Source organism: Sorex fumeus, unplaced genomic scaffold (assembly GCF_029834395.1).
Source record: "Sorex fumeus unplaced genomic scaffold, SorFum_2.1 ptg000006l, whole genome shotgun sequence".
Taxonomy (NCBI): Eukaryota; Metazoa; Chordata; class Mammalia; order Eulipotyphla; family Soricidae; genus Sorex; species Sorex fumeus.
Genome location: NW_026606063.1, coordinates 35,787 through 172,522, shown reverse-complemented (window position 1 = coordinate 172,522; position 136,736 = coordinate 35,787). Strand labels below are relative to the sequence as shown.

Genomic DNA, 136,736 nt, shown 5'->3' with positions numbered 1-136,736 from the left:
CTCACTCCCCCACAACCCCGGCTTCACAAAAAGGAAGAGGGGCACAAGTTCAGTTTAAGGCTGTTCCCCGAAGCACAGGGAAATTGAGGCTCAGAGGATGTGTCGGAAATCATTTACAAGTCCTCATGTGCATGGGAGGACTCCTCCAGGGGCAGGCATCCATCATGGGCAGGCGTCCATCACGGGCAGGCGTCCATCAGGAGCTGTCCATCAGGGGCTCGTGTCCATCAGAGGCAGTCGTCTGTCAGGGGCAAGCATCCATCAGGAGCAGGTGGCTATCAGGGGCAGGCGTCCACCAGGGGCAGGTGTCCATCACGGACAGGCGGCCATCAGCGGCAGGCGTCCACTGGGGGCAGGCGTCCATCAGGAGCTGGCATTCATCACAGGCAGACATCCATCAGGGGCAGGCGTCCACCAGGGGCAGGTGTCCATCACGGGCAGACGTCCATTAGGGGCAGGCGTCCACCGGGGGCAGGCATCCACTGGGGGCAGTCATCCACCAGGGGCAGGCATCTATCTAACTGGTATCTGTTAGCTGGCCATACTAAGGTCCACGGCTGTGGGTCATGCTAGCAGGAAGGGAACACAGTCAGCAAAGACCAGAGCAGAGCTGAGTTGGTCCTTCCCAGACCTGCATCCTGCAGAGTGGAGATGGGGGCCCTTAGCCGTGCTCAATCCATCTGTGCCCGTATCTGTGGGACGGGTGCCCTCTCTGCACAAGAGCCAGAGACCCCCCGGCCCTGCCCTCCCAGGTTCCTGCTCGGGCTGCTCCAGCCACCGCACCAAGAAACAGGGGTGGGGCGGGGGCTGGGGGCCTGCTCCCGTGCTCTCCCCCCGACAGCCCAGGGCACCTGCAGGGCCTGGCCAGGCACCAGGTGTGGAAGAGCCGGGCTCCCAGCGGCCCCTCCCTCCCCGCTTGGGCAGGCCAGGGTTGGTGTCCAAGGGAGGCGGGCTGCCGGTGCAGATAAAAGCCGCTCGGCCTGCCGCCTGGCAGCTGCAGACACTCAGAGGAGGAGGCCACGCAGAGACCGCGGCCTGGCACTGGCCTGTGCCCCGCTCACTGTGTAGTGACCGAGGTGAGTCCCAGGAGACGCAGGGCCCCTGGGAGGGGGTGCTGGCGAGTGCGGGCCTCGGTGCTCACAGCAGCTGCCCACAGGTGCCGCCCACACACCCCTGCAATGGAAACTGTGCGGGAGCTGACCCCACGGGGCCAGCAGGTGGGGGCCCAGAGGCGCAGTCACCCGCTGCTGAAGCTGTACCTGCTGGGCAGTGTGCTGGCCCTGGTTGGAGCTGTGCTGGCCCTGGTGGACACCGTGTGCAGCCCCTTCTCTGCCGCCAGCCGCCGGCACGCGCGGGAAGCTGCCCTGTGCGAGCTGGGGGCCGCCCGCCAGCCCCCTGGCCCACAGGTGCTCGCCAAGAGCCAGCCGGACAGCAGCCAGGGCAGCAGGACCCTGACACCCCGGCAGCACGCGTCCTAGGGCAGCACAAGGGCCTGGCGGCCAGGACACAGCAGGCGGCAGCTTGGTGCCAATCACAGACCAGGAGAAGCCCAGGCTTCGAACTTGCCTGGGACCCAGCCAGGGGCAGGACCAGCAGCCTCCGTCCCCCACCGTCCCGTCACGCAGCGCATGGCCAGGAGCACAGTCGAGAACCACCAAAACCACCCGGGCAGAAGAGCAGGAGACGTGCGCTTGATACTCTTGCTATTCTTACGGTCACCAGCTTGTTGCACTGTGAAATAAAGACGTTTTCTACTCCCCTGCCCTTGGAGTTCTGCAAGGCCCGGTTACCTCAGGGGGTGGAGGGACGCCGATCCCTTGGGGTCCTGCAGGTGTTGGGTGGCATCTCTGTGAAGGGAAGAGCTCCGGCTGGGACCTGGCCGGGCTCCTGCAGGAAGGACCCCGGGGTGGAGGGAGCCCGGGAGGAGGAAGAGGGAGAGGTCAGAGGAGGAGGAAGAGGGAAGGGCATGGGGAGGGGTGAGGAGGAAAGAGGGGAGGGATGGGGGAGGGGAGGGGGAGGGTTTCTGACCAACAGCCTCCGAAGCCTCTCAGGGCTGGGCTTCTCCGAGAACCAGCTCAGCAGCTCTGCCTGCCCAGGGGGACCCGTCACTCGGGTCAGCTTCTGGAGGAGATTCCCAGCGTGCTGGGGGGCCACAGTGACAGGGGTCGCACAGGCCCCGTACGTCACGCCCTCCCGTGACCAACCCACGTGGGGATGCAGCCGTGACCTCCGCGTGGGCCTGTCCTGTCCCTGCAGGTTCCTCCTCGGTTCTGGCCGTTTCGCGAGGCTGGTGTGTCCCTGACCCCCCGGCCCCCGGCCCCTCCTTTCACTCCATTCCTGTCCCCTGTCTGGTCACCTCTGGAGACCTGGGGCAGGGGCGGGGAAGGAGGAGGCCCTAGGCTCAGAGCCATGCCTGCTGGGCAGGCCCCGACCTTCCGTGCCCCAGCCCAGCCCACACCTCAGCAGAGGCGCCTCCTCTGCCAGCAGCGGAAGCCACCACCTCCCCAGCGACACGGGAGCCGCACTCACCACGGGGGCGGGGGGCCCCCAGATCTCACCGTCTCCTGCTGCCCCTGCCACTCTATCCAGCACACCACCTGATCCTAGGAGCCTTGCCCCAGAGACCCCAGACTCCCCCGGTGCAGGGCCCTCGGTGCCCAACTGGTGCTGAGCAGTGCCCGGTTGGCTCCCTGTGTCGGCACTGAAACCCACCCACCCCCTCCCCCGCCTCCTGCTTTAGGTCTGAGCGTGCGCACAGTGCTATGTTGTGCCTGCGGACGCCCCTGCTGCCAGCCCGTCCCATTCGCCCCACAGGCAGGCTGCCCGGCCCCACGGTCCAGCCCGGAGACACCCCACAGTCCAGCCCAGAGATACCCCACGGTCCAGCCTGGAAACACCCCACGGTCCAGCCCAGAGACGCCCCACGGGCAGGCTGCCCGGCCCCACATAGCCTAGAGACACCCCACGGTCCAGCCTGGAGACACCCACTGGAGCCTTCTCAATCCAGAGCATCTGCAAGGTACTGCACTGGCCTCATCCACGGTATCTCAGGAGAGACCTTTGCTCCAGCTCCTGGGGGTGGAAATGACTCCCCAGTCGTGACTGACATTCCAGAGGTGGAGCCTGCCAGCGGCTCCTAGGGACACCACCACAGCAGGGAGAAGCTCCCCCTGGGCCCCACAGGCCGGGACGGTTGCAGTACAGCAGGGACCCAGGGCCATGGAGGTGTCTGATGGGGAGAAGCCAGGGCTGCTGTTGGTGCCGGGTGCCACACACACACACACACACACACACACACACACACACACACACACAGGAACCCACGCATGTGTGCTTTCTCCAGTCTCAATGTCCTTGGTGCCCAAAAGTGGTGGAAGGGCTGGGCACAAGGCACCCAATTCCCCACAGACAGCCAGGTCCCGAGTGGGCGAGAGCCGCAGGCATGCCCCGGTGAGCCTCGAGGCGACACTGTTGGCTTCTGCGTCTGTGCACGGGGATACCCATCCAGCTCGGTGCCGACCTTTCATCTGGAGAAAGTGGGAGCGCGAGGGAAAACACAGATCTCGGGGAGGGGGGCTGGGAGGGGGTAGGTGGCCTAGAAAAAAGAATAAAATCCAAAATAAAATCGGTTCCAGGTGCCTCCCCTTACAGGGACAATGGACAAAATCGGAGTCCTGCAGAGCTGGGCCTGGGCGACCTGGGACCTGCCCGACAGGACACAGAGGTCTTTTCTGCCCCTCTGGGATGTCTCTGAATCGGGGCCTCACTGGAAAGCGCTGGCCCGGAGAAGGAGCCCTGCTGGCTGCCGACTTGGGGAGGCCTCCATGCTTAGATGAGGTGGAAAGCCATCGAAGCCGCATTCTTAGGGAAAAAGCAACTCCGTCTGGAAAGAAAAGCATGGGAGGAAGACCCTCAGAACTGGGACCATGGAGGGGAGGCAGGAAGCCAGCCCCAGCCCGCACGGGTCCGTGGGTCCACCCGGGCGCAGAAACGCCTCTGGGCACAGGCCGCCCACAGCCCTGAGCCCTGAGCCACCAACAGCATGTGGGCTGGGTGCCGTCCTCGGCATCTGAGCCTGCCGCCCTGCCAGCCCCCCTCAGCCCCCCGCCGCGCAGGCCTGAGGGTCTGCAGCTCCTCCTGCCCGCCAGAGCTGCCCTCAGACCAGCCCTTTGCACATGCGCACCCCTCTGAGACAAGCTCTGCAGGAGGGCCGGGGCTGGGCTCTGGGTGGGGAGAGGAACGCCCACTCCTGCTCCAGCCCTGCGTGGCCTGGGACTGAGGGGCTGGCGGAAAGGGTTCTGCTCAGCAGGGGGCAGCCCTTCCCCTGGGGCCGCCGGGTCCAACAGCCCCAGCGAGGGCAGAGACTGCAGGGCAACACGCCCAAGCATTCCAGCCCTGGGCGCCGGGCCCTGGCCTTCGAAGTGGGGCTGGGGCAGGAGTGGGGTGTCCCCCCCAGCACCTCCTGGCCACCAGCCCAGAGCCTCTTCCCGACCGAGGGCTTCTGGAGTCAGGTACCACGCAGCTGGTTCCAGCCTGGAGTCAGGTCTCCCAACTCCTCCCAGAAACCGACGGAGTTTGGAGCAGGAAGTCCTGCTCCTCCCGGTGAGTGGGAACCAGGGAGGAGGCGCCCGCGCAGGAGAGTCAGCGGCGGGCGTGCAAGTTGGCCGAGGCGCCCCCAGGACCCTCAGGTAAGACCTGGCGGAGCCTGCAGGGCTCCCAAGCCCAGGAGGAAGGCATGGGGGGCTGCATGGGAGGGCTGGCACCCCAGCAGAGAAAGTGGCACCGCCAAGGGCTTCGGAGCCCGTGGGAGGGAAGAGAAGACGACGGGCCTGCAGGCGTGGCTGCGCTGGACACCTCAGGACTCTTGGGGGACACCCTGCCAAGCAGGAACCCAGAGTGGCACCAGAAAGTGGGATATGGAAGACCGGCCTGTTCTCCTGGCTTCAAACAGGATTGGGGCCATCGGAGTTTCCGGAAAAGCTGGAGATCGAGGTGCGGCCACCACCAGAGGGACAGACAGGGACTGCCTGGCCTGCGAGCCCTGGGGAAGGCTCGCCTGGTTCCCCCACATAGACTGGACTCAGCGAGGGAGGCTGAGGCAGCCCTGTGATCCCTGGACCCTGCTCCAGCCCTGCTCAGAACCCCCTCTGTCTGGCCCCTCCGGAGGCTCCGGCCAGGCTCTGGGTTAGCTGAGAAGACCTAGCGGGGCAGGACACGCCGCTCACCACCCCGTCCTCACCACCCTCACCCCCGGCCTCATCAGCAGCCCCACCGTGCTAACAGAAACAGTGGGGACAGGACACCCTGGGACAAGAGGCTGTTTGCCAAAAGGGTGGTTTCCAGGAGACCTCACCCCACCCCCAAATTCCTGGATTACCCTGGATGTGCGTCCTCCCCATGGTCTTCCTCCTGGTGGGAGACAGTGAGGAGACCAGGCCGTCGCAGAGCAAGGGCAAGGGGTGGGGGGTGAGCTGGCTGCAGTGTCCAGCTGACCACAGGGGCCCAGGGTCGGGAACACAGTGTAAATGGACTTTCCACGCCTGGGCGGGCTGGAACAAATCTGAAAGGTTATAATGGAATCTTCTCGTTTGCTCAGCAAGCAGATGACACCAAGGCAGGGAGGGGCAAGTCCTGGTCAGTGTCCAGCAGGGAGTGAGCACAAGGACGCATTCCTTGATCCCGGCCTACAGAAGACACCAGAACTCTCAGGGGACCCAGTGGCAGGAGACTTGCCTCAACAGAATCCTGGGGTTAAAGACACCCGAGGGAAGCTGTCGGCGGCTGGATGATGCAAAAGGCCTTCCAGGGACTGGACCGTGGGACAGGCTCTCCCAGGAGCCGACCGAGTGAGCCTCAGGGTCAGAGGGCTTAGGCCGGGGTAAGCAACGTGCGTGTGCCGTGCCACCACAGGCAATGCGGACCATCAAAGCCTCTGTCCACTCTCGGGCACCTCATCCTGCTGAGGGCAGACGGCGGGCATGTGGCTCAGGGATTCGTGGCTCTGTGTCTGCCCCTCTTGGGCAGGCCCCTCGGGGCTGCGTCCAGCCGCGTGGCGCCTGGGTCCCTGACCGCTGCGAGTGCAACCACCCTATTTCTCATTTCCGTGATCCTGACCTGAGGCTGTCACTGCCCAAAGACTTTTCTGCAGTTGTGGTGGGTTTGGAGACCTGGTTCATGCTACCACACTGCCCCCAAATCATGTGTCACCTGTGCACCCGGTGATGCGTCAGACTCAACACCGGTTCACCCCAGAACGTATATGTACATGTGTGCTCTCATGTGTCTGTGTGAGCAGGTATGGGTGTGGGCTGTGGAAGCAGGTCAGGGCCTCGTTGTGGTGACCATCCTGCCTGGACACCATGTGTCCTGTCCCCTCCGTCTCCTGCCTCTTTCCTGGGCACTTGGCCTCTGACCACTTGGGCACCAACAGGCCTGAGACTAGACCCACCCTAGCAATTTCCACTGCCCGCCTCCCTGGGCTCTCTGCTCTGCCCCCTGCTCCCTGTCCTGCTCCCCGGCTCTCTCTGCCGGTCCGCTTCATTCCTGTGGACAGGGCACCCCGAGACCTCAGGCCCCCACCCGAGATGTCTTTCTACGAGTGTCCCACCATAGGAGAGGCAGAGAGACAGGACCAACACCCAAAGAGACAGAGCCCAGGGCCCAGAGGGACAGTGAACAAAATCTAGCACCCAGGGAGACTAAACCCAGCACCCAGCAGCCCAGAACAGTGCTTACAGCTGCTGGGAGCCGGGCCCGAGCTGCAGAACCGCCTGCAGAGACTCCGCTGGCCTGGCCCAGAGCATGAAGGGTGGGGGGATTCTGGGTCTGAGGGCAGGGGGGCCAGGACTGACTCAGTCTTGGGAGCTGCCCTTGGGGAGCGAGGCAGGACCCCGACACGGCGACAGGAAGTCACAGGACCTAGTGACAGCTGTGTGCAGAGCTGCGGCAGCAGGCCCTGTCCCCACTAGACTGCCAGGACACTCGGAGTCAGACCCAGGCCCAGATGACAGCACAGCAGGGAGGGCCGTCTCGTGCTGCCAGCCTGGGTTCTATCCCCGGCATTCCACAGGGTCCCCTGAGCACTGCCAAGCCTGATTTCTGAACACAAAGCCAGGAGTAAGCTCTGAGCACAGCTGGGCACGACACCAAGACCAACACAAGTGGGGCCTGAAGAAGTGGGGTGTGGTGGGCACCGCGGAGACCGGGGGCCCGGCGCTCTGCTGGTACCAAGCATGACGCCCCCGGGACCAGTGGCACCCTGAAGAGCTCTTGCCTGCATCACGAAGAGGGTGTTGGACTTGCCAAGGTCTGTGCTGTCAGCCCGCCTGGAGCGGACTCGGCCCAGTCGCTGGGAAGAGCTGGGACACACCAGATGCAGGTGCCACGAGAGCTGCCCAGCCCAAGGCCTCGTTCCAAGGGAGCACGGGAGCAGGGGAAGAGTCAGACCTGCCGGTCACCGGGGCGGTGCTCCGAGGCCACACCGAGCTCCAGGAGAGGACTGTTAGGGGGTGTGGGCGAGGGTGGGAATGACAGCGAGTGCTGGGCCCACGCTCCACGAGAGGTCACTCGCAGGTCTGTGCTTGCTCCCAGCTGGCCAGGCCGTGGCGGGCCCCATGGGGGCTGAGTGAGGAGGGGTGATGGCGCCAGGATCCGGCCTGCCCAGTGTGCCGTCAAGACCGGGTGTCAAGGGTCCGTTGTCCCCTGCAGCCCCGGAAGGCCTATCTGTCCTCAGTAGTGCTCGGGAGTCATCCTGGGCCCTTCTCAGGACATGTGGCCATGGCCTCGGGTGCAGGGCGGCACCAGCCACTAAGGCGGCACCCACCCGTCTCCCAGTCATTTTCCATGTGGGTCTAAGGCCTTTTCCACCTGCCCCCGGGAAGTTGGAAGGCCGGACAGAGAGGGGACAACCCCCCCCCAGCACCCAGCCCTTCTCGACTCTCCTCTCTCCTGAGCCTGGGGGTGCAGTCGTCCAGCAGACTAGTCAGCGGGTGCCCGTCCTGGGCCTGTGCAGCCTCCCCTGCTCTGGTATGCGACAACTGCAGTAGACGGAGCTCCCCGACCCTACCCAACCCACTCCTCTCCCCGAGAACTGAGGGCCCACTCGGCAGATGAGACCCCTGAGAGACAAGAGAGCACATCCCTGGAGCACCAAAAACACCCCAGCAGAGTGGGGGAGAAGATGAGACGCCCCCGGCAAGGGGAGGAGCAGACACACAGGCACCCCGCCCACCCCTCACCCAGACCCGAGCCCACTCCTCGCCCCTCCTGTGGGGGCAGTGAAAGGAGAAGCCCCACCGTGGGCGGCCATGGCCACCGGCACTCCACCGCCCTGTGCTTCAGAGTCGCCACTGGCTTCACGCTCGGGGGCTGCCCCTCCCATGTCAGCCTGCCTGGCCCCCCGCCCCAGTTCCCGACTTTGCTTCTAGGGCAAGTCGAGCGGTCACAGGGCAGCCCCCGGCCTCCGCCACTCCCGAGCGTCTCAGCCACGTCCTGCGCTTGTGGGGCACCCCAGGAAGAACCAGAGACGCTCAGCCCCAGGATCCACCACCGGGCCCAGGCCCTGCCCTCTCCCAGACGCAGCCCGGTCCACGACGTGGTCATGAGACCATGAGTCACTTTCCAGCGCCTGTGTGTGTCAGCACAATGGCCACTTCACTTGGGCCAGCAACAATGGACGGTGCCACCGAGGCGTGTCCTCTCTGCTGAGCCGCGTGAGATGCCACTCGCCCCCCGGGCCTTTTAGGCTGCATCTTCTGGCCCTGAGCCTCTGTGCCTCTGTGTCGATCATGAGGGGTCTGTGAAGGCAGTGAAGGCTGAGTGTCAGCCCCGAGGGGCGGGGGGTCCCGTGACCCTGCCAGCAGCCCTAGCAAGGCCCGGGGTCCCCGACCATCATCTCTGCCACAGAGGCCAGTGAGCTTTGGGGAACCTGCCCAGCCGCCTCCCGCTCTTTCCCGCTGCCTGCAGGGGCCCCCACCCACCCCGCACGTGCTCTCACGAGCTTGCCTTCCATCCTGCCTTCCTAAGTTGCAGCCCCAAGGACGCCCGTGGCCCCCTGACCAGCCACCACCCCCACGCTCCCCCGCCCCAGCTTAGCCCCGAAGCCTTCTCAGGGCAGTGAGGAACTTCATGCATCATTCACTTCTGGCCCTCGGACCCCCTCCCCAGAGTGCATCCACCTGCAAACCAGGAGAGCCGGCGTTCCCACTGCCCGGGACCTGCCCTCCCCCTCACTCCCACCCGACCCACACGCACTTTTGCCTCTTCTTTCCCTTCTCCCACGTCTCCGGCTCCTTTATTTCCCTCGCCTCTGCCGGGCGTGGGGCCGCGGCAGCCGGTGGAGTCTGGCTTCCTCTGTTGCTCCCTCGCCACCACCAAAGCCCCCACGCGCCCCCCACTCTTGTGGGCACTGGCACCCAAAGGCTGTGATGCAGACGGGACGGGTGCAGTGGGCACAGGACAGAGCCTGGTCGCTGCCAGGCCGAGCGTGGCCATCTGGAAGCGCTTCTTCCTCAGTGAAAGGGCCCATTGCAAAAGCGGCACACACTGCCAGGTGGGTGGGATCGCACCCAAGGCCAATAGCTGCTCTGCTGAGAGCTGGCAGCGCCACGCCACTCCTCCGGTCGCCATCCCCATGTCACAACCCCCAGGCTCCTCCGTGCCGCAGCCCAGAGGCTCATCGCCGTGTCCCGGCGGCGGGCAGCCAGCCCTCCTTCCGATGGCTCTTCCCAGGAAGCAGCTGCTGCCCGTCCTGGTCCTGGTCCTGGCCTCCTACTACTACTCAGCTCGCGATGAGTTCAGGCCAGGTGAGTGCGGGGCAGCCCGGGAGTGAGCCCACCAGCTCATCCCATTACTAGCCGAGCCAGAATTCCCCTGGGATGCTGCTTCTGGCCGCTGGCCGGCTGCCCCAGGGGCTCTGGGAGCAGGAGCCCAGCCTCGGCCGGCAGACCTCGCTGTCTTGGACATCTGTCGAGGTGACGGCAGTGGGTGCAGAGCGGAGTCTCTCGCACTGGGGGGAGGTGCAGTGGGGACCCCTGGGGAGGGCTGTGTGTAGTGAGGGGACCACACATATCTGAGGCCACACCCTCTTAGGGCAGCCCACTCAAATGCTTCCAGAAGAGCAGTATCTGTAGACTTCATCCTACCCTGGCCTGCGACCTCTGGTTCTTTGGGGTTGAGCAAGCAATGGGTCTGCCCACTGCAATAAATGCCCCTTTGCAAAACGCTCCCTGAGGGTGCCAAGGGCCTGGTGGCAGGGTGGGGGGTGGGGACAGGCCAGACCCCAGCTGGGCATTTGCCTCATTCCCTGTCTGTGTCTCCAGAGATGCTTCGAGGGAAGCGTGTCATCGTCACCGGGGCCAGCAAGGGCATCGGGGAGGAAGTGGCCTACCACCTAGCCCGCATGGGCGCACACATGGTGCTGACAGCGCGTTCCGAGGGCACACTGCGGAAGGTGAGGGAGCACGAGTATGCAGAAGTGCACACGTGTGGGCACATGTACTCATATGCGTGCACACTGATCACGAGGTCGCATACATACATGCACACAGTGAAGGCACACAATTGTGAGCATACATGTGCTTGCATATGCCTGCCTTTGCATGCACGTCCCATGCCCTCTGTCACACAGCACATGGGGATGTGTTCATGCATCGCACGTGTGTCTACATGTGCGTGTACATGCGTGCCCACAGAGCCTCACATGTCTGAGCACAGACATGCTGACACATGAACCACACAGACAAATATGTACAGATTTTGAGACACACAGGGACATAGAGCTTCAGACACCATGGTGGGGTGCCAGTGCACACACATGTGCACACACATACAAGTTCCTGTGTTTGGCACTTCTTGGCACTGACAGAGCAGCGTGTTCATAGGTCTAGCTCTAGGCAGCGTGGAAACATGCTCCCAGACACGGGCACCAGACACGGGCACCCAGACACGGGCACCAGACACGGGCACCAGACACGGACACCCAGACACGGGCACCAGACACGGACACCCAGACACGGGCACCAGACACGGGCACCAGACACGGGCCCCAGACACAGACACCCAGACACGGGCACCAGACAAGGGCACCAGACACGGGCACCCAGACATGGGCACCCAGACACGGGCACCCAGACATGGGCACCCAGACATGGGCACCCAGACATGGGCCCCAGACACGGGCACCAGACACGGGCACCCAGACACGGGTACCAGACACGGACACCCAGACACAAGCACCCAGACATGGGCACCCAGACACCTGCACCAGACACGGGCACCAGACACGGGCCCCAGACATGGGCATCAGACATGGGCACCAGACACGGGCACCCAGACACCCTGCCCTGCAGACCCAGGAGCAGGGCAAGTGGCCACAACTCCGGCAGCCCCAGTCCACGGCTCCCCGGCACCCCCGCCAGCTCTTGCCCTGGCCAGGGCTCGCTGTGTGCTGTGCTGAAGGTGCCCTGCCCACAGGTGGCGTCCCGCTGCCTGGAGCTGGGTGCAGCTTCTGCCCACTCGGTGCCCGGCTCCATGGAGGACACGGCCTTCGCGGAGAACTTCGTGGACACAGCTGCCCGGCTCCTGGGTGAGCCCGCGGCATCCTCCCCTCAGGGCCTGGCCGGTGTCCCCAGGGAGGCGGGTGGAGAAGCTTGGGGTCCCGCCCAGGGTCTCTCAACACCCCCGTCCACCTCATGCCGCAGGCGGGCTGGACATGCTTATCCTCAACCACATCATGGCCATGAGCCTCGAGCTGTTTGGGGCCGACGTGCTGGGTATGCGCAGGGCCCTGGAGGTGAACTTCCTGAGCTACGTGGTCCTGAGCGTGGCCGCCCAGCCCCTGCTGAGGCCCAGCAACGGCAGTGTGGTGGTGGTGTCCTCTCTGGCCGGTGAGTGCCCCAGAACTCAGGCCAGCGCAGAGCTGTCAGGGAGGGCAGGCCCAGCGCCTGGTTCCAGGAGAGCCGAGGGCTGTGCTCACTCAGTGACAAGGTGGGGGGTAGGGGGTAGGGCTGGCACCCAGGAATGAAATGACAGGTGTATGGGGGGAGCTTGGGGTCACAGCCGCCTCCACCAGGGACTTCCCAGCCCAGGGAGCAAGCAAGGGGCCTATCCCTGAGGGCCCCTGCGGCGAGAACACGGGGCAGTCAGACCCACTGACTGGTCAGTCCCACAGAATGGACAGGAGAGACCAGCCACTCGGTTACCGGGGGTGACAGCGACTGAACCCCTGCTCCCCACACCAGGCAGACGGCCACCACATGGGCTGCAGGGAGATCTGGGGACCAGCTGGATACCTGCCCGCAGCACGGGGCATGCTCCACCAAGAGCTGCCTGTGGGTGCCTGCACAGACAGGCCTCGCCGAGGGTCAGTTTGCTCCCCCTGCCCTCACCTCTGGACACGTGGCTCTCCCCATGCCCAGCAGAACCCCCGAGAGACTGACCTGCAGAGACCCACCTGTCCCCTCCCCTGGAACAAGCCCTCCCCCCGGTTCATCCTGACTCAGGGGGTGAGAGGTGGTCAGTTGTGTCCACTGGTCCTGCTTTCCCGTTACCAGCAGCCCTGGGGGTGTGGAGCGGGGCGGTGACAGGGGTCATGGTGATGGTGATGAGGACAGCGACGGTGGTGGTGGTGATCCTGGTGTTCGTGCCGGTGTGTCTCCCCGACTGTCTCCTCTAGCTCCTCTCTCGTTCCTCTGCACTGGGCTCAGCGCCAGCCCTCTGGACCAGGCCCCCGGGGTGCTCCATGGGGCCAGTTTCCAGCACCTGCACTCAGTGTCCCAAGACCCTGGGAGCTCTGGGCTCCAACTCCAGACTCCAGCCCCCGCCCTCTCTGGAGCTGGATTTGCAGAGAAAGGCAGCCACGCCTGGGAAGCAGAAGCTGGGCCCAGAGGCCCCGGGGTGGGTCTGTGTTCCCTCCGCCTGCCCGCACCTGGGGAGGCCCCGAGTGGCAGGTCTCCCACCCTGCCCAGCTCCTGGCACTGCTCTGCAGTGCTCTGCCTGCTGGCCAGCTCCCAAGACTGCCCAGGGTGCTCTCCACGCCTCTTTCCTTGCCTCTGCCCTCCTTCGCACCTTTGCATGGCAGTCCCAGGCGTCTCAGGTGCGTGTGCACGCTTTGGCGGGGGTGGGGGGGATGTGCATCTGGGCGTGGAGGCCTGCCTTCAGGCCCGGCGGTGAAAACACGGCAGGAGGACAGGAGCCAGGCAGCGGGCGAGTGCCAAGCTTGCAGGCACCGGGGCGCGATGACCTGGCTTGGTCACTGCCCAGATGCAGTGCTGGGCAGTGGGGGCAGGAAGGAGCCTTTCAATGACCAGCGCTGGCTCCCAGCCCTCCTTAGAGCCCTGAGCCTCCTTTGACATGGAAATCATGGCGACCATCTAGCCCAAACAAAGGCTGGGCTGGGCTGCCAGCTGGGTCCCGCTCCTGGGGCAGCGCCTGAGCAGACTGGGAGGATGGGGGCTCGCCCCATGCCAGCGGCTGCCCCCCACTCACGGCCCACACAGGGCAAAGGCTCTGCTAGGTCTGACCTCCCAGGGTCTAGTGTCGTGTCTCCCCTGAGTCCCCGTCACGGGGGCCTGCAGCCCCCCCCGCCGAGTGTGGCCTAGACTCAGGAGCTGCCCTGAGCCGGCCGAGGAGGCTTAACTGGGGTCGTGGGGGGGGGTTCCTCACAGCCCCACCACTTGAGGCCCCGGTGATCAGGGACGGTCTCCACGACCTTCCAGACCCCGCGGCCAGGAGAAGGCGCCTGCGCACGCACGTGACAGGGCAACGCCACCACCCAGACCCGAGAGTGGGACGCCCCAGGGAGCCCTGAGCTTCCCCGCCCGAGACAGCAGGACCTGTCTCTCGGGGCTTCTCGGGGCTTCTTGGCACATGGTCTGGGTGAGGGGCAAGGTGAGCGGTGTCTGGCTCCAAGGTCCCAGCCACGGTCCCCGAAGGAAGCAGAACCAGGAACGCAGCAGAGGGGAAGGGTGTTGGGCATCTGGCCCAGGGAGGGGGCACGGGGTTGGCTCCCCAGCCGCGCTCCAGATACCCACCAACCTCTCGGCCCCGGGACCAGCCAGCCCAACCCGACCAGGGACACCCAGGTTCACCAGGGGCCCCGGAGACCTCATAGCCACGCCTCTGATGGGGCCGCTCTCTGCCACTGTCCCCCGCTGACACCGCCTCTGCCCACAGTTCTTAGCTGCGAGCTCAGACTGGCTCGGGGTGGGGGCTCCCCTGTGCCAGGACCCCCTGTTCGGCCTGTGACAGAGCCTGAGTCTGGGTGCTGAAAGGCCAGTGACTCAAGGGACAGTGGAGAGGCAGACCTAAGAATTGACTCAGGCTTGGCTATGTGAGGGGCTGGCACAGACCATTCTGGGGGCCCTCGGGGTCTGCAGGGGGGCTGGGCCGAGAGCCAGCCGGGAAGAGTCGGGAGGCTGCAGGCAGCATGGGAGAAGAAACATCAGAGCTTCTGGGCTGGTGTGGGCACTGTCCACTCTGGGAGGCTGCATCTGTCCCTGGGAGCGACCACCCACTCCCCACGTCTGTGCCCTGACCCTGGACGAGCCTGCAGGGAGCTGTCGCTGAGTGGGCTCTGGAGACCAGGGGCATCCTGGGGTGGCGCGCCTGTCGTCTCCTCCTGTCCTCCCCATCGGTGACTGGACAGGCCCCAGAGCATGAGAGCACGGTCTCTCGGGACGGAGGGACAGAGATGGGGCAGGGAGAGGCTCTGGAGTCCAGGCGATAACCACGATGGCGTCCCTCATGCTCCCCGGTCAGAGCTGCTCCTCTCTGGCCAATAATCCGGAACATGGAGCGACTTCTCATGTTCCCAGGGGCTGCTGCCGTTCCGGCCGTTCCTTCTGATGTCCAGGTCCAAGCAACGGGAAGTTCAGTGGCCTGCCCTGGGGCCTGCTGTGCAATTGATCGGTAGCTGCTCTTTCCCGGACCCCCCGGGTTTCTCACCAGCAGAGCTGGGTCCCGCATTCCTGCGTCCAGAGGAAACCGAGACTGGGTGTTTACATTGGACGTGGCGCTGTGTGAGCAAGGGCACTCTGTGTCCAGCTGCAGCTGTCCACAGGCAGCTTTCAGAGGGATGCGACCCCGTGAGGGACCAGCAATCTTTCCTAGCACTGACCAGCACCCCGGGGTGAGCTGTCCTGGCTCTGCTGACCTTTGTCTATGGGCTCAGAGGTCCCTCGGGGCGGTGCCCACTGCGGAGCTGAGGAGAGATTCACCGCGAGTGAGGAGAGGGCGCGGCAGAATGGCAGGAACAGGCGGCTATCCCAGCTGCTGCCCTCCGGAGCTCCGGGCTTGCAGACCAGGAGGAAGAGGGTGACACTTCTGCAACAGCTGGAGGGAGTGGAGGGCCTCCTGGGGAGGGGCCGCAGAGGGAAAGGCCTCAGCAAACACTCCCAGCCCCTGGTCTCTGCACCAGAGGGGAGGGGACGCACAGCACAGGGACAGCCAGCATGCTCTGACCTGGGTTCAGGTCCGGGCCCCGCCCCCTGAGCATCCCCTGGTATGGCCCAGGCATTCCTTCCAGGTACAGCTCAGGCGGCTCTAGGTGTGGCCCGAGCGTCCCCGGGTGTGGTCCGGGCATCCCCAGCACTGGAGGGCCTGAGCAGCTATGACTCACTGGCAGGAAACCCCCGGCCTCCAAGCATTGTCTGGGCGCCCCCCACAAAGACAGGCCCCATGGTGAGGGACGTTCACTAGTGTGGCGGAGACTCCTCAGGCACAGGACAGACCACAGAGCGTCACACTGCTGGCCCAGAGCCCGCGCACTGCTGGGTGTGGCCTGGCCCGGCGGATGCGACAGAGCCCAGCAAGGCCCTGGTGGCCTGCAGTGAGAGCAAACCCAGAGCGTCTGCTGGAGAGACGAGCCGATTTCCAGTCCTCCACAAGGCTGGGGTGCCGTGTGGGGCTGGGGGCGGCGGAGCCTGGGCTGCCCCCCCACCAGGCCGCCTCCTCACGCGAGCTGAGAGTGAGCTAAAGCGTGACCAAGGTTTGCTGTGATGACCGTGACGAGAGCTTCATGGGCAAAGGCGGCAGCTCAGCGTGCCGGCTCCCTGTGTGCATGGTGGTGGGCGGGCACGGCCCTCTCCACCCTCTCGTAGCCCCTTGAGATCCCCCGATGCCCCGGCCCAGCCCTGCAGCAACCCTGACTCCGTGACTCTGGACACTTCCGTGAGCCTGGGTCCCAAGCCTCTCTGTGCCCCACAGGGAAGGTCCCCACCCCGCTCCTCGCCCCCTACGCGGCCAGCAAGTTCGCTCTGGACGGCTTCTTCTCCTCCATCAGGCTGGAGAACCAGATGACGGGCGTGAACGTATCCATCACACTCTGCATCCTCGGCCTCATCGACACGGGTGAGTGCAGGAGGCTCCTCGCAGACAGCACCCCACCCCCAGACACTGTCCTGTCCGCCCCCTAGCTCACGGGCACCCCGGGACAGGACAGGCTTCCTGGGGAGGGCCTCCTGTTCCTGGAGTCGCAAGCAGGACAGAGCCGAGGCCATGCCCGGGAGCGGGACAGGCACGTGGTCCTGGGGCAGGGAGGGGGGGCCCTCCTGCCCGCTCGGGGTCCCCCTCGCATGGAGGACGGGGGAGACACGCCTGTGTTGGTCCCGCAGACACCGCCATGGAAGCGGTGGCCGGCATCATGAGCGCCGAGGCGGCGCCCAAGCAGGAGTGCGCCCTGGAGATCATCAAGGCGGGCGCACTGCGCAGGGAGGAGATGTTCTACGGGAGGCCCGGCTGGGTCCAGCTGCTGCTGCTCAACCCCGGCAGGAGGGTGCTCGAGCTGTTCTCGCTGCAGCGCTACAACCTCGACAACCTCCCCAGGCCCGAGGCCCGGCCCTAGCCCCAGGCTCGGGGGGCAGCGGCGTCGCCCCAGAACGAGGATGTGTCCTGGGGGTCCCGCTCATGCCCACCCCGGCTCAGGGCAGCTCAGGGCCACCCCCGGCCAGGGCCTGCTGGGACCCCACAGACCTCGGTGACAGGACCCAGGGGAATAAATGCCTCGGGCTGCTCTCATCTCCGTCCCTGCCCCACCCGCCTCTCGGGCCACTGGCCGCCATCCCGGGCACTGAGCATCTGACCCGGCGTAAGCGCAGACTCCCCAGCCCCATCGGTTCTGGGTTGCTGCCGGCTGCATGCCAGGAAAGACCACCAGGAGCTCCAGGGGCTCGGCCCTCGCTCCCCATCAGTGTGGTGGTCCGTCGCTGCCAGGACGCTGGCAGAGAGAGCTGAGGAGCTGAGGCCCCGGCCAGGGTGCCCAGCTCAATCATCCCCAACGCCTCCTTCACCAGCTCCGGCAGGGCCTGGCAGGGCCCTGGCAAGGCTGAGGATGTCCAAGGCTTTCCGGCCTCAGCCTGGTGGCGTGCAAACGGCAAGCATGCCCCTTCGCAACACAGAAGAAAGGGTGGGCCACGGGGGAGGACAACAGACCCCTTCCACGCGCTCCACTAGGCTTCCAGGCCCACAGAGGGGAGGAGAGCCGGGACAGAGGGGAGGGGGTAGGAGGGGTTCAGAGGACGGCCCGAGTGGACACTACGCTAAGCTCAGCTCCCGCCTCCGAGCGACCATGGGAGGACCTGTGCCCGGCAGGGACGCAGCGGGCTGGGGTCTCTGCAGCTGCAGGGACCTGGGCAGCCCCCACCACCCACAGAGCGTGGTTTGGGGTCCTATCCGCACACGGTCTCCAGCGACGCCTGGTGGTGGCCCACGGACACACGTGTGCCCAGACAGACGTGCCAACCCCAGCCGGCCTGGCACCGGGGACACCAGGGGCCGCTCCAGAGCGACACCTTGTGGTCACCATGGGCAAGGCCTGAGCTTGCCTGGAAGCCAAGTCAAGGTCAAAGGCAAAGGCTGGTGTCAAGCTGAGGTGGAGGCTGACCCAGGCCTGTTTCGAGGGTCTTGGAAAAGCCCAGAACAACAGGCAGGGCCGTGGAAAAACCACGGTCCCAGAACAACAGGCGGGACACGCCCACCCCGCACAGCACAGCACAGGCCAGCCGCCCTGAGTCGAGGGTCCGGAGTGGCTGGTCTGGGGGCGCCTCCGGCCTCTGCCCACGCCAGCACACCTCCTTCCTTTCCCCAGGAGAGCAGCCTCCTGCCCGCCAACGTCCGCCACCCCTGTCTCCTCAACTTTGCGGCCCCCAGTTCCCTAGAGACCCTCCTCTCTGTCCCTTCCTCCTCTATCGCTGGAGACCAGAGAGCGGGCGGGGGGCACAGGTAAGCCCAGGCATGTCAGTCCTAGGGAGGGGTCACAGGGCTGGGCGCCTGTGTGCGGACCTCAGGCCTGTTCCGAGGGTCTTGGAAAAGCCCAGAACAACAGGCAGGGCCGTGGAAGAGCCACTGCAGCTGCAGGGACCAGGGCAGCCCCCACCACCCGCAGAGCGTGGACACTCCAGCCTGACGAGGAGCTGGGGGCCTCCTGGCTTGGGCCCGGAGCAGAGCAGGGCTCCGTCCCCGCCACTCCGAGCCCCACCCTGACCCCCTGAGGTCTTCATGTGCCTTTGTCCTGTCCCCCTGCTCAGAGAAGCGTGGGCTGGCTTCCGGCATCCCTGCAGCACCGTGCAATGTCCCCGTCCCGAGGCGGGGCTGTGGTCTCCTTTGCCAACCCCATCACCTTCACTTCCCCAATCCTGACCAGAACTCCAGAGGAGCAGAAGCCTCTATACAGGACCAGGAGACCCCCAAGTGGGGGGTGGGGTAGGGAGGACACCTCCGCCCCACCAGATGCTAGTGCAGGGCCTAAGGCCCAGGCCTGGGGCCGGGTGGGGGGCCGGGAGTGCGTGAGGGAGTGGGTGTGTGGGAGCAGGATACGAGGGGGGAGCTGAGTATGGTGAGCAAGCAGGGGTGGTGGGGGAACTGGGTGCAGGTGGCAGAGCTGGGCGCGGGTGAGGGGAGGAGCCCTCACTGGGGAGGCCCCTTCTAAGGTGCTGCTGAGAGGAACTTGAGTGCAGCCTGCGGCTGGGCCGGCTTCCTGTTTTGTGAGGCCAAGGCTGGGCCCGGTGGAGGGCGCGGGGCCAAGGGGCCAGGGCTGAGCCGTAGCCGCCGAGGTCGGGAGGAGCAAGCTGTGGGCCATGCTTTCCCGGGAGCCAGAGGCAAGAGCCCAGGTAATGGGTCCAGTCGGGTGGGCTGATCGGGGCTCTCGGGCAGGGGAGTGTGGGTGGGATTCCGGGCAACCCCATGCACAGCCGGGGTGTCTGGTGCAGGGCTCAGACCCACAGCGGGGATCCCACAGGGACAGGCCCCTGCCCACACCCCCTGGCTCACATGTGGAGGCCGGCCAGAGGCCCAAGGACAGTGGTCAGGGGCTCTCTCACTGCTGCTCACCGAGGCCGGAGGGACAGCCAGTGTCCCTCTTTCCAGCTACCCCGGGCTCTGGGTGCCCAGGCCAGAAAGACCTTTCCATGACCCCCGGGGCCCACGGAGCCCACTCCCAGCCTCTGGCCCAGCCTGGCCCTGTGGACGAGTGGGAAGGGACAACGCCAACTCCTGGGACCACCGGGGAAGCACAGCAGCTGCCCCTCCAGCCCCAATCACGGCCAACTCTGGCCACCGGAAGCAGGGCGACACACAGAGGGCCTGCGGGGGCGAGACTGACTCACCCTGGGATCCGCAGGGGCAGAAGACCCCTGTCCAGACCAGGAGCCACACATGGGGATCCATGACCCCCTTCCAGTAAGCAGGAGGCGGCAGGTGGACCCCTGCTCACAGTCTCAGCCGCCTGAGCCCGTTCGGACGCATTCCAAGTGTCTTGTGGGTTCCACAAAGTTGGCAGGGGACATCCTTGGCCCCGGGGCTCAGCTCCTGGGGCCTGGGTCTCTCGGGGCAATGTGAGACACGAGAGCAGGTGGTTCTGGGCCTGGGCTCCCCACAGGCCCCAGTCTTCGGGAGCTGGAGCTCCCAGGGCCTCACGAGGCCCTGAGCACTCGGTGCTGGGGCCTGTGGGGGATGCACGGGCCTGCACAGCCCCCTGACACACTAGAACGGGCCTCTCTGCCCTCATGGGGTGCGAGGAGGTCAGGCGGGACCTCTCGGGGAGCGGTGGGCCGGGGCGGGGCTCGTGCAGAGGGCTGGGGTCTCGGCGGGGGACAGGGGGCAGGGCTGCAGGCGGCTCTGTGCCTGGAATAGACACAGCAGCTGCGGGCCACTGGGCCGGTTCCGGTCTGTGGAGGAGGCAGCAGCCGCAGCACCCGCTCAAGCACTCGGGGTGCTGGGACAGACACGCTCCCCGCACGGAAGGGCAGGGGTGCACGCGGAGAGGCCGTGGCCCACACGGCACCGTGATCCGTGAGGCAGGTAGGCCTGCTCGGTATCCAGGCGGACAGGGCCGGGTGCAAAGCCCCGAGGGAGGGGCACTGTGCAGGGGAGCAGGACTTGCTGTAAAGGCCCTGCTGCCCACGGGCCCTGGGAGGGGTCCTTCACCCTCCGGGCACCCCACTCTGGCCTGGGAGAAGGGGCTGAGCATCCGAGGGATCCCAGGGGTCCCTGGAATCCAGAAGGGGTGACACCCTAAGACCCCACCGCAGGCCCAGACTCAAGGCCCATTCGATCCCCCCGGCCCCTCTAGGTGTGGCAGCGACTCCAGGACCAGGAAGGCTGGCCGGACGGCTGCTCAGAGGCCCCCATGCCCGGCCCTGGTCCCAGGCGCGCCCCCCGCCGCATCCGCCGCCCCGAGACCTACGAGGCCAAGTGTGAGCGGCGGCAGGAGGCCCGGGAGAGCCGGCGCTGGCGCCCCAACGTGACCACCTGCCGCCCAGCAGGGAAGGTGGCACGCGATCGGCTCCGGGAGCGGCTGCAGGGTGCGAGGCAGCGCCAGCTCCTCCTCCGGAGGCGTCTGGGTGGGCCTGAGGTGGCCGGCAGTGAGTCCCTGCTGAGGAAGCAGGTGAGCATGTCCGGGACATGCTGGGCCCAGCAATCCTGGGGGGAGGGGGAGGACGGGACAAGCCGCCTGAAGAGCAGGTGGCCCTGGGCCCTGGCTCCCCGGGGCCGCCCTCCTGTCGGCTGGCACGGGCACCCGCCACTGCTCCACACCACCCTCACGTGTGCATGCCCACGCAGCCGTGGCCCTCCAGCACACGTGTGCGGGAACACAGGCACACTCGCCATCACGCGTGCCCTGCAGAGAGGGGCACTCCTGCCCCACGGAGGGAAACAGAAAGAGCAGGCCAGGGCCCGCAGGTCGGCGTGAAGAGCCCACCCTCAGCAGAACCCACTTCCTTCCAGTTGCCGGGAGCCAGCCCTGAATTCTGCCACCCACCCCAGCACCCACCTCCCTCAGGTGGCCCAGGAGACCTGGCTGGGCCCCGGCCCCACAAGCTGCACTGCGGTAAGCGCAGACATGGTAGGCGGTGGGGCCCCAGGGAAGGCCCTGCTGCGCCCTGCCCACCTCTGCCCTGCCCTCCCGCTGCCCGTCCTGGCCCCCCAGCCTTCCCCCCGCCCCTCCAACGCTCCTTGCCTTGTCTCTCCCAGGCACCCAGACACTGGCGGAAGGAGCCAAGCCCCCTGGCAGGAGGGACACAAGCCAGCAGACCAAGTGAGCCCACCTCGTTGGCCCTCCGGTGCTCAGGGAGGGGACCCCGGAAGTGCCTGAGACAGGGTCCCCACCCGCCACTCGGGTCCAGGGCCCGCTGTGCCCTCGTGGGGCGGCTTGGGGGCAGCAGCTCTCTCTGCCTTGCAGCTGTGGCGTGGCGGTGCTGGATCAGGTAGGAGGTGCCCCCAGCCTTCTCCCCCACACACTGGACCCCCGTCCCTGGCCCCACCTCGATGACGCCCTCGGGGCCCCCTGAGAGCAGCCTGCCTCACCCTGACCTCTCTCGCCAGGAAATCGTGCAGCTCTCCGAGTACCTCAAGGTAAGGCCCGGCGCTCCCCGGCCCACCCACCACCGCTCGGGGGTCTCACGCCTGTGTCCCCACAGGAGGCGCTGCAGAGGGAACTGGTACTGAAGCAGAAGATGGTCCTGCTCCAGGACCTGCTGGCCACGCTGACCCAGACCTCCCACGACTCCTGGACAGTACGTGGGGCCTCGGCCCAGGGAACAGAGGGCGACCCTGTCCCCGCTCAGGACTGTGTCTGTGTGCACCTGTGTCTTGTATGTTGTGTGCGACCATGTGTGGTCGTGTATCTGTGTATACCTGTGTGCCCGTGTACCCCTGTGTGTGTGTGCGCCTACATGTGCTGTGGGTCTGTGTGAGTGTGCCCATGTGCTGTATGCCCACGTGCACCTGTAGCTGTGCCAGGCGTCAGCATCCGCCACGTTTCTGTATCTGTGCGCCCATGTCTGTGTGCCCATATGTATGCTGTGCCTGCATCTGCATGCCAGTATGTGTCTGTGTGCCCATATCTGTGTGCCATATGACTGTGCCCATACGTGCCTGTGTGCGCGGATCTGTGGCATGTGTATGCATATCTGTGTACCATGCGTGTGCCTACATCTGTGTACAGTGGATCTGTGCGTACTCGTACCTGTATGCTGTGTCTGTATGTGCCCCTGTGTGTCTGTGCACCCTTATCTGTGTGCCATGTGTGTCTGTGCCTGTGTGTGCTGTGCGTGTGTCCGTGTCTTCCTATCTTTCAAGCAGAATGTCCAAGTCTCGGAAGGAGTGCAGATAGGAGTCACTGGCCACTGAGCCTTGGCCCAGCTGGGAGGTTGGGGCGGCTTGGGGCAGGGGGGCAGGCAGACTGTCCCTGTGCCGAGGACAAGGAGCCCTACCATCTCCCCCCTCCTCCTGGAGTGGAGACCCCAAGCTGTGCCTGGGGCCAGGGCAGGGCACCAAGTTTCCCGGGTACCTGGTGTGACCAGGACTCACCTGCGTGCCCTCACCAGGGGCAGCTGAATGAAGACAAGCTGAGGAGCCGACTACACACCCTGGAGAGCCAGCTCCACACCTGCACGCAGGTGAGCCCTGCCCCTCCCCCCTCCTCCCCCCCCCCCCCCCCCCCCGCCCTGCCAGGGCGCTGACCTTAGGATCCTGAGCCCAGGGCAGAAGAGCCATGAGCTGACCTAGAGAGCCTTCCCCACGTGGCTTTTGGAGGGGCAGCCGGACAGGCACAGCGGGCTGCATCCGCCCCCTCCCCCCCCAGCTCAGACTCAGACCATCAGGCAAGAGCTCCATCTGCTAAACGTTTGTCTAGGCTCTGGGCCAGGGTTCGTGGGGCCCCCAGGGGCCTGCATACTCCCATGGTCCCTGCAGTTCACGCAAGAGACCGCTGATACCACTGAAGGAGGTCCCCAGGGATGCAGTGTGGAAGTACAGGGAGGGACACGCTGTATAGCTGACAGGCAGTGCAGAGGCCCACAACAAATGCCCAATGAGGGACGAGAGGAACAGCCCTGCCCTCACCACATCTGCCCAGGCAGGAAGGATCAGGAGGTCCACAGAGAAGTCCAAAGGCTTTATTGAGAGATCAGGTGGGAGGTGGGCCTCCTGGGGGGCAGCAGAGTGGCCTGACACAGACAAGGCTGAGGCCCCAGAAGGGAGTAAGGGTCGGGCTCACCTCTGCAAGCTGGTCTTCTGGGTCTCCGCCCCAACTGTCCTGGGTACTTCCATGAGGGAAGCCTCACCCAGGTGCCACCTCTGCTCTGACCGGAACTTCCGGTCCTCTGAGTGGCCCCTCCGGGGTCCAGTCTCCAGTGCTCTGGGGCCCCTTCAGAACTGGTGACAACTTTAGGCCACATCTTATTTCATTCGTACACTCCGAGAAATGCGTTGCCAGGCCCCTGCCCCCACCTCACTGGCTTAGTAACCCTCGTACCTGGGTCCCATGACAAGGCTGAGACATGGGCTGCCTCTATGAGCCCCGATACTTCAGATGGAGTCACACCATGGGCTCTCAAATGCCACGGAGTCCTGACCCACCCCTGCAGTCCCTCCACTGGCCTAGCCCCCTGTGCCCACAGGCCACCCGGGACTGACCCGGTAAGCCCGGCCTTCCCGGAGGCCCCAAGGCTTCTACCTGCCCCAGGCAGAAGTGACAGTCCTGTCCCCCACCATGACCCTGGGGGCCAGAGAATGTGCTCAGAACCTGGGCCCTGCTCCTGAAGGAGAGATGCTCCCTGGGAGACGGTCCTGGGACGTCAGGGGCAGGCCGGAGAGCCAGCGACCCCTAAGAATAGCGGAGACCCCTCCAACATGCAGGCAGGAGTCCAGGCTGACCTGATGGGGCAAGGACGGACATGGGTGCCAGGCAGGGGACAGGGGCCAGTCCTGCTTCCAGGCGTCTCTTCCCAGGGTGGGCCCCAGCACCCAGCGGTTGTGCTTAAGCCCACGTGTACGAGCGTGTGTGTGTGTGCCGTGTCTGGCTGCAGAAAGCCACCCCACGGGGCCTGCGGAAGGCCCTGCTGGAGATGGAGCAGCGGCAGAGCAGCTACGAGCTGCAGGCCAAGGAGCTGCTGTGGAAGGTCCTGGAGGAGAAGAGGGCGGCCGAGCAGCAGCTGCGGGGCACACAGGTGAGCAGGCAGGCCCGGCGGGCAGGCCAGGTGAACCGGACAGCAGCCGGGCCTGCCATGCCCTGCTCTCCCCGCAGCGGTCCCTGGCGCTGGCTGAGCAGCAGTGTGCGGAGTGGAGGACCCGCTGCCAAGCCCTCCAGGCAGGAGGGAGCAGCCCACAGGGCCAACGCAGCAGCTGCAGGCCACAGGTCAGCCGGGCTGCTCAGTGGAGGGGGAAGGGGGGGATACCAGGGGGCTCCAGGCGACATGTGAGCCCAGCAAGCGCAGAGCTCCTCACCAACCCTGGAGGAACTGGACCCTGAGGAAGGGGACTGGCCTCCCACTGCCCACACCCCTCCCTCACCCTCCTCTGACAGGGGACGGTGCAGAGCCCAGGCCTGGAGGCGGCAGCAGGCTCGCAGAGGGACAGCGGCCCACACGGCCCCGTGACCACACCCTGCCCAGGTACCCTCCCAGAGCCCCTCACAGCACTGGCCACGCCTGAGCCCAGTGGGCCCGAGACGGGCACAGCCCCACCTACCCCGTGACCATTCTGGGCCCTGCCCTGATCTGCAGCCTCGCCCTGTGCTTCCTTCCAGTCCAGCCACTGCAGCCGGACTGTCCCCATGCTGCAGAGTGACCAGTAGGGTGAGTTCTCCCTGGGTGGCCAGGGCTCCCGTCCACCCAGAGCAGCCCCAGACGGGCACAGACCAGCTGCCAAAGGGGGCAGCGGGCCAGATACCCTCCCTCACTCCCCTCCCCACTCCAACCCCAAAACCACCTTTCCAGAGCATGGGAAGTGGGGGGGGGGGCAGAGAGAAGTGGGTGTCAGAACACACTGGTGGGTCCTTATCAGACGCCCCCAACTGAGCTGGGATGAGGCAGCCAAGTCACCTTCCCCGCATGGAGCTGGCCTGGAAGACAGCCAGGAACCAGGGGGTGCAGACAGGAGCAAGCAGCAGAGAGCCTGGGGGCAGCCCCAGCCCCCCACCCCCACCGGGAGAACTGGGCGCCCAAGCACATCCCGGCCAGATAGTGACGCCTGTCCCTGCTCCTCACAGAACCGCAACGGGGCAAGCGTCCCCCTCCCCAGGCCCACAGCTGTATCCGGAGTCCCTGCTCAAAACTTCGGGCACCAGCCTGAGTCCCAGGGTGCCCCAGTCTGACTTGGGGGGCAGAGCCCACCGCATCACCCTGCTCGTGAGGCCCTGTGCAGACAACCTGCAGGCAGAGTTGAGGCAGCCCCATTTCCAGCAGGTCTGCTGCAAGATGCCATCCCACCCGCCCCAGCACCAGACGGTGCCCGCCTGCCCCCCAAACTCTGACACCAGAGTCTGGTGTCACCACCCGATGCACCCAGGCCTGGTGCCGCTGGTCAAACAGGAGCAGAAAGGGGGAGTCTAGCCTCCCCCAGGAGAGGCCCCATGTGCACCTCGTCCAATAAAGGCCATGTGAACCCAGGACTGCATGTCTTCTCACAGATGAGCTGCAGGGAAACCCCTGCCTGTGTCCTGCCTGCCCCCACCCCACCCCTGGGCAGACTAAAGCCCAGTGGACCACCAGCACACAGACACCTACGTACGCGGGCCTCGGTCAGTCACAGAAACCGCTCTGCCACAGGGGACTCAGTGAGAAGCCAGCCTCAGTGGCCTGAGCCCCTGCCCTGGATAGATGGCCGACACTAGAGCTCCCCCTCATCTCGGGGGGGGGGGGGGCGTCCCCTTGGACATGGCCAGCCAGGCTGGCCCTCAGTCCGGGCTGCTGTGCTGAAGCCCGGGCAGCCGGGATTGTGAGAGCCACGCCCGAGGCTCTGCTGCCGGGGCCAGGGAGGAAGCAGGGGAGGGGGTGGTGACAGGGGTCATGCCCTGGAACCCACCAGCAGTGGGGGTGCATTCCACGGTGCTCGGGTTCTCTCCAGGCCTCTTCCCCGCCATGTTCTAGGGGATAGTCACCCCTGAGAGGGGTCACCAGACATATGCATTAACCATCCTAGAACCTCCCCATGTCCTTCCACACGTAGCTCCCCGCAGACCCCCAGCTACACCCCGACTCTGAATATGCATTTATCAGCCACATATTCAGAGTGCACCCCCGATAATCCATGAACACAGACAACCATTCACACGCACCTCCTGGTTCTCATATCTGAACACACGACCATTCACACAATGGAAACCTCCAGGTCACACAGAAATATGCATCACAACTCACATGCTCCCAGCATACTTTTTGGGTCACATATGAACATTCATCACCCTGCACACACAGCACACCTCTCAGATCACACATGAACACGCATCACCATTCACACAGAGTACATCTCCTGGATCATACATGAACGATCGTACTCAGATCATACATGAATATGCATCACCATTCACACATCAGTGCACTTCCCGGTCCATATACACGTATCACCATTCAAGTGGGCTGGAGTGATAGCACAGCAGGTAGGGCATTTGCCTTGCATGCAGCCGACCGGGTTCTATTCCTCCATCCCACTCAGAGAGCCCAGCAAGCTACCGAGAGTATCCTGCCGGCACAGCAGAGCCGGGCAAGCTCCCCATGGTGTATTTGGTATGCCAAACACAGTAACAACAAGTCTCACAATGGAGACGTTACTAGTGCCCTCTCAAGCAAATCGATGATTTGCTACAGTGCAGTGCTACACCATTCACGTGCACACACAGTGCACCTCCCTGATCATACATGAACATGAGCCACCCCTCAAGTGCATATGCAGTGCCCCTCAATTCATACATATGTTATGATCTACACCTGAGCACCTGCAGACTCATGCATGAACACGTTACCAACCACATACAAGTGCCTGCTGGGTCACAAGTGAGCATATCACTCACACACATACCATCTACACACAGAGACATGTTAGACCTGGCCTGTCAGCACACGAACATGCAATAAAGGCCCTTGGGCACCCCCAGGACAGCGGACTTGTGCAGAGACCTGTGCCTGGGCAGAGCCGCGCAGCCTTGGTGTCCCACCTCCTCCTGCCTGAGAAGCTGCCCTGCTGCCAGGGTCAGCCCACCCCGGCAGGGAACCCCTCCACCCCTGCCGCCTGGCCACCGGCGTGCTTGTGTGAGTGGGCATGAGTCCACGCGGAGGTCCCGTTCCAGTTCCTGCCTCCTGGCCTGAGGGCCTCCTCAGCCTGGCGGGTGCTAGAAAGAGCAAAGGGGTGCGGGCCTCAACCACCACCAGCACCCCAGAGACTCTTCCATCCGACTGGAAGCCAGCACCAGGCTCGTGGGCCAGTGGCCACCCGCCAGAGGCTTCCTCCCAAGGGAGCTGCCCAGGAGGGAGTGTCAACAGCCCTGGGCCTCCCCAGCCCAGAGGCCACGTGGCCACAGGAATGGGGCAATAAAGGCAGCCTGACAGGCAGGACGTCATGGGGCAGCAGTCTCAGAGATGGAGACCCTCAATGCAACCTGCTGTTAAAAGAAATTCACACACACACACAGTCACACGAATGGAACTTCACTGGCCCCAGACCTCAACACCCGGTTTATTAGGGCTCGACTCAGAACAGCCCGAGCCTCCCCCAGCCAGTCCATCATAAGAGGGGGAGTCCCGGGTGGTCCCTTTCCTTCTCCGCAGCACGCACGGCCCGCGACTCGCCCTCCGACCTCGTGCCCCAGTGCGCGCTGCGGCCAGGCACGCCCGGGGCCCCCTCCACGCCCCCCGCGCCCCCGGGCCGGGTCAGAGGGCCACGGCGGGGAGCGTGACCACCTCGGACGAGATGCTGAGGTCGGCGAAGTCGCTCTGCGCCCGCCACCGGGCCCGGAGCTCCCGCTCCCAGCTGCCCAGCGCGCCGCCCAGCGCGGGCACCAGGCGCTCGGGGACGCTGAAGGAGCAGAGCAGGAGCTCGAGCCCCGCCGGCGGCCAGCGGAGCCGCGCCGAGAACACGCGCAGCGGCACCAGCGCCAGGCAGCCGGGCTCGGCCTCGGCCGGGCCCTGGCCCGGGCGGAAGGTGTAGGCCGCGGGGTAGCCCAGCAGGACGCCGAAGAGCGCGCACAGGCTCCAGTCGGCCGGGCGCAGGCGGCTGCCGCTCACGCCGGGGCGCAGCCCGCGCAGGTGCGCGCCCAGCTCGGCCAGCAGCGCGCGCAGGTCCGGCCGCTGGTCCAGCGAGCAGAGCGCGGCGTGCGGCTGCGCCCCCGACACGTCCACGAAGGCCACGCCGCCGGCCCGCACCAGCTCCAGGTGCTGCCGCGCGCGCTCGGGGCTGAGCACCAGGCGGTGCTCGCCGAGGTCCAGGACGTGCAGCCGCTGCGTGGGCAGCCCCAGGCCGCGCAGCGCCTCCAGGTAGCCCCGCAGCTCGGCCTCGCCCGCGCCGCCGCCGTCGTACAGCAGCGCCGGCTTCAGCCCGCGGGCCACGGCCAGCACCTCCGCGGCCAGGTGCAGGCAGGCGGCGCGCGGCGGCCCCCGGCCCCGCCGGCGGCCCGGGCCCAGGCTCCGCCGCGCCGCCGCCACCAGCTCCGGGGCGCTGGGCGCGCGCGCGGGGGCGCCGGGCACGCGGTCCCCGGCCTCGCGGCCCGCGGCCTCCTCCATCGGCGGCGCCTCCCGGCGGGCCGGGGAGCGGCGCGGGCGGCTGAGCGCGCACCCTCGGCCCCGCGCCCCCGGCCCCGGCCGGCCCCGCCCGGCCCGCCGCGCCCGCCGCGCCCGCCGCACCGCCGGCTCAGGAGTTCCGCCGGCCCCGAGCGCGAGCGCGCGCGCGGGCGAGGCTCCCGGGCCGAGACGCCGGAAGTGTGAGCGCCCCGCCGCCCGCCCCGCCCCTTCCGGCCTAGCGCAGGAACCGGGAGAGCCGGGCGGGCGCGAGGAGGCGAACCCTGGGAGCGGAACCGCGCGCGCGGCGCGGGGATTGGCGGAGATGGCCGGGGGAGGCGGGCCCTGGGAGCGGGACTGCGCTGGGGAAGCGAGGACTGGCGGAGATAGGAGGGGGCGGGCCCTGGGAGCGGGACCGCGCGGGGGAAGCGAGGATTGGCGGAGATAGGAGGGGGGCGGGCCCTGGGAGCGGGACCGCGCGGGGGAAGCGAGGATTGGCGGAGATAGGAGGGGGCGGGCCCTGGGAGCGGGACCGCGCGGGGAGCGCGGGGATTGGCGGAGATGGCCGGGGAAGGCGGGGCGGAGGGCGGGGCTGGAAGGGGCACGCGGGGGTCTGGTGGGGGCGCCGGGCCGGTGGCTCTGTGCGGAGCCGCACGCTGCGCGGGGCGTCGGGGCGGACGGAAGGCGGCCAGGCCGGCGGAGGCTTGCGTGGGGTCGGCACGTGCCGGTTGCGAACCCTCCCCCCTCTCCGGGGCACCTGGCCGTCCCCCGGATTGCAGGGGCGCGTCGGGCGGACGGTCCCCGCCCCGAGGCTGGTGCGCCCACCCCGCCGCACGCACGGGCCGTTAGCGGGAAGAGTCGCTGCGCCTGCCCGGCGGGGTCGTCCCACCACTCACACCTCTGTACGCCCGCCAGGGTGGCCCCTGACGGCGGGAGGATCTGAAGCCGGTCAGCCCCCTGGGGCGGCCCTGAGCGCGGCGTGGGCAGGGCCCGCCCTACCCGGCCGTTTCGGTCCAGCCTGCCGCCTCTGGCCGCCCACTGGCCCCAGCACCTGGAAAGCGGCGCGGCCGCCTGGGAGGGCCCCATGCCGGCCTGCACCCAGAACCTACCCCCCTTGGGGTCACTTGCCGCCTTGGACCCATCTCGGCCCAGCCCAGGAGCAAGCCCGCCGCCAGTCGCTGCTCGGAGCTCAGCCGGTGTCAGGGCCCCGGCAGGCACCACCAGCTCCGGCCCTGCTGCACGGCCAGCTCCCACACTCATCCCTGCGAGGGATGCTGGGCTGGTCAGTGGGCGCTCCACGAGGACCGAACTCTTCCTCGGCCACGCTGGAGACACGCCCCCTCCTCCCAAGGCCTCCTGGGCTTGCGCCACCCACAGCCACTGCTGCGGGGGCAGCCGGGGAAGGGGCTGCCGCTCCGCTTCCAAGCCAGGCGAGGCCACAGCAGAGGGACCTGCGAGGGTCGAGGCTCGCCTAGCGCCACCTCATCCGAAAACTCTGAAAGGCCAGAGGCTCCGGGATGACGCAAGGGGAAAGCGTGCTGGCAGTGGCCGGCACCTCCGCCAGGCTGGGGCCCTCCTGCAGGAGCCCACACCGGCACGAGCGCAGAAGACCCACTCCTGATGGGCCTCGGGGAGAGGGAGCCCCATCCTCCAGGGGCCTCCCTGCTCCTCTTCAGCGCCGACACCAGGGCCTGCACGGTCCCTCCCCCTCCGCAGAGTGCAGGCACGGGCACGCCTCTCAGACTTTGGCACCTCTTTCTATTTAGATACCAAGCCTGTTGCTAAGCGACCAGTCTCCCCGCCTGCTCACTTCCTGGGAGGGGTCACTCGCTGTACTCGCAGAACAGGTCAAACTGAGGAGCAAGGGGGAAGAGGACCCAAGAATGATGCCAGCATGTTCCGGAAGCCGCGGGAGGGGGCGGGGGGTGCAAACTGGACCCAGGTGCTCCACCGGGTTACTCAGATTGGTCCAAGGTCACAGGCAACTGGCAGCAAAGGTGCCACAGGAACCTGGTCCCGACTACCCAGCCAGCCCCTTAACTGCCACCTCATGCCATTGCACCCAGAGAGAAGAAAGGAGTCTGAAGGGTGACTTTTCCATCAATTAAGTCAACTTTCAAGCCTTGGCAGAGTTGGAGGATCAAGAAAGACCAACACATTAGGGGAGCCAAGCGGGTTCAATCTGCATAAAAAACAAACCACCAGTATGTACAATCTCATCTATAAAAATAGCAAGAGGCCGGCCTGCCTGGCTGGGGGCAGCTGCATGCCGGACAGTTGGGGCAGCACTGTGCAGGGACAGGGGGCACTGAGGCCTGGCTACTGGGCGGGCAGTGCGGGGGGCAGCTGCATGTTGGGGGCGGCTGGCACGGGCTGCCAGCCGTCCTGGGTCTGCAGGATTCGGTACAGCTGCTTCAGCTGCGCGACAATGTTGTCTTTGATGTCAGGTGTGGAGATCTGCAGACGCACGCTGCCGCTGTCGAAGGAGCGGGTGAAGTCGCCAGAAAACATCTCGTAGATCATGCGGGCCACCACGGGGATGACCTGTGGGACAGCGCGGGGGTGAGACAGGGAAGGGTGAGACGAGGCTGGAGACAAGGACAGCGCAGGGCGCTGGGACAGGGCTGAGCAGAGCCCGGGCCGGGAAAGGTGGCTCCGCACAAGCGGATGCACTTCATTTAGCACAACTCTGACCCTGGAGGTGGGGACATGGGCTCTGGGACTCCCGCACCTACCTGGACCAGAATGAGCTTCCTCTCTGGGGGCTTCCCATCTGGCCATTCCTCCCCAAAGCACAGGTGAATCTCAAACGGCGGCTGCTTCTCGATCTGCCCCTTCTGGTGGGCGATGAGCTCTGGGGAGTGAGAGCCTGCCTGTGAGCACTAGGAGCAGAGGCTGCACACACCCAGCCAGGACATGGTCGCCGGCGACCCACACTCACAGCAGCCACCACCACCACCAAACCTGCACCCGCCCATCAGCCTGTCCCGGGCGGGGGTGGGGGGCTGTGACACTGCTGGTTGAGACCCCACCGCAGATCCACCCTGCCTCTTAGACATACCCAGTTGACTGAGGCTTGGCCTTCTGTCCAAGGGGCTGCCGCCCCGCCCCCCGAATCCGAAGGCCGCCCAGAACCCGCCCCGGCATCCGAGGAGACCCACCGCTGAGGAACGTCTCCAGGCAGAAGAGTTTGACCTTCTTCTGCCTCTCGATGAGGTTGGGCACAGCGGGCGAAGGGGCACAGGGCCCAGACCAGTACACCTTGCACTGGCACAGACGCACAGCGTAGATGGCGTGGCCGCTGACCTCCAGGATCAGGCCCCGGTCCATGACATCCAGCAGTTTGCTGGTGAACAGCTTCTGCTTCTCGTTGCTGATGTGCTCCGGGCCGGGGAAGCGGACCTGCTCCAGGCTCACGGGCCCAAAGAGTTCCTCCTGGTCAGGCATGGGGCCCAGGTCCCCGTAGAAAAGGCGGCAGCCCTGCGGGTTGCTCACCGTCATGGTCTGCCCATACTCCTTCCCACGGTACTGGAACTTGATGTCCAGGTCGGTCACTGCGGGGAGAGCTCAGTGAGCACCAGCCAGGGCCAGCACCGGGCCCTGCCACCGCCCTGCAGGCTCTGGGACCGGGGGCATCCACAAGGTCACCTGCAGGTGCCACACCCTGGATACAGCCCCTCAGGAACCGGGGCCAGAACCCGTGGCTCCCGGCTTAGGAGTAAGAGCCAAAGCCGGCCCCCTCCTGCCCCCCAAAAGGAACCTCTGCTGGCGGCAACTGTCCCATCTGACAAACGTCTCGGCCATGCGCCCACCGGGCCCCTCACACATCTGCCAGCCTCGCCTCGAGTCCTCCACACCTCGCGTGAAGGGAAGATGAGACCAACCCATGCCCAATCCAGAAAGTTCTCCCAGGGCCCCAAACCCTCAGACTCCCAAGCACTCCCTCAGACAAGTCATGGCCACTTCCTTCCCTGGCCCCCTGGCCTGGACCCCACCTGGCAGGCCAAACATGGACCCAGCTTCCTTCCCACTCCCGCCGCCACCAGTCAGAGATGCACCCAGCAGGCAGCTTCCGCCCCAGTGACTCATCGGCCAGGCCCGGGGACAAGAAGAGGCCCGAGGGGGCACGCACTGGGCAGGGAGCTGATCCACAGTTCCGGGGAGCTGTAGAAGGGCTGCATGGGGGCAGGCGGCACTTCCATCTCCAGGGGCTCCGACTTGGGCCACGCTGCTTCAGGACTGCAGTTGCCCACACTGGCTGGTGCCATGGGGGACCCTAGAAGACAGGAGGTGGGTGACCGGAGAGGCAGGGCACTGCACTCAGGCTCCAGGCGCCTGCGTGTGCCCACAGCTGGGGAGAGTCAGGTCCAGCCCAGGCTCATACGAGGCTCATACGAGGTGCCTTTTCCGAAGAGGGGCAGGCAGACGTGGGGCTTTCTGGGGGATTCCCGTGAGAAGGACGTGAATCAGGTGCCCCGAGACTGGGCCCTGGCGACTCAACCAGATGGACCTGCTGAGTCCACTGACTCAGTGAGTATGAGCAGACCAGCACTCAATCCGAGACAGCCATCCACGGTGATCAGAAAGATCCAGCCCCCCAGAGAAAGGATTATGAGCTTAAGGGGGAAGGAAGTCTCCTTCATACCACTGCGAACTTCAAACCATGGAAACCTCACTGTCTACTCAACCCATCCCCAAGGAAAGCAGCAAAGAAAGACCAGGGCTGGAGCAATGGCACGGTGGGAGGTTGTCTGTCTTGCCTGGCCAGGATTTGACCCCCAGTATCCCATACGGTTCCCAGCCAGGAGCAATCGCTGAGCATCAGTGAGCGTGACCCAAAAACAAAACAAAAAAAGAAATACGGAAAGTTGGAGACGGTCCCCTGGGCCAGCCTCTCTGGCTGGAGCTCCCCTCTGCCCATGCTCAGCACCGTAGGTGGGCCTCCAGCACACTCCCCCTGTGCTGGCGCTGCTCTGCCATCTCCCAGAGCTGCCCGCTGGGGGGCACAGCAGGCACAGACCATCCATGACATTCCCTCCAGTGAAGAAATGGCAAAAGGGCCCCCAGTTGGTGCTGCGCTGACCTGGGGCCAAGTGAGTAGCCCTGAGTGGGTCCAGTCTAGGACTGCTTAGAGGGTTCTTGCCTTGCACACACTGGCCCAGGTCCAATCTCCAGCACCCAGGAGGGTCCTCTGAGCCCCACCAGGAGTGACCACAGAGCCAGGAGTAGGCTCTGTGTTGGCTGTGGCTCAAAAACCAAACACAGAACACAGATTGCCGAGAGAGGGAGGGCTGGGCTCAGGCTGCAGGGCACAGGAGGGGTCTACTGACCAACCGGCCGGGGGCCAGGAGTGGGGTGGGCCTCCTCCTCAGCTGGCGGGGCGGGTGGGGAGTGGGGAAAGAAGCGGTGGGTGCAGAAGGAGCCCCCAGCCCCTGGCCTTGGACCCACGAAGGACAGGGGCGGCATTAGGTGGAGCCCAGGCCAGTACGCCCCAGGGGACCAAGTGTCCCAGACATGCCCCAGAGCAGGCTGTTCCCTGCACTGGGTGCCCAGGAGCTGCAGAGAACACCAGCAGACTTGACAGCAGGTGGCATGCTCCGCACCCGTTTGAGTGTCTGTGCCCACATGCCACCACGGATGGGCTTACGCTGCCCCCTGTGCCCTTCCCTACTCACCGCTGATGTTCAGGAAGTGGAAGGTGTCCTGGATGGGGACATGGTGCTGAGACTGGTCCAGCTCATCCTCCTCATCCTCGTCGTCCAGTTCGTTGTCCTTCTCGTCCCAAGGGGCAGACCCAGTGGAACCTGCCCCGCGTACCAACCCAGGTCACGACTGAGCCGGGCCCCCACCGCTCCCCGGAGAGCGCCCCTTCACACATGGACAGTACCTCCCCACAGGGCCCTCACTCCCTGGGTGTCGCGGCTGGCCCAGGTGGGAGGACTGGACACAGCTAATGGGCACTTGCCTGGGTCCCTCAGCTCTCCTTCCCCCCTTTCTGATTGTGTTTCATTGGAATTTTCCTCTCACTGCTGGCCAGGGTTCTAACCGGGGCTCCGGGCAAGTGCTAGACCAGAGCCATGTTCTCCTCATCCTCTGTCTTCCTCCTCCTCCCCTGCCCATGTCCTTCCTCCCTGGCCCCCCTCCTCCCTGCCATGCCCCCTCCTCTTGGTTCCCCCACCCCGTCCCCACTGATGTTCTGACTCTAGGTCCTCCCGGCCCCCAGTCTGCAGGACCCTCACCTGGGTTGACAATAGAGCCCTGGGGCTGAGGGATGTCACACACTTGGTAGATCTTCACAGGGTTCATGGGCACCTCCTTGGTGCCATCGTACATCAGGGTGAACTCGCGGCTCTTGTTGAGGGCACAGCGGAGCTGGGCCTTCCACTTGGCAGGGTCCGGCTCATCCACACCCTCCTGGTACTTGCCCGTCTCCACTGCCCAGGCCTGTGGGCAGAGCACTGGTGTATGCTGTGGCCACCCCGAGCACGCCCAGTCTCTGCCATGGGCATCACGCAGATGCAAGCATACCTCACACCAGACACATCGTCATAAACATAGATCATATGCACCACACACACCATCACATACCATCACACACACCACACACACCAAACACATCATCATAAACACATCACGCACCACCACACATACCACACACACACACCAGATACAATTGTCATAAACACAAATCACACATCATCACACACATCACACAAATACGTCACACCATCACATATCATCACATACACCATCATACACACCATCACACACCACACACACCACACACTACACGCATCACACACCATCACACTCCATCAGTCATACCAGACACATCATCATAAACACACATGATGCACCATCACACATACCACACACACATACCAGACACAACTGTCATAAACACAAATCACACATCATCACACACATCTCACACACATGTCACACCATCACATGCCATCACATGCCATCACATACACACCATCACACATCACACACTACACACACCACACACACATCACACTCCATCAGTCATACCAGACACATCATCATAAACACACATCACGCACCACCACACATACCACACACAACACACAGTTGTCATAAACACAAATCACACATTATCACACATATCACACATACACGTCTCACCATCACATACCATCACATACACCATCATACATACCATCACACACCACACACTACACGCACCACACACACCATCACACTCCATCAGTCACACCAGACACATCATCATAAACACAAGTCACAAATACCAGACACACCATCACACTCCATCAGTCACACCAGACACATCATCATAAACACACATACCACACACACATACCAGACACAACTGTCATAAACACAAATCACACATCATCACACACATCACACACATGTCACACCATCACATACCATCACATGCCATCACATACACACCATCACACATCACACACTACACACACCACACACACATCACACTCCATCAGTCATACCAGACACATCATCATAAACACACATCACGCACCACCACACATACCACACACAACACACAGTTGTCATAAACACAAATCACACATTATCACACATATCACACATACACGTCTCACCATCACATACCATCACATATACCATCATACACACCATCACACACCACACACTACATGCACCACACACACCATCACACTCCATCAGTCACACCAGACACATCATCATAAACACAAGTCACACATACCAGATACACCATCACATACCATCACACCAAACACATCATCATAAACAAATTACACATTATCACACACACCACACACACACACACACACACCATCACACACCACATATCATCACATATCTCTTCACAGATATACACCCCTTCCTGTGTGCTATATCAGCCTCCAGGCAGAGAAGGCAGCCACAGCACACACAGACCACACATACGGAGACCACACGTGTATGCTACACACATGCAGACCACACACAGACACAGACCACACGCTGACATGTACACATGCAGGCCTCTGAGAGGGAAGCGCACCTCAGTGTGGCCAGCATCACCCGTGGAACGGAGGCTCTGGCCTGAAAGTGGCCTGGCTACACCAAAATGTTCCTGACTCTGGGGCCTGACTCTGGGGTGGGTGAGGGTCAGGGGGTGCTGTATGTTTGTCAGGACTGAGCTGGGGGACAAAGGGCCTCTGGGAGCCCAGCGGCTGTCCTTCGGGCCCTTCAGCTAGTGCCAGAGGGTGGTATCGGCCCTGGGAACCGGAGTGTGGGGACCTTACCGCCCCCACCCCCATGCAGTTTCACCCAGGAGCCCACCCACACTGTGGACGAATCCCCAGACCATTCTGGGTCTGCACAGGTCACGGCGCAGCCAGCGAGCCGGCGTCCCGCACCTTAAAGATGGTGTTCTCCTCCTCCTGCTGCGGGCTGTGGCGCGTGGCGTGCTTCCACGGGATCTGGAAGCGCTTGGAGTCCCGGTGCAGCCAGATGAGGCCTGGGTACAGGCCACTGTCCACCTGGGCCACCAGCCAGGGTTTCAGGCGCACTCTGCGCGGGTGCAGTGCCATGGCCTGGGAGAGAGGAGAAACTGAGTCACAGACGCACTGGGCCAGGTGGGAGGGGAAAGGAGCTGGAAAGGATCTTTGATTCCTGCTCCAATGCCATTTCCACCCTGGCTCCAGCCAAACCAGTTATCAGGGAAGCAGATCGCATTTCTCCCAGTTAAATCTGAGCAGAAAAATAGAAAGATGATGTCACCAAGCTGGAACATGCTTCCCCCTAAAGCAGGCGGGGGGGGGGGGGGCTAGGGAGGGGAGGAGGGCTGGAAAGGTAAGGGGGGAGGAGGAGGAGGGAGAGAAGGAGAAAGGGAGGGAGAAGAGGAAGGAGGGGAGAGGAAGGGGAGGAGGGGAGAGAGGAGGAGAGAGAAGGGAGGGGGAGAAGGGAGGAGGAGGGAGAAGAGAGAGGAGGGGAGTGAAGGGAGGCAAGAGGCAGGAAGGGGGGCAGAAGGAGGGTCGCTGTTTGCCCTCCAGCCCCCAGAGAGGCTGGTGCTTGCAGGCTGCTGGTGCTGTCTGCAGGGGAACCAGGGCTGGAGATGGGGCGCGGGCAAGGGCCTCGCTTGCAGACCAGAAGGCAGCTTGGCGCTGGCCCCAGGGCCCTTCTTCCTCTCTGCCGCCCACAGCCCTACACCAGGTGATGGGCACACGGGGACCATCTAGGGCCCACGCCCCTTTCCTGCAGCTGGAACCCTGGGCGAGGCCCCTTCCCATGGTCCCAGAAGGGAAACTGGGCCCATAGGCTGGCGGGGGGAGGGACCGATCCCTGACATGGGTGAGAGAGTTGCCTCGGAATGACAAGCCCACAGCCTCCTTCAGAGGCCCTTGAGATCGGTGCAATGCTGGCCCCCATAGGAGAGCTCATTCGCCTGACTCCAGCCTGAGTACAGGGCTCTGCCCGGGCCAGCGTCACCTCAGCCCCAGGGACCCCTTTAGCTCCCAGAGACCCCCTCAGCCTCCAGAGACCCCCTCACTCCCCAGAGATCCCCTCAGCCCCTAGAGAGGCCCTCAGTCCCCAAGATCCCCTCAGCCCTTCAAGCCCCAGATGCCCACTCAAGTCTCAGAGACTCCCTCAGTCCCCATAGACAAACTTCATCCTTCAGAGACCCCCCTCAGCCCCCAGGCCCCCCGCCCAGAGCAGCTGAGTTGAGGCTACCCACAGCACCAGGCCTCCTGGGTCAGACTCCCCCTGGAGGGGTCCCCGCCTACAGCCCCGCTCCCCGAGTAGAGCCTGCTGGCGCCTGCACTGACCCAGATACCAGGTGTGCAACCGGAGCCTCCCCAGGGAGCACCCCGAGTCCCGGGGGCTCCGCCCTGGCCTGAGCCCTGTGGGGTCAGGTGGGCCTGGCCTACTGAGAAGCCGGCACACTCCGGGCAAGTCCCAGCCTGCGAACAGGGGGAGGGACTCGGGGTGCCACGGGGGTGGGGAGCCCCTGGGCCTGCAGAGCCCATGTTGGCCCTGGCGAACCCTGGGTTCCCAGGCAGGCCCACCACCTTCCTTTGGGTGGGGGAGGGGACTTGTAGCCTTTGGACGGCCTGGGACCTCTTCCCCCTTGGCAGTCCCCAGACCCCCGACTGCACTGGTGCTGAGGCTAGCTGGGCAGCAATGAAACCAACAGGTTCCTGCCCAGACCCCCCTGCGCCAAGGAGCTCCTTGTGGGACAGGGACTGGGGTGAGGACCCACATCCTTAGGGAAACATCCGTAAGAGGAAGGGCACCTCGGCTGACAATGCCTGGGGGCTCTGTGCCAGGAGGGTGGCGTATGCTCCCAGACCTGCAAGCCCACGGTCCCGCCACAGGCAGTGCTCCCACTGGAACTCCCACCTCCAGACCGAAACAGAAGGAAAGAGGCAGGTGTGGCCCGCCCCAGGCCCCATGGGCCCAGCACAACGCTGGGTGCTGGGGACCTCAGGCCCAGGAGCAGAGCTGGGTTCCAGCCCGCTTGGTTTGAAGGAACGGACTCCTAGGATTTGTGAGGAAAGGACTCTTAGGATTCGTGCCCTTGGAGGGAGGGAGCAGGTAAAGGGGCTGCCCGGGGAGGCCGAGCCCAGGCAGCTACAAAGGCACCTTTCAAATGGAGCACAACTAGCCTTTCTGCAGTGGCAGGCAGTGGAAGGACTGGAGTCTTTCTGTCTGCAGATGCGGGTGGATGTCTTTCCTGCAGCTGGGAAAACAGGCGGAGAGCAGTTCACACTCCCGGACCCAGTCCTGGCCCCTGGCCCCCACTGGGAATGTGGTGCCCAGAACCTGCAGGCCCTGCCAGGGCCTCCTTCCTTCCTCCAGGGAGAGGCGAAAGTCAAGATGGGACTGCGAGGATAGTCGGGCGCTGCGGGCACCCACCTCCTCGACCCCAAACCTGCAGAGCCACAGACCCTGCTTGGTGGGGGCTGCAACGTCCCTTCCGGGCCCAGGAGCGGATCGAGGGCTTGGCCCTGGCGCCCGCCCGGGATGGGGTGGGAGACGGGGCTGGCCCCTAGTGGCCTCTGAGCGCCCCTCCCTGGCCTTTCCTCCCTTCCGGCGGGCCCCGCCCATAGCTCCAACCCTCACCCCCACATCCTTCTCCCAGGGCAGCCCCTCCCCCGGCCCGCTGCCCTCCTCGGCTCCTGGAGGAGTCGGGGTGACCCCTTGGCCACGGGCAGCCTGCGGGGAGCCCGGTCCCCGCACGCTCCGGCCCCCAGGAAGAGGCCTCCCCCACCCCCCGCGCGCAGCCACGCCCAGGGCCACCGCCCCGCACCCAGCTCGACGCCCCGGGAAGCCCAGGTGTCTCCAGGGCGGGGCCCAGCCCGGGGGGAGGAATCGAACTCAGGTCGCGGGACCCGGCGCGCCCCGACTTCCAGACACTCACGAGGACCGCGGGCCGAGGGGTCGGCGGCGCCGGGACCCCTGAACGACGGCGTAGCGCCCAGCGGCCGCCGCCGCCGCCGCCGTCGGGGCGGCAGCGAGGACAGGGTCGGGCGGGCGCCCCCGGCAAAGGCACCTGCGCAGGGTCCCCAGCGAGGGTCCCCGCACTGCGGCCCGGGCCCTGCGTCCACGGCAGCCGGGGACCCACCTTTCCGCGCTCGGCTCCCTGGAGCGGCCGTCCTTCGGCACCACGTCCCGGCCGGCCGCCGCGGCCCCGCTCCGCCGCGCCCCGGCCCTACCTGCCGGCCCAGGTGCGCCGCTCACGTCACTCCGCCCGCAGGCCCCGCCCCGGCCCCGCCCCCGCGCGCGATTGGCTGGCGGCGGGCCCGGGCCCCAAGCCACGCCCCGAGCGCGGACGAGGGCGGGCCCGGCCCACCTGGGCCTCTGGGCGCTCCGGCCCCCAGGAAGAGGCCTGCCGGGCCGGCCGCACCCCCCCCCCCCCCCACGCTGCCCACTCCCGGGCACGGGCGCCCGGGCTCTCTCTCCGGAGGCCTCCTGCCCGGACCGGGAGGTGCTGGCCCCTCACCTTCCCCGGGGGACGTGAGGCCGCCGAGGTCCGGCGTTCGGTTCCGCTCCACCAGCTGACGCGACGTCTGCTGGAGGCGCTCAGCGGACCCGCCTCTTGCCGCCCACGCCGGGACCCTGGCTGTTGCCCGCACACAGGGGCCTGCTCACCTCGGCCCCTCCATCCCCGGCTGGTACAGCCCAGGAAAACTGGGAAGGCCCTTGGGACTGTGGTGCAAAGCCACTGGCAAGACCTCCGAAGAGCAGAGCTGAGGGGGACGTTGGGTTCCCGGGCTCGGACACCTGGCTTCCCCCAGCCCTGAGTCTCAGCTAAGACTTGGGCCCCCCAAGCCGGGAGTCTCAGCATGTGCTTGTCCAGGTGCATCCGCACAGAAGGATGGAGGTGTAGACCCTGCAGTGGGTCTGCCACGTGACATGTCCTTCTAAGAGTGACACAGGCTGCCGTGGCTCAGAGCACTGCCTTGCGAGTGTGCGGGCCAGGGCTGGGCCCCAGCACTGAGGCAGGCGGCTCAGCTGTCTGCCCTCCACACACACACCTGTGTGTACCCCTGGGGGCTGTGTGTGGTGAAGGGGGTGCCCTGCCAGCTGCGAAAGTCGTGGGGCACGAGCCAGCATCCTGGGGACCCCATTGCCTGCCCCCAGTGATCAGCCACGTGTACCCCAAGTTTGCAGCAATAGCATCAGCAGAGGGCACAGGGAGCTCCGGAAGGGGTTCTGGAACATTCTCCCGAGCCGAGAGCTCCCTGTGGGTAAAGGCTGCTTCCAAGTGCCCGTGCACTTAGGGGATGTGGCCACCAGAAGGCCACTGGACCACACATACTGCAGCTGTCCCCCCCCCCAGTGCCCTGCTCCCAGTGGCCCCTCAGCCAGACCCACAGATAGGCAGCACCTCCCAACCGGTGGGCTCAGCCTTGGCCATTGTAGCTGTGCAGAGGGTTGGCTGAGCAAGCGGGACCAGGGGACAGCCAAGAGGCACGTGGGCCAGCAGCTCCCCACCACTTCAATTTGCTGATGGGACGAACCAAGAAGGAGGGAATTATTGGCCTGTTCTGGAAGGTGCCTGTTTCCTTTCTTTTTTACTTATGTGTATTTATGATTTGTTGGGCTGGAGCGATAGCACAGCGGGTAGGGCATTTGCCTTGCGCACAGCCGATGGGGTTCGATTCCTCCACCCCTCTCGGAGAGCCCGGCCAGCTACCGAGAGTATCCCGTCTACACAGCAGAGCCTGGCAAGCTCCCCGTGGCGTATTCGATATGCCAAAAACATTCACAACAAGTCTCACAATTTGTTGTGAGACGTTACTGGTGCCCACTCAAGCAAGTCGATGAACAACGGGAGGACAGTATTTATGAATTGTTAACAACCCACATGAAAGAGCTCAGGGGCCAGGGGCTGGAGTGATAGTCCAATGGGGAGGGCGTTTGCCTTGCACGCGGCCAACCTCAGTTCGATTCCCAGCATCCCATATGGTCCCCTGAGCACTGCCAGGAGTAATTCCTGAGTGCAAAGCCAGGAGTAACCCCTAGTGCATCGCCGAGTGTGACCCAAAAAGGAAAATAAATTAAATTTAAAAAAAAAAAAGCTCAGGGACTGTCCCTCATGCTGGGCTTGGAGGATGGGTTCTTCCCCCTCACCCGGTGATGCTCAGGGGACAATGGGGTACCAGGAATCAAGTCCAGAACCTTCACTCAGTCCATCAAGTCAGTTCCTGGTCCTCAAATGAGACACTTTCTTCGTTCTTCTTCTAGGGGCCAAACCTAGCTGTGCGCGAGGCCCTGTGGACCCCATAAAGTGTTTGCCCCTCGGCACAGTCTTGGTGGTTGGTGTTTGGGGACCACCTGAGCCATGCCTAGGGGTGTAGTTCAGTAAGATGCATATTTTAGAATGAGAAATTGTAGCTAGGCCAGGCGCAGGGATGGGCAGGTGACTAAGGGCTCTGTGTCCCCGAGCGCTATGCAGCAGACAGGAGGTGGGGCTGGAGCAAGAGCACAGAGAGGTGCTCACCGCACAACCAGCACCCACATGGCCTGAGTGCAGAGTCAGAAGTAATCCCTGAGTCCCGTGGGTGAGGCCCGAAATAACTGAAAGCAAAACAAGAAGAGAAGGCGTGTCCATGGCCGGGTCTGAGGGAGAGGTCAGGCCCAGGAAATCTTCTCTCCCCAAACAAGGTCCAGAAAGGGTGAGTGATTATCTGGAGGTCACACAGCAAAGGAGCCGCACAACACAGAGACTGGCTTCTGGCAGCAACCCATGAGACTCTGCTGCCCCTGTGCAGTGAGAAGATGTTTTCTTCTGTTTGGGGCCACACCTGGAGATGATCAGGCCTGACTCCTGGTTCTGAGCTCAGGGATCACTGGGGGCGGGGGGGCTTGAGACATGTGGGGTGCGGGGGACCAAACCTGGGTTGGCCCTATGCAAGGCCAGCACCTTGACCCCTGTACTCTCTCTGCCCCTGAGAGAGACTTTAAGTTGCCTTTGAAGGTCCCTGCGGCCCATGGCTCTGGAGACGCAGGGAGGCCCGCAGTTGGAGTTAGGACCCCGCAGTAGGGTCCAGGGTCCTGCAGCAGGGCTAGGGTCCCTCAGTAGGGGCTAGGGACCCACAAGCAGGGGCCAGGGTCCCACAGGCAGGGGCCAGGGTCCCGCAGCTTCCAGCAAGGGCCCTGGCAGCAGGCACACGTGTCCACTGGAGGTGCTACCTGTGTGGCTGGGGCCAGCGACGCCCTTGGGCTCCTGAGAAAGTCCCTCCTGAGTCCCCAGAGTCTCACAGGCCTGGAGGTGGGGTCTAGGGGTGGGGCCCCTCTGAGCTGCTCCCCACTCGTGCCCCACAGCCTCCCCGCACAGCAGAGACTGACTCAGCCTGACTGAGTTTCAGGGGTCTGAGTCATGGCCGTGGGAGCTTCCCTGGCTGAATAAGGGTCCGTCCCCCGGGGTGCCCCCACAGCGAACATGGCCACTCCCAGTCCCGTCCCACAGGGTGATCTCCCAGACGCCCCCACAGAGACCACCGCTCTCTCAGCCCTCCTCCCGACACCTCAGATCAGGCACGGCCGCCCCCAGCCCTGCCTTCGCCACCCAGTGCTAGGGCGTGAGCCAGGGCTGGGCTGAGGGGTTCGCTGCTTCTCCCTCTAGCTTTGGGCTGTGAGGGGCCTGAGGGTCTCGCCTGCTGCTTCCAGTCTGCCCCCTGCCCCGCCGGAGGAGCCATCCCCACTCCCGCCCAGGCATCGCAGGAGTCCGCATGGGGTCCGCATGTTCCACCCAGGCCAGGATCTGCCTTGGAGGTTCCCGGCTCATGGGAAAGGGCTTGGGTCTCATCCTTACCCCCCACCCCGAGTGCTGGCAGAGAATGCATCTTCTTTCTGCATTCCCAGTTCAGACCTACCCAGGCTCAAGGACAGGCAGGCAGGCAGGGTGCACCCAGCTGTTCCCTCCTGACCCATGTTGGGGTGCAGAATTGGACGACACGTGTGGGGTGCAGAAAGAGGGGAGCAGGAACCGGGCTTCTGCTGAAGAGGCTGCTGACAGATGGTGTCTGCAGGCCAACACAGCCCTGAGGACAAAGTCCAGGCAGACTCCTGCGGCCAGAGCAGGAGGGAGAGAAGGTCTGAGCAGCAAGTCACCAGCACCCGAGGACAGGGTGGGGGACGCTGGCGCCTGGTCAAGTCTGCAGGATTCCAGGGAGGACCCCTGCTGCCTTTCTGAAGCAGGAGAAGCTAGGCTGTCCCTGGCTGCCACCCCAGACACAGAGTCGGTCTCCACAGTCCCCATTGTGCCCGTTGTCCCCAGCCTGGGAGAATCCCCACCGCCCCACCATCCCCAGTCTGTGACTCAGTTTCCCCATGGCACCACCTATGCTCTGGGGAAAGCAGCAGTTTGGAGGGCCAGGACCCTCACTTCCTTCTCTCCATCTGGGCTCCAGCAGGAAGGAGAGGTGTTAGGGGCCACAGCAGAGACCCCTCTTCTTCCTCCTCCCTCCCCCCCAACTCAGACAGTAGGTCTGTTCATCAATCGATGAACAGCAGCAAACTCCTGTGCTCTCTGCTCTGGGCTGGGCAGGTGACATTTGAGTCACAGGTGCTGAGGGCTGAGTTTGCCACACTGACTCGAGTCCTGTAGGAAGAGAGGGGGAGGGAATTCGACCAGCTACTGGGATTCATACATTCACACTGGCAGTAGCTGCTGTCCTCAAGATTCACAGAGGAAGCGACCACACTAACTCTTCTGGGACCTTCCAGTCTGCAGGAAGAAGGGACAGTCGCAGCTGGGCAGTGGGAGCCCCATGTCCATCAGTCAGGCTTAAACACCTCCAGTTCCCAACAAGGGCACTGTGCCTGGGCATGGACCGTCTATGGGGAATTGTGCCCTGGGCCTGGCCAGGCCAAGCAGCCTCCAGCTTCCCTGGGCGCAGAGTGGGAGGCAGCTCTGGAATGTCTCTGCACCCACAGCTACAGGGCAGCCCCAGATCAGGACGCCTGCACCCCTCTGCCGGCCCCTGGCATGGGGCCGTGGAGCAGGGCCTGGGAACCTCACTCTGCAGCAGGTCGAGTTTCGCTCTGGCTCAGCCCTGCATGCAGGCACTAGCTTGTTCCCGCCAGCCTGCCAGGAGCCAGCTGCACGGATGGTCAGGCCCAGGCCCGTCCTGTCCCGGCTGCCCGGATTCCAGCACCTCCACCAAGAGCTGGCTGGGCCCGACTGTTCTTGCCGTCTCCAGCTGTGTCTGTGGATTCTGGCAGCGGTGTGGACAGCCCAGCATGGGGAAGTGAGGGACGGTCAGGTGGCCCCTTCCCGAGGCCGGTTTGCCGCCAAACCCAAGGTAGTGAAGGAGCAGGGTAGCTGCCCAGTCCCATGTTCCCACGAGTGGGGACAGGTGGGTCCCAGCAGACTCGGGAAGGGCTGTCCTGGGCTGGGGCCCACCCCCTTGCTGCCCACCCCCTCAGCTGGGACCTGTCAGGAGGGCTGTGCTCCTATGAGCAACCCATGTGTGCAAGCGTGTGCTGTGTCATCATGTGTGCAAGCCTATGTGCACACACATGTATCTGTGTGTGATTGCATGTAACCTGTGTGCGCATGTGTATTCATGTGTGATTGTATGTAACTGTGTGCAAGTATTGCGCCTGTGTGCAGGTGGGGAACATGCCTACGTGATGAAGAACATGTGTGCCCATGTATGTGTGTGCAGCGAGCCTGTGTGTATGTGCATGCAACCATGGGTGAGCATACGTGCACGTGTTTGGGTTGTGTGCTTAGGTCAAGACGACATGAGTTGCAGTCTTGGGGTGCTTGGGGACAAGAGTGGGCAGGCACCAGGCGCGGCTCTTGTGTGTGAGGAGAGCCCCACTGCCTGGTGTGCCCGAGGGCTCGCTGCTGCGTGAGGCTCCTTTATCTGGGGGCACTGCAGCCTCTGTGCCCCTGCTGGGGCCTCATAGCCTTGAGCCAGAGAGCAACGTGGGCATCTGCTCTGGGACCAGTGAGGTCCCCAACTTCGGTCCTGAGACTGAGACTTTGGTGCCAGCCTGCCCTGCAAGAGCCCCTTTGAAGGCAGGGCACTGTTCTGCACAGGGCTGTAATTAAGCGATGAAAGCCATTCACCCTGAGCTGTTGGTGCCTGGTGGGGGGCGGGCTCACTGTAACTCACCTAATTGGCACCCTCAGAACAAGGCCCACTCCTCTCCTGCAGGAATCTCATGGGGACCAGAGCACCCTGCCCTTGGGCTCTCAGAAAGGGGGTCGGCCCTGTCCCCATGCCCAACCCTGGAGAAGTTCCTATCTCAGGGCAGCGGCACTGTGCAGAGACCAGGCCTGCACTGGACAACCAGGTGAGCCCAGACCTCCTGGGGGCCTGTCATCTTGTTTCTAGAAGTTTCATGCTCTTCTTCCTCCATATGCCTAGACTTTCACTCTGGAAAGACCCAGCACATGGAGCCCCCCATATTACTCTCCTCATCATCAACAGAACCCCTCACATCACCGAAAGTCCCATTGCATCACCGGCAGAGTCCCCATACCCTCCATAGCTAGAAGCCTGCCTCATGAGCAAAGGGGAGAAGGCAGCTGGAATAGAGAAGGGACCACTAAGAAAAAGTTGCCTGGAGGAATCGGTCGGGATGGGAGATGTGTGCAGAAAGTAGAAAAAGGACTGTGTGTTTTCAGAAGGTCCGGCGGCACTCTATCTCTCCCACCGCCCGCGTTCGGTAGTCTCGAGCTGTTTCCCCCACTCCAGGTTGATCGATGGTGATGGGCAGGCGAAGGAATGAACGAGGGCCAGGCTGGTCAGTATCAATTGTAGTTTATTCCAATATTGAGCCTCTGCCTGAGCCTCAGCCTGGCCTCAGTCCCTGCTCTCTCGAGCCCAAACCCCGTTCGAGTTTATAGTCTTAGTTTATATACCAATCACGTGGGGTGGTGACACAAAGGTGGGTTGAACATTAACAAATCAGCAAAGAGAGGTAAGACCACTCCTCAAGGAGATTAACTCAAGGATTAAATCTCATCTAAAGAGATTTATTCCAGATTACTAGGAGATCTGCTCAAGGGTGGGATCCCAACAAGGGTGTATTCTTTCCTCAGATAGTAATCTACTTAAATAGTTGTAGTAAGTCTACTTCCAATATTTCTAGCAATGTCATTCTGTATGAGCACAGTAAGAGATAAACTTACAGTTTGGTTCTTCCTGAGGACATCTCACTATGTATTCCGATATATATATATTACAATCCCCAGGCCAGGTTAGTCTTCCTAGCCCCAGCAGGGTCCTAGTCTCGTCGTTACTTACTTTTGGATCATGACAGCATTTGTCCATGAACATGCCCTCAACTTATAGTCGAGTACCGTGGCGCTTTGGCCTGGCCCATTTCGATGCCAGGGTAGCTCACAGCTTGCTCTGGGTCCATTCAGTCCCTCATCAGGACCCGCCTTTGTGGTGCCAGGAACTAAGGGCAACTGAGTCAAGAAAGCAGATGCTCAGGAGTAAATATTATTCGGAGTCAATCAACTCCCAAGTTACAAAGCATAACATTAACTGTCTTTTTGTGTCCATACAGAAAGGACTTTGCTTTAAGTTAAACTATGCAAAGGATATAACTTACAAGTTCAGTGTCCTCAGAAGGATCTGATCTTTTTTTTTTTTTTGGAGGAGTACTGCTATTTATTCAGCCACTGATTAGCTGATTGAATTGTGCATGAACTCCAACTTACTTTTTTTTCCATTTTTTATAATTTTATTTATTGAATCACCGTGAGAGCAGTTACAAAGCTTTTGGGTCTAAGTCTCAGTCATACAATGAAACACCCGTACCTTCACCAATGCCCATTCTCCACCACCAAAAATCCCAGTATACTCCCATCCCACACCCTCCCCCTGCCTGTGAGGCAGATGATTTCCACATTACTCTCTCTCTACTTTGATCACATTCACTATTTCGACACCAGATCCACCATTATTTGAGATTTTACCCCAACACTCAGATCTGCTGGAAAGGCAACAATAGACAATTTGTGTTCTATTGCTGGTTATGAATAACATATGATGTCGTGTGACTGCAGTAGGGCCATGTGGTTTTGAAGTTCTGAAATTTTAACACTTAAATCTGGAGGGATTCCTGCCAAAAGCCACTGGGTTTAGAGATCTGCTCCTGAGTCTCTGGGATCATGGCCGTTGAGCAGCTTGATGAGGAGCCAGAGAGGCCGTTCGTGGGCGATGACTTGGGGTCTCGTTGGGGTGGGGAGTACAGGCCTGGCTCCACCCCCCCCCCCATCCTGTGAGGCCCAACAAGTTTCGTTACTGCGGGCCCAAGCCTGACTGTCCAATGGCCTCTGGAGGATGACAGCCACCAAGTCACCAAGAGGGAGCAGGCGGAGGGACAGCACCCATTCCCCCCTGGGGTGGCCCGGCGACAGTAACCTACTGCGGGGTCCGGACACATTTCTGCCAAATGCTGCTGGGTTTCGAGATTTGTTTCTGAGTCTCTGGGATCAAGGCCGTTGAGCAGCTTGATGAGGAGCCAGAGAGGCCGTTCGTGGGTGATGACTTGGGGTCTCATTGGGGTGGGGAGGACAGGCCCGGCTCCACCCGCCCCCCCATCCCGTGAGGCCCAACAAGTTTCGTCACTGCGGGCCCAAGCCTGACTGTCCAATGGTCTCTGGAGGATGACGGCCACCAAGCCGCCAAGAGGGAGCAGGCGGAGGGACAACACCCTTTCCTCCCTGGGGTGGCCCGGCGACAGTAACGTAGAGTCCGGATGCATTTCTGCCAAAAGCCACTGGGTTTTGAGATTTGTTTCTGAGTCTCTGGGATCATGGCCGTTAAGCAGCTTGATCAGGAGCCAGAGAGGCCATTCGTGGGCGATGACTTGGGGTCTCGGGGTGGGGAGGACAAGCCCGGCTCCACCCCCATCCCGTGAGGCCGTGTGTCTCATCACTGGGGGGCCCAAATGTGACTATCCAGTGGCCTCAGATGGATGGCGGTCACTGGGCCGCCAGGGGGAACAGGCCAAGGCATGGAACCTATTCCCACCTGCGTTGGCCCAGCACTGGTAGCCTACTGCAGAGACCAGACGCATTTCTACCTAAAGCCACTGGGTTCTGAGATTCATTTCTGAGTCTCTGGGATCATGTCCATTAAGCAGTTCAATCAGGAACCAAAGAGGCCTTGCCTCCAATTATATAGCTGAGCCGGAGGTGGTTTGTGGGTGTGTTTCCCACATACCTAACTTTTGGCCGTTTACTTTCTTGGTAAACTTTGCCCCAAGTTTTTTGGGTCTGGCCAAAGGCACAGCAGCAATTTTGGGGTATCTGGAAGTCTGAAGGCGCCATGAGGCTGCTGATGCACTCGCCTCACAGGTACAGATTAGAAGGATCTGATCTTAACAAGCTAACAGAATCTGATTAGGGAGAAAAGGTGATCAACTGGCTGGGGAGGAGAGCACAGAGAAGAGTTTACAGATAAACAGAGGAATGGGAGTGACTCGGGAGCACTGTGACCCGATAAACCTAAGCTCCCAGTGGCAATGTTATTCTACAAAGGACCAAACATGGTAACCTCTCAGGGTCTGTATTGAAAACTATAATGCCCCAAAGTAGAGAGAGATTATGGGGAGTCATATCTGCCATGGAGGCAAAGGGAGGGTGGGAAAGGGGGGATATACCCGCGATATTGGTGGTGGGGAATGTGCATTGGTGGAGGGATGGGTGTTTGACCATTGTGTGATTGTAACCAAAACATCAAAGCTTATAACAAAAAAAGAGCCCCCGTCACCGACAGAGCCCCTTATCACAGACAGAGCCCCCCAAGCCCAAACCCTGAATGGACCACGTGTAGCTGCTCAGTACCAGGCACAGATCTGGGCCCCAAAGGACAGTCCTGAGACCTCCCGCCTGCAGTGTCCCACTGTCCACTAGAGGGCACCTCACCTTCCCTACCCAGCTCTGGATCCATTGATGTGGTTAGTTTCTAGGAAAATCAGACCAGACTTCACTTACCATGTCAATGTCTGGTAAACTGAGAAAATCAGTGTGCTTCTCCCATGTCAGCATGCGCCAGGTCTGGCGTGATGCTGTGTCCTTCCTGCAGTACAAGGTGGGCAGATGGTCGCCAACACAGAGTCCTCTTTGTTCAAGGTCAGGAGGGGGCACAGAGGCATGTGGGAAGCATGCTGAGCCTTGTGTGCATGTATAAAACACACACACATATGTATATCTATATGTAAAAATATATTTCCTTCTAAGATTGGTTAATGGGCTGGAGCAATAGCACAGTGAGTAGGGCATTTGCCTTGCAGGTGGCTGACCCAGGTTTGATTTCTCTGTCCCTCTCCGAGCCCGGCAAGCTACTGAGAGTATCCCGCCCCCACAGCAGAGCCGGGCAAGCTCCCTGTGGTGTATTCGATATGCCAAAAACAGTAACAAGTCTCACGATGGAGACTTACTGGTTCCCACTCAAGCAAATTGATGAACAGCCGGAGGACAGTGCCACAATGCTAAGATCGGCTGCCTTCTACTTTGAACCCCATCAAATGTGGTGCGCTACTCTCCGAGTATGAGTGGAGTGAGGCATGAGATGTCCAGGAACAGGTTCACTGAGGCTCGGCCTGAGGTGTGGAGAAGGGCCCTGAGCAAGTCAGCAGTTGAGTTCTGGAGGTTTCCAGCTCCCCTGGGGCAGGGAGGGGCCTCACCCACCAACCCGGCTACTGGGCGCCCTGAACGCAACAGCCTGGAGCGAGGTCCAGGGGCATGGCTATGGCGAGTGGGCCTGTGCTCTCTTCCAGGAGAGCAGCACAGGACCACCGCCCTGAGATCATCTGGCGCCAGCCAGGGGTGGCTGGTGGGCGCGACCGCCAAGGTGCGGGAAACAGGGGCCAGGCGGGAGGTCACCCATCCCCGGGTCCATGCACCTGGAGTCTTCAGTCCCGAGTCCTGCAGAGCAGGGCAGCGCTGATGGAACGAGGCTTGCTCGGAAAGGAGAGGAACTAGAGAGGGGGACCGTGTTCAGGGAAGAGCGCGGGCTCCCCCGGAGCGTGGTCAAGGGGGACGCGGCCCGGATGGGGACCGATTTCTGCCTCGCTCCGTTTGGGGGCCACGCCGGGGGACACTCGCTGCCCCTCCTGCCCGCGCCCGGGGAACCCGCGGGCGCCAGGGACCGGGCCCGGCCTGGCCGCGCGCAAGGCCGCTCTGCTGTGCTGCAGCTTCGGCCCGGAGCCCGGGAGGCCCCTCGGAAGCGCCCCGGGGCGGGGGTCGCGGGCGTCCGGGCGCCCACTCGGGTCACCCTCGCGCGCCCCGCGGAGCAGAGCGGGGGGCGCCCGACGCTGCCGGGGGGCCAGACGCCTCGTCGCCAAGGGGCCCGACCCCACCCTGGCCTCGGTGGGCGGCCTGTCGCAGGCCGGGGGGTTGGGGGGTGGTCCCGCGACGCCCCCTCCTCTTGTGGGGACCCTCCCCGCGGCGCCCCGCCCCCCAGCGCCACGCCCCCCACCCCGGCCCGGCCCGGCCCCCTTGGGCGCACGCGGCTCCGCGCGCCGCCGCCGCCAGGGGCAGCAGCGAGGCCGGAAGTGGCGCCTCGCCGGAAGTCGGTCGCGCGCCGCCGTAAAGCGCCGCGGCTTTGCGACCCGGGCTCGGCGCGCGGCGCTCACGTGGGCGCGGCTGGACGCGCGCCCGGGACCCCCGCCCGGGACCCCCGCCCTGCGACCCCCGCCATGGGCAAGCGCCGCGGCCAGAGCCGGAGCCGGCTGCTCGGCTCGCTCAGCAAGAAGCAGAAGAAGCACCTGCGCGACTTCGGCGAGGAGCACCCGTGCCGCGACAGGTGGGCGCGGCCGGGGCCGGGGCCGGGGCCGGGGCCGGGGCCGGGGCCGGGGCCGGGGTCGGGGCCGGGCCGAGGTCGGGGCCGGCCGGGGGCGGCGCTGGCCGCCGGACTCCGCCACCGGCCCGCGGGTCCCGGGCTCGGGTCCGGAGTCGAAGCCGAGAAGTTCCCGGAGAGGCGAGGACGCCGTTCCCCCGGCGAGGAGCCCCCTCCCCAGAGAGACCCCCGGGCCCCGGACCCCCGCCCGCCCTGACTTGGCGCCGCCGCCCCGGGTGTGGTCGAGGCCCAGGCTGCAGCCAGCCCTGGTCGGACGGAGCAGAGCCGGCCCCGCTCGCTCTGGGTCTTCCTGCACCCTCGAGGGCGGGCGCCCCCCACCCCCACCCCCACCCCCGGGAAGGGCTGAGCGGGGCCCACGTCCTGCGTGCTGGAGGCCTCTCGGAGTTGGGGTCCGCTTCGACCTGCACGCAGCCCCTAAGTCTCCGACCCCACGAAGGGCTTGGGATCGGTACATCCTGGCATCGTAAGGAGAGCGCTTTTGGGGGGGCGTCACCCCCAAGCCTCACCCCCAAGCCCCTGTTAGCCCTAAGCGCCATCTCCCCGGCCCGGACCCTGGTCCTGTTTCTTGCGACGGAGCCGGTTCTGGTGGCCCAGGGCTTTCTCATGCGCGCGTCCCTGCCACGGGCCAGGTTCACTCCAGCCTCTCGGACACACCCCCAGCAAGAGGGGCTGAACTGCCTCTTTCTTTCCAGGGTTCCCAGGAAGGAAGTCAAGCCGCAGGCCTGTGAGCTGGTAACACTCAGCCCCGCTGGGCTCAGACAGCTGCTCCTGGGACGGTGCCCGGTGCCAGGCGGCGGCTTGCCTTTCAGCAGGGCGGCCAGCTCAGCCCAGGCCCGGCGCAGACAGCCCTGCGAGAACTGACCAGAAGCGAGTTTGGTGCTGGGGCTGGGTGGGGGGTAGGGGCCTCTCAGGCATCTTGGGCGGCTGCCCTGTCTGCTCCCTGTGAGGTCTCAGGTCCGTTCCATGCCCATAAGCTGTGTGGCGCTCCCAGGGCTTTGGGCGGCCCTGGGACTCGGGGTCACGCTTTCTTGGAAGTTGCGCTTAGACTCAGGTTTGGCACGAGGCTTGGTTGCAGCAGTGCACAGGAGCCAGTGGGCCACCAGTGCGGCCTCCCGCCTTCAGCCCTGGTTTCCCTGTAGGCCGAGAGCTCAGATTCACCCAGTTCTGACAGCGAAGAGGAGAACGAGCCACAGCCCGTCTCTGGGTACCACCGGTTGCTGGCCACCTTGAAGAGTGTTCCCGAGGACTCGGAGGAGGGTGAAGACTCCTCCACCGGCGAGTCTGCCGTGAGCGACAGGGATGATGGCAGTGAAGACAGCGCAGAGGAAGAGGTGGCAGGCGGGGCTGCACAGCAGGAGGGTGAGTGCGGGTCCTGCGAGCCCCTGTTTGCCCCAAGAGGTTGCTGTAGCCCCTTAGTTGGGGCTGGAGAGCAGCGGGGAGCCCCCAGTTCTATGCACGTGATGGGTCTTGCAAGCACGTGCACGTGTCTTACTCTGCCGGGGTGCCAAAATTCCTGGTCTGGGTGCTGGGCTCACCCTCTCCTCTCTGGAAGTGCCCATCGTTGGTGCCAGGCAGGAGTGTGCTCTGTGTGGAGTCCTGGCAATGGCTCCTTGCGGTGCTCCAGCTAGCCCCCTCCCCCCCCCCCCCCCCCCCGGAAACTGCTTCCTGTTGGGTCTCCCTGGCTTTTCCTATTTTCTGGATGTTCTGTGTTTGAAGTGTGTCCTTAGAACAGTCCTCTGTAAAGCTTTCAGGACAGGCCGTGTCCGCAACTCGTGAGAGCGATGCCTCATGCTTTCTCCAACAGCGGACTTGGCTGTGGGTTCCGTGTGGCCGTGGGCCCAGCTGGGGTTTCTTCCTTTGTCTTGGGGCCACACCCACGGTGATGGAGACTGGGCACCTCTGGACCGACTCCCCGGGCTTCCACTTCTCTTGGGTCGTGGGCAGTGGGCATGGGTCCCCTCAGGCCCCACTGCCCTCACCAGTGCTTCTTGTCATTGCAGCCACATCCAGGCCTGCTAGCCTCACGGGCCGCATGGGGGATGGGGCCCCAGGTTCCCCACAGCAGGAGTCCCCGAGGGAATTTGCCGATACCAAGCACGAGTCCCTCTTCAGCCTGGAAACGAACTTTCTAGAAGATGAGAACGTGGGCAGCAGCGCCCTGGAGGGCTCCCAAGGTCAGGGCACCTCTGGAGTGACCACGGTGGGCAGCAGCCCTTGGGGCTGCACCTGCGGGTACTGACCTGGGAAGGAGGGGCCGGGCCTTTTACCTCCCTACTCCCTGCACCGCAGTCTGTGGGTGGGCGGCAGCCGGGTGCTGTGGCTTCTGAGGTCGGGAGCACGGGCTGCCTTGGGCATTCAGAGGTGGGCGGGTGGGACCGGGAAGGCATGGGGCCTGGTGCCCATGGGCAGAGCTGACCAGGGGGCCCTGCGTAGACCCTTTCCTTCAGCACGTGAGCCGAACACTGAGAGAGAAGGATGTCCAGGCTGCTGCCTCCGCCCCCCCGAGCAGCTGGTCTCTGCAGGTTAGCATGGCAGGGTCCTTCCGGAGCCCTGGGGTTTAGGCTGCTGCCCGTGCTCTAGCTTGTGCCTGGTGCCCTCTGTTGGGGCTGCCCTGGAAACCCAGGCAGGACACGTGGCCTCCTGTGGTTCTCACTGGGCCTCTGTCTCCCCACTGATGCTGCCCGGACTCGGGCTGTGGGGCTCAGGTGCGGCTGCGGCTCTGAGTAAGCCCTGCCGTCTCCAGGGCTGAGGGGTTCAGCCAGGACAGTGCGGGGTTTCCTCGCCCTTCGTAGCCCTTCAGGAGGGGCATGGGCCAGGGCCTAGGGCATGGCTCCCGCTGGGGGCGGGGGTGTCAGACCTTGGTTCCTGATCTGCACGCAGGGTCCCCGTGTGCTGCTTTGCTTGCTAGTTTCTGCTGTGTGGGGACGGGGCAGGCTTGGCCTCTGTTGCTGCGCCTGACCACTGATCCTGCTAGTCATGGGCTCCTGGAACCTTCTGGAAAACGGGGTCGGACCCGGGGGGGGGGTGCGGTGTTTGTCCCAGCCAGGCCACTTCTGTGGGGCCTGTGACTAGAGACTTCATAGAACAAACCTTTCCCTTGTGGAGTGTGGCTCTGGTGCCTCCCGCCTCCTCCCTCGCCCCGTGCCCCCTTGCCTGGGGGTGTCGCCCTGACGATCCCCGTCTGTCTCCTAGTGGCCGGTGCTGGGCCAGCTCGTGCTCTCCTCCAGGTTCCAGCAGCCGGAGGCCCTCAGGCCCCCACGGGATGTGGCCCTGCAGTCACTGCATCTGCACAAGCCCCTCGAGTCCACCTGGCCTCGGACCAATGGCGTGGCCCCCGGCCCCTTCACGCCCCTCCAGAGGGAGCTGTTCTGGGTGATGAACTCGTACCGAGACCTCTTCTTCCCCGAGCGCTCGGCGCTGGGCTGTGGCGAGGAGGTGAGGCGCGTGTACTGCTTGCACGCGCTCAACCACGTGCTCAAGGCCAACGCCCGTGTCCTGGCCAACAACGGGCTTCGCCGGGTGCACGGACCACAGGCCCGCACCGACGACGACGCCCTCCGGGACCAGGGGCTCACTCGGCCCAAGGTGAGGGGCCACAGGGCCCAGCAGGAACCTGTACCCACCAACTCCACGGCCGCCTGCCTGCTTCCGGCAGGGTCCCCGCCCCGCTCCCCCCCCACGACGTCCCTCCCCTCCAGGCCTGGGGTCTGAGAGCCTCTTGGATACGTGGCTTTCGTGTGCTGAGCAGTCTGTGCTGGTCTTGGCAGCCGAGGCTCTCTGGGCAGTGCCAGGGCACAGTGAACAGTGACGGCCCCACTGAGTCACTCGGAGACACTTGGGCCTTGTTTCCGAGAGCAGCTGCTGGGGCCCCGATGCCTTCTGGAAGGGCCTGCCGTGCGGTGGGGGTGTGGAAGTGGGCTGCAGGAGGGGGGTGTGGGCCAGGGTCAGTGCATCAGGCCGCTGCACGTGCTCTGGCTGGCCCACAGGTGCTGATGGTGCTGCCCTTCCGGGAGTCGGCCCTGCGCGTGGTGCACCTGCTCATCAGCCTCCTGGAGGGCGACAGCGGGAAGAAGATGGTCGTGAGCAACAAGAAGCGGTTCCAGAGCGAGTACGGTTCTGAGCCCGGGGAGCGGCCGCCCACCCTGAAGAGGCCCGAGGATTACGAAGCGGTGTTCGCGGGCAACATTGACGACCACTTCCGGATCGGTGATGCCGGGTGCTGGTGGGGGGCCCCCGGACAGGCTGAGGAGGGCGGGGGCTGACCGTGTGCCTGCCTGCAGGTGTGGCCGTGCTCCAGCGCAGCCTCCGCCTCTATGCCCCCTTCTACTCCTCCGACATCCTCCTGGCGTCCCCCCTGGGCCTGCGCACCATCCTGGGGGCCGAGGGAGACAAGCAACGGGACTTCGACTTCCTGTCGTCCATCGAGCTGCTTGTTATTGACCAGGCTGACGTCTTCCTGATGCAGAACTGGGAGCACGTGCTGGTGAGCCCCAGGAGACCCCGGGGGCAGGGCTCCGGGGCACCCTCCCCCAGATAAGGCGGAGCTAGTGGAACCTCCCAGGAAGCGCTACCTCTTTCCAGCTCCCCTAGGGCCTTGGCCTCGGCTCTGTCTGACCCACCCCAGGAAGTCTGCCCCGTGCCTGCCTCTGTCTGTGGGGCAGAGGCCCAGGTGCTCCTGCCCGTCACCCGGCCCAGCTCACGGGTCTGGGACAAGGAAGGGCAGCTCGAGGTGCGTGCAGCCAGGGCAGTGCGTGCAGCCAGGGCAGTGCCCGCCATCAGAGGCGCACGCCAGGGGCTGCTGGGGTCGAGTCCCCGCTGGCTCCAGCTCCCGCTGAAGAGCAGGCAGGAGCTGCCCTGGAGCCTGGCGGCTGCTTCCTGTCTGGCACAGTGCCCAGCCCCCCAGGCCCCAGCCCCGGACAGCCACTGAGTCTTGTCTTGGGGGTGTCCAGGTGGCCTGCACCCACCTCTCCGCCTGGTCTCGTGCTCCTCGTGGGGAGGCGCGTGTGTGCGTGATTGCGGTGTGGCTGTGCATGTGTGTGGCAGCCTGTGGCTGCGTGTGGGTGACCCGTGTGCCCATCTGCTGCTGCCCCTCCCCAGCACCTCATGGAGCACATGAACCGGCTGCCCCTCGAGGCCCACGGCGTGGACTTCTCACGGGTGCGCATGTGGAGCCTCAACGGCTGGACCCGCTACTTCCGCCAGACTCTGCTGTTCGGGGCGCTGCCGGACCCGCAGATCAGTGCAGTGTTCAGCAGGTTCTGCCTCAATGCAGAGGGCCAGGTGGGCGCCCCGGCCCTGACTCCCTGCTCCCCGCAGGGCAGGTGGGTGTCCTAGCTTGTCTGCTCATCCCTACCCGGTTCCACCCCCGCCCCCAGGTGGCTGTGAGGAACGTCCCAGTGACCGGTGCCATCAGCCAGGTGCTGCTGCAGCTCCCACACGTCTTCCAGAGGATGGAGGCCACGGACGTGGAGTCCATGGCCGATGCCAGGTGATGGGGGGGCGGGGCAGGGCAGGGCAGGGCAGGGGAAAGGGCTGCAGGGCCGAGAGGAGGGCCCGGGGGCAGGAGGACACAGGTCCTGGCAGGTGGTGAGGGAGGGAAAGTGACCCTGGGCTTCCCCGCCAGGTTCCGCTTCTTTGTGGACAAGGTCCTGCCTCAGTACCAGGATGCGGTCATGTCCCACACCCTCATCTATGTCCCGTCCTACTTTGACTTTGTGCGGCTCCGGAACCATTTCAAGCGGGAGGAGCTGAGTGCCACGCACATCTGCGAGTACACCCGCAGGCCGGCCGTGTCCCGCGCCCGTCACTTCTTTCTCCGCGGGGAACGGCAGTTTCTGCTTCTCACCGAGCGCTTCCATTTCTACAAGAGGTCAGCACTGACTGCCACACACCCCCGGGGTTCCCAGCTGGAGCTTCTGGACTGAGCTGGTTCCCCTCTGGGGGGACACCTGATTTTCTCCCTGACCTGGGCTGAGCACAGTGTCCGGCCCTCAGCGAATGGCCCCCTTGGTCTGCAGAAAGTTGACACAGCCTCTTCCCCCAGGTACACCATCAAGGGCGTGAGGAACCTGATCTTCTACCAGCTGCCTACCTACGGGCACTTCTACAGTGAGCTGTGCACCATGCTGGGGGCCACGGGCATGGGGGAGCAGGCCTGGACATGCACTGCCCTCTACTCCCGCTACGATGCCCAGCGCCTGGCAGCCGTGGTGGGTGCAGAGCGGGCGGCCCAGATGCTGCAGTCCACGAAGAGTGTCCACCTCTTCGTCACTGGCGAGCGGTGAGGCCACTGGAGCCTGACCCGGGCCCACGAGGGGTGACGGCACAGCGAAGCCTCCTCAGGGACCTCCCCGGCTTCTGGGGTCCAGCTTCCTCCCCTGCGGCGGCTGCTGTTTGGCACTTTCTCATCCCTGCCGTCATGTGCTCTCCGCTGCTCAGAGCTGCTTTAGACGCGTCTCCCCGCAGATCCAGGGTGCCAGTACCAGAGCTGTGCCTGGCACGTGGGAAATGATGCTGATTAAACCTTAGGCAGGGTATTCTCCGTGAGTGTGTTAGGGGGACGGACACCTGCTCGTGAGCTCTGGCCGTGGCGCCCTTCTCTGGAGCACATGGGTCACATGGGCTCAGGGTTGACCTGTGACCCACAGTTTGTCCCCTTGCTGGTATGTGGCCCATGCCCCTCCCATGTCACCCACTGTCCGCTCCGTGGTGAGCGTGACCGTTGGTCACCCCCTCCGTGCTGAATGGTCCATGGTGGTGGAGTCTCTAGTGCCCATCTCCATGACGGACACCCAGGCCCAAGTGTCTGCTAGCTTGACCCCCTGGGCTGCAGGGTTGCCCCTCACCCCTCTCAGCTCCCCTGAGACCACAGGGTGCCTCCCCACACATACGTACGCATGGGCTTTCCTTGCCCATTCCTTATTATTGTGTCATTCACAGGGCCACAAAAATAGAACTACTGTTGAGGGGCTACAGCCAGCTGCGCTCAGGGTGACCCTGGGAAATGGGACTGGTTGCCTGGGGGCCAAGTGTCTTTCCTGGTTGGGCCCACTGCAGATTCAAGGCAAGCCTGGGCAAGGCCAATGGGACCCTCACAGGAGCCTCATAGGAGACCCACAGGAGATCCACAGGAGCCTAAGGGACCCACAGGACCCCAGCGTGGCGTTTTCCTGTCCGTGGTCCTGTTCCAGAGGAGCCCCCTGGGGTGGTGGTGGAAGTGGGCCTGAGCCCCAGAGGTGGTCCCCCATCATTACAGACTGGGCCCAGCCACACCCAGAGACCGATATTGTGGGGGATGTGTGGAATGGCCCTTGCTTTGCTGTCTTCACACTGCCCCTGAATGGCCCTCCCGAGTCCTCTGTGCACTCCCTATGTCCCCCACTTGGTCCCCCGTGTCTTCTGCCACCTTTGCTCCTTCCCCGGCACCCATGTGCTGTACCTAGGCCAAGCCTCTCTGCCAGCTTGGCGCACGGGTGGATTGGACGAGTCTATAAATAACGAGAAGGATGTACTAAGTGCCCATTTGCCTTTAATTTGAGTTACATAAGAAAACATTAGCTTTAGGTGAGAAGGAGTCATTTGAAGTTATTCGGACCTTCAAACTGCGAGTGTGCCAGTTAAGTGGTGAGACCCCTCCTGGCCCGGAGTACAGGGGGAAAGCAATACTCGGGTCTCACAGACTTGTTTTCTAAAAAATCAATGGAATGTTCCTAAATAACAATACAATTGTCTACTTGCAGTTTAGAAACTATTCAATTAGTTTTTAATAAAAGGAGTTTTATACAAAGAATAAAACAGTCTTTACTGAGCCACATGGCAGAGAAACACGTGGGCAGGTGTAGGATGACAATGGGTTTGTCCTCTCAGTCTTGCCACGGGGGACTTAGTTTACCTTAACGCAATGTCCTTTCTGTAAGGACACAGGAAGACAGTTAATATTATGCTTTGTAACTTGGGAGTTGATTGACTCCAATAATATTTACTCCTGGGCATTTGCTCTCTCGACTCAGTTGCCCTTAGTTCCTAGCACCCCAAAAGCACGGTCCCGACGAGGAATTGAATGGACCCAGGACAAGCTGTGAGCTACTCTGGCATCGAAATGGGTCAGGCCAAAGCACCACAATACTCGACTATAAGTTGAGAGCATGATCATAGGTAAATGCAGTCATGATCCAAAGGTAATGATGAGAATAGGACCCTGCTGGGGTTAGAAAAACTAACCTGGCCTGAGGACTGTGGTAAGACCTCCTCAGGAAGAACCAAACTTTAAGTTCATATATCTCTTAACTGTGCTCATATTGATGGCCTCCCTGGACCAGCCCACACAGACAGTGGTGATGCACCGCACCGAGCCCACTGCCCAGCAGAACCTGGCTCTGCAGCTGGCTGAGAAGCTGGGCATCCTGGTGGAGAATAACGAGCGGGTGTTTGACCACAAGCAGGGGACCTACGGTGGCTACTTCCGCGATCAGAAAGATGGCTACCGCAAAAATGAGGGCTACATGCGCCGGGGTGGCTATCGCCAGCAGCAGTCTCAGGCGGCCTACTGATTGCGCCACTTGTCTCCACGGCCAGCCACTCCGCCTTTTAAGTTCTAAACCACACCCCAGTCATTTTTAAGTTCTATTAGATTTAGTACAACTACCTAAGTGGATTACTAGCTGAGAAGAAAGCAACACACCCTGAAAGGGATCCTGCCCTTAAGTGGATCCAGAGTAATCTCTTTAGATGAGATTTTATCCTTGAGTTCATCTCCTGGAGGAGTGGTCTTAACTTCTCCTTGTTGATTTGCTAATGTTCAACCCACCTTTGTGTCATCATCCTATGTGATTGCTATATAAACTAAGACTGTAAGAGCAGCCAGAAGCAGATTCAGAATCCAGGGGCCAGAGTCAGAATCCAGAGCCAAGGGCCCCAGAGAGAGAAGCAGAAGAGCTCCAGAGAGAGAGAGAGAGAGATTGGAAGAGACCAGAGGAGAGACTACAGAGACGGAGTCGGAAATAGAAGAGAGCACAGCGGCACGCACAGAAGCAAAGCACAAAGGAGGAGCCATATTGGTCGGGTCCCTACACAGCGACTCGAGAGCCCACCAACACATCATCTTCGCATCCCTCCCCCGCGCGCGTGTAAGCTATAGTTTTTACAGGCAGGCATCTTCGTCCCAGCAGGTGGGTTTGCTTTTAAGATCTGCATCAGATCAAATGCTCCCTTCATCCCCCTTTCCCCAGGCACAGGTAAACTGATAGCAACTACACCCAGAAATTTCATTATTGGAGCAGTCAGGATGAGTATTTCGCGTGAGCTCCATCTAATGGTTTACTCTGCTTTAACCGCATCTGCTGCTCCAAGAGTCTTTAGCACCTTGAAACAGCACTTTCATGGGTAGTGGTTCTTTTCCAGCCCCAAACAGGGAGGTAGTGCAGGGATTAAACTGCCTCCCTTGCACACTGTGTTTTCAAGAGGGTGGGGGGGGGGGGAGGGGGCTCTGTCTCTCCCGCCGCCCACGTTCAGTAGTCTCAAGTCGCTTTCCCCACCCTGGGGGAGGTCAGTGGCGATGGGCAGGTGAAGGAACGAACGAGGGCCAGGCTGGTCAGTATCAATTGCAGTTTATTCCAGTCTTCACTCTCACCTCTGACTCTACCCTCTGGAGCTCCCGAGCCCGAGCCTCAGCCTGAGCCTCAGTCTCTGCTCTCTTGAACCCCAAGCCCGAGCCCGAGCTTGAGCTGAGTCTGAGCCCCAGCCTCCTCCTCAGCCTGAGCCTTCTCGCTCTCTCGAGCCCAAGCCCCCTCCAAGCTTACAGTCTTGGTTTATGTACCAGTCACATAGGGTGGTGACACAAAGGTGGGTTGAACATTAACAAATCAGCAAAGAGTGGTAAAACCACTCCTGAGGAGATTAACTCAAGGACAAAATCTCTTCTAAAGAGATTGTTCCAGATTACTAGATCTGCTTAAGGGTGGGATCCCAATAAGGGTGTGTTCTTTCCTCAGATAGTAATCTACTTAAATAGTTGTAAGTCACAATCACAAATCACAAATCATCTTGTTATTGGTCGATTGCCTTGAGCAGGCCCCAGTAATGTCTCCTTCATCCTAGCCCTGAGATTATATTCAAGGCTCTTTAGGAGAATGAGACCCATCATTGTTACTGGTATTTGGCATATTGTGTACGCCAAGGGGAGTTTGCCAGACTCTGCCCTGTGGGCAGGCTACATTTGGTAACCTGCCAGTTTGTCCAAAGTAGGAATGAGATAATAAGATGTCATAATAAGATGTCATTCGCGCATTCGCGGCCGCGCGGTTCCGGGATCTGGTTTTTATAGTCTCTGAGTCTTGGCCGCTAATGGGATTACACGGTGCCAGGGGGCCAGTTGGTGGGTGTGACCCCCGCCTACTGGAATTTGGAGGATCTGGGTGGAGGATGCTCGGCCCAAATCCGAGTAGGCTTGGGGATCTCGGCCCGGAACCTGCGTGACTTTGTCCCTCTGCCAGTACCTTCATGTGTGCGGAGAGTGGTCTCAGCATGGTGGTGGCTGGTCCTGGAGGTCTTTGGCTGCCGGAGCCCTGGTCGGGGTGGGGAGGAAAGCTCAACTTGGAGGTAAGTCTACTTCCAATATTTCTAGCAATGTCATTCTGTATGAGCACAGTAAAGAGATAAATTTACAGTTTGGTTCTTCTTGAGGGCATCTCACTATATATTCCTCAGGCCAGATTAGTCTTCCTAGCACCAGCAGGGTCCTAGTCTCGTCGTTACTTACTTTTGGATCATGACAGCATTTGTCCATGATCATGCCCTCAACTTATAGTTGAGTATTGTGGCGCTTTGGCCTGGCCCATTTCGATGCCAGGGTAGCTCATAGCTTGCCCTGGGTCCATTCAGTGCCTCGTCGCGACCCTGCTTTGGGAGTGCCAGGAACTAAGGGCAACTGAGTCAAGAAAGCAGATGCCCAGGAGTAAATATTATTCGGAGTCAGTCAACTCCCAAGTTACAAAGCATAACATTAACTGTCTTCCTGTGTTCATACAGAAAGGACATTGCTTTAAGTTAAACTATGCAAAGGACATAACTTACAATACAAGTTCAGTGTCCAAGAAGGATCTGATCTTACAAGCTAACGGAATCTGATTAGGGAGAAAAGGTGATTAACTGGCTGGGGAGGAGAGCACAGAGAAGAGTTTACAGATAAACAGAGGAATGGGAGTAACTCGGGAGCACTGTAATGGTTTAACCCGATAAACCTAAGCTCCCTGTGGCAAAGGAGAAAGGACAAACCAATGTTATCTACACACACAGCTGACACCAGTTCGATCTCCAGCACTGCACAGAGTCCCCTAGGCACAGCCAGGATTGATTCCTGAGCATCACCAGGTGTGGCCTCAAAACTAAACCAAAGAAATGAACTCAGATTTTTTTTTGTTTTATACCAGGAGCTGTAAAACCCAGCTCCCAGAAGCGCACAGCCGCATTCGTGGTCACGCGACATCTTATCATCTCATTCCTACTTTGGACAAACTGGCAGGCTACCGAATGTAACCTGCCCACAGGGCAGAGTCTGGCAAACTCCCCGTGGCATACCCAATATGCCAAATACCAGTAACAATGAAGGGTCTCATTCTCCTAACTCTGAAAGAGCCTTGAATGTGGCACTTTTAAAAAAAATCTCAGGGCTAGGATGAAGGAGACGTTACTGGGGCCTGCTCGAGGGAATAGACCAGGAGCTGCATTCCTGTTATATAGATTTCACTTGGTTTTATTTTTCGCAGTGTGGGGATGGTAAAAAGGCAGCCCACAGGCAAGATGGCGCTGTCCCAGCACCAGAGCTGAGGCCAGCATATGAGTCGGGGCCTGAGGTGCTGCCCTGTCACACGGCAGGTGGCGCAGCAAGGAGGGCCATCAGCCCATCTCTACAGTCCGTCAGAGGCCCGAGAAACCCCACTGGCTTCTGAGTTGGAACTGTCCATAGCAGGAAGAGTCTGCGTGGAAGATCAGCCTTGAGGCTGCGGACTCAGTTGTGCACGAATCTGGTGCTGGTTTGATCCCCGGAACCACGTGGTCCTGAGCACATGGCTGGGTGCAACCCTGGTGTCCCTGGCACTGCAAGGTCTGTGCCGCGCTGCATTGAACCACAGACCCATCTGGCTGAGAAGAAAGGGGCCCCAGGTTCCTGAGCTGCTTAGGCCCCCATCGCCCCAAACTGGTCTTTTGTGGTGCTGGGAGTGATCCACAGGCAGACTCTGTGACCAACACCTGTCTTTCCAAGCCTGAATTGGCTTTCCTGTGGCTGACTGGAAGGCGCCTTTTGAGGGTGCTGATTCCCAGGTCCCCCTTCAAATGCCTGGAAGTGCCTGAGTAGCTCAGCGCAACAGGGGTCACAGGCCTCCTGGTGAAAAGAATGGCAGAGAAGGTCCGTTCCAAGCTCCTACCAGCAAACCAACAGGTAAGAAGACACCTCAGGACACCAGATGAGGCTTCTGAGACAGCGTCCGGGGCTGGACCTGGGGCTGGGGGCAGAGTACAAGGCTCTGGCTACCTTTGTGTGTGGCCCCTCCAAATCTGAAGTCTCCGTGTGCTATTCCATGTTGGGCCTGCTTGTCTGCAGACAGCAGGGCTCGGCTGTGGGTGAGGGGTTAGCAGGCTGTTGCTCCCCAGATCCCTGGGAGAGAGGTTTCTCATTTCTGACGAACAGGGCCTGGGTTCCCTGAGCACTGAGAAAGGAGCCAACCCCGCTCTCCAGAAAGAAAAAACATTTTCCATTTCCCTGTGCTTGTGAACAGGGCACATTAAGGAGGAAATGGGGCGGAACTGAGCCCTTCCGAGGAGCCTCTTGCCTGTGTCTTAGGTTGAAATGTCTACTACTTTCTTTTTCCTTACCTGTTTTCCCTACCATTCTCTGTAAGGATCACATTTTCAGTGCGGGGGCAGCTGGGTGATTTTAGGGATGCGTGCAGGCTGTGGGTGGGGTGTGGTCTCTCTGGGGCCAGCAGGGCCAGTGACGCTGAGGACCTGGAGTGCTGGGGAGGGAGCTCGAGCCACAAACACCCACATCTTCCTGCCTGAACCTTAGTGTTTGCCAGTTCAGAGGAGTGACCAGTAGTGGGCCTGGTGAGGCAGAGGGGGGAGGACACTAGCGAGCAGTGTGGCCGTGTGCCCAAAGAGGCCCAGAGTAGCTGGAGCCGGTGGGCCCAGCCCAGTGCCATGGCGCCCTCTCCCATTCCCACTTTCCTTCCTGGTGGCACTGGTGCAAGTGGGTTCTCTCTCCTTCCTTCTCAGGAAAAGGGCCTGAGAATAAAAGGGGCCTTATGAGCGCGTAAGAAGAAGAGCCCCGTGTGACTGTTCCTGTGGCACTGTGGCCCATGGAAGAAAGGCAGGCCAGAGGGACCGTGGGGCCCCGCACAGGCTCTGCCTGTGAGCTCCATCCCTGCCACGCACGTTCCCCAACCACCACCGCAGGTGTGACCAAGAAACCGGCAAGCAAACAGGGAGTCTGGAGCGCACCGTGGGGATCTGCGATTCCCAGGAGTGCCAAGGACCACATCCTGCCCTGCTTGGCAGAAGCACCGCGACTCCCTGCTCCCCGGCGCCCCTGGTGACCAGGTCCTGGGTGACCAGAGGGCCGCCCTGGTTGGAGGCCCGGGAGAAAGGAAGGGTTCGGGGTCGCAGCTCCCCTGCAGACCCCGAGGCCCGCCGCAGCCACGCTCTCAAGCCCCCGTGCCAAAGCGCCCGCGAGTCCCACTCCCAGGTGGCCCCAAAGAGCGTCTGTCGCGTCCGTGTAGGTGGGAGTCGAGCCGAGGCGCCAGGGAAGCCCACCAGGGCGCGAGGAGGGAGAGGCGGGCGTGCGCGCGCGCGCGCGCGGGCAGCGCGGTGTCCTCAGGGGACCCCCGCCCGCGCCCTCGCCCGCGGCCTGGCTCCGGCGCGCCCCCCGCACCGCCGGGCGCGGCGAGGCGCTCCCGGGCCGCCCCCGTGGCCGGCGCGGCCCTGTCCATGGTCCTGACGCGGCCCGCGCTGCCGCGCCGCCGGACCCCCGCGCGCCGCCCGAGTTCGAATCCCCGCGGGCGGGCGCGGCGCGGCGGGGGCGCGCGGTCACGTGCGCGCCCGGGAAGGTGCCGCGGCCCCGCGCGCGCTCCCGCCGCCGCCGCCGCCGCGCCCGCCCCGCGCCCGCCCGCGCCCCCGGCCCGCGCCCCCGGCCCGCGCCCCGCGGCCCGCGCGGCCGCGTCCCCGCCGCGGCGCCCCGCTCGGCCCGCGGCCCATGGCGAGCGCATCATGGCGATCGAAGGTAGGTGGCGGCCCGGGCGGTCGGCCCGCGCTGGGCCCCTCGCCGCCGCCGCCGCGCGGCCCCCGGGCGGGCCGGGCCGGGCCGGGTCGGGCGCGCGCCCCCCGCGCTGCGCCCCGCGGGGCTCCGGGCCCGGCCGGCGGGCGCGGCCTCCCTCCGCGACTGGGCCCGGCTCGCGGCCCGGCCCGGCCCTGCCCCGCGAGCGGCGCGCGCCGGCCGCCGCGGGGACGGGCCCCGGGCTCGCTGGCCGGGGTCCCCGGGCGCCCGCGCCCGCGCCCGAGGGTGGCCCCGCGAGGGGGAGACGCCGTCGCCGCCGCCGCCGCCCGTGAGCACGGGGGTAGGCGAGGCCCCCGCCGCGGCCCCTCGCCCTGCCGGGCCGGACTCGCCACCGCCTGGAAAGCACTTTGTCCGGAGAGCCGTGTTGGCCCCTGGCAGCAGCCGGAGGTGCTTAGCGCTAAGTCATCCTGAGCCCGAACTTCGCGTGCGCCTACCTGGGCGGAACTTTCCAGAGCCCCCCTCCCCGGCTTGGCAGCATGCAGCTTCTGAGGCTTCTTGTGGCGGGGTGCCGGGACCTGACCGCAGATACGGGTACCGCTAGGTGCAGGCCGTGTGGGGTCTGCAGCCTTGGACACCTCTCTGGCCCCGGGGGGGGGGCTGTATGAGTTATCGGCCTAGCGAATAGATTTCCAGCTGAAAAAAATCTGGGCTCCAAATCCGCTGCTGAAGTTTTCTGGGTTTTGTTTGTTTGTTTTTAGGGGAGGGGGGCACCCTTCCCGGCAGTCTTCAGGGCTTACTCCTGGCTCTGCACTCAGGGTTCACTCCTGGCTGGGTTGGGGGGACCATATGGGGCGCTTGGGATGGAACCTGGGTCAGCCGTGTGCAAGGCCAGACCTGGCTTGAATTCTGTGCTGGGTGTCTGCAGCGGCATGTGGCTGGCTTGCGTTCTGGGTGAGGAAGGGAGAACACGGGGCTCATAGGCCAGGCTCCCTGGGTTCACCAGGTGGTGTCCGGCAAGGGCCCTCTTTCCAGACTGCAGCTTTGTGCCAGGAGTCCGCCTGCCAGGTCAGAACCCAGGACAACAGCAGGTGCTTTTGTGCTGAGCTCGATGTTGGCCCGTAGCTGTTTCTGAAGCTGCTTCTCTGGATTCTCTCTCCATTCCCAGCGCCCCCACCCCCACCCTATCCGCCCTGTGCCTTGTTTTCATGTCGCTAACGCTGTTGGCACTGCCCCTGGGACTTGCATAAAGGACACTGTTTTCTAAATTCTCTGTGTTCTGTGGATTCTTCTGTGGACTCGTATGTATGTCCACACATAGCACTCTTTCAGTGTTTCCTGGTGTCAAATGGCATTAGACAGAGGAGTTGAAGTCCGTGTTAGCATTTGCCAAAAGCTGTCTGCCGGTCCAGAAGTCAGACCAGCTCAGGACCGAGACAGAGGGGGCTGTCAGCATTGGGGGGCCCAGGAATGCCCTTGCCCAGAGCTGTTCCCAGGGACTTGGTTCTCATGCTGCTAGTGGCCTGCACACAGTCGACGTGAAATCTGAGGTTCATGGCGGCCCAGACTCCAGCAGAGAAGACAGATTTGGGGGAGGCTCCCTAGTGATTTTCTGGTGGGCTACGGGCCCCTCTCAGGGATTTTTCCAGCCAGACTGGATGGTTTCCTGCGAGGGCTGAGGATATGGCACTGCTCAGCTCTGCAGGGAGCAGGAGCTCTGGCTAGGGTGAGCTGTCTCCTCAGTCCAGGGTTTGAGTCTGAGCACAGACACGGTGCCCAGTCACTTCTTCCCACTGGAGCCTCTTTTGAAAGCACTGTTATCTGTGTCTTAAAGACAGCTCTTGAGCAAATCGTGCTGAACAAAATACCTGTGTCTTGTCTGCTGGTTCGATTGGCACGTTTCTCTCTTGGCGGCTGGTGACAGTCGTTTGATTCCAGATGGGTTGACAGGTGGCACGCAGGAAGCCCCTTCTACCCCAGAACCTAGTCCTGCCGACAAGGCTTAGCACGAGCTTCTGGGAACTTCCAGGAGGAGACCTGGCTGACCCAAAGCACCTTGTTTCACCCACTCCCCTCCCACCATGCCTCGGAAATCCTGGCACTGGTAACCGTGTTCAGAATTGAAGCCAGATCCTTCTGATCTGCCAGTTCACTCCATTCCCTTTGGTCTGATGTGGCCCTCGGGCTCTCGCCACCAGGACTCGGTGCTGCCTGACTGCTGCGTGTGAAGCCAGACTCACAGCCCCGCAGTTCCTGGTTTCTGCCCCGTGTCAGATCCAGGGGACTGTGGGTACACACCGAGCTACTCGGGCTTGGTCAGGATGGAAAAGTCACTCCGTCCTCAGGCAAGCAGTGATCTGGCACTGCAGCTACAGCAGCGCTGGGGATGGCTCGCAGACCTCTGGCTGCTGTGGCCAGGGCCATGGGCCGGTGCCGAGGTCTCTCCTCTCATCTCGGGCGACAGCGAGCCGCCTGTCCAGCCACCTTCTGTGTCCACGCTGAGTTCCTTCTCTCAACTTGCACACAAACCCCTCCATCGTCACATGTGTGAGCTGTCCTCCCAGCCCGAGCATGGCTTGGGCCGCTCTCCTGAAGGCAGTGAGCTGTAGCAGGCTGTGTGGAGCCTCCGCAGAGAAAGCCCCCTGCATTCCCGTGACGCGCCTCACCGGAACACTTGCCGTTGGCCCGCTTCCCTCTGCTGCTCATCCCAGTTCTCCTTTCTGGAGCAGCCAATTAAAACCCACTATTAATAAACTGTGGGCTCACCGAGCTTTCCTGGTTTACATTTTCAAATAGTAGCTGGAGAGCTGGTGGTTCTCACCCACGCTCCGAGTCAGTTCGCCATCTGAGTGGCAAGCCAACTCGCGAGACAGCTTCGTGAGCAGCTTGGAGATCCACAAATGAGCCCGCGGGGTTTTCTCTTCACTTTCCTCCTGTTGGTCCCAGGTCCTGCCCAAGCTGGGTCTCAGCCTGACCCGTGAAGTGAGGCTGGGCCTCTCATTCCTCTGAGAAGTCTGTCACCTCCTGGCACGTCTCGTTCTTGCCAGGCTTGACTTTCTTTCCAGGGCCTCTGGTTGTCCTGGTCAGATGCACCTCCGAGAGCTTCACACCCTCAGCTAAGTGGGCCTTCCCTCTCTCGCCTTCCCTGAGAGCCTCAGAAAGCTCGGCTGGATTGACACAGCTGATGGACACTCCTGTGTGTGGACTTGGACCACGTGATCCCTCTGGGTAAAGTTTGATTTTTCAGTTGTAAAGGAAGGATAGGTCAGAGAAATCTGGGTGTGGATTTGTGATTTTATCCTGTTGTTTTTTGTTTGTCTGGGACCACACCCAGCTGTGCTCAGGGCTCTCTCCCGGCCGGGCTCTGGGGACGGTATGTAGTGCTGGGGGTCACACTGGGTCAGCATGCAAGGCCAGTGCCTCACCCACTGATCTCTCTGCCCAGTGTTTGTGCTTTTAACCCGTCACATACTGTAGACTTCCCCACACTCTTGCACAGAGGTGTTTTTTTTTTTTTGTTTGTTTGTTTTTTGCTTTTTGGGTCACAGGGGTTCCTCCTGGCTCTGCACTGAGGAGTTACTCCTGGTGATGCTCAGGGGACCATATGGGATGCTGGGAATCGAACCCGGTTCGGCCACGTGCAAGGTAAACACCCTCCCCGCTGTGCTGTCTCTCACCCCACATCTCTGCCAGAGCCCAGCATGACCCCGCAGAGAGGGGGTTCTGGGATTGGAAAGTCACACCACCCAGGCGCCCGGCCGGGGCTGACGACTGTTTAAGAATTTCCTTTGCTTTCTGCGTGTCAGCGAGCACCTGTGCACCACTGCCGTTGCTTTTCACTTCAGTGGGCCAATGCTTCGGAGTTGACTCAGGCTCTTTTTGTAACTCACCCAGCTACATTAGCGCTCTCGGGCCTTCTCGGTCTCAGGAGCTTTTGGGGTCCTGCTGGAGGTGGAGATCTCTGTGAACACAGAGCTCCCGGGGCTTCTCAGCTCAGCTCCACTTTTCAAGACCAGGGACTGTGCTCAGCTCTGTGTGCCAGGGAGGGGTCTGCCCAGGAGGTGCAACCCACCTCTTTATCGCCTCCTACCTGCACTGTTGGAGGTGGTTGACATCTTTAGGAAAATGGAAAGTGTCTGGAAAGCGTGGAAAGTGGAAAGTGTCCATGTGAGGATAAAGCAACAATGTAACTGCAGATGTAACTGGGCAGTAGGGCATTTGCCTTGCATGCCCTGGGATCCAAGCCCAGTGCAGCAAAAATACAAAATGTGGGAGAATAAAAAGAAGAAGAGGATTGTAACACCCAGTACTTCCTCCAGTTGAGTAACTATGCATGTTTTGGACACGTGGGCAGTGAAGTCTTCACTGAACCCCAACCATTCGGAGCCTTCATTTTCCTTTTTTAGGAAGGAAAAAACAGTGATGGCACACAAGCTGTTATTAGAGGTTGATTTGAAATTAAGCCTCTAGGATCCTTATGCATATTCACAATAAGTTCTTGTTTTCACATTTTCAGGATTACATTAACATTGATATTCACAGTAATATCTGAGTCACCAAGTGTAGCACATTTTCATGACATGTTAAATTAGCTTTAGTATTCTGAGCCAACTAATGTGATAATGCTTATCAGTTGCTTAAATGATCCAATGCCCTTAAAATGAAAAGGGTTTTCAGTCGAGTCCAGGGTGAGACTCTTGTCTCCAGAGACTGACTAGTTCTGCAGCATTATCTTGGGGAGCTTTTCCAACTGTCCAAAACAGAGATTGTAACCAAAAATGTCCTGAATTTAAAAAGTGTCTCAGATGGGAAAATGGGTTACATTTGTAAGCAGTAAGTGACCTTGACAAGCTAAGAAAAATTTCTGAGTCAATTCGGGAGTTCACCTGGATCAGGAGAGGCACTGCACATACTGAATGAGAAAGGGTCTCGGCACTTCTGGAAGAAGCTGCACCTGGTCATTTGAGATGACTGAGAGATGGTGAATTTGTCTCCAGTTCTTGGATAGAAAAAAGTAGATTAAAAAAAAAAGGTGATAGTACATCGGGGAAGGTGCTTGGTTTGCATAAGACCAACCTGGGCTCAATCCCTCGAACCCGTAGGGTCCCCCGAGCCCCTCGGGGTGAACTGTGCACATCCAGCTCAGCAAGGGGGGGGGGGTGGTGTGGGTTCAGTCACAGCCTGAAGAAGGGCCAGGGTCGCCCCTCCCAGCTGCTTCTTCACCCTGTGCCGGTCCAGTTGCTGGCCCAGTTCTTCAGCCCTTCAGTCCCTGTAGGTCCTGGCCGGCCTCTGGCGTGGCTCTTTGGCTCACTCCTGGCAGGTTCTGGATGCTCGCTGCCCTCACACAGGAATGCGGAGCCCCGATCTAACCTACTTTAGGGATGGAAACGCTCTTTCCTAGTCTTCCCTTCTCCCCACATGACCTACTTTGCTAGTGGGCAACATCTGAAGTTTTCTGTTCCTCCCCTTTCACTCTCCCTTCTTCCTTCTCTCCCTCCCTCCCTCCTTCCCTCCCTTCCTTCTTTCCTTAGCACCCCCTCCTCTCACGTTCCCTCCCATCCTTCTGCTCAGGGCCACCCCTGGTGGTACTCGGGGGCCACAGGCAGTGTCAGACATGGAATCCCGTCTCCAGCACATGCAGCATGTGCTCTGCCACTGTGTCTTCTCTTGGCCTGTTTCTAATTTTTTTGTTTTTGGTTGGGGAGGCTAGAGGGTGTCTTTAGCTGTCGGCCCTTCAGCACAGGGGCCTGAGGGTGTGGTGTTGCCCAGGTCTGTTGGTGCTGGGGCTGGGGGCTTCAAACACCTGGCAGAGTTTGGAAGACCACGTGGCACCAGAAATTCAGCTTGGGTTGGGAACGTGCCAACCAGGCCTGTGCCCTAACCTATGAACTATCCCCCAACCCCCATTCATGCTTTTAAAAAGTAACTGTTAATGGCTGGGGCGCTGGGACAGTGGGGAAAGGGTTTGCCTTGCATGTGGCTGACCTGGGTTTTATCCTGGGTATCACAATTGGTCCCCCGAACGTCACCAGGAGTGATTTCTGGGTGCAGAGTCAGGGGCAGCATTGCTGGGTGTGACCCCCCCACCCTCTCCCCCAGAGAATAAAATCAGCTGTTAATAGGGTCCAGAGAGATAGTACAGCAGGTAGGGCACTTGCCTGCGTGTGGCCTTCTCCAGTTTGGTCCCTGGCACCATTTATGGTCCCCAGAATCCATCAGGAGTGATCCCTGAGCCAGGAGTCGGCTTTGAGCTTCTGGTCCCACAACCGTGAGAAAGAAAAGTAAAAATGAAACAATGAAACAAACTCTTCACAACAAGCTTCTAAATGAGCTGAGATCATTGATCTACTTAGTGTTTGTTTCATGCAAAGTTGAAACTTAGTTTCCTCAGGGACCATTGGGGCTTCTTTCTGCTTCCTGTTTGTTTCCAGCTGACAGGTTTGAGAGCAATGGTCTGATGTGTCAGGAGCAAGTGACAGTGTGGCCATAAAGTCGCCTTAGATGGCCGTCTTGACAATCCCTGTTTGGCCATGCTTCACTTGGTCATCCCACAATTTGTGGAAACCTCCTTGCCAGTGTGCCTGGCGGCTTTCAGTGGCGATCACTGAGTGCTAGAAGGGCGTGCAGTGTCGTGGGAGTCAGGGACAGGGAGGCTGTGGGTGCTTGGGAAGGGGCACCCGTGTGGCCACCCCAGCCTTTCCTTCCCACTGACCAGAGGGGAGCCAAGAAGGGCTATCAGCTGGGGCCCTGCCGAGCCTCCGAGGAGGGGTGGCTGGGGACGGGGGAACCTGTCTTCTCTCAGTCCCTGTGTTTGTCCACAGGCGGAGAGAGAGCCTGCGGTGTGCACGAGCTGGTCTGCATCCGAAAAGGTGAGGGGCAAGGGCTGGGGGGCGGGGGGAGGGGGCTGGCATGGGGGCATGGGAAGTGGGGGGCTGGGGGTGTCCGGCGGGGATTGGCATCTGGGGTGGTCTCAGGGCTGACCTGTCTGGGTGTGGTGTCCAGCCCGGGGGTTCAGCGTCGCTGCTGTGCGGGGCTGGCCTGCTCCCAAGCTTCGGCTGTAGGGTGGGTGCAGGGGACCGAGGTCAGCAGTGCTTCCTTTCAGAAGGTTCCGGAAGCCAGTACTGGCTGCTTCCCTGCTCTGTTCCTGGACCCCGGAGGGAGGAGGATCGGCTGAGACTCAAGTGTGACCCTCCAGACCACTGCCCCCGTCCCTCTCCCACCACTGTGTCCCCATCCCCCACTCCAGCCCCATCCCCAGCCCCCCGCCCGGGGCTCCTCTGCTCTGTCCCTCTACCCTGGCTCCTGCCTCCCTGTGCCCCTGCCCCCAGCTCTTCCCCCAGCCCCCCATCCTCCTGCCTAGCTGATGCTGCTCGCCCTGGGACCCCGCAGGACGCACACCGCTGCCTGCAGGCCCAGATTTTCCCTCAGTGCGGCCAGGCTGTCGGGGCCGACTCTGGATGGCCGCGAGTCAGTGTTCCACGTGTTCTCGCATGACCGGGTCAGAACCCATGAGTCCCTCACATGATGTGCTCATGGCTCTGCCTGGGGTCTGACCTGGAGCTTTGGGAATGCTGCTGGCTTCTCCTGGCCCAGTGCTCGCAGTGGCCAGTCCCCCGCCTCCACCGGCCCAGCATCCTTGAGTCCATCTTTGGGCACATCCTTGGGAGGCTGGCCAGGCTCTGGGGTGTTGGACATCTCCTCTGTGCACTGCTCCCTGGGGGAAGCCAGGCAGGACAGGGAGGGCATGTCCTGAAGGGGCACAGGTGCCACAAAGGGTAGGGGGGACGGCCACTTAGGGGTCAGAGCTTAGATAGGCCAAAGCTCGGGTCTGAGGACGGGACCCTGCTGAGGCTCTGAGGTGCAGGGCCTGGTCACCCCGGGCTGTGCTGGGCCCTGTGGTCCATCTGGGCAGTGCGGGGATCCAGGCGATACCTAGCAGTATTGGGGTCCTCTGGTGATGAGCTTCTCCTTCCCACAAATATGGGTCCTGGCCCAGGTGCTCTTGGTGACTTGAGCAGGAAGAAGCTGCTCCCCCTGGTTCTGTCCTCCTCTGCTGGCCCCCGGGCTGTGGGCCCAAAGAGCTGGAGGGCATTCTGTGCTTTCCTTTTCCTTTTCTGTGTTAGTTTTTGGGCAGCACCTGACAGTGCTCAGTCAGGACTCACTCCAGGCAGTGCTTAGGGGACCAAATTGGTTGCCGGGGATAGAACCTGGGTCGGCTCTGTGCCTAGCAAACACCCTCCCCACTCTGCTATCACTCCAGTCCTACTTTTCCGTTTTCCTTCTCTTTATTTCAGTGTTTGGGTCACATCCGACTGTGCTTGGGGAACCTGGCGGTGCTAGGGACTGCTTGGGAGAACCCCTTCCTCCAAAAAGACGATGCTGTGTTTCCTACCCATTTCCTTTTTTTTTTTTAAATTTTTATTTGAAAATGAAACACCATGAGGTACTGTTGTAGACTTCCTTCTGAGTGAGGAAGATGCTGGCAGGACAGTTGCATTAACTGTAGGTCCCTGGCGCCATCTAGTGGGTAATAGGAAAATCTGCTTGAAAAATCACTAAAACACTCAGAGATGTTTTTTGTTGTTTTGTTTTGTTGTAGACTGAATTAGACACTTGAATGAATGTCTGGGCTTAAAATGTCCAAGTACGGTTTTTACATATTTATGTTTCTGGTGTTGCTTCTGGAAGGTGTGTGGGGAGCAACTTGTTTTGGTTTACATAGAGCTCGAGCGTCCCAGCCCCTCCTGGGAGGGTCCTCACAAGAGAAGCCCGGGAGGAGCTTCTGTCTTCAGGAGTCTGAGCAGGAAGCACGAGGCCGAAACTGCTCCTTATGTGCTTGATTAGAGTCTGGTTTCCCTTTATTCCCGTTCTCTGCTCAAGATTGATTTGGGCTTTTCGTAGCTGATATTGAATGAGATTTCAGTATTTTCTGGTGCTTGTCTTCTGTGGTTCATCGAACTTCATAAGGAGGGGACAGGGTGCCCCATGGCATCAGCCTCACTGAGGAACGTTTCCTCTGGAAGCATTTGCTCACTGAGATCCAGGCATGTCACAGGTCACTGCTGTCTGTGCCTTTCCTCCACGGCACCTGGAAGGCGGTGATCCATGAGTATCAGCATCCATGCTGACTTTTTTGTTCCTTTTGTCTGAAACCTGGAGCTCACAGCCCGGGTAGATTCGGACACAGTCCTCCAGTCTTGCATCATTTATTTCCACATGAAAATTTCAAGGCACTTTTTATTTGTGGAAGTAACTGAGATGTCGTGAAGGGAAACTGGAGGTCTCTATGACGCTTTGGTTTTCCTTCATTGTTCTCTGGGAATACGCTAGACACGTTCTCCTGGTGGATCCGAAAGGGAGCAGAGTAAATGGGATCTCCTGACCATAATCCCGGGAAAAATGAATTAGGACTTGGAAAATGAAAGCAGGAGTGACCTGGCTAGTGGAGGTCGACTGTTATCCTGTTCCCGTGAGGAAGGAGATGAATTATTGAAGGTCTTTCCTGAGGGTAGACAGTGACTGGTGGCTTGTGGCACTGCTCAGCCCCACTCACTCAGATGCAGACTGTAAGTTTTCTTTTTATTCTTCTTCAAAAAAACTTAAAAAACAGAGGCACTTTTTGCTTGATTTTGCATTTCAAATAGATAGAACAGTTCTGTAAAACTTATTATTTATAATGAATATTTTGATATTTTGATCCAAATAGATTGCACAAATAGTGAGAAATTTATTGGTTTAATCTATACCTCCCAAGGGGGCCAGAGCGATAGCACAGCGGATAGGGCGTTTGCCTTGCACGCGGCTGACCTGGGTTCGATCACTGGCATCCCATATGGTCCCCCCAAGCACCACCAGGAGTAATTCCTGAGTGCAAAGCCAGGAGTAATCCCTGAGCATTGCTGGGTGTGACCCAAAAAGCAAAAAACAAACAAACAAAAAAACCCCCAAAATCTATACCTCTCTTATTTTTATGTTTTTGTGTATATTCTAGCATGATTATTAGAAGATTTTTGTCATATAGATTTTTTTGGGCAGGGCTTTGGACACCTGTAGGGCTCAGGGGCTCCTCTCAGCTCTGTGCCTGGGGTGCTCCCTGCAGCGTGGGGCGGGGAGCGGGCGTGGTGCCAGAGATGAAACTGAGTCCGCCTCAGACAAGGCCAGCACTCGTCCACACCTCCTGTGCTCTCTCTTGCCCCCGAAGATGTTCTTCCTGTTCAAAGAAGAAAGCAGAATCAAGTGATCGCTTCTGTTGACGCCCTCACAGCTTTGTACTTGCTTTCTCCATCACAGAGTCTAAGATGGATTTTTTTTTTTTTTTGCTTTTTGGGTCACACCCAGCGTTGCACAGGGGTTACTCCTGGCTCATGCACTCAGGAATTACTCCTGGCAGTGCTCGGGGGACCACATGGGATGCTGGGAATTAAACCTGGGTCGGCCGTGTGCAAGGCCCTACCCGCTGTACTATCACTCCAGCCCCCTAAGATGGATTTTGCCGCCATGACTGAGGCTTGTATTTCGACAGAACTGTCCTCAGACATTTCCCCTCACACTCATTTCTGAAGAGCTAATGGGTGAGCAGTGAAGCGGGATCAGCACAGGTCAGACGAGGCTGAGCCTTGGCTCTGCAGGACTGTCCTCTGCTCAAAGAGACCCTGTTCCTGTCTGCATCACTCTCCTGTGCAGGCCAAGTCACTGTGTCTGCCTCTCTTCCTGCTTTTCTGAACCTGATGCCCAAGATCTGCTATTGGTACAGGCCAATGCACAGGGCTGCCACGAGTGTTCTGGGAGCTGTGTTGGAGGGAAGAGGCTAGTGCAGGTGACCATCAGTGTTTTCATTCTGAGGCCGCTGGAGCAGCCTAGGACTCTCAGGCAGAAAGGGAAAGGCTCATGGAGTTGTGTTTGCTGGGGGCCATGCCATGGGTGCCCACCTCCATGGCCTGGCTCTCTGAATGTTTCATGTTGGAGTTGGGTAGACCAAAACTCTGGGTTCTGAGTCTGAATGTCTAGATACTTCTCCGGGTTTCTGGGCCCATGTCTGGGTGTCTGGACCCATATCCAGGTGTCTGGATTCCTGTAGTGGTATCTGGGTGACATATGGGTGTCTGCGTAGTGTCGGATCTGGTGACGTCTGGGTATCTGGGTGACATCTGGGTGTCTGAGTGAGGTGGACTATCTCAATCTGGTACAGATGCAGCTGTTTCCTGGATATGCAGAAAAAGTAATTCCTACTTCTTATGTGCAACTTCCTAGACAAATGTGAAAAAAGGGGTTTCTGAAGATCAGAGAGTGGTTCCCCGAGTCGGAGAGTTGTACCCATGGTCAGAGAGTTGTTTCCATGGCCAGGGAGTCCGCAGGGTCAGAGAGTTGTTCGTACAGTCAGAAAGTTACTCCCATGGTCAGAGAGTTGTTCCTACAGTCATAGAGGTACTCCCAGGGTCAGACAGTTGTTCCTACCGTCAGAGAATACTCCCACTGTGAGAGAATTGTTCTTACCGTCAGAGAGTTACTCCCATGGTCAGAGACTTGTTCCTACAGTCAGAGTTACTCCCATGGTCAGAGAGTTGTTCCTACAGTCAGAAGTTACTCTCACGGTTAGACTTGTTCCTATGCTTAGAGAGTTACTCCCATGGTCACAGAGTTGTACCTACGGTCTAAGAATTTCTCCCAGGTCAGAGAATTGTTCCTATGGTCAGAGTAACTCCCATGGTGAGATAGTGACTCTCATGGTCAGAGAGTTATTCCTACAGTCAGAGAGTTACTCCCATGGTCAGAGAGTTGTTCCTACAGCCAGAGATTTACTCTCGTGGTCAGAGAGTTGTTCCTACACCCAGAGAGTTACTCCCATGGTCACAGAGTTGCTACTACAGTGAGAGAGTTACTCCCATGGTCACAGAGTTGTTCCTACAGTGAGGGTGTTGGTCTTACAGTCATGATTAGAGTTGTTCCTACAGTCAGAGTTATTCCCATAGTCAGAGAGTTGTTCCTATGGTCAGAGAATTTTTCCTACAGTCAGAGAGTCACTCCCACAATCATAGAGTTATTGCCATGGTCAGAGATGTGTTCCTATGGTCAGAGAGTTACTCCCACGGTCAGAGAGTTGTTCCTGTGGTCAGAGAGATACTCCCATGGTCACAGAATTGTTCCTGCAGTCAGAGAGTTACTCCCACGGTCAGAGAGTTGTTTCTATAATCAGAGAGTTACTTCCATGATCAGAAGAGTTGTTTCTACAGCCAGAGAGTTACTCCCATGGTCACAGAATTGTTGCTGTGGTCAGAGAGTTGTTCCTAAAGTCAGTGAGTTACTTCCACAGTCCGAGATTTGTTCCTACACTCAGAGAGTTACTCCCATGGTCAGAGAGTTGTTACTACAGTTAGAGAGTTATTCCCATGGTCAGACAGTTGTTCCTGCAGTCAGAGAGTTACTCCCACAGTCGGAGAGTATTTCCTGTGGTCAGAAAGTTACTCCCACAGTCACAGAGTTGTTTCTACAGTCAGAGAGTAACTCCTACTGTCAGAGTTGTTTCTATGCTCAGAGCGTCACTCCCATGGTCACAGAATTGTACCTACAGTCAAAGAGTTTCTCCCATGGTCAAAGAGTTGTTCCTGCGGTCAGAGAGTTACTCCCATGGTGAGAGAGTTATTCTCATGGTCAGAGAGTTATTCCTACAGTCAGAGATTTACTCTCACGGCCAGAGAGTTGTTTCTGCAGTCATAGTGTTACTTCCACGGGCACAGAGTTGTTCCTTACAGTCAAAGGATTACTCCCATGGTCAGAGAGTTGTTTCTACAGTCGGAGAGTTACTCCTATGGTCAGAAAGTTGTTCTCATGGTCAGAGAGTTACTCCTACAGTCAGAGAGTTACTCCCACAGTCACAGAGTTGTTCACACAGTCAGGGATTTTCTCTCATGGTCAGAGTTGTTCGTACAGTCATAGCATTACTCCTATGGTCAGAGAGTTGTTCCTATAGTCAGAGAGTTACTCCCATGGTCAGAGACTTACTCTCCTGGTAAGAGATTTATTCCTACAATTAGAGAGTTACTCTCACAGTCAGAGAGTTACTCTCACGGCAAGAGAGTTAGTTGTTCCTACTGTAAGAGAGTTACTCCCACGGTCAGAAAGTCGTTCCTATAGTCAGAGAGTCTCTCTCATGGTCAGAGATTTATCTACAATTAGAGAGTTACTCCCACAGTCAGAGAGTTATTCCCCGGTAAGAGAGTTGTTCCTATACCAAGAGAGTTACTCCCGCAGTCAGAGAGTTACTCTCATGGTCAAAGAGTTATTCCTATGGTCAGAAAGTTACTCCCATGGTCAGAGATTTGTTCCTACAGTCAGAGAGTTACTCCCACGGTCGAGAGTTATTCCTACAGTCAGAACATTACTCTCACAGTCAGAGAGTTGTTCCTACCGTTAGAGAGTTACTCCCATGGTCACAGAGTTGTTCTACAGTCATAGCATTATTCTCATGGTCAGAGAGTTCTCACAGTCAGAGTTACTCCCATAGCCAGATAGTTGTTCTCATAGTCAGAGTTTTTTTGGTGGCCAGGGACTTGCTCAGGGACTTTTTTCTCAGCATTCATGGACTCCGGAGGCAGTGCTGACCTGGCCAAGCACCAGGGACTCTGAATGTCAGGTTTTGGGACATGGGGGATTCTAGTAAGTCCGAGAGCCCTCTCCCTGCTCTCCTCTGAGGCTCACCTCCGTGTCTGAACTGGCTAAAGTGAGGTTCCCCCAAGAAGCTCTAGGACTCCTTGTGCCTGAGTTAGCTGTAAGTCTGTGCATTCTGTCACTTTGGCTATCAGCTGAGGCCGCTTTTCCCTTTTATTCTTGGTTTTCAGGTCACACCCAACGGTGCTCAGGGCTTATTCCTGGCGCAGCGCTCAGGGATCACTCTGGCAGGGCTTGGGCAGTGTGGTGCAGTCACTCCTAGAGAGTACATTCCTGGTGGTGCTGGGGCTTGTCAGAAAGCAGAGAGAGGCTGTAGGGGCCCTGAGGGGCAGAAACAGACACCCTCATTCTCACCGATATGATCCAGTCACTGGCTGCACAGGGGGCCTGTCCCCACTGTCCCCAAGACCCGGCCTATAACTGGGGGTGTGGGGAGACAGAGTAAGTGCTGCTGAATGAACCGGGCAGCTGGTTGAACCGTTGAGTGGGCCTCTGAGCACCGAGAGGTCGGGGTTCGTGCGGGTGCTCACCCTCTGCCCTTTCCCAGTGTCCCCAGAGGCAGTGGCCGTGCTGTCAGCCATGGGCGCCTTCATCGTCTTCATGCTGCTGCTCTTGGTCTACATCAACAAGAAGTTCTGCGTGGACAGCGTGGGCGGCTTCCCAGAGTCCGGCTCCAGCCACAGCACCAGGCACGGCTCGCAGGACAAGCTCTGTGAGTAGCCACATGCCCACAGGCCCTTCCCCAGCCCAGAGCCAGACACGGGTGATGTAGGTGTTGATGCCAGGACACAGCCCTGAGCACTCTCCAGAGGGCCCAAGGCCATGGAAACCACCCTCCCTCCAACTCCTGGCTTCTTACTGCTCAGAGAAGCATTTCCAAAGGCACTGGGGTACTGGTCCGTCTGAGTGGAGTACAGGGCCTCTCTCCAGAGCCAGGTGGCCTGGAGCCAGGCCTGCCCAGGGCAGGTGGTCTTCCTTCTCCTCTGGAGAGGGAGGAGTGTCACAGTGCCAGTTTGCTCCTGCTGTCACGGCCCAGGGTTTGGTTCTAGAGGGCTGGAGGCCACAGGCAGGAAAGCACATGGAGTACATCTGGTCTGACAGCTGGGCATGCGTGCCCACGCCGAGGACATGCCGCTGACTCTGTCACCTTCAACTTGGTCTCTACAGGCTGCTGGGTTCCCCTGGGGCGATTCTGCTTCCCTCTGCCTGCCCCTGCCTTCAGCCCCACAAAAGCCTTTGTCCTATGGCTGATACCACTTTTGCTCGAAAGGCCCTCCCGTTGATCATCGATTTGCTCGAGCGGGCCCAGTAACGTCTCCATCGGAGACTTTGTTGTTACTGTGTTTGGCATATCGAATACGTCACGGGGAGCTTGCCAGGCTCTGCCGTGCGGGCGAGATACTCTCGGTAGCTTGCTGGGTTCTCCGAGAGGGGCGGAGGAATCGAACTCGGGTCGGTCATGTTGGCTGCGTGCAAGGCAAACGCCCTACCGCTGTGCTATCGCTCCAGCCCACTTTACTCTCTCATTATCAAGGGCCTCACAAAATCTTGGGCTACTTACAGGGCAGAAGTCAAAACTCAGAAAATTGAGAAAAGTTTTGGGGGTTATTTGGGAATGAATACGTATATTTTCCATGAAATAACTGAAAAAAGTCAGCAATAATCCTATAACATGTTGCTGTAAGTAATGTGCTTTATTTAAATAACGAAAACAAAAACAAAAAGCACCTTCAGGGACCAGAGAGAGCACAGCTGGGAGGGCGCCTACCTTGCATGTGGCCAACCTCGGTCCCATCCCTGTACCCCATATGTTCTCCCAGCTCTGCCAGGAGTGATCCCTGAGCACTGATACTCCTACCCCACCCCCAACAAAACCTCAAAATAACCAAATAACCCTCTGTGTTAATAAAGAAAAAAGATTTGGTGAAAAAGACCACATCGGCCTTTGTCTCTGGATGTCCCCCGGGAGGGGCTGTGGGCCTGCTGGTGCGCCCGGGACCCTCCACGAACAGAGGCGTGAGTGCCTTGGGTCCGGCTGCTTCTTTCCTGACCTGTCTCCCTGTCGCATCGTGGCAGGAGGCCCCTGCCCCCGCGCCCTCCGCCTCCCCACTGTTGCAGGACTGGGCAGAGACACTGGTGTTGTGTGCAGGGAGGGCCCCGTGCTGGGTGTCCTCCGACCCCTCTGAACCCTGCACAGACACACAGACTGTCGCCAAGGGAACAGAGGCCGTTGTTAACACCCCTTTTATGCTTCTTGCAGGTGTAGAATTAGAAAAAAGCCGGCAGCATTTGAGGGGAAGTTATGGTCTTGCTGCTGTTCCCGCAGCTCTGGAGTAGGGGGTGTCCACCGCGCAGCCTGTCTGGGCCCCCCCGCCCCCAGCCTTGACCTGGCGAGCACTGGCGTGGGGCTGGCACGCTGGTCGCCTCAGCTGTACTGCGGGGCCCAACTCCCCATGGCTTTCCTCGGGTCCTTCCAGCAGAGCCTGCCGTCCATGTCCTCACTGGTGGACAGCCTCGGTGGGGCTGTGGAGGGCCTGAGTGCTGCCGTGGGCCAGGCCACCGGGGCCTTTGCCGACTCGCTGGCGGAGCGGGTGACAAGCCTGGTGAGTGGCCTCCAGGTGGCTCAGGAACAGGGGTTTGCAGCAGACAGGGCCACCAAGACCCCTGAACCAGCGGAGGCAGCCCTCGCCGATGACTCTCTGCCTGAGCTCAGGGTGGGCCATGCCCACCCCCACAGCACCCCCCTGCCTTCGGATCCAGGCGTGAGTGAGGGCAGCGGGCAAGACAGTGGCCACCCTGGCATGGGCCTGCGGGCTGTGTCAGGGGTCCCCCATGACAGCGGAGCTGAGGATGCAGGCCACAGATGGATGAGACATCCTAAAGGTATCAGACATGGGGACCCCAAGGGCCGCTGGGGAGGACATGCCTCTCCAGCACCGCCAGCCGCCCCAAGAACTCAGTTCCAGGGACGAGTCAGAGGCCATGGACCCGAACCCCGCAGAGCCAGAGGGGACAGAGGGACCAGGACCACGGACTTCGACAATGGCGGGGCTGTGGAGAAGGGGACAGCATGGGGCGGAGGTGACGGTGTCCCGGAGAGAGTGCCCAATGCAGGTGAGGCCCTTGTGGTGGGCGCGGCAACTGCCCCTCAGGCCTGAGGGAGCAGCGCGTGCTTTCCGGCCTGTCCTTCTGCCTCCAGCTGGACTCTCGACCCTTCTCTCTGGATGACACTTTCACATACTTCTCCCCACCCTTCTCTGTCCCCTGCGGACTCGCTGTGCTCCCCGTTCCGCGGCTTTGGCTACATTTGTTCCTCCTGTGCTCTGGATCATGGTCTGAAAGTGTTTGCTTGGAACTTTTGCCAGAAGAGAAGAAGGGCTGGATTAGGACCCCAGCGTTTAACTGGTTGCTGAGCTGCAAAATCTTAGTTTGAAAATGAATATTCCTCCGAATATTTCTCTCTCTTTCTCTCTCTCTCTCTGGCATTGGGCCACACTCAGGAATCACTCTGGCACTGCTGGGGGACCCTGTGCAGTGTTGGGGACCAAATCCTGGTCAGCCACATGTAAGGCCCTCACCAGCCCTGTGCTCTGCTCCCCAGCCTCCTTGATCTCCGCCTTCCTGCACACCAACTGTGCCTGGTCTTCTTAAGCAGTTGGCGTCCTGAGGGGGAGTGTGTCTGGTGCCCTCAAGGGTTTGTAAAGTCTGCCATTTCTAAGCAGCGCCTGACCCTTATGCCCTGCGTCTCTTCGATCTGCCCTCATCAGAATCTAGACAGAATGATCTGTGTTTTCCTCGAGAACCATATGGAGATGGGTGGCAGAAGCAAGCCCTGGTTATTCGGGAGTGTTCTCAGACTCAAGGTGCCAGCCCCACAGCTGGTGACAGTCAGTGGCTGTGTGGCTTGAGAAATGGCATCATTCTCTCCCCCCGGAAATCCTCCTCATGGCCACTTATTACTCATAGGATCTGAATGGACGCAAACAACGGGGTTTTGTGTGTAAAATACACACCAAGGATTTTTGTATGAACTTCGAGTATCATAAAATAGAGCAACAGCAAACCAAAACACTGAAGCCCAAAAGTGGTGGCCAGGAGGGAGTACCCAACCCCCATAACCACTCTTTTGAGTGCACCCAAGGTTCAGTGCCAGGTGGGCCAGGTCCACCCAGAGGGACCTAATGTTTGGAAACGGTCCATTTGGGCACATTTCGCCCAAGGATTTTGGCGTGTCAGGCTCTGTATCCTTTGTAGGCTGGATTTAGTTTGGAAGCCTTGTTAATTGGGAAAAAACAAATAAAAGAAGAAAAAAAGATTAGTAGATTTACGAATGGATTGGGCTGGAGCAATAGCACAGCGGTAGGGCGTTTGCCTTGCACGCAGCTGGCCGGCCGAGCCGGGTTCAATTCCTCCGCGATTCCTCCGCCCCTCTCGGAGAGCCTGGAAAGCTACTGAGAGTATCTTGCCCTCATGGCAAAGCCTGGCAAGCTACCCATGAAGTATTCGATATGCCAAGCACGGTAACAACGAGTCTCACAATGGAGACGTTACTGGGCCCGCTCGAGCGAATCGATGAACAACGGGAGGACAGTGCTACGGGACAGTGCTGCAGTGCTATGAATGGGTTATTTTATTCAGTTAATAGCAATGAGCAGATGAGGCATGTTAAGTAGTTTGCAAGTACCCTATGAAGTTCTCGATTTTGATTTGATTTGTCTTCATCGAGAAGTATACTGGGCATTAGAGAGGGAGCACAGTGGGTCACTTGCCTTGCCTGTGGCCAACCTGGGCTGAGTCTCCAGCACTCCATATAGTCCTCCAAGCCCTGCCAGGAGTGATCCCTGAGTGCAGAGGCAGGAGAAGCCTGAGCATCACCTGGTGTGGCCCATATACTCCCAAACAAAAGCGAACAGAAGGAAGATGCGGTGACCTCAGCCAGGCCAACCTCTCTCCAGCCAGGGCGACCTCTCTCTCGAGAGACCCGAGTCCAAAGGCCCCCCACCTGCCTGGGCGCTGCTCAGTCCCACCTGGTTGTAGGTGGGTTTGTGCTCTGGGCGCAGACCATGATAATGGTGCTTTAGAAAGTAACATCCAAGCACTGTTGTTTATCTCTCTCTTCCGACCTTCCTCCTACGTGAGATTTAGGCATGTTTAGGTAGATTTTTCCTGGTCATTCCACTTTCTTACACATGACAGGTGATTAAGTGTGGTGTGCAGCCATTCAGGACGCTTGTCATGCGCCCATCCTTGCGCTCATGTAGTGTTTGGAATGAGAATGTCAACTTTCCACCTACTTTGGCATACAGGTACTCTACATGAGTGCTCACCTAAGTACCTCTAAGTGCTCAGCACTTGTGCTGGGGGCCTGCACACTGTCTCCAGCTGCCCAGGCCGGGTGACCATGGGGTCTCAGTTCCCCTTCACTGTTGGACAGGGAGCCATGAGCCTCTCTGCAAATGGGCTCTAATGCTCAATATTTTCTGAATGGAAGTATGGAGTTCCTCGAAATGGCTCAGAGACAGAGCGATGAAGAATTATTCCACCTTACCCAAACACTGGCTGCACAGTCTTCAGTGTGTGTGTGGTTCTTTCTACAGCACAGCCTGTCCACTTCTGCCCTGCTCAACACCGAGCAGTGTCAGTGTTGGGACAATTGGTAGCTGAAAATGTCTCTCGAAGTACACATCATTTGAATTGGGTCTGTGGGTGCTGCTGACAGTTTCCTGAATTTGATGCTGATCAGTGAGAAAAAATGCAAGATTGTGATCTGGGGTTCCTGCGCTGTCAGAACATGCTCATGAATCTTCTGCGAGAGCTTGAAAATCTGAAGCTTGGGCTTTGTGAACGGCACTGTCCTGTTTCTCCATGACACTTATGTGGTGTGTGTGTGTGCGTATGTGTGTGCGTGCGCGCATATCAGCCCATGTATGTGTGTCTTCTGGTGTGTGTCCACCTGTTTGTGTACATGTTCACCTGCATGTGTGTGCTCAACAGCATGTGTACGTGTCTGCCCACGTGTATGTGTGTCTGTTCGTGAAATTGTGTTCGTATATGTGCATGCTTGCCATGCATGCGTGTCCCTGCTCACATGTGTGTGCCCACCTGTGTGTGTACCTGCCTGCTTGTGTGTGCCCACCTAATATGTGCCCACCTGTGTGCCCAGCTGCGTGTGCCTGCTGTATGTGTGTCCACCTGCGTGCCTGCCTGTGTATGCCCACCTGTGTGGTTTCCTGCCTGTGTGTGTGCCTGCCTGTGTGTGCTTGCCTGTGTGTGTGCCTGCCTGTGTATGCCCACCTGTGTGTTTTCCTGCCTGTGTGTGTGCCTGCCTGTGTGTGCTTGCCTGTGTGTGTGCCTGCCTATGTGTGTGCCCGCCTGTGTGTGTGCCAGCCTGTGTGTCCCCGCCTGTGTGTGCCTGCCTGTGTGTGTGCCCGCCTGTGTGTATGCCTGCCTGTGTGTGCCCGCCTGTGTGCCTGCTTGTGTGTGTGCCTGCCTGTGTGTGTGCCCGCTTGTGTGTATGCCCGCCTGTGTGTGTGCCCACCTGTGTGTGTGCCTCCCTGTGTGTGCCCGCCTGTGTTTGCCTGCCTGTGTGTGCCTGCCTATGTGTGCCCGCCTGTGTTTGCCTGCCTGTGTGTACCTGCCTGTGTATATATGCCTGTGTGTGTGCCCACCTGCCTGTGTGTGTTTGCCTGTTGTGTCCCTTTCTGCATGTGCGTGTTGCCGCCCGCATGTAGGTGTGTGCCTGTGTGGTCCCTGCCCATGTGTGTGCTGTGGCCCAGACACAGAGCTCTGCAGCTTCTCATTGCTGGGCTTACGCGCTCTCCTTGTCCCCACAGACAACTCCTACCTGGACAAAGAGGAGCACGGCTCATCCTCGGAGAGTGAGGACGAGGCGCTGGGCAAGTACCATGAGGCCGTGTCCAGGACCCACAGTGCCAGGCTCCCCGCGGCTGAGGCGAGAGCGCAGAGCTCGTTGTGGGAGACCCGGCAGAAGTACAGCCCTCTCGCCGCTGAGCACGACGGCTACGGCAGTGAGGCGTCCCTGGACGGAGGTGAGCTGGCTGGCTCTGAGGACACGGTGTGCCCTGGCTCGTATCTTCCTCTCCAGCCCCAGCCCACACCCGCATTCAAACACAACACTGCCCAGTGATGTGTGTCTGCAGATGGGGGGGGATGACGAGCAGCCCGAGGAGGGCAGTGGTGGGGACGTGCAGCTGGAGGGGTGGCAGGATGAGGCGTAGGTCTTGGCTTTGGCAGCGGAGCCTGCGGGCAGGTGCTGTGTTCACGCCTCTCGCCAGCCTCAGGGTGTGCTCAGTGCCGACAGCTGCCTTCCCTCCGATATGCCCCTCCCCCCAGGGGGCTCTGGAGCAGGAGTGACGTCTGAGCCACTGTGGGATTCAGCGGCAGAGATGCAGCGTTGGACTGTGCAGCCTGGGGTGTCGGTCGGGCCGGGGGCCTCTGACTTGCGTGGACATCTGTCCCGGCCTTTCCGGGTTCACACGGTGCCTTTCTCCCCACGTTGTCGGCTCTGCTCTAAGATATGACATGGGTCTCAATGTTAAAATGATCTGAAAATTCCCTTAACTTGGGGCTCTACTCCACAAGCTGTCCAAAATGGGTCTGGAAATCAGGACAGAAAACTCTGAGCTCGTACCAGCTGGTTCTTGGAGGGTTTTCGGGATACTCCAGAAAGGGGAACCTCCTGGAGAGAGAGGGAGTCTGGCACAGCGTGGCCCTGGGCTCCTGCTCTGCGTCCCTCTGGGTGGCAGCTCGCCCTGCACTGACCGGGCTTGGGTTGCTACTCCTCTCTGTGTCAGAGGGGATACGGGATGGGCCGAGCCAAGAAGTGGGGCATCACCAGCCTAGGAGCTCCCACAGTGCAGCCAAGCCTGCTCCCTGGTGGAGCCTTTGTCTCTGCCAGGAGACAGAAAAGTATGCCCAGCTTTTTCAAGAGCCTCATCGCTAGGGAGGTTAGTGGCCCCGAGGCCTGTCAGCTGCTCAGCACCCCAGATTGTGCTCACACCCACATTAATTTTACTCTGTTTTGCTGTCCCTGGACACAAACACACTGCATCTAAGCATTTCCTCGTGCTTGCCAGTGATGTTGGACCAAACTCACAAGCGCCCCCAAAAAGTCACGGCCGGGGCTCCCACGTGTCTGGTGAGGCACGGAAATGATGAGCAAGGACTCTGCTGGCAGAAGAGACATTCCCTCCTGAGCTGTACCCTTCACGGGCCCTGGATCAAGTTTTTGGTGAATATTTATAATTTGTGTAGACTGAGCCCTGGTTATGCTTTAAAATTTTTTTTTTCAGATAGCAGAAACTCACTGAGAGGAGAGTGCTGAGGGGGGAGAGTCAAATCTTGTGGCAGGACTTGACCCACACAGTCCCTAAAACTCGTCGGAATCTGATAGACTCGAGTGTTTGGAGACATGGAGGGTATTTCTAGACATGATGCTTGTTACTGAAACCCACTAATTGTGGGGATTTTATTTGAGAAGTAGAAATAAAACCCACTTTGCGAATATTAAAGCTATCATCTGGATTTCGGTGCAGGGGTAGTTTTCAGGTCAGCTCAGTCCTGAGGATCAGTGCTGTCGTCCGCCTGCTCTCCGGCTGGGGGGAGCAGCACGCGTTGTCGTTGTGAGCTGAACTTTGCTGTCTGAATCTAGTTCAGCATTATCTTTCACTGCTTGGAATTAATTTTCTGAGACTTAGAATGGACAGTCCTACTGCCAGTGCCACGGAACGGCATGAGCAAGGGCTCCGGGGCCCATGCCGTCCTTCCTTACTTATTCTTTCGATTATTTATTTTTTCCTCTCCCAGCGGCATACAGTTCTATGTGGCCCAGTATTTTGGGCATTCCATTGCAGAAAGTATCAATTTGTCACATAAAGAGAAAAATTAGGTCTACTTTATTCATGTTCAAGTCACACCCTGATATCTTTAGAGGCAGATTTTACCTCAAATCTCCTGGTCTGCGGATATTGATTGAATTATGCATGGCTGTCTGCTGAGTGGTTACATTAGCCTGCTGGATAGATCCCGTAAACATGCTCTGAATTTTAAGTGCATGACAGTGTACCAGTGGAAGGTAAAAATAGAACTAATAACCAAGTGCGTCTTTGGAGACTTGGCTCTAACAGTGCAGAACTGCTCAGGGCCAGTATGTGCGGATCATCGCCTGCCAGTGGAGGGACTCGTGCTTTAGACAGGAAGATGCGGCACCTGAGATGCATGGGCAGACTCCCGCCTCCCCTGCTGAACTCGGGCAGGAACGCCGTGGCCACCGTGGACGATCATGTCCCTCTGCGTTTGCTGGCTGAAATCTAAGAAAATTCTAGGCATAAATAGGCGGGAGGCCCTCTGTTGCTGGTTCCAGAGCAGCCGCTGACCCGGCACTCTGAAGCCCGAGGCAGCACTAGGCCCCGGAGCCCTTGCTCATGCCGTTCTGTGGCACTGGCAGTAGGACTGTCCATTCTGAGTTCTTTCTCTACCCACAACACCCGTTTTGTTTTTTGTATTTTTGGCTTTTTGGCTTTTGGGTCACACCTGGCGGTGCTTAGGAGTTATTCCTGGCTCTGAGCTCAGGAATCACTCTGGGTGGTGCTCAGGGAACCATATGGGATGCCAGGGGTCGAAGCCAGGCTGGCATATGACAGCCTACACCCTACCCACTGTACTACTGCTCTGGCCCTGCCTTTGACATCGATTTTATTTTACATTTCTAAATACAGATGTCCTCTAATTGTGAAAATAATCTGAATTGCATTTTGTGTGGGTTTGTCTTTGGACCACACCCAGCAGTGTTCTGGGGTTACTCTGGCTCTGTGCTTAGGAATCACTCCTGGTGGTGCTCAGAGGGCCATATGGGATGCTGGGGATCGAACCCAGGTTGGCCGTCCCCTCTGTACATGGCCCCTGCCCACGTGTTTCAAACATTTTCTGACTTGTTTGTTGAACGCTTATATCACACAGCTGTGGATGTATGTCTCTGTGGACTTGCTCGGCTCTTGGTAAATTTGGGCCCTTTGTTTTTTTCCATGGGCTGGAGCGATAGCACAGCGGTAGGGCATTTGCCTTGCGCACGGCCCGGCCTGGCTGAGCCAGGTTCGATTCCTCTGCCCCTCTCGGAGACCCAGGCAAGCTACCGAGAGTATCTCGCCTGCACGGCAAAGCCTGGCAAGCTCCCCGTGATGTATTTGTTATGCCGAACACAGTAACAAGTGTCACAATGGAGACGTTACTGGACCCACTCGAGCAAATCGATGAACAACGGGAGGACAGTGACAGTGACAATTTTTTTCCATACCCAGCAGTGCTCAGGGCTTAATTCCTGGCTCTGTACACAGGGGTCACTTTTGCTGGTACTCAGGGGCTGCATGTGTGTCAGCTGTGTGCAAAGGATGTGCCCTGCCAGCTGTTCTCTCTCCCATGGGCTATTTGGATGGCAGCATTGAACTAGAAGCCTCCTTCCTTCCCTCTGAAGTGGGCTACGCCACATTGCTTTCTCTGGTGGCTTTTTATTACAGACAGATGTGTTTTGGGGGCTTTTTTTCCCCTCTATCTTTGCCCGATAATGGGCTGTAATATCACCATGTCACAGTCCTCCTGTCCCTAAGACATGACTCCTCCAGGCGAGCATTGTGGCCCTTCTTTATGTCCAGTGTGGGATTTGGGGCCCCCAAGCAGCTCTCAGGGCCCCCAGAGCACCTCCTGAAAATGTTCGGTCAACCTGCAGGAAGGTGCAGAGCTGGAGCTGGGGACGTGCAGGCCATCCCCACAGAGCCAGGATCGCACTTGGGGTCTCGGGCGTGCACCCGCCCTTTATGCTCCCCTCTGCCCCTCCCAGTCTCCCCTGAGCCCTGAGTCTGGTTGCCCGCAGAGGCTGTCCTGTGCCACTGCTATGACCCACCTTCTCTCCTCCTGGTCTGCGTTTAGGGCTGGAGGCTCACCCGTGCCATCTCTGCACTTCCTGGGGACTTGGCATCGGCTGGCACATGCCCTCCTGCGCACCGCAGCCCTCCCTGGCTCTCTGCTGCTCCTAGCCGGGACACACACCCAGGCCCCCCAAATTCCCAAACTGTGGACACACACCCAGACCCCCAGACCGTGGACACACACCCAGACCCTCAGACTGAGGACACACACCCAGACCCCCAGACCCCCAAACCATGGGTACACCCAGAACCCCCAGACCATAGACACACACCCAGAAACCCAGACCCCCAAACCATGGGCACACCCAGACCCCCAGACCACGGACACACACCCAGACACCCAGACTGTGGACACACACCCAGACCCCCAGACTGTGGACACACACCTAGAAACCCAGACCCCCAAACCATGGGCACACCCAGACCCCCAGACCACGGACACACACCCAGACACCCAGACCATGGACACACACCCAAAACCCCAGACCCCCAAACCATGGGCATACCCAGACCCCCCAGACCATGACACACCCCCAGACCCCCAGACCATGGATGCACACCCAGACACCCAGACCGTGGACACACACCCAGAACCCCAGACCCCCAAACCATGGGCACACCCAGAACCCCCAGACCGTAGATACACATCCAGACCCCCAGAACATTGACCCACACCCAGATCCCCAGACCATGGACACACACCCAGATCCCCAGACCGTGGACACACACCCAGACCCCCAGACCGAGGACACACACCCAGACCCCCAGACCGTGGACACACACCCAGAACCCCAGACCCCCAAATCATGGACACACCCAGACCCCCCAGACCACAGACACACACCCAGACCCCCAGACTGTGGACACACACCGAAACCCCCAGACCACGGACACACACCCAGACCCCCAGACTGTGGACACACACCCAGATCCCCAGACCATGGACACACACCTCAACCCCCAGACCGAGGACACAAACCCAGACCCCCAGACACCCAGACCATGGATACACACCCAGACCCCCCAGATCGTGGACACACACCCAGAACCCCAGACCCCCCAAACCATAGGCACACCCAGACCCGCCAGACCGTGGCCACTCCCAGACACCCCCAGGCCGTGGACACCCAGACTGTGTGTGAGACCTCCCGAGTTACGGACACACACCTAGACCGCCCTTTCCATTATCTCTGTCCTCTCCTCATCCAGGCCTGGTGCTTTCTTGCAAGGCTGCTGGAGCTGGTAGAGTGTAGCACCAGCACGACGAGGCTGATGCGGATGTGGCGCCAGCCGTTTTGAGGGAGAAGTGTGGTGGCCGTCGGCTGCGTGTCCGGGGCTGTGTTTTGCACCTGGGGTGGGTGCAGGGAGCTGGGGGAGGCCAGAGGGCTCGTGCCAGTTCAGGCTGTTAGTCCTTCCAGACCGCTTTTAACTGCTCAGGCCTGGGCAGCTGTGAGGGGCACTCTCTCCTGCCCCTCCCGGCCCCCAAGGAGATCTGAGTGTGTGGCTGTGCAGGGTCAGCTCTGGCCCTGGGAGACAGTGGTGAGAATGTCTGCCCAGCATCATGGGGGCTCAGCTGAGCCAATTGAGGCACATTGGACCCCCCTGCACCGGTATAACGGACTGCCCCCACCTCCCCTGGTCCTGTCTGCACTGGACAGCGACCCCCAGTCTCAGTATGTGGGGAGGTGCTCTCCAAGGGGTTGGGCCTCCACAGGTGGGACACAGTCTGCAGGTGGCTGGGCTCTTCCATGCCAGCCCCTCCCGAGCTCTCCTCAGGGGCTCTTTTCCCAGGGTCGCCTGTGCGGCCCCATCTGTTCTGGCCAGAGGCCAGAGACCGACTCCAGTGTTTACTGGGGACATGGCCATCCACGTTTCACCTGATGCTCGGGGTGAACCCTATGCCACGGGACAGCAGGGGCCGTGGTCTGTGCTCGCACTCTGTGCTCTGCCTTCGAAAGCAACATTCTGTGTCTGTCCCCATGCCATATTAGTTTTAAAACACAAGCCACCTGATAAGAAGGCAGTGGATTCCCTTTCCCTGGGGGTGAGCAGGTTTGGGCCGCTCCTGACTGTGGTCAGGGGTCACTCCTGGTGGTGCTCGGGGTGATGCAGGCCGCCGGAAGTGGCGGCAGCAGGTCTCTGTTCCTTCATGGTTCCTGATTCTTCAATATTTCCAGGAATGAAAATATTGAATAATAAAGATCCTCAGACTCAGAGTTGGAAAGTAGAAAAGTTAATTGGAGAGAAAAGGAAAGAAGCTCCCCAAGTGGGTGTTAAGTGGCCACAGCCTGAGCTCAGCTGCTGCCTGAGACACACAGAGACAGGACAGAGATTTCACGGTTTTGTTCACACACCAAAACACAGATACAAGGGACTCAGCACCGAGGACACTCAAATAAGGGACTCAGCACTGAGGGTTTTCAAGCAGGGACCACTCCCTGGGCTTGGAATCCCAGCTGCCCGTAGGGGAGGGTTTTGAACCCTGTGCCCTCCTGCCCCTGTGCCTGGGTGCATGCCTTGATGTCTGGTCTGGGTGCCCCCTGCCAGGTGCATTGTCATGGCCTTAAGCAAGCCAGCAAAGGTACAGCAGCGAAACAGAACAGTTAACACAGTTTGTTACATTTACTTGAATCATCCTTATTATCTGTGGTCAGATGCTGGGCATGTCTCTGGGGTTTGGCATGTTTTTCTTTTTCTTTTTTCTTTAAAAGATGTCCAACTTCATCCTTTAGTCATCAATCCAGCCCACAGTGGTGTGTTTTATTTATTTATTCATTTATTTTGCTTTTCAGGTCACACCCAGTGATGCTCAGGGGTTATTCCTGGCTCTGCACTCAGGAATCACTCCTGGCAGTGCTTGGGGGACCATATGGGTCTCACTTACCCTGGAGTCCCGGGTCGGGGCTCTCCCTGGGTCCTGGGTCTGGGCTCCCCCTGGGTCCCGGGTCTGGGCTCTCCCTGGGTCCTGCGTCCGGGCTCCCCCTGGGTCCTGGGTCTGGGCTCTCCCTGGGTCCTGGGTCCGGGCTCCCCCTGGGTCCTGGGTCTGGGCTCTCCCTGGGTCCTGGGTCCGGGCTCCCCCTGGGTCCTGGGTCTGGGCTCTCCCTGGGTCCTGGGTCCGGGCTCCCCCTGGGTCCTGGGTCTGGACTCTCCCTGGGTCCCGGGTCTGGGCTCCCCCTGGGTCCTGGGTCTGGGTTCTCCCTGGGTCCTGTGTCTGAGCTCCCCCTGGGTCCCAGGTCGGGGCTCTCCCTGGGTCCTGGGTCTGGGCTCTCCCTGGGTCCCGGGTCTGGGCTCTCCCTGGAGTCCTGGGTGGGCTCTCCCTGGAGTCCCGGGTCTGGGCTCCCCCTGGGTCCTGGGTCTGGGCTCTCCCTGGGTCCTGGGTCCGGGCTCCCCCTGGGTCCTGGGGCTGGGCTCTCTCTGGGTCCTGGGTCTGAGCTCCCCCTGGGTCCTGGGTCTGGGCTCTCCCTGGGTCCCGGGTCTGGGCTCTCCCTGGGTCCCCGGGTCTGGGCTCCCCCTGGGTGCCCGGTCTGGGCTGTCCCTGGGGTCCAGGGTCTTACTCCCCCTGGGTCCCTGGGTCTGGACTCTCCCTGGGGTCCTGGGTCTCGCTTCCCCTGGGGTCCCGGATCTGGGGTCTCCCTGGGGTCGTGGGTCTGAGCTCCCCCTGAGTCCCGGGTCTGGGCTCTCCCTGGGGTCCCAGGTCTGGGCTTTTCCTGGGTACCCGGGTCTGAGCTCCCCCTGGGTCATGGGTCTGGGCTCTCCCTGGGGTCCCCAGGTCTCACTCTTTCTGGGGCCCTGGGCCTCGGCTCCCCGAGATAGCAGTGCTGTTGATAGGGTGTGCCCAGCTGCCCCTTCTCTTCCTGGCACTACCCACCTTTCTGGCACTGTGAGGTCTGCCCAGATCCCTTCCTAGGGAAGAGCACGAGTCACAGGAGCTGGCGGGTGGCAGGCACTGAGCCGTGCCTGCTGCCTGGAGGCCTCATCTCCGTCGGGCAGGGCTCATGTTTTGATGAGATGCAGGCGCAGTTTTACAGTTTCGGGTGGAGAGAGAATGCGTGTCACAGTATCCATGGCAACTCCTGAGCTACTTGGAGCTGAGATAGATAGAGGGAACCAGTGATGGGCCTCATTATAAGGGCAAAGTACATAAAGGTACAGGCAGAGGCTTTTAATTAGACTCCAAAAATAGCTCACGCTGGAGGGGATGGAGGGAGGTATCAGTTTTATTTTTTTGCCAGACAGCACTTGGAATTCGAGGATTGTCTTTCCTTGGACAAAAGTGAGGGCGAGGCCTCCCAGGAGTCTCCCCCTCATCACGAGGAAGCGGGAACTGCACGCCTCGGCTCCGTGTGGAGTGTGCTGCTTCTCATTCGGCTTTGTCCCTCCCAAGTCGCCCTCTCAGACAGTGCCCTCTGTCTCCCATCTGTAGATCGGACGTACCAGATGCACAGTCTTCCTGTCTACATGCAAGCAGGAGTGAGTCCAGGCTTTTTAGATTTTAAAATGCAAATCTTATCATCTTATCATCTCGTTTTTACTTTGGAGAACCCGGCAGGCTGCCGAGAGTATCCTGCCTGCACGGCAGTCTGGCAAACTTCCAGTGTCGTACTCAGTATGCCAAACAACAGTAACAATGATAGGTCTCATTCTCCTAGCCCTGAAAGAGCATTGGATACGGCTCTTTTAAAATCTCAGGTCTAGGAAGAAGGAGACGTTACTGGTGCCTCCTCGAGGCAATCAACCAACAACAGGATGATCGTGATCGTGAAAATGCAAATAAGACAGTAGCCCAAAATTCTTTTTGTTCAGGTATATTAAATTTTCCAGTCGTTTGGGGAAACATATTAAGTTTGAATGAACTAAAACAGGATTCAGGGAAAGTATACTAGAATAATTGGGTATTTTCTGTTTGAGAATTATGAGGGATAAAAAATTAATAACTCTTTTAAGAAAAAATTCTTCAAAGATTTTCTTTTGAATTGCAATCTGCAAAGAATAATCTTGTATTGCATTGCAATTCAACACATTATTTCTTCCTGTTGCTATAGAAACTAATTCTGGTGCAGCTGTGATTGCTAATCAAAATTCTAACATTATACAACCTTTTTTTCCCCCTTAGCATTTCATTTTATTTTTAGTTACAAAATAATAAATTCAGATGGTGGGTTCATAACAATGGTCAAAACATTAATGGAAAGATTTTTTTTTTTCAAATGGGGAGCCCTTCCCTGTGAAAATAAAAAAGTCCTCCCACTGTACGTTTCAATATGAATAACAAGAAAACAAAGCCTTTTGCAGATTTACAAAGGTCTGTAATTGCTGTATTACATCAACATTCTGAAGCACTTACTGCTTCATAGTCCCCCATTCGCAACAATTTCAACCATTTACTTTTGAAGTGTCTGGTTACTGGGTGTTTTGAAAGAATAAATGAAAGAATTCTGATGTTTAGAATGTCAGAAGTCTCTGAATCCAAAATAGGAATGAGGCTGCATCATTGTTTCATCCCTCCAGAACTGAGGTCTGTCCCAGCTTCCGCTGTGAGTAAAAGCTACTTAGTTGCACTCCTTGTCCCTCCGCCTCTGCCTGCCGGGCCCCCTCCCCTGCCCTGCTCTGGGCTGCTACCTCCCGGTGCAAAGCTTTGTGTATTTTTCCAGCCAGGACTGAATTATGTTTTTTTGTCTTTCTAAGAACAAATGGTAAAAGAATGGTTCCTTTCCATTTTATAAAACAAATGCAAAAATTCCTCACGAAATTATTCATAGCACAGAATGTAATATATAAACTGAACAGGGCTGTACAGACACTAAAATTAAATCATGGTGCATGTCATAGTATCAGCCAAGGTATATTTTTGTGTATATAGTACTTAGGAGATTTTGTTTTCTGAAGTGGTACATCAGATGAGGCAAATGCTGGAATTTACTTTCAGATTATTGGTTGATTCAAATTAAAACTCAGGGATGTGAATCAAAGGTATTTTCTTTTATATGAATAAAAGGCTGCACTCTGGAAATGGAGCAAATGCTGCTTCAAATGTAATTGTGCTGATCTTCTACTTCCATCTATCGATGAATATGTTCTAGGTACAATGAAGCACTCAGATCATGTGAAATGTCAGAGACTTGAGTGTAGCAGTGGGTACCAAGGTTTGCCTGGGCTGGCACCAGCCTCTGCTGCCATGTGTCGAGGTGGCGGGGACATTAGAGGCGTCAAGGCAGAGGATGCTTTAGCTTGCTTTTCCCTTTGTTTGTTTTTACCTTCCTGGCCCTGTTGAGAGGCAGCCTGTGCCCCAGCCTGGGCCCCTACCTTTGGGCCATCTCCCCGCTTTTAACCTTTTTGTATCAATTTTTCTGATTTGTGTTTTGTACTTAGTTGAATCTTGAATGACAGTTTTGCATCAGGTATCCTGGTTGAACCCGGGTAAAGGCCAGAGGTGCTGGGGGCTGATCCTCACCCTGGTCTCTCCTGAGGGGATGGAAGGTCACAGGTTCCTGCAGAGCTGAAAGCAGACTTGGAAATTTGGTTTCTTTTTCTTGGAAACATGCAGTAAGGATCAAAGATCCCACAGCACCCAAAAGGAGAGAGAGAACAAAAGGGAATGCCCTGCCAGAGGCAGGGTGGGATGGGGGGATGGGGGTGGGAGGGATACTGGGATCAGTGATGGTGGAGAATGGGCACTGGTGGAGGGTGGGTACTCAATCATTGCATAACTGAAACCCAAGCACAAAAATTTGTAAGTCTACAACTGTACCTCATGGTGTTTCATTAAATAAAAATTAAAAAAACAAAAACAAAAACAAAGGTCCCTGGGTCTCATTCCCAGACCCTTTCTGACTCCCGGCAGGCAGGCTCACTGTGTGAGGGCACCTGAAGCGGCAGCTGGAGCGAGGTGGGGGCTGGGGAAGAGCCCTGCCTTGCCTCAGCCCTCACAGTGTGGAGCAGGCAGACAGGTTCCAGGGGCCGCCTGCATCCGCCAGGCCCCACCTGGGCCTCTGGCAAGCTGCTGTTGAGACTCTCACCTGCTGGCTCAGCCCAGCCCTGTTCCATCAGAGGCCTGCCATGTTTGCACTCGTAGTCGGGATCTTCTCTGCACCCTGGCACCCAGTCCCTTCGGCCTTCACCCCCTTTCTGTCCAGAGGTGCCAGTCCACACTTGCCTGGTCAGTCCCTTCCGGTCTCTGGGCAATGTGGGTGTCAGGCCCGGAGCTCCACTCTTCTGCGTGTCCTGCTGTGGCGAGTGCATTTCTTTGTGCGGTCTGCTGCTTGCTTCAGGTTTCATTTGTATTTTGATGTGTTTGTAGGTTTCTTTCAGCCATTGCAGTGGCTTCTCTGTCTACATTTATGAACGAAATATATGAATCCCCTGTTGGAGACTGGTTTTCTTCTTCCAAAGTCAGGCCTGTGGGAAATGAATCTGTAAATCTGTGCCGAGGGGCTGGAGCAATAGCACAGCGGGTAGGGCGTTTGCCTTGCACGTGATCGACCTGGGTTTGATTCCCAGCATCCTTTATGGTCCTCTGAGCACTGTTAGGGGTAATATCTGAGTGCAGAGCCAGGAGTAACCCCTATGCATTGCCAGGTGTGACCCAAAAAGAAAAAAAATCTGTGCTGAGTCTTTTATTGGATTAGATGCTATGGGATGTTTGATCAAAACAAGCTGCAGGGCTGGGGTGTGGCTGGGGTACAGCTGGACTGTGGTTATGCTGGGACTGGGTGTGATTGGGTGTGAGTACCTGTGACTGGGTGTGACTGGTGTGACTGGGTGTGACTGCCTGTGACTGGCTGTAACTGGGTGTGATTGGGTGTGAGTACCTGTGACTGGGTGTGATTGGGTGTGACTGGGTGTGACTGCCTGTGACTGGCTGTGACTGAGTGTGACTACCTGTGACTGAGTGTGACTGGCTGTGACTGGGTGTGACTGCCTGTGACTGGCTGTGACTGGATGTGACTGGCTGTGACTGGCTGTGACTGAGTGTGAGTGGGTGTGACTGCCTGTGAGTGGGTGTGACTGGGTGTGACTGCCTGTGACTGCTGTGACTGGGTGTGACTGCCTGTGACTGGCTGTGACTGGGTGTGACTGCCTGTGACTGGGTGTGACTGCCTGTGACTGGGTGTGACTGCCTGTGACTGGCTGTGATGTGACTGGCTGTGACTGAGTGTGAGTGGGTGTGACTGCCTGTGACTGGGTGTGAGTGGGTGTGACTGCCTGTGACTGGCTGTGACTGGATGTGACTGGCTGTGACTGGCTGTGACTGAGTGTGAGTGGGTGTGACTGCCTGTGAGTGGGTGTGACTGCCTGTGAGTGGGTGTGACTGCCTGTGACTGCCTGTGACTGGCTGTGAGTGGGTGTCACTGGGTGTGACTGCCTGTGACTGGGTGTGACTGCCTGTGACTGGCTGTGACTGGGTGTGACTGGCTGTGACTGGGTGTGAGTGGGTGTGACTGCCTGTGACTGGGTGTGACTGCCTGTGACTGGGTGTGACTGGGTGTGACTGCCTGTGACTGGGTGTGACTGGCTGTGACTGTGAGTGGGTGTGACTGCCTGTGACTGGGTGTGAGTGGGTGTGACTGCCTGTGACTGGCTGTGACTGGATGTGACTGGCTGTGACTGAGTGTGAGTGGGTGTGACTGCCTGTGAGTGGGTGTGACTGCCTGTGAGTGGGTGTGACTGCCTGTGACTGCCTGTGACTGGCTGTGAGTGGGTGTCACTGGGTGTGACTGCCTGTGACTGGGTGTGACTGCCTGTGACTGGCTGTGACTGGGTGTGACTGCCTGTGACTGGATGTGACTGTCTGTGACTGGGTGTGAGTGGGTGTGACTGCCTGTGACTGGGTGTGACTGCCTGTGACTGGATGTGACTGGGTGTGACTGCCTGTGACTGAATGTGACTGGGTGTCACTGGGTGTGACTGGGTGTGACTGGCTGTGACTGGGTGTGATTGGGTGTGACTGGGTGTGACTGCCTGTGACTGGCTGTGACTGGATGTGACTGAATGTGACTGGCTGTGACTGGGTGTGAGTGGGTGTGACTGCCTGTGACTGGGTGTGACTGCCTGTGACTGGGTGTGACTGCCTGTGACTGGGTGTGACTGGGTGTGACTGCCTGTGACTGGGTGTGATTGGGTGTGACTGGGTGTGACTGGGTGTGACTGGCTGTGACTGGGTGTGATTGGGTGTGACTGGGTGTGACTGCCTGTGACTGGCTGTGACTGAGTGTGACTACCTGTGACTGAGTGTGACTGGGTGTGACTGCCTGTGACTGCCTGTGACTGGCTGTGACTGGATGTGACTGGCTGTGACTGGCTGTGACTGAGTGTGAGTGGGTGTGACTGCCTGTGAGTGGGTGTGACTGGGTGTGACTGCCTGTGACTGGGTGTGACTGGCTGTGACTGGGTGTGACTGCCTGTGACTGGGTGTGACTGCCTGTGACTGGCTGTGACTGGATGTGACTGGCTGTGACTGAGTGTGAGTGGGTGTGACTGCCTGTGACTGGCTGTGACTGGCTGTGACTGGGTGTGATTGGGTGTGACTGGGTGTGACTGCCTGTGACTGGCTGTGACTGGATGTGACTGGCTGTGACTGGCTGTGACTGAGTGTGAGTGGGTATGACTGCCTGTGAGTGGGTGTGACTGCCTGTGACTGCCTGTGACTGGCTGTGAGTGGGTGTCACTGGGTGTGATTGGGTGTGACTGGGTGTGACTGCCTGTGACTGGCTGTGAGTGGGTGTCACTGGGTGTGACTGCCTGTGACTGGATGTGATTGGGTGTGACTGGGTGTGACTGCCTGTGACTGGGTGTGATTGGGTGTGACTGGGTGTGACTGCCTGTGACTAGCTGTGGCAGGCTGTGGCTGGGCTGTGGCTGGTTGTGACTGGGCTGAGGCTGGGTGTGGCTGGCCGAGGCTGGCAGGGACTGGACTGGGACTGCGGTTGGTCGGCCCTGACTAGGTGTGCCTGGGCTGTGACTTGTGCCTGTGTGTGTGGCTCCAGGTTTGACCCTTGGCAGAATGTATCATGCCTGAGGGAATGAGTCAGCCAGGAAGCTCCTGTTTTGGAAAGGCAGAGACCAGCCAACCCTGGCACAGCCGCCATGAGGGGCTGTCACGGAGCCCTTTCTGGGGCCTTCTTAGGGGGGAGTTTGCGGTTGTGGGCAGGGATCAGGCCGCTTCGACCCCTCCTTACCCTCCTGCCGAGCAGGGATGCCCCAAGGTCTGGCTTACAGGGAGCTGCCCCTGTCTGGGTCACTGCAGGAGAAGCTGCTGTGGATCGGGTGGGATGTGCACGGCTCCCTGCTTTGGGAGAAAGACATGGTGGCGTGGACAGGAAGGCCCCATCAGCCCTGAGCCCTGGGACTCGGAGGCTCGTGGTTTGGGATCCTGGGGCATAGAACAGAGCTGGCAGTGCCCCCCCACCCCCCCACCGCAGGGTCTCGGTCCCCAGGGAAGTGAGTGAATTTTCAGTAAATGGTGCACATTGTGTGGGCTTGCACTGGCCCAAATGGGGCGGTGAACCTGGTGCTCGGCCTGCGGGAAGGAGCCGAGTGGTGACCCAGCCGTGCCTCTGCCCCGTCCGAATCCCTGAGCTGCAGGGTGGGGGCTGTATTTGTTCTTGGACTCGCGTCACCGCGGGCGGGGGCAGGTGCGGGAAGAGAACAGGTCTGCCTTGGCACTGGGACCTGCTCACCTCCTGTCCTACCACCAGGACACCACATCCAGAGGATGAGGAACAGCCCCCCGCTGGACGAGTTGCAGCCACCGCCCTACCACGACGACAGTGGCTCCCCCCACCTCTCCTGCACCCCGTCAGAGATGGGGGACGGCAAGTGCGAGCTCTCACACTGCTGCAGCAGCCCCCGGTGCTCCTGCACCAAGTGCCCCAGTGAGGGCAGCCCCGGGCCCGAGGCTGGCGGCTTCCGCGGCAAAGGCTACGACGAGGACGTGCCGAGCGACAGCACTGCCGTGCTCAACCCCGAGGTGAGGGGGCGCGGCAGGCCGGGGCGGGGGCTCTCTGAAGCCCAGGGCTCACAGCCACTCCAGACTCAGGAGGGGAAGATGCTGCAGCCAGACCTGGGCAGCCAGCCCAGTCCCCCTCGTCCCACGTGTGCCGGTGCTCCTGCTCTCTCCAGCCTTGGTACAGGGGGTCCGTGGCTGCTTCCATGAGTCTGGAAGCGAGACCTAACACTTTCCTGAGACCTGTGCGGGATCACTCATTTCTCATTCCAAGGGCCGTGAAGACAGTGCAGCAGAGAAAGCACCAGCCTTGCACACGGTCAACCCGAGTTCAACCCCTGGCTCCAGAAATAGCAGTCTCCAAGCACAGAGCAGGAGTGACCCCAGAGCACAGGCCCTGGATTGATCCCCGGGCACAGAGTTGGGAGTGAGCCCTGAGCATAGACGGGGGAGTGAGCTCTGAGCAGAGCTGGGGGTGATTCCTGAGCACCACCGGGCGTGGCCCGAAAAACAATGAAAAAAACCCTGTATCCACTTCTCAAAGCTTCATGGGGTAAATGACACATTCTGAGCTTTGCTGTTCACCGAGACGTGGGTGGCACACAGGCCCTGGGCGGGGCTCAGGTGCGCTGGCCGAGCGTGGACCAAGAGCGCTGACTGGCTGCTGCCAGTCCCTGTCCTGGAGGTTCCTGGTGGTGGGGACCTCGCTGGCCCCCTCCTCTCTGGGAGGTGCAGCAGGTGTACTCACAGGTGTTCGGCCTCACGGCAGTTAGACCGAGGCTGTCTCCTCTTTTCCTCAGGACATGTCAGGCCACGGGTCTCCCTCTCAGCTCCCCAAGCCCTTCGATCCCGAGCCAGAAGCCAAGTATGGCACGCTCGACGTGACTTTCGACTATGACTCCCAGGAGCAGAAGCTTCTGGTGACTGTGACAGCCGTGACGGACATCCCCACGTACAGCAGGACAGGCGGCAACTCGTGGCAGGTCCACCTGGTCCTCCTGCCCATCAAGAAGCAGCGGGCCAAGACCAGCGTCCAGCGGGGCCCATGCCCAGTGTTCACGGAGACGTTCCGCTTCAACCATGTGGAGTCAGAGCTGATTGGGAACTATGCGGTAAGATTCCGGCTCTACGGTGTCCACCGCATGAAGAAGGAGAAGATCGTGGGTGAGAAGATCTTTTACTTGACCAAGTTGAATCTCCAGGGAAAGGTGTCGCTGCCAGTGATCCTAGAGCCTTCCTGCGAGCATTCTGTGAGTATCTGCTCATGCGTGTCAGCCGTGGACACGTCCACGGCTCTTCCCAACTCTGTCCACATAGCCCTTCTCTGAGCCAGTCGTCCAGCCCTGCATAGGCAGCTGGGGTCCTTTTGTTCTCCTCTGCAGAAGTGGCCTCGGAAATGGAGATGGCATTGGGTTTGTTGGGTTTGTGGGGTCCTCCTGGCATCTCTGCCTCTGTTTCCCACATTCCTTCCCGAGGAACACTCATGTGGTGATAGAATGATCGATGATTGATACCTGTCAGGTGGTGGCTGAATAAACATTTCATAGAATCATGGTTCTCTCCACACAAGAACCAGGGGTATGTAGCACCCCAGACTCCCACTGTCTGGACTGCTGGCCTTGGAGAAATTTGCTTTCACAGCAGCTGTGCCATGCCTGTGGCAGGTGCAATACCTGCCCAGCCCAGCTGCCAGCTGCCAGATTCTTAAAGGTTCTCAAGAGGCGGCCTTGTTCCCCTCGCGCCCTTGGAGCCGATTCTGCAGCGCTTGTGCTGCTGACGTCCAACATGACTGACACCTCACACTCTTCTTTCCTCTTCTGCTGCCCATTCCTCTGTCCCTCTCCAGCTCACTCTCTGCCACTGTCTCTACCTCTCTCTGTGTCTGTGTTTCTTCTCTCTGTCTCTCTGCCTCCTTCTCCCTCTCTGCATTTTTGCTTGGTTTTTGAGCCTCAGCCAGCATGCTCAGGATTTATTCCTAGCTCTGTGCTCAGGGATCCCTCTTTAAGGCGCTAGGGGACCATATGGGGAACTAGAGTGAGCACAGATGGAAAGTGCGCAAGGCAAATTCCCACTGTACATTGCTCTGGCCCCATGGCATTGCTATTTCTGTAACTATTAACATTTCATCTCCCAAAAGCACTTGCTTTGAATTCTCTAGAAGGATCTTTACAAAACAACTTAGGATCCTCTAGAAGGGTCTGTACAAAATGTGAAATGACTCAGGTAGCGAGAGGATTCTCTCTGAAGCTGCCTTAAGACTTAGAAATATTCTTCATGTTCATATTTTAATGAATGCACAAATCATCTTTTGCTGCTTCATTTGTTATTAACTTTTTCATAGCATTTAAAATTTGAGTCAGAACTAATCTTCTAATTGTCTGGGGCAAAGAGAAGTTTTATTACCATTTTAAAGTTTGGGAAAGGAAATTTGAAACTCAAGGGTTTCCTGACTTTAAGCTAAGATCATCGTTATCTTAATGCTGTGGTGAGAGCATGCTTAAGAATTTATTTGTGTGGTTACACAGTTCTGGGATTTCATAAATTTTGTAAATATTGCTTTACTTACATGGTCCACCACCACCACCACCACTGATATATCATCATTACTGATACCTAAGTCATCTTCACCACCTCCATCTTCATCATCACCATCCCCCCTCACCATCATCGTCCACCACCTTTACAATCTAATTTGTCCCTATTAGCATCTGATATAGCAAGTTTAAAAAATAACTTGCACCCTTTTAATATGATCTTACTGATATGAAAGTGAAACTTACTATGAAATATGAGAGAAAATGTCCATTTTTGAGACCTGTGTGTTATAGATCATGTTAAATATCTCTCCTGGTTTATACCTTTCTTATAAAGGAAGACTAAGGTGTCCTGCTCTCTCTGAGTAAATCAGTCTGCAAAGGGGCTGGAGTGCTGACCAGGGTTTGATTCCCAGCATCCCATATGGTCCCCCAAGCATCAAGAGTAATTCCTGAGTGCATGAGCCAGGAGTAACCCCTGAGCATCACCGGGTGTGACCCAAAAAAGCAAAAAAAAAAAAAAAGAAAAAGAAAAAGAAAAAAATAAAAAGAAAAAATCACTCTGCAAAGATAGCTTTGTACCCTCAAATCTGTGTACCAAATCCTTGCATTTTTGCAGGGACCCCAATTCTGAGCCAGGCCTGCAGGCATGCACTGTTGTTGCCACTCAGGTACGTGTGCTCAGACGCTGGGATACTGCCGCAGAGAATCCACTCATGCTCGGATGCTGTGACAGAGTGTCCGTTCAGACGCTAGGATGATGTGGCAGTGTCCACTCAGATGCTGGGATGCCCTGGCAGAGCAATGTTCAGACTCTGGGGTGCAGCAGGAAGGTTTCTGCTCAGAGGCCGGGATGCTGTGGCAGAGCCTGGCCCAAAGGCTGGGATGCCCAGGAGAGAATCGTTCAGACGCTTGGATGCGGTGGCAGAGCTTCCATGAGGCTTGGGGGTGGCCACACCTGATGGGTTCAGGGTGCTCTTCTTCTAATGCATTGTCCTGCTGGATTTTACTTCTGGCATCTTCCCCCACGTTTTCACTCAGAAAGAGAGCCAGGCTGGTTCAGAGTGTCCCCGCCCCCAGAGACAGGCAGGCATCATCGGCTGATGGAGTCCCTGTTGCGTAGACATGAGGGCAGGCCTGAGAGGGGACTGTCCGGGGACCTGAAGGTGTTTCTGGCTCCCTTGTGGCAGGCGTGGGGCTAGTGTCCTGGTTACTTGTGTGCCATATTGGAGCCCTGGCTTGTTGATGCTGGCATCAAGTGCTGCTGCCAGCTCTGTGCCCTGCATGTATCACTGCCCACCCCGTGCTCCTGGGTGCCGCGGGAGGAACCGAGTCAATGGAGGCAGCATAGAGACTTATTTTAAAAAATCATTATCCTTGTTCTGGGCTTTGGGGCCAATGCTTGGTGGTTACTCCTGGCTCTGGACTTACTCATGGTGGTGCTCAGGGGACCATCCAGGGTGCTGGGGATGGATTCTGGGTCAGCTGCATGCAAAGCAAGCGCCCTCTCTGCTGTACTGTCACTCTAGCCCAGCTCAGAGTTTTAATGCACAAAAAACTGTCTGCAGCTACCTGCTGGATGTCTGGGACACAGGAGACATTCTGCCACACCCTCCATCCCCCACAAAATCCAACCAGCCCTCCTGGTCTGCAAAGCCCTGACGCTCTCACAGAAACCTGATTTCCTAGTAGTGATTGAGGACCCTGGGATGCTGGGATACTGCCGCAGAGAGTCCACTCAGATGCTAGGATGCTGTGACAGAGTGTCCATTCAGATGCTGGGAACTAGTGGTTACTCCTGAGTAACCTTCTGTGAATTGTGGACTGTCTTGGTGAATAGGGCGATCTAAACTTCAGTTTCAAGCGGTCAGCATTTTCCAGCTGACTCACAGATAAGGAAGGTGACCAGCCATGGCCTGTAAACTGTGGCCCCAGCCACACGTGGCCACTGCTCAGAGCTGCCAGGAAAGTCACGGCACCCGGTTCCTGAGCCTGGGCACTGGCCGTCAGCACTCCCAACTGGAGGCACAGGCTTTTGGTGTGGGAAACCCAAGCAGATCTGTTTCCCTGTGGGAGTGTTTCATGCTAGTGAGAGAAGCCTGCCCCTTGAAGACAGGGCATCTCACACGGCTGTTCTGTGGTGGCCTGCATCCTGGATGCACCCCTGTGGCGGAGAGGGCATGAGTGAGGATGCCAGCAGCCCACGGACAGGGTGGGGCGACCACTGTGTCAACAGCTGGGCTGCTGCTGGTGAGGGAGGAGACAGTCCTCAGTTTCTAGAGGAGAAGAGGAGGAGATGTATGGACTCCTGCCCCCAGCTCTGACCCCGAGTAGACAGGCCTGGTCTCTGCCTGAGTGCCTTCTGACTTTCACTGTGTGTCACTTTCTGGGCAATTACTGGTCTTCCCCTCTAACTTTTTTTTATTTGAAACTTTATTTAAACACTATGATTTACAATGTTGTTCATCACACACTCATTTCAGGTTTTCAATATTGCAATACCAGTCCCACCCCCAGTGGCCAGGGGTGGGGTCTATGGCCTGGAGCCTTGTCCACACCACACTCCTCTGCATGGTGCCTGTGGTACCATGACTGGGCTCTGGTGACCGTGACACTGTGGCCGTGCTCTACACACCTCTGCCCAATGATTGTGGAACCATTGCTGGCCCCTGACACTCCTCCATCTGGTGATCATGGCACTGTGGCCATACTGTGATGCTCATCTGCCCGCTAACTCTGGCACCATGACAGGCTCTGACACTCTTCTGCCTGGTGACCATGGCACTGTGATGGGCTCTGGGACCATGGTGCCCTGGCTGGGCTCTGACACTCCTCTACCGGTGATCATGCACCATGGCTATGTTCTGACGCTTCTCTGCCCAGTGACGGGGGCACTGTGGCCAGGCTGTGGTGCTTCTCTGCCCAATAACCATGGCGCTGTGGTGGACGCTGATGCTCTCTCCTGCTTGCAGGGCTGCGCATCGCAGGTGAGTGTGTCGGAACGGTCCTACAGCCGGAGCGTCTCCTCCTGCCAGTCCCTGGAGCGTGGCTCCGTCCCTGAGGTCCTCCTGGGCCTGCTGTACAACGCCACGACGGGGAGACTCTCGGCGGAGGTCATCAAGGGCAGCCACTTCAAGAACCTGGCAGCCAACAGACCACCCAGTGAGTGAGGCGTTTCCGCCACTGGGGCTTCCTGCATGTGGGGCTCGTGCGTGGGGCTGGGGTCCAGTCTAGTGCGCAGTCTGAGCACGGTCCCCAGGGCATCCAGTGGCTCCCCACCCAGCCCACCAGGTGAGGAGAAGCACTTGGAATCCAGATCTCTGTGCTCAGGCCAGGAGCGGTGGCACTTTCCTCGTCCTGGGACAGCTGTGGGACAGAGACAGTCGAGCATGTAGATGGAAGCAGGGAAAGCTCACTGGGTAGGTGGGGACTGAAGGCCAGGCAGGAGGCTGCTTCGTGCAGGTGCCAGGCTGGTACCGATGCCTGCTCTCCCTTCTTCCTGTCGAACCACTCGAGGAGACTCAGAGTTTTTCTGCATTCCCCACCTTTAGAAGCACCACATTGGTGTTGCCAGAGGCTCCACTCCAGACATGGAGGGTCGTGGGCAGAACCCTGGCTTCTTCCAGCACCTGCCGTGACTGTGGGGATGACAGAAGGACCACTGCTGCTCCTGCCGTCCGCTAGCCAGGGCCCCAGGGGCAGCTGGGAGGAAGCCAGTTGCTCCCAAGGGCCTCGAGGCAGCTGTGAAGGGGGGAAGACGGACACTCCTGAGGGTCTCAGGCAGCTGGGTGGGAGACAGACTCTCCTGAGGGCCCGGGCAGCTGTGAGGGGAAACAGTACTCCGGAGGGCCCTTGCTCCTGCACCCAGTGTCCGAATCGGGCAGAGGGCACCATCTCTGCCTTGGTCTCACCGCCAGCATTTCCTTGTGCCTGTAAATCTAAAGCCAGGTCTGCCCCGGTGCTGTGGAGGGGCAGGAAGGGGACAGACTTTGTGTTCCTGCTCTCCTTTCAGGAAATGTCAGAGGGAGGGAGGAGGGCCTGTGTCACTGGGGTTACCTCCAGGAATCCCCACTTGGGCTGTGACGTGAGGGGGGGCGGGGGGGCAGCTTACCTTGAGTGCTGTTTGGTATAAGAGTGTGAGCCTCCCCATATGCCTTAGCGTGGCCGCATTGAACTGTGAAGCACCACATAATCCAAGAAATAATGGTGACATTCCAGAGCAAGAACTTGGATGGTGCCACCTTAGTCTGCCCAGGCTAGTCTGCACAAGGGTGGGGCGGGGAGGCTATACGAGAGATCAAGTGTTGCATGGGTAAGCTTAGGGTTTTAGTGTGATGAGCACCACGATCCTATGGTAACTGAAATTGAGCCTTTAGAGAAGGATAATATGCATGTTTCTATGTTCAGTGTGCTTTAGACTGGATGGTATCCTTTTGAAGATGGCCCCCTTTAGAAGAGCATAACGTACGTTTAAGATTACACAGTGGCCTTAAAATTCTCATCCCATGAAACTTACCCAGCAGCCCTTTCGCTCAGCCCTCTATCTGAATTAAAATGCTCAAATTGTGTGTTTTCCCATGCCAGTAAACAGTGTTTCCTCGTGAACTCTAACCTTTGACCCTCTTTCGCCCAACAATTGACATCTGGTCATTATTTCTTTTACTGCTCTCCACCCCCCGTTGTCAGATGGACTGTTCTGTTGTCTAAAACACTTGATAGGTGGACAGGTTTATATAATCCGAGGTGAGTTCCTGTAGAGGCTAATTGGATGTTGTCTTTTCATGCAAAAACAAAATACCCTAAAACTTGCCAGCAGTGAAGCTGTCCACCATGTTGGTTTCCGGAAAAATGCACATGTATTATCTGTGGTTCTCGAAATAAAACTAACTTAGAATGTATCTCTGACTATGGATGATGGTACTCAGAGCCTTTATCAAAGATGCAAAGCCTTATCAATTCTGTCCATTCACTGTGTTTTGATTCATAACAACAGAAACGGTTGTTTCAAAAGAAATCTGGCCGTTTTCATAGGGGCGAACTGGGATTTGGACACACAGCACACATGTGGTGTGGCCTGCCGCAGCCCATTGTATGCAAGTCCCGAAGGCTCAGCACTACTGCTGCCTGAGGGCAGGGCATGTGCCAACCTTCTCAGGCCATTTCTGCCCTGCACACCAAGTGTTTCTTTCATAAATTAGCAATTCTTTTATTAATTTGTGGAAAAAAAGATGCCACGTCTAAAAATTCACATCAAATTATTTTGAAACAAACAACAAGCAAAAACAAAACTAAACAATTAAAAAAAATCCGAATCCTATAGTCTGTCTTTCAACTTTACAAAAAGCACATTAAATGTACTCTGCATGAGACTGGGAGAAAGGTTACTGGATTTGCTGGGCTTGAGCCCTGAATGTATTTGGCTGCATTTTGGCCTTTAAATGTTTTTTCAAAAAAAAAAACAAAAACCAAAAAACAACCCACATATATATTTAAAAACCACATCCATGCAGAGATTTTTTTGGACATTTCATCCTAAGCTGTTTTGATGTCATCTTTTGCATTCTCGTCTTCCTCTTTCTCCTGACCATCTGCCTTCATTTCTATTTGTTTGTTGATTCTTACTCTCTGAAAACCCAGTGGAATGCTTAACAGTGTCGTGGCTAATCGAGCTTGCTAAGTGTTTATTAACGCTATGGCGTCCTGCTCAGTGCAGCGGAATGGGGCGGGGGCGGGGTGGGGGGGGCGGGCATGGTGGGGGGAGGGGCGGATTTTGAGGTCCACCTGGAAATCCCTCCCAGGAAGGGAAGAGCAGCTGTTACTGGGCCTCTACTGGTCCGGAGTTTTCTTTAAACCTAGTTAGCATTCTCTGGTCTGCCTCAGTTGATAAGCCCATCTGTGGAAATGGAATTCCTTGAATTTACATTCAGCCCACCCCCACCCCAAGCCTAGATCCACCAGGTCCTTATTGGGTGGGACAGCCAGGCTGCCGGAGGCCTGTCTCTGTAGTGATGTCTGCAGTGTGCTATTGTTTTTCTTTCCTAGATACCTATGTCAAATTGACGCTGCTGAATTCCATGGGCCAAGAGATGTCCAAGTGCAAGACCTCTGTCCGCCGTGGGCAGCCGGACCCCATATTCAAGGAGACCTTTGTCTTCCAAGTGGCCCTGTTCCAGCTGTCGGACGTGACGCTCATCCTGTCTGTGTACACCAAGCGCAGCCTGAAGCGGAAGGAGATGATCGGCTGGCTCTCGCTGGGCCTGAACAGCTCGGGCGAGCAGGAGCTGGCACACTGGGCCGACATGAAGGAGTCCCAGGGCCAGCAGGTGCGGCGCTGGCACGCCCTGCTGGAGTCATGATGGGATGCGTGTGGAGTCCACTGTCCGCATGGAGATGGTGCCCACCAGGGGCTGGCCTCGGGGAGTCCACCTCCCCCGAGCCCTCGCCCAGCCGGAGGTTCTGTGGAGAGGTGTGGGGGCCAGGCATTGTGGGGGGCCCCCTTTCTGTGTGAGCCAGCCTCCCTTCGGCAGAGGGACTGGCCCAGTCTTCAAGCCTTGGAGCAGGCAGGGACACGAGCCATCGGGCTGGTGCAGCACGTGCTCCGCTCATTCCCTGTGTGCTGGACCCCGGGGCCCGCTGTGTCCACTGGGAGCAAGGCCCAGGCCCCTTTGCATCTCCATTGCGGGGGTGCAGCTCTGTCTCTCTGTTCTGCCCAGTACCGCACCGGCACAGCAGTACTCCCGTGCTCTGCCCTCGACCTGCTTCTGCCTGATCCACAGAGATCCGCGGCTGCCAGAGCCCTTCCGAGGCCCTGCGGTGGGAGGCTGCAGTCTATCCCCAGCCAGCAGTGGAGAGGGCAGGGCTACACTTGAAATTTCTTCAAGCGACTTCAAAGAGTTGTCATTGTGGGGAAAACATTTTTTCCCGCAAACTAAACACAATCGAACAAAAACCTACTGCACTGTGGATGAGCTGTTGGACTGAAGCAGTTCTCCTGAGGGCAGTTTTGCCCTGTGTCCAGGCATCCACGGCAGCACTGCGTCTCAATTCTGTTCCTCTCCTCAGCCCCCCGTGATGTCTGCCCCTCAGCTCCAGGCGGCCCCATCCACGTGCCTTCCAAGTGTCCCGGCGGGTGGCCGCGCCAGGCCTTCATTCTTACCAACATGACGATTCCTCAGGACGGGGCACCAGACCCTGCCCCTCTGCTGTCTGTCCACGTTCTCGAATGTGCTGACATTTTTAAAGGACCAGGCCTTTTTGTTTGCTGTTTTTATACCTAGGAACTCTGGTGAATCAGGAATATTCAATGCTGTTTCCTTTTTGGTTTTGCTTCTTACCTAATATATCATTTTATGCATATTCTTTATTAAATAGAGTATGTTTTGTATATATGAAAACTATTTTCTTTTTCTCTTTATACCTTCTTGTTAAACTGGATTTTTAAAAACCCTGCTATTTTCCAAGCATTAAAAAGCAGCCTCCCTTGTTCTCATATGGATCTTATCAGCTAAACTTGTTATCACCCACCGTCCTAACAGAACCAAGCACGGACATGGTGACCTATGCTCAGCACTCTTGAAAGGCCTTACGAGAAATCCTAAAAAGACAGTGAACTTCTTTGATTTTTTTTTTAGCTTTTCAAAAAAGGCAGCTGTGTGTCTGTGTGTACAAGCGGGATGTCAATGCTGGGGTCCGGGTTGGGGCTGGCTGCACTGCAAAAAGGGAGAAACCTTTTCCTTCAGGGTTGTGTTCGGGACCTTACCCCAGGGTTCTTAATAAAGGAGCTAGGATAGAAACTTAGAATATTACCCAGGGCAGCCCTGCAAGAATTTTCAGAGACCGGGTGGGGGTGGGGAAGGATGGTGGTGCAAGTTGTAGATTTGGCGGGAAACTATTTGCAGTCCTCTACTCGGGCTTGAAACAAGCGAGCTGGGGCAAGGCCTGGGGTCAGTCACCTCACTGGGTGGAGACAGCCGCGGAGGGTTGGATTCCAGCCTGGAACCTCCCCGAGCCACTGGAGGACGAACGGCTGCCTCTTGAGTTCACTCTTGCACTGGAGCCCAGAATGCTGACGTGTGTGCTGCTGGTTCAGGGTGCCGTATGCATGCCAGATCCCACCACAGAAGAGTCTTCAGGCCCTACCTCAACTCCAGCTGCCATGGCCCCAAAGATGAAGCGCACATCTATGTGTATATGCATACCTACTCACATCGCAACATGTATGTGCACAAACATGCCACATATACCCATCACTGCAGTACATGCATATGAATGCCCCTGGATAATGTGCACATACACACGTGTTCACATGCTACATGTGAACATGCATGTGTGCACACCACATGTGTATGCACACATGGGCACACCATGTATGTTCATGTGCATGTTCATGTAATATTCTGAGGTGAAGGTGCCTTGGATTCTTTTGATGCTTAACTAGAAAACATTGATCAAGTTTCTGGGATCCTTTTCCTTACCTATTGATTGGAGACAGCTGGGTGGTTGCTCTCAGCTGCCTTTGCACATCTCGTACCTGTGACTTGACATGACAGAATTGTCACTGGAAACATGAGATCTCTCCGGACGAGTCCCAGGCCTCTCCAGGCTGCTGTCTCTGCACTCGCCTGGGGTGTTCCCTGGATGGAGCTCGAAGGCTGACTCCTCCACCTCTAACTGCAACCAGGAGGGGCCACGGGGCCCAAACTGGAGACCGCAGCCCATGTTCTGTTCTCTTGGGATTGCCTGTGTTCTACAGCAAAGTGAGACTTCATACCCAGCTGCGGCTGTGCCCCATCCCTGGGCGCCTGGGTCTGGGACCGGGAGTCCCACTGGCCTGTGGCCTGTCCCTGGCACGGAGAGAGTGACTGGGACAGGAAGGATCCTTGTTTTGGTGGGCCCGAGCAGGCCTGCCTCACCCCCACGGTCAGGTGCTTTGCTACAGCTGCTTCCTTGTCCCCTGGGCAGTGACCAGCAACTCTGGGTGGGGAGGTGGGTTCAGGCCTTGGCGTGCTTTCTTGTGGCCAGGCCCAGACCAGCCTCATGGACCACAAGGACCTCTTCCTTCGAGGGTGGGGTTGCTCCTTCCCCAGGGTTCACAGTAGGGGGATGCGAGGCCGGTGGAGACGCCATGTAGCATCTCCTTGGTCTCGGGGTTCAGGTGGGCCTTGGTGCAGAGCCCCCTCAGTGCTCCCTTCAGCTGCTGGCCCAGAGCAGCCCCGAGGCAGAGGAGGGAGGCCAGTGGAGTCCCTGCAGCCGCTGGGATGGGTTTTGTGTGCTGTGGTCCATGGTCTGCTGGGCAGAGCAGAGCGCCCTGGTCCCCTGATGGCACGCGGGGGGCCAGCTGGAGGAACGGGAGCATGGGGCCAGGCTGCCCACTGGAGGACGCCATCCCTGACACAGCCCGAGCACACAGGATACCGGGGGGTGGGTTTGGGAGTGAAGTGGAGGTGTTTGAACGCTGATACAGTTGACAGTCGGACAGCTGACAGTCGGTCTGAAATCGCCCTGTTGTTGTGGCCCTTCCTCCTTTCCTTTGTTATTCCGATTCCTACTGGATATTTGAATCTGCCTTTCAAATATTCAAAACTCTGTGAGCAAGTCCTTGACACCTTCCTGAGTAGTTCTTTGCCATCTTACCCTGACTGCGCCTGAGATGGATCCAAACATGCCACAAACCACTTCTGAAGTTTGGCGTGGAGGCGCACACTTGTGGGGGGCCCACGGGGGTAACGGCCCAGGTCTGTTTGTCTTCTTTCCCCTGCCCCCTCAGGCACCTGAGGGATCCTCAGTGGATCAGTGCCCCATAGTGTGGCTTGGGGGTGATGCCTGAGCACAGAGGGGAGCAGAGACCCCAAGCCATCCGGGGCCCGTCACAGATGCGGGGAGATGAGCTGTGGCTGCATCCAGAAAGTTGTGCTACAGGTGCTCATCCTTTTTTATCTTAAAGAACAGGGGGAACCTCAGAGAATCAAAACACCCTGTTTTGCAGTGTCCAGATTGTTTTCCGTTTTGCAGGGCCACGATCAGGGAAGGGGTTGGGGGTGGGGGGTGGAGGGGAGGGAAGGCCGGGCAAGTCATCTGGGTCTCTTTGGGGGTCACACCCTAAAGATGTCACATTTGCTGCCTGAGGGGCACAGGGCATGTTTGCACTTAGATTTGGCTTCTTAGTAGTCGATATTTGAATACGTATTTGAAGTGCAATGCAGAGAAAATGTGGTTCTTCCAACAGCCTTTTGAAAATGTCAGTAGTCCATTAGGTGTTCCTGGGGGAAAGTTTTCAGCACTAGCTTGAATTCCAGGTGACTATGTAATATTCGTTCCTGCTGCATTTTATGGAGTTGCCTTTGTTTCTTTTTCTGCATCTTTTCCCTGAGACGGCGCCCATGTTTGCACATAAGACCAGCAACTCCGAGGACCTGAAGCCAACAAAATCCAGCTGTTTTCACCAGAACTGCAAAATCAGACAATGTCACTGGTGTCATTCTCGCTCCCATCGGTCTCCATGAGAAGTTCTTACAGCCATTTGGATCCAGAGAAATGCTGCCCCTGTTACTTTTCTAGAATTGTGTTGTGCAATACTCTTGCGCTGTTTGTTTCTCAGAATAATGAGATTTTTATGGGAGACTCAGTTTGTGAGTCTTTTATTCAAATGCCCTTCCTTCCATCCCTTCCTTGTCCCTTCTTGCTTCCTACTTCATCTTTCAAGTCAAGAAGCTTCCTTAATGGTCTTGTTTCTACAGAGCTTTCATACTTATTTTTCTAATAATGGCTAGAACCATGTGGTGACGCTAAAATGCTCTGTGAGCAGAATCCTGTTGTGCCCGCACGTGGAGAAGCCCACGGCTGGTGGCGCTTCCTGCTGTCCTTGTCACTTGTCTTCTTCATGTCTGTCCGTTCTTGTGAGCACACGTGTATTGCCACCACTGGCAGTCTGTGCTGTTCTCTCATGCTCTTTCCCACCTGTGACCAGTGCCTCGGAGCTTGGGACACGTACTCTCCAGCACGGCTTTCCATTCCTGTGCCGATTCTCTAAGCTCACCTCCCGTTTGTCTGCGTGCCTTTGCCTCTCGCAGACTGTGGACTTCAAATTCACCCTGTCCTACCCGTGAACAGAGCATCACTGTTGCATTACAGGCCTGAGGCCACCTGGACACTCCTCTTTGCCACAGATACATTTTCCACACTGGCCAAACATCCCTTTGCCTCCTTTTCTGCACTCAGGGGCTGGTTGGCATGTTCCCTCGGACGTCTCAAATGAGACACGGACATCCACCCTGATTCCAACCCACAAAGAGGCTTGCTGATGACTGTTACACAATGTCAGACACTGCGTGCACAGATCCAGATGTGACAAAGACCTCAAGTTTGGGACAAATGTCCTTCAAACGTGCTACAAAATGTTCTTGAAACATTTGGGTCCTGTTTTTTTTTTTTAATTCCACATTAAATCTGAAATCCAAAGAAAATAGACTCTAGACTAATGTAAGCATTTTAAAATGATCTAAAATTGAAAAATAAGCCCAGAATGGAAAGGAGGAGCTAGAAAGATCTGTCTTTTTGGGCCGTGAAAATGTCCTGTGGCCCAGCCTGCTCGCTCCTTCACTCTGGCTCTGTCAGTACTCCAAGTGATACTGTCATACTGTCTTACCTAGTAGCTTCCTCACTGTTGTCTATTGATTTTTAATTTTCTGAGTTAAGTAGTTCTTGTTTCCCAAATAACTTAGACTTAAAAAAAATTCCTTATCTTGTCTGAGCAACTGAGGTCACAAATGGACTTAATAAGTATCACTTTCCATCTTGAAAAGAATTAAAACTGGTGCTCTCAAGTTGACCGAAGTCAAGCTGCTCTGTGATCTGGTCCAACTCTCTCCAGACCTGAACTTCTGCCAGCCAGCTCGATACCTTTCAGTCGAGTCAGACACCAGCGCCCAGAAGTGGTCCAATGTCTCTCTGTTCTGAGTATGTCTCTACTGAAACCCAAAGATGCTGGTTGAAAGAAAGGCTCTCTGGTCACACCTCCAGTTGCACTTAGGGACTGGGGCCTCCCTCGTGTGTCCTACTGACCTTTCTCATGTGCTGTGGGCTTCCATGGAAGCCATAGAATGCTGGAGAAACAGCAGCAGGTGTGCCCGTGCATGTCCCCAAGAGACTCCAGGGTCACGGGACAGCACTGCTGCAAAGTCCTGCTGGAGGGTCTTCCTAGACAGTCCCCCTTCCTGCCACAGTCCTGTAGGAGACCAAGTTTCCATCACAAGCTAAGTGTGACTCCTTTGGTATCAAATATGCAAAATCATATTTAAATTGACTTGTTCTTCCCATAGATTCTCAGAGTATTTCATGCTGTTCCTCGTTTGAAATAAAGTCATTCCCTAGAGAAGGGATCCCTGAGTCAGTGATGGTTGGAGGGACAGTTCAGGATGGGAGATGCGTGCTGAGAGTAGATAAAGGACTCTCAGTATTTGTATCGCTAACCATAATGTCCAAAGGTAGAGACAGAGTATGGGGGATATTGTCTGCCATGGCGGCAGGGGGAGGGGTGGAATGAGGGGGATACTGGGGACATTGGTGGTGGAAAATGTGCACTGGTGGAGGGATGGCTGTTTGATCATTGTATGACTGAAACTCAAACATGAAAGCTTTGTAACTGTTTCTCATGGTGATTCAATAAAAAGAAAGAAAGAAAGAAAGAAAGTCATTCCCAATGAAAATGCGAATGGTCTTTGTCAGATCTGTGAGCTGCTGTGGCCAGTGTGTCACATTTTGTTGTGTGCATTAGCGATCACGTGAGGGGACATGAATGTTTCTGGCTGACAACGTGCTGCACATTCAAGAACAGGGTCTAGATGGAGCCCATGAATGCCACTTACTGAGCACAGTGTCAGCCAGCATAAGAAGAACTGGCCAGAGGGAACCTTCCAGACTAAGTGGGGTAGACATTCGGAGTTGTTCAGGGTGCTCAGGTTCTCTCACGATGCTGCTGGATGATGCTGCAGGACTGAGCAGTGGGGCGGGGTCTTGCTCAGCTCCCTGTGGGCAGTGCTGACACCACCTGTCCCTCTGCCCCAGCATTTCCCGAGTCAGTGTGGTGGCAGCCCTGCCCATGTCCTCTTCATTTCACATTTGTCACCTTCGTCTGAGCATGAGACATCGTGGGGAGAAACAGAGAAAGGGAAGAATGATTGCTGGTCCCACCCCAAAGAACAGGGGGCTCTCCTGCCATGCCCAAGGGCTCCCCTGGCCTGATTTTCTGTCACATTCTGGGATCTCCCATGTGTTCCATCTGCAAGTTTCCCAAGAGATGGACACCGCTGTAGGGGAGGGGGTTAGGCTCAGGGGACAGAGGGCTGTGGGAACAGGAGGCTCGGGGGGGCAGTGGGTTGTAGGGGGCAGCAGGGTGGGAAAGCAGGTCCCCTTTCCCACATAGACCACTCCTGACCAGCTGTGGGCCCAACAGGACATCACCAGCCTTTCAAGCCCCAGTGCCCGGGAGTTCCAGTGGCTTTGGGGTCCTAGAACAGTGGGAGGGAAAATGTTTACCAGGCGCAGAGGCTCTGGTCCAGGGGAAGTGCGAAGCCCGAGACCCCACGTGCATACAAACCACAGAACACACGAGCCACTCATTATATGCACTTGGGACAGGCCCACTACAAAGAGAATGCCACACAGTTCAGGTCAGTCGGCACCACTGTTCTCGGTGTTCGGGCGTTAGTTCATATTTCTGCTTAGAACTTGCATTCTGGGCTGGAGAGACAGTTCAGGAACTAAGACACTCCCTCACTGACCCCCAGACATTCCCCACGACCCCTCAGGCACTCCCACGCTCCCTTGCAACCAACCCAGCAATCCACAGCACTGCATATGGTCCCTTGATCCCTGCCAGGAGTAAGTCCTGAGCACCGTCGAGTATGCCCTCCCCCGGCCCTTCTATTTCGTCCTTGAATCTGTCCTTCAAAGCACAGAGGGTCGCTGCGATGACAGTGGACGATTCACGGGCCATCATGTCCCCTTGGATTGCAGGAGGAGGCAGTCCCAGTCAGCCACATCGGTACCTAGAGAGGGAAATCAGCTTCCGTCATGTTTTTGCAGCATCTTCAGTCTCAGTCATGAGGCTAAGGTGATCTTCCAACAACGAGTCTCTCACCTCTAGAGCCTTGTAAAGTCCAGACCGTCCAAGAGCCACTAACGTGGCTCTCCACGAGAGGAGAGGACGTGTCAACTGATGTGGAGAGGACCAGTGCTCACTTCTCACCAGGATCTCTGTCCCTGACTCTGTCTGTTGCCTGAAAAACCCCATGCCTCTCTGGGATGCCACCAAGAACTATGGGCCAATTCTCAGAAGAACAACTTCCATCATATTTTAAAAGTGCCACTGGGATACAAAAGCAACTATTAAACTACTTAAAGACGGTTGTTACATGGGACCAGTGCTCTGCCGATGCCCTAATACCAAGACGTGGGTAATAAGGGCCCTGAGTTCTGTGTCTGTGTGTCTGTTGGAGGGGCTGGGGAGATAGTGGGGACCCCAGAAAATCCTGGGACACTTGGCAAGGCCGGGGGCCCCCCTGATCAGGGCTCTCCCAGACTGGACACAATGCTCCTCTGCCATGAAACAAGTGCTTATTCTCATTCTGGGGCAACTCAGGAGCCTGTTGGGTTCTGGGGAGGAAGACGTAGGCGGACCCTGGAGTGCAGCCCTCAGGCACCTGGAAGCCTTGGAGCCCACAGCAGCCAGGCGCAGTCAGGCCCCCAGGGTCCCGCTGGGGTGTCCGTGGGTTCGTGGGATGGTTACTGTCCGTGAGAAGCCGCTCCCAGATAGTATCACCACCGTCCTGGCACCCAGCAGACAGCTGGTGAAAGAGAAAGGCGGGAGCCTGGGAAAGGCTGGGCAAGAGGCCTCCCCAGTGCTCATTCCTCTGCCCCGTTTCCCGCTGACTGAGGCCCCCTGGCAGGTCTCTGGGCTTGTCCAGCAGCTCCACACATATTGAGCACCCCTGCGCCCTGTACGCCACCGCCCTGTAACATCCCTCACCAGAGGGGGCTCATGGCCAGGAAGGAAGGAGGCAGGAGGCTCTGTGCCCTGGGCCCTGCCCAGCGCACCCTCCCTGCTTTGCTCAGCCCTCCCATATGCCGCCCACAGACACCGCCCAGCCCCTCTGCCTGGCTCCTCTGGGCAGCCACCGCCCCCAGCTGGTCCTGGGTTTGCATTTGATGAGCTGGGCTGAAGGAGGCATTTGTAGACAGTCTCTGGGGAAATGGGTCTTCTGCATTTCTCACGGTTTTGTTAAAGGCTGGCTGTTGGCAGGATAACCACTGGGGTGGAAGTTGGTTTCAGGCCAGAGGTACAGCGCAGGGCTGAGGCACTGACTGAGCACGGCTAACTCTGGTCCAGCCCTCAACACCTATAGAGTCCTTGAACTGCCAGGAGTGGCCCCTAAGTGCAGAGCCAGAATTGCACCCTGAGCACTTCCAGCTGTGGCCCCCAAACAAAACCAGACAAAATACCCAACCAAACGAAACTCCACTCCTGGGTGTCAATTGTGCCGAGCCTTCGAAGCTTCGGGGTGACCGTGCTGAAGTTACGGCCCAGGTTCTTAGGGACAAGCGGCTCTTGCCTCGTTCTGTCTCTCCACTGCCTACATCTCTGCCACTGGTCCTAAGGAGTGAGTCCCTTGGAACAGGGGCATCTGGCCGGCCAGCTCTGGAAGACCCTTTGGGGGACGGGAGCGCTGCTCTGGGCCTGATCACACAGCCCCTGCAGCCCACTCACGGCTCAGCACAGGGAGCCTCCCACAAGTGAGGTCCTGCACCTGCCTGGCGCTGAGGCATGCCACCAGGGGGCGCAGGCAGAAGGCCTCCTGACCCCTCCACTCCCCAGCGTGGCGCCACGCCACATGTGTCACCTGTCAGTCACACGTGCCGGCATTCCTGCAACTCTGTGGGTGCAGCCCTCGCAGCCAGCAGGACCCGCCGAGTAAGTGGACCTGGTGGGGTGTTGGGACACGTTCTCCTCCGGGGACACTGGTGCCAACTGCACGCTCAGGGTGGGCGCCCACGAGACTCCTCTGTCCCTCGCACGTCCTGCTGCCCTCCACACCCTCCCCTGCACTGGCTCTGTTTCCCCACAGGTCCCAATCAACCTTGGGCCACGTGTGGGGTTGGGGCGCAGGCTGACCCTCAGCCTCCTGGGGTCTAGCGGCCAAACTGGAGCTGGGCTTCCTGGCTGCCAGCAAGGGAGCAGCTGTGCCCCTGGGCATGCTTGCTGGGTCTGAGGGTGCCCCTCTAACCAGACAGGGGAAAGGTGTCTGGAGGTAGATTCTGGGCATAAGGAACAGAGTGTGTGCCCAGAGCCTGTGCAAAGCAGCTGCTGTGTTCCACTCTCAATCTGGTTTCAGCCCAGGGCGTGGGCCGCGTCAGGGGCCCCCACTGCAGGTCTCTGAGATTCCACTTAGGCAGCCCCACCCCCACCCCCTGCAGGGCCCTGGGATGTGTCCTGGTCTGGTTGTGTAGGAGTTGGGAAACTGAGTCATGCAGGTGGATGGGATGAGGTGAGCTCAAGGTCTATATATGCTCTGGGGTCCCATTTGAGAACCTGGTTTCTGGGGCCCAATCCCTGGCAAATTGGGAGCCCTACACTGCTGTGCCAGATCACCCCAGGTCCTGTGAGCTCAGAGCAGGAGGGGGTGGCGCTCAAGAAGCCCTGAATGGAGGCCCCAAGGCCGGCCAGCCTGCGCTGTGACACGTTGGTCCCCAAGCCAAGCTTCAGTGGTCCAAGAACACAGACCGAGGGGCAAATGAGGGGCTGGGACTCAAACAAGGCCTGATATACAGGAGACCAGGAGCACGGGAATAGCAGCAGTGAGAGATGGAGTCAGTGTGGCATGTCTGGGGTCAGTGTGGCGTGTCTGGGGTCAGTGTGGCGTGTCTGGGGTCAGTGTGGCATGTCTGGGGTCAGTGTGGCGTGTCTGGGGTCAGTGTGGCGTGTCTGGGGTCAGTGTGGCATGTCTGGGGTCAGTGTGGAGAGTCTGGGGTCAGTGTGGGGAGTCTGGGGTCAGTGTGGGGAGTCTGGGGTCAGTGTGGGGAGTCTGGGGTCACTGTGGAGTGTCTGGGGTCAGTGTGGAGTGTGTGGAGTGTTTGGGGTCAGTGTGGTGTGTTTGGGGTCAGTGTGGCATGTCTGGGGTCAGTTTGGAGTGCCTGGGGTCAGTGTGGCATTTCTAGGGTCAGTGTGGCATGTCTGGGATCAGTTTCGAGTGTCTGGGGGGTCAGTGTGGCATGTCTGGGATCAGTTTTGAATGTCTGGGGGGTCAGTGTGGTGTGTCTGGGGTCAGTGTGGCATGTCTGGGATCAGTATAGCATGTCTGGGGTCAGTGTGGAGTGTCTGGGGGTCATTGTGGGGTGTCTGAGGGGTCACTGTGGCATGTCTGGGGTCAGTGTGGAGAGTCTGGGGTCAGTGTGGCGTGTCTGGGGTCAGTGTGGCGTGTCTGGCATCACTGTGGAGTGTCTGGGGTCAGTGTGGAGTATCTATGGGGTCATTGTGGGGTGTCTGGGGGTCAGTGTGGCGTTATGGGGGTCAGTGTGGCATTATGGGGGTCAGTGTAGCATGTATGGGGTCAGTGTGGCGTGTGTGGGGTCAGTGTGGCATGTATGGGGTCAGTGTGGAGTGTCTGGGTCAGTGTGGAGTATCTATGAGGTCATTGTGGGGTGTCTGAGAGGTCAGTGTGGCGTGACTGGGGTCAGTGTGGCATGTCTGGCGTCATTGTGGAGTGTCTGGGGTCAGTGTGGAGTGTCTGGGGGGTCAGTGTGGGAGTCTGGAGTGTGGTGGCTGGTGGCTGGTGGGAAACAGGTGTAACCTGAGGTGTTACCTCTCTCTTGGCAGGCAAAGGGCAGAGCGCAGGCACCTTCCTGTCCCCAGCGTGTGCAGTCACTGCGAAAGGCTCCTTGTTAGTCCTCCATTAAACAATTAATCTGTCAGCTTGGAGCTGTGAGCAGAGGCGCAATTTCCTGCTCAGGTGATGTCTGTGTGGGTCTCTCCCTCCCGCCCCCACATCGTTTGCCTGCTTCTGGCGGAAAGGAAGGTGTTTCAGGTCTGTTGGGAAGATGTGCCTGAACTCCTTTGCCTGCAGGCCACTGGGGTTATGTCAGGTGCTTGTCCCACATGTTGGTTCAGTCGCTGGCTCCACATGGAACCCCCTGAGCACAAACCCAGGAGTAAGCCATGAGCACAGTCGGGTGTGGTCCCAAGTTCCCCCAAATGCTAAAGTCAGGGGCCAGAAGAGAGTCCATAGGGAGGTGCTCACCTTGCATGCAGCGGACCCTGTTCAGTCCCAGGCGTGTGGTTTCCAGAGCTCTGCTTGTGCGTGTCAGGGGGGCTCGGGAGCATCCTGGGAGCCTCTTGTGACCCCACCAGCCTGATTGGACTAGAATCGCTGGGAGGAACCCTGAGCACTGCTAGGGAGTCTCAGGTACTGAGGTAAACATGCTAGAGATGGACACACAGGCCAGGTGACCGTGGGCCCCAATCCTCTCCTGAAAGAGGCATGACTAGGGGTCCCCCAAGCCTAGAAAATTACTGACCATTAGATTTCTGTTGGCAATACTGGGCCCAAAGTGCAGTGCAGTTCCAGCTCCAAGCTGCCTGGCTTCAGCCACGGTTTGGGTGATTTATGGTGGGAGCCAAGGCTGCAACATGTACCAGACCCAGCCTCCATGGACATGTGCACTGTGGCCTCAGGGTGGAGGCTGAGCACTAGGCTGAGTCGGGGCTCACAGATTGTGGGGATGGTGGCTGGGACCGGGGTAGAAGCCAAAGAGAAGACAAAAGGGTCCGACCTAACGCAAGTTCAAGGTCCAGCTTCCTGATGTGCATGGCACGGACAGGGGCAGGTAAAGCCTGGAAATCCATGAGTGGGGTCTGCTGTGTCTGGGCAGCGATTCTGAGGGGAGCTAAGGTGGGACTGAATAACCAGCCAGGGTATCTGCTGGACCTTGTCAGGGACCCAGAGAGGAACTCGGGTGTGGGGGGTCAGTGGTCAGGAGAGAGAACTGTAACAGCTAAGAATGTGGGTGGGATGGGGGGAACGTCCCACCTGGGAGCAGGAAGGGGCAGGGAGGGGCAGGGGGGGCAGGGAGGGGCAGGGAGGGGCAGGGAGGGGCAGGGAGGGGCAGGGAAGGGCAGAGAAGGCAGAGAAGGGCAGGAACTGTGCAGTGGGCAGATGAGCTGTGAACTCAGGATTCTACGGTCAGCCCCACACAGGCCCCCCAGCTGCAGCGAGCCTCAGAGAGAAGAGGACGACCTGAAGGAGGCCTTGCGCTTCCCAAGGACTTCTCATCCCAGGAGGGGGAGCACTGCGCAGCAGTGGGGGTGCCGGGGCTTCCCTGGAGAAGCCCCTTTCAGAGGACAGAGGGGCTGGTGACATGAGTCTGGAGGGTGGATCTCTGTTAATGGAGACGTGGCCACAGCACCAAGCAGTTCAGCCTGTGTCCTCCCTGGGAGGGACTCTGGGCCTCTCGGAGACACTGTCTCTGTCCCTGCTGCTTCGAAGCCCAGGTGTAGGCTCCAGCATCTCCCTGTCCACGCAGGGTTTCGTTCTCCTGGGCCCTCGCCCCTCTGCACCTTCAGTCTCCCACTCCCTGGAGGTCTGGGCCTGTTTGCAGCTGGGAGACCTTGAATCCTGGGACCCACACGAGATTGCATTCTCAGGGACATGAGGCCTGAGACGAAGAGAGCCAAGAGCTGGGGGGTGGGGGGTGCCACAGACCACCCCGAGGAGCTGCAGAGCAGGTTAGGGACAGCTGGGGGGCTCCACGGAGTCGGGCCGTGGGGTTGCTGACAGCTGCTTGATGTCACTTCTCCTGACTTGTGGGCTACACCCCCTACCCATCCTCAGGGCACGAGCACCTCTCCAAGGCTTCTTCCTCAGTACCAGACCTTCAATGCAACCCTCCCCCAGGCCTCATCCCTGCTATTTCTCAACTTCATTCTTAATTTGTTCCTCTTGGGCTCACGCATTAGACATGGCAGAGTACATGCACATACATTTCCCTGTGGCCCCTTCAGTGTCATCCAACTTGAACCATTTGATCACTTGACTTCCCGTTAATCATCGATTTGCCGGAGCGGGCAAACTTTAACATAGGGAGATAGAAACCAGGAATAGCCATGCCTCCCAGCCTCCCAGCCTGTGTTGGCTCCTGTTTACGTCAGCCGCTGTGGGGGCTTTCCAGGTCCCTGCCCCACTCCCACAGCCTGGGCCTTGCCTGGCTCTTCCCTCTTCCCCAGGCAAATGAAAATTTTATTGTACTCATGACCTGGGCAGGCAGTCCCCATGGATGTCGCAAACAGGCCTCTTTACAATCATTATATTATCATCACAATGGCCTATATGTTGTGCCCCAGGCAGTGTGAGTTAATGGGGTTCTGAATAAAGGCAAGATGGATGCCAAATTTTAGGCAGCACCTCTGAAATGCGTTTTGGTGAAAAAATGACATAATGCTCCAGGCAGTCTGTCTGTTCGCCTGCTTCCAGCATGGCTGCCTGCTCTCACACCTCAGAGTGTTTCTTGCACAGAGGTCAGCAGAAATACCTTCAAAGCAGATTAGTTCTGATCATGTTTAATATTTGTTCGCTGCTTTATTGAATAAGCTACATTTGCTTTTTTTTTAAAGAATAAATTCACTTAACTGCATGTCAGTCACCCAAAATTCAAGTGTACAAATGAAATGGAAAACATTTATTACACAAATTTAATTACAATTCTAAGAAATAAACATGCAAATTGGATAGAGTTCAATTTGCAGATGCTAATCCGGACTGCTGCGCCCTCCTTGCTCCTTCGCTGCCTGCCTGCCCGTGTGTGCCCCCCGGGTTCCGGGATGGGTGAGGTTAGCGGGGGAGCACCCAGCACATCTGGCAACCTCCCAAGCCAACAAACATTTCAGTCTCCGCACGCCGCCGTGCAGGTGCCTGGCAGGGTTTTATTGGGTCTCGCTGCCTTGCGAGCCTGAAATGATCCGTCCCGCCAGGGCTGCCCAGACACCAGCCAGGAACCCAAGCCCCTCGGGGCCAAGGATGGGGGCATCGTTACTCGGCGAATTATGCAGTGTGTGTGTTGGGGGGGGGGGCTTGAAACACCTTCCCGGATCCAAACTCCCTCGGGCCGCGTTTCCTCCCCTCCCCACCGAGCCCTGCAAGGCTGAGCCGGGTCCCGGGGGCCAGCAGGGGCGGCGGGGGCCGGAGCGGGCGGGCGCGGGCCGGCGGCCGCCTGTTTCTCATCTCCGCCCTCCGTGGCAGAGAGAAGAAAGTCCCGCTGCAAAGGGTGGGAAGAGGCAGCTCCTTCCCGCTCCTCTCGGCGGGCGCGCGCGGCGGCAGGGCTGGGGTGCGGGCGGGGCGCGCGCGGGGCGCGGGGCGGGCAGGGGCGGGCGCGGGACGGGCAGGGGCGGGCTCGGGGCGCGGGGCGCGGGGCGCGGGGCGGGCAGGGGCGGGCTCGGGGCGCGGGGCGGGCAGGGGCGGGCGCGGAGCGGGCGGGGGGGCGCGGGTGGAGCAGGGGCGGGCGCGGGGCGGGCGCGGGGCGCGGGAAGGGCAGGGGCGGGCGCGGGGCGCGGGGCGCGGGGCGGGCGCGGGGCGCGGGACGGGCAGGGGCGGGCGCGGGGCGCGCAGGGCGGGCAGGGGCGGGGAGGCGCGGGCGGCGGGAGCGGCGCGCTCGCACGTTGGCGCGCCGACCCGGGGGCGTCCTGCAGCGCCAGCCGCGCCTCGGCAGCCCGCGGGGAATGGCCCACGGCGACGCCGGCCGCCGCCTGTGACCGTCTGCGGCCCTCGGAGCGGCGGCCGCGCCGGCGCCGAGCCCGAGGGACCCGCGGCCGCCGCCTCCGCCGACCCGGTGGTAAGAGCCTCCTGCAGCCGCGTCGCGCCGCGCCGCGCCGCGCCGCGCGGGGGTCCCGGGGCCGACCCCCCGCGCCTCTGTCCTCAGCTCACCTCTCCGGGCGCGCGGGCTCCTGGCCCCCGGCCCAGTCTGGCGGGGTGGGGAGGGTCCGGGGTGCGGGAGGCGGGTTTGTGCGTGACTCAGGCCCTTGGAATCCTACCTTTGGGGTGCGTTTCCCGTGGAAGGCAACTCGGTTTAAAATAAAGAGAAAGGGAGAATAATAACAGCTCCGATACCGCGCAGAGCCCCAGAGTCTTTGTTCAGGACACTTGGTGTGCCGGGACTACCCGGGGTGCAGGGCTGGGCCGGGGCCCTGGGCTTAGCCCATCAGTTCTCCAGACCTCCCGCTGGGCCACCTGGCTCAGGCCTGGGCCACTGGACCACCCTGAACCGCTGCGGCCCAGCCCACCTGGACCTTGTAGGAGCTGAGCGAAGCAGTATCCCGAGGCCTCTGATGATCAGGGTTGAAGGTCAATACTGGCCACAGTTACCACTGAGGTCCAACTGGGGGACAGTGCCAGGACATAGGTGGGAGTGGCCAGCAGGAGCTGAGGTGGCAGCCTCCAAGGTGCCTTGGCATCCCGGCCAGCCACCTGCTCCCAGCCCTGTCAGGAAACTAACCGAAGGATGTTGATTCTTGGCCATGGAGGGGAGGTGGGCAGGAGTGGGCTGGTGGCCCCAGGAAAGCCAGGTCCCTGTCCCGTGTGTGCTGGGGACGGGCTGGCTGTGTTCCCTAGCTTTCTGGGGAGACTGTTGTCCCATCCTGTCTGCTGGGCTGACCAAACAGATATGAAAGGCTATGACTTGTCTACCTTTGAGCCCAGGTGCAGAGACCCCCTCAGAGAGTGCTTTTGGACCCCCTGCCCCCGATGATACCCGCCAGCTGACTGGTTTTATTATACATGTACATCTTTGTGGAGCTCTCTTACCTCTCGCTCCTTGGCAGACGCTGCACTGCGGTGGGCAGCATCCTGGTGGTGCTGAGCACAAGGGAAGTGTCCTAACGCCCGTGCTGGCCCTCAGGTCCCTCCATGGCTGATATCAACAGCACATGAATTTGTGGATTTAAACGTCTCCGTCCCGTAGCAGAGTTGCTGCCTAGTGTCACCTAGCGGACCAGGCATTTCACACTGCAGCGGGCATCGACCAAGAGGCCCCTCCTGCTTCCCCTGCCTGTGCCATCACCTTGCCTCGTGGCACACCAGGAGTGTCACTTGCAAAATATCTTCCCAGCCCATTTTGCTTGGCTCAGACTCCCAGAAGTCATTTTGTGGACATCCAGCTTAGAATTTCTGTGTCTGCACGTTTTCGCTTCAGCAGAGAAAACTTGACTGGAATGAGATCTCATAAAGGAAAGAGCAAGCCAGGATAAAAAACCATTAGACCATGTTTCAAGTTTCAGTGCATAAGGATAGAATTTCACATGCTGGCAGTGACGCGCTCAGTGAGAAACACTGACATCCTCCATGATATTAATAATAAAAAGCTACCACCATGAACTGTAAACAAACGCTTGCACAAATCAGCGCAGGACTCGGAGAGTGCTGTGAAGTACAGGTCAGTGTAGCTGGGGCTGGGGTTGCCGGTCAGAGGGGACAGCACAAAGTCTGGACTTTCCTAAAGGGCGGGGACTTGGCAGCGGGTCTAGTTTATATGGAATGAAATTCGTCAGAGGAAAGGAAATTTTTTTTTTAAAAAAGCTCCGCTCTTATTTCCAGAACCCTAAAGCGAGTGTAGATTTCAAGCCAGAAAGTGTCCTGCCCAGAAAAAGCTCCCTGTGTCCAGCTGTGAACTGTCTTCTCTGCTTTGCCCCCCCCCCCCCCCAGCAGTGATCAGGGGTTACTCCTGGCTCTGCACTTAGGAGTTACTCCTGGCAGTGCTCAGGGGACCATGAGAACCAGGGAGAGAACCTGGGTTGGCTGTGTACAAGGCAAAGGCCCTCTCCACTGTACTACGGCCCTGGCCTCCTGGTGGACATCTCCATACAGAGGTTGGGTCAGGTTGGCTCTGGCAGATTAACCCACGCCGTCTACAGGTCTCAGCCCAGGATTCAAGGCACAGACTCCCTGGCCAGGAGTGCTCTGGGATGAAGGAGCATTTTCTGGTTATTTCTCCTGCACTCCCCTTGGAGTAGGATGCCCAACTCCACTGGGCCCTGAATCCAGCTGCTGAGGGCCCCCATGTACTCTCTGGGACAGAAGTCAGGGAGTTGGGACCCCTCTGGGGGAAGGAGGAGCCCTGGGCAGTGAGCCAGATGTGCCATTGAGTGGCCTTGTCACCTGGCCTTGGCTTCCTCCATGATTGAAGTGGTCCTAGGCATAGCTTGGCAGTGCCAGTGGCCTCACCTCTACCCCACCCCTGGCACACATGGACAGAAAATGAGGTCCAGGAGTGGATGTCTGTTTGAGAGGGAAAAGACCTTGTTGCTTGGGGCTGCAGTGAGGGTGGCGAAGGCGGTTGAATCTCGGGACAGGGGACCCCATGCCACTGACTTCCCACCCTCCCTGGCTTTCAGACCCCAGACCATCTCCTCCTGCCCTCCCTGAGCCCCAGCGCCCATCAGGTCCTGCAGCGGGAGGAGGGGGCAGCTGTGGGCAGCCCCTGGGAGTCCTGCCTGTCTGGGCTGGGCTGTGCTGGCCGGGAGGCCCACTCCTGTTTAATATTCCGCTGGCTCTGCCATGCTGTGCTTGGCTCCAGGGCTGAGCTCCCGGCCGGAATCCCGCGCCAACTCTCTGTCTTCAGCTCCTGTGTTTTGACTGGAGGCAGATCCAGTTCCGGCCGACCAGGGCTGGTGGGAAGCACAGCCCAGCGTGTCTGTCTGCTCAGTTCTGGGAGATGGAAGTGGAGGAGCAGCTGTGGTGGGGAGGCAGGGTGGGGGTGGGGGTGGAGGGAGCAGCAGCAAGGAACCCTAGAGCCTGGAGTCATGGGGGGCTCTGCCTCTCCCCACCCCCTTCCTCGAGACTGACAAGCAGATTTCATCAAAAACTGGAGGAGGGCCTGGAAATCGATTTCGCCTTATTAATAGATGGGAAGCGCAGGGCTGGGCCCTCCCCGCCCCCCCCCCCCCCTCCCCTCTCCGCCAGTGGTTCTTGGTTGCCGGCAGGTTGGGAGAAAGTGTGTCTGGGAGGCAGAGCTGCCACTGTGTGGGCGGCTGAGGGGAGAAGCAGGAGAACAATAAGAAATGGAGTTGGGAAGATCAGCCTTGGGAAGCAGCTCTGTGTGCACGGGGCTGAGCTCATGACCGCTGCCGAGCACATGAGGCTTCCTTTGAAGCGCCTTAAAGTGCTTCGAGGCGCAGGGAGGCCCGAGTCCCAGCGTCCCCCAGCTCTGCTGGCAGCTCAGAGCCCGTTTCTCTCTTGCAGGCCCGAGGCACCCAGCCATGACTCTCGTGCTGCCCATGAACCCGTTCCGAGAGGCCATGGTCTCAGAAGGAGCAGCAGAGGTCACCAGCTACCACGCACTATGGGAGGCTGCCGACAGCTGTAGGGGCACCAGTCCCCCAAGGCCAGCACCGGCCCTTGTGGAGGAAGAGAGGAGGGCCGGGCCCCCCCTGGCAGGTACTGACCAACGCCACCTCCAGGCTGTGGATGGGCAGGCGGCTGTTTCTGAAGATTGCGCCCTATCTCTTGACCCGAGCTCCTGTGTTACCTCAGCCCTGTGGGCCTGACAGTGCCAGCCCTGCCCCACAGGAGAGAGGCAGCTGCACGGAACCTGGGACGAAAAGAGAGATGGGTCCTGTCCCCCAGGGTCCTTGTCCTACAGCTTTTAATGCAGCCTAGAAGCTGGCAGTGGATGGAGTGTGGTTCAGGGCTGGGCACCGATCCACAGTACTTCTGGGCTTGATTTCCAAGCTCTGAGCCAGAAGTAGTCGCTGAGCACTGCTGGGACTCCCCTCTCCCCAGGATTAAAAGTCGTGTTCTTTAAGAATGTAGCTTCACTTTGTTGCGAGCAGAAAGGAAATGGGCTACTTGTGATTTTAATTTAAATGTAAGGCATTTTAAATTTTAGATTCTGAACATGGGATTCTTGCCACTGCCCCATGGGACAGATAGAGGTTGCGTGGTTAGGCCAGATCATGGCCGGCTTAGTGGCCCTGATCAGCGACCCTCAGGGCTGTCTGATCTGAGTGTCGGGACTGGTCAGTGTGTGCTCAGTGCTGTGCGGGGCACCTGTCCTCAGGGACGTAGTGGAGCAGTTCCTGTAAGTGCCAGTGGGGGTTCAGTCTGCCACCCTGGCCAGTTGGCCCGGAGCTCCCCTGTGTGCAGATGAAAATTCTGAGTCCCCACGTGCCACGGCGATGCCCCTGTGCTCGGGAGCCCTTTGTGGGCTGCAGTGCTCGGCAAAGCAGCAGCTCTTGAGATGAAGGTTTATTTTCAGCTGCCACACACACAAACGAGAGCATAGTCGAGTTCTCTTCGAGACGGAGCTAGTCTTTGTGTTTGAAGAACCTCTAGCGAACCGCATGTCACTTGCCATCTTGTTTCTTCTCGCAGAACCCCACTACCGAGGAATTTCAGCTCCTCTGACAGCATCCAAGATCACGTACTTTAAGAGGAAGTTTGTGGAAGAGGAGGAGTGCCCCCCGCCGCTCAGCCGCTGCAGCCATCAAGTAGGTTTTCCCAGTAGCCATCATGTTCCACTGAGAGCTTCAGATACTTGGTAGCAGTTGCTCTCTGCATTCCCAGAAACCCTGGTTTCCTCCCCAGCAGTGAAAATGAACCGCTTCTCCGTGGAGCCATAGTAGTTCTTGTCACTTTCTTGGGCCTTGAGTTATTTCTCACTCGCAGAACTCCTGGCAGAGCCAGGAGTCCTTGACCCCCGTATGGGAAGGATGTCATCGGGGCGTGTCCTGTGTGCCACTGACCACACGGCTCTGGGCTGGGGTGTCCGAGCCTCTCAGCCCAGGACCAGAAGCCATCCCAAGAGGCCATGCTGGGCTGTGGGTGCTGGGCTGTGGGTTCCAGGCCATGAGCTCTGGGCTCTCGGCCGTGGATTCTGGGCCCTGGCTCTGGGCTTTGGGCTCCAGACCATGGGTGCTGCCACGCATTCCCTGTTGCTCCCCATCTTGTTTGCAGACCATCTCTGTGTTGGAGGAGCGTGCCCACATCCTGTACATGTCCTTGGAGAAGCTCAGGTTCATCGATGACCCTGAGGTGTACCTCCGGCGGTCCGTACTCATCAACAACCTGATGAAGAGGGTCCATGGGGACATCATGAGGCAGAATGCCTGGTGCTTCCCTGCCTGCTCCTTCAGCAGTGCCTCTGCCCAGGACTGGCTTCTGACACAGGACTGTCCTCATCGGAAGCGGATGCGGGTGTCCGAGGAGGAGTGGGACAAGGTCCATGCCTGCTGCCTGTACCAGGAATGCGGCAGCCACTGCCTGAGTGTGCCCCTGTGTGTGAACACTCACACTGCAAGTGCCTCCTCCTCCTCTTCCTCCTGCCCACCCTCCCCGCCCTCTCCGCCCTCCCCCTCCTCCCCCTCCTCCCTGTCCTCCTCGCCCTCCCTGTCCTCCTCGTCCTCCTTGTCCTGCCCACCCTCCCCATCCTCCTCGCCTTCCCCTTCGCCCCCTCTGCCCTTCCCCAGCTGCTCCCAGCAGGCAGACTTGGGAGGGGGGACCGTGCAGCTCTGCAGTGAGGATGTGCAGATGCCCACGAGCGATGTTTTTGCCACCGGTGCCTGGTCTCTCAGGGCTCCGGAAAAGCTCAAGACCAGCAACACCATCAGTGCCAGCAGTGGGGACGGGTGCCCCCACAGCCTGGAGGCTGCACGGGACCACCTGGCTTTTGAGTGCAGAGGGCAGTTCTGCGACTACTTTGAGGCTGGCTGCAGTGGTAGGAGCCCAGCAGCAAGTGGGCCCTGGAGGAAGCCACAGCGCAGGAAGGAGGTGGCGCCTGTCGCCAGCAGGCCGTGCTGGAGCGCGGGCAGCAGGATGTGAAGCACGCGTCCCAGGACATGGAAGCATGTGCAGCATGACCCCTTCGCACTCATCGATGTTATGTCAATGGACTTTCTAGTTTTGTACGACGAGGTGGTTGTGCTGTGAGCCTGAGATGGGCTGCGTCCAGAGCAGCTTCTCCGGGTGGGCCTTTACCCACAGGAAGCGGCCGGCAAGTGGACCTTGGTCTTCTGTCAAGAGAGGTCAGCCAAGTGGCCCAGGGGACAAGGTACCCTTGTGCAGTTTCCAGGACCCCCATGCAGCCAGCCACTAGCCCAGGACCCCAGCGTGTCCACTGGCTCCAGATGAAGATTGGGCGCTGCCCACAGGGGTCTGCTGCCCTGGCTGGTCCAGCCCCTTCTGAGTCAGAGTGAAGCAGGCACTTGACATCTTGGACTTCCGGGGGCCATTGCATGTTAGCATGGACAGTCCAGATGACAGGTGATTGAGGACAGAACAGACGCTGCCCGGTGTCCAGGGCAGCCCTGGTCACCCTGGCCAGCCTATGATGGATGGCGAGCTTTTGGAGAGGTCGACACAGCGCGATCTTTGGTGCCTTACTTTATCTTAATTTTGCCATTGTGAAAGTCAAGGATAGTCAGTTACAGCAGGGATTTCACTAACGGGAAAGACACAAACCCAGCCCCTCAGTGCAGCCGTCTGGGAGCCACTGGCTTTGCACTCTCGTGCTCAGTTTTGGTTCACCATCTCTGTTCTTCCTTTTTTTCGATGTCCGATTGCTTTCGGATTTGGCATGTTTGCAAGGAATGGAGGAGAGAAGGGAGAGGGCCGGACTGGCCCGTGGGCCCTGGGACCCGGGATGGCTGTCTCATTTCCTTTGTTTCTTGTCCACAGAGTTCCCAACCAGTGGCATGTGCTCTGCTTTGACCTGTTTTGCATCATTTCACGCGTTTAGGTGATAAAGGCATGTGGTTTTTGTTTTGTTTTGTTTCTGATCGATGACTTACATTGTTGGCAAAGAAGCACAGCACTGACAAGAGCGCGTGGGCCTGTAGGCTTTCTCTTACAGATTGGAGACACTGCCGGGGTGGGGCAGTCTTCTGGAGGCGCGGGGCGCCATGTGCAGCCACTGCCCTCCCTGGGGTCTGCATCTTCCCAAGCTGTTTCTTTTAGGATGTGTTTGCTAGCGGTCTCAGCTTCCCTCTGGCAACGTGGGCTGGCACTGGAGACTAGCCCAGCTCTGAGGTTAGGGACCTTTGGACCTTCTTGATCCATGCATCACAGGAACCAAATGCCAAATGGAGGAAGCAAGAAACTCCTCCCAGTTTCTCCAAGATAAAGCTTTTTTACATTGTTGTCATTCCTATGAAACCAGGGCCCCTCTCCTGCAGTGTTTGCGGGGAGCGTCCATGGGGCAGGACCCACAAGGACCAGTTTTAAAAGTGTTCTTGTGCTCTGGCTAAATAGTCTAGCAATGTTTTGTTCTTTATTTTCAATATTTGATAGACATTTGATGTTGAAAGCTTAGCCGATAGATGCTTGTATAAGGACGTGTTGTAATAAAGTGAGGTTTTCTTGGTATATATTTATTAAAATGCTCAAAATTCCTTACACTGTTCTCACTTTTATGATTCCCATTTAGGTTCTGTTTCCTTTACTCTTTCTTCTTTAGAAACTTCAAATTGGGGCCAGAGGGGAGGGTGTTTGTCTTGCACACAGTAGACCCGGGTTCCATCCCCAGCATCCCATCTGGTCCCTGCGAGCCTTGCCAGGATTAATTCCTGAGTGCCGAGCCAGGATAAGCCCTGAGCATCACTGGGTGTGGCCCCCAAACCAAAACAAAACTTAAATTGTCTAGAACCTTGCTTTATGGGCTGTGGGTTCTGACCCCTAGGGGCTACGTGTCCCCCAACATTAAGCAGGAGGCAGAGGTTTTGAACAAAGCCAACCCTGTGACCACCCAGATGTTTCTCCACTTTCAGACTTGGGGGAACAGGGTGTGTGTGGGGAGAGGCAGTTTTGGAGGCTGGAGAGTGCAGGCTGTGTCCCCCATGGCTGGCTCCCTCCTATGAGGGAAGCCGAGGACAGCTGCTGTCAGTGCCGTGGACCCAGAGCCCAGAGCTAACGAAAGGCAAGGGAGGTCACTGGTTAAAGACCTAAAAGTTGAGTTTTTGCAAAGTTCCTGAGAAAAAGAACCTTTGGAAAAACCTCAGACGCTGACTCAAAGCTGTTTCCTTTGGACAGTGCCAGCTCGCCCGGAGTGAATGCCAGTGGCGGGCACAGGGCAGGGCCCCACACAGGTGTGTACACCGCTGCTGCAGGCTGACACATCCGTTTTAATGACAGGCATCGAACTGGGAGCAGTCACGTCTGTCACACGGGGATTCTTGTCAGCATGATGTGGTCCAAGGGCCAGACATGGCAGTAAGGAGCCACGGCCCCAGAGCCTCCAGCACCCTGGTACTGGGTTTGGTGAGGCACAGAGCCACAGAGGGGGAGCTGGAGCCTTTCTCAGCACTCGCTGAGCTGGACGCTTCTTCTGTAGAACCTTCTAGAGTGTCTCAGTGAGACTCTGAACCCAGCAGCTTTCATACATGTCCTGGTAGGGCTGGAGGGCAGTGCAGCGCTGGGGGTTTGTGCTGGGCAGCTGATTCTGCGGGTTGGAAGAAGCAGGTTCCTTCACACTGTGTGGCCCCTACACTGTGGGTGAGGGTGAAGCAGCTGCTCATGTTATCTGGTGGGACTCGGGGCCCAAGGAACGTGCCATCCCAGACTATCTGAATGGCCCTGCCCGGCCTCCCCCCACCCAGGAGTCTACACTGTGGGCCTGGTGGTGTTGGTCAACCACCCAGGCCGCCATGGGCACTGCTGGGGTGGCCGTCTGGGGCAGGAGTGTTTCTTCTTTGGTGTTGACCCAACTTACGAATTTTGAAAAGTAAACTGCTTGATCACAGCCCAGAGGCACCTGCTGCTGACTACAGTAGAGCCGAAGAGAGGAGAGGATGGGCGTGAGTCATTCCTCATGAACATGCCCACACGTCTCCACTACCTTAATCGCTTCCCCCGACACAGGCAGCCCTGAGAGCACCCCACTCTGGGAAAGAACTAGGGGAACATAAGGTGTGATGCTGCCTCCTGCCAAGATCCCAAGACACCCGACGAACTGCAAGGGGTGGGGGCACCCTGATCTGGGTGCCATCCATGCTGGCTCCAAGGGGCACTGCGAGTGCTGAACATGCATGGTGACATCACTGCACAGAACACTGAGCACTGAGCATGGGGTGATCAGGAGCCCAGTCTGAGATACCATCCCTCCCCGAGTCAGCAAGCCGCATGCACGAGGGGTGGTGAGAAGTGGGGTACTCCTGGCCCGCCACGGGCAGCTGCTTTGAGACGAGACCGAGCTGCTTCTCTGTGGGGTGAGAGAGAGACGCCACCCCGCCCACCCCCAGCCAGGTTGGAGTGGAGAGCTGGGGGCTGGGCTATATCTGGGTCCAAGTCCTGGCCCGGCAGTGGGCTGCACGCCTCTACCTGGGCCGCCAAGCCACTTGTGTCTGCCCCTGAGTGGTGAAAGTGTTCCGGCCCCATCTGGGGTGCTCGCAGAGACCACAGCCAGGTGCTGGGAAGGGGCCTGTCGGGTGCAGGGACACCCCAGGTCTGTGTTCCCCCGGATGGGCTCTCTGTAGAAAGAGCAGCCTCAGATTCTGGGGTTTCTGCATTGTGCTTGGACTGAACAGGGGCCGGGGGCAAACCTTCGTCCTGGGTCTTTCTAGTATTTCCCAGAGACTCCCCGGGGGCCTGGAGTGTGCTGGACCCACCTGCACCCCAGTCTTAGCAGCCTGTTTCCTGGGCTGCCATCAAGTATATGGAAATGAGCAATGCAATTCATTTCCTGGGCAGAACCTTCCGAAGCGTTGGTTCCTGATAAAGAAAAGAGGGGTCTGCCGACCCAGTCATTCCCCAGGTTTGCTAGAGTCAAGTGTATTCAATTACATGTTGGATGATTCTCTGAGATCTAACCTTCACTCCGAAACAGACTGTATCTGACTAGATCAATCTGGGTGACTTAGACCAAATGTGACTCCTGTTGCTCCTACGGCCAGTGGCGCTGGCCAAAGCAGAATTTTCTAGACAACAACAAATTTGAGAGCGTGATCCGTCACAGAATAACTAGAATTCAGTTTCCACGTACAAGACCTAAGTTCCAAGGGAGCTCCAATCCCTGCGCCCAAGCCCCTCCCTTACCACACTGCCTTGGAGCCCAGGTCTGAGGGACA

At 59.0% G+C, this 136,736-nt stretch overlaps 8 protein-coding genes across 9 annotated transcripts; 6 read left to right on the top strand and 2 right to left on the bottom strand.

Moving 5' to 3' along the window:
- Positions 1-1,178: 1,178 nt before the first annotated feature.
- Positions 1,179-1,478, top strand: G0S2 (G0/G1 switch 2). Its single transcript, XM_056125633.1, has one exon. It carries the CDS (start codon positions 1,179-1,181, stop codon positions 1,476-1,478), a length of 300 nt encoding a protein of 99 aa, XP_055981608.1.
- An 8,212-nt stretch (positions 1,479-9,690) lies between these two features.
- Positions 9,691-16,840, top strand: HSD11B1 (hydroxysteroid 11-beta dehydrogenase 1). The gene is made up of 6 exons (XM_056125628.1): positions 9,691-9,803; positions 10,320-10,450; positions 11,473-11,584; positions 11,700-11,885; positions 16,204-16,347; positions 16,611-16,840. Exons 1-6 carry the CDS (start codon positions 9,716-9,718, stop codon positions 16,838-16,840), a joined length of 891 nt encoding a protein of 296 aa, XP_055981603.1. The 5' UTR covers positions 9,691-9,715.
- A 2,153-nt stretch (positions 16,841-18,993) lies between these two features.
- Positions 18,994-25,826, top strand: TRAF3IP3 (TRAF3 interacting protein 3). Its single transcript, XM_056125616.1, has 12 exons — positions 18,994-19,103; positions 20,564-20,878; positions 21,220-21,322; positions 21,466-21,529; positions 21,674-21,698; positions 21,784-21,846; positions 21,912-22,007; positions 22,821-22,892; positions 24,303-24,443; positions 24,521-24,631; positions 24,800-24,887; positions 25,516-25,826. Exons 1-12 carry the CDS (start codon positions 19,071-19,073, stop codon positions 25,824-25,826), a joined length of 1,422 nt encoding a protein of 473 aa, XP_055981591.1. The 5' UTR covers positions 18,994-19,070.
- A 2,197-nt stretch (positions 25,827-28,023) lies between these two features.
- On the bottom strand, positions 28,024-28,988 carry CUNH1orf74 (chromosome unknown C1orf74 homolog). The gene has a single exon (XM_056125597.1). The coding sequence runs from the start codon at positions 28,986-28,988 to the stop codon at positions 28,140-28,142; it is 849 nt and encodes a 282-aa protein (XP_055981572.1). The 3' UTR covers positions 28,024-28,139.
- Positions 28,989-31,144: 2,156 nt separating this feature from the next.
- IRF6 (interferon regulatory factor 6) lies at positions 31,145-40,678 on the bottom strand. The gene is made up of 8 exons (XM_056126778.1): positions 40,585-40,678; positions 37,376-37,552; positions 35,222-35,426; positions 34,658-34,786; positions 33,115-33,258; positions 32,144-32,536; positions 31,718-31,836; positions 31,145-31,526 (listed from the first exon to the last, which is right to left on the bottom strand). The coding sequence occupies exons 2-8, from the start codon at positions 37,547-37,549 to the stop codon at positions 31,302-31,304; spliced, it is 1,389 nt and encodes a 462-aa protein (XP_055982753.1). The 5' UTR covers positions 37,550-37,552; positions 40,585-40,678; the 3' UTR covers positions 31,145-31,301.
- An 11,440-nt stretch (positions 40,679-52,118) lies between these two features.
- Positions 52,119-58,617, top strand: UTP25 (UTP25 small subunit processome component). The gene is made up of 12 exons (XM_056123502.1): positions 52,119-52,249; positions 52,996-53,035; positions 53,443-53,662; positions 54,304-54,477; positions 54,737-54,825; positions 55,496-55,888; positions 56,290-56,509; positions 56,584-56,786; positions 57,401-57,583; positions 57,679-57,791; positions 57,927-58,172; positions 58,347-58,617. The coding sequence occupies exons 1-12, from the start codon at positions 52,143-52,145 to the stop codon at positions 58,585-58,587; spliced, it is 2,229 nt and encodes a 742-aa protein (XP_055979477.1). The 5' UTR covers positions 52,119-52,142; the 3' UTR covers positions 58,588-58,617.
- Positions 58,618-66,467: 7,850 nt separating this feature from the next.
- On the top strand, positions 66,468-111,137 carry SYT14 (synaptotagmin 14). Of its 2 annotated transcripts, XM_056124521.1 has the most exons (9): positions 66,468-66,575; positions 73,388-73,435; positions 80,779-80,943; positions 87,065-87,280; positions 101,866-102,137; positions 102,914-103,363; positions 107,620-107,809; positions 109,334-109,390; positions 110,690-111,137. In XM_056124521.1, the coding sequence occupies exons 1-9, from the start codon at positions 66,563-66,565 to the stop codon at positions 111,001-111,003; spliced, it is 1,725 nt and encodes a 574-aa protein (XP_055980496.1). In that variant the 5' UTR covers positions 66,468-66,562; the 3' UTR covers positions 111,004-111,137. The 2 variants fall into 2 exon arrangements, with proteins under 2 accessions (XP_055980496.1, XP_055980504.1); XM_056124529.1 differs by lacking the exon at positions 109,334-109,390.
- Positions 111,138-126,334: 15,197 nt separating this feature from the next.
- On the top strand, positions 126,335-132,761 carry SERTAD4 (SERTA domain containing 4). Its single transcript, XM_056126166.1, has 5 exons — positions 126,335-126,520; positions 129,922-130,116; positions 131,053-131,168; positions 131,635-131,726; positions 132,147-132,761. Exons 2-5 carry the CDS (start codon positions 129,939-129,941, stop codon positions 132,496-132,498), a joined length of 738 nt encoding a protein of 245 aa, XP_055982141.1. The 5' UTR covers positions 126,335-126,520; positions 129,922-129,938; the 3' UTR covers positions 132,499-132,761.
- Positions 132,762-136,736: the final 3,975 nt, after the last annotated feature.

Coding starts and splice junctions, on each gene's coding strand:
- G0S2 (XM_056125633.1), top strand. CDS start 1,179: ATGGAAACTGTGCGGGAGCTGACCCCACGGGGCCAGCAGGTGGGGGCC.
- HSD11B1 (XM_056125628.1), top strand. CDS start 9,716: ATGGCTCTTCCCAGGAAGCAGCTGCTGCCCGTCCTGGTCCTGGTCCTG. Junction 9,804..10,319: donor TCGCGATGAGTTCAGGCCAG/GTGAGTGCGGGG, acceptor CTGTGTCTCCAG/AGATGCTTCGAGGGAAGCGT. Junction 16,348..16,610: donor CCTCGGCCTCATCGACACGG/GTGAGTGCAGGA, acceptor TTGGTCCCGCAG/ACACCGCCATGGAAGCGGTG.
- TRAF3IP3 (XM_056125616.1), top strand. CDS start 19,071: ATGCTTTCCCGGGAGCCAGAGGCAAGAGCCCAG. Junction 21,699..21,783: donor GCGTGGCGGTGCTGGATCAG/GTAGGAGGTGCC, acceptor GGGCCCCCTGAG/AGCAGCCTGCCTCACCCTGA. Junction 24,632..24,799: donor GCAGCAGCTGCAGGCCACAG/GTCAGCCGGGCT, acceptor CTCCTCTGACAG/GGGACGGTGCAGAGCCCAGG.
- CUNH1orf74 (XM_056125597.1), bottom strand. CDS start 28,988: ATGGAGGAGGCCGCGGGCCGCGAGGCCGGGGACCGCGTGCCCGGCGCC.
- IRF6 (XM_056126778.1), bottom strand. CDS start 37,549: ATGGCACTGCACCCGCGCAGAGTGCGCCTGAAACCCTGGCTGGTGGCC. Junction 31,837..32,143: donor CCTGGAGACGTTCCTCAGCG/GTGGGTCTCCTC, acceptor CTCACTCCCCAG/AGCTCATCGCCCACCAGAAG. Junction 31,527..31,717: donor GGAAGCTCATTCTGGTCCAG/GTAGGTGCGGGA, acceptor GCTGTCCCACAG/GTCATCCCCGTGGTGGCCCG.
- UTP25 (XM_056123502.1), top strand. CDS start 52,143: ATGGGCAAGCGCCGCGGCCAGAGCCGGAGCCGGCTGCTCGGCTCGCTC. Junction 54,478..54,736: donor CGCCCTGGAGGGCTCCCAAG/GTCAGGGCACCT, acceptor GGCCCTGCGTAG/ACCCTTTCCTTCAGCACGTG. Junction 57,792..57,926: donor GAGTCCATGGCCGATGCCAG/GTGATGGGGGGG, acceptor CTTCCCCGCCAG/GTTCCGCTTCTTTGTGGACA.
- SYT14 (XM_056124521.1), top strand. Junction 102,138..102,913: donor CTGCCGTGCTCAACCCCGAG/GTGAGGGGGCGC, acceptor TCTTTTCCTCAG/GACATGTCAGGCCACGGGTC. Junction 103,364..107,619: donor AGCCTTCCTGCGAGCATTCT/GTGAGTATCTGC, acceptor TCCTGCTTGCAG/GGCTGCGCATCGCAGGTGAG.
- SERTAD4 (XM_056126166.1), top strand. CDS start 129,939: ATGACTCTCGTGCTGCCCATGAACCCGTTCCGAGAGGCCATGGTCTCA. Junction 131,169..131,634: donor TCAGCCGCTGCAGCCATCAA/GTAGGTTTTCCC, acceptor TCTTGTTTGCAG/ACCATCTCTGTGTTGGAGGA. Junction 131,727..132,146: donor CCTGAGGTGTACCTCCGGCG/GTCCGTACTCAT, acceptor GCCCTTCCCCAG/CTGCTCCCAGCAGGCAGACT.